This window comes from Lithobates pipiens, unplaced genomic scaffold (genome assembly GCF_037356315.1).
Source record: "Lithobates pipiens isolate NorthernLeopardFrog02 unplaced genomic scaffold, aLitPip1_a1.2 Scaffold_3, whole genome shotgun sequence".
Classification (NCBI taxonomy): Eukaryota; Metazoa; Chordata; class Amphibia; order Anura; family Ranidae; genus Lithobates; species Lithobates pipiens.
This window is the reverse complement of record NW_027507790.1, coordinates 181,881,118-182,025,296: the sequence shown is the minus strand read 5'-3', so window position 1 is coordinate 182,025,296 and position 144,179 is coordinate 181,881,118. Positions and strand designations below refer to the sequence as shown.

The 144,179-nt window shown below is 43.2% G+C and overlaps 1 protein-coding gene across 1 annotated transcript; it reads left to right on the top strand.

Moving 5' to 3' along the window:
* Positions 1 to 46,676: 46,676 nt before the first annotated feature.
* Positions 46,677 to 138,594, top strand: TBCA (tubulin folding cofactor A). Its single transcript, XM_077462587.1, has 4 exons — positions 46,677 to 46,843; positions 110,219 to 110,324; positions 129,145 to 129,231; positions 136,952 to 138,594. The coding sequence occupies exons 1-4, from the start codon at positions 46,791 to 46,793 to the stop codon at positions 137,030 to 137,032; spliced, it is 327 nt and encodes a 108-aa protein (XP_077318713.1). The 5' UTR covers positions 46,677 to 46,790; the 3' UTR covers positions 137,033 to 138,594.
* The last annotated feature ends 5,585 nt before the right edge of the window (positions 138,595 to 144,179 follow it).

The window sequence follows — 144,179 nt, the reverse complement described above, 5'->3', positions numbered from 1 at the left end:
TTTGGTGGTTGGTGGGCAGCATCAGCGGGTGGTCCCTGGAGATGATTCCCAATTCAAGTAGAAGGTCTTCGCCATCATGGTAGTTGGAGAAGGAGTAATTGGGAGGCACAGTGTTGTAGTGGTTAGCACTCTCGCCTAGCAGTAAAAGGGGTCGCTGGTTCAAATCCCAACCACGACACTACCTGCCTGGAGTTTGCCTGTTCTCCCTGTGCCTGTGTGGGTTTCCTCCGGGTACTCCCGTTTCCTCGCACACTCCAAATACATGCAGGCAGGCCAATTGGCTTCTGTCCCAAATTGGCCCTAGTATATGAATGGGGACCTTGAATTGTGGGCTCCTTGAGGGTAGGGACCAATGTGAGTGTGCAATGTACAGGGATAGGGGTAATTGTAGACACTCACTCAGGTTGAACTGGATGGACTGGTGTCTTTATTCAACCTTACTAACTATGTAACTAAGTAATTCTTTCCTTTGTATGGAAAGGAAAGTCTGAAGGGGAATGACCATCAATATTTGATTTATCAGTTCAGTAGTTGTTGTAGGAGTGGCTTTAGGGTGCTGCATTTTTGCACCGTGGAGGGAGCCAGATCTGCGAATAGTTGGATCGGGGCATCTAGTAGGTTCAAATCTTGTTTGTATCTTGTATTTTGTAATGGTGCGGTTTCCCGATAATATCCCGTGGAAGTCCATCAAATCTCGGGGCTGTCAAGGCTCTGTGGATTCGTCTACTTCAAGGTGGTGCGGTGATATGTTTGGTATTAGGTCCTTCATAAGGATAATCATAGCTTCTTCTAGGTCCGTGTGGGATTCCGGGAGGCCCCGTATGCGTATATTATAACGGCGGGACCTATTCTCAAGGTCCTCAATTTTAGCGTACGCCTCCTCCAGACGTCCCTAGAGTTCTGTAGTCAGCCTGGTGTTTTGATTGATTTTGTGTACTGATTTATCCACTTTTGTTTCAATAGTGTCCAGTCTGAGACCAAAACTTTGTATATTCTGTTTTATGTCGTTTGTAATGATGGAACATGCTTTGGAGAGCTCCTGCTGCAGCATGGTCGAAAATCTTGCAAGCAGTGCTGCATCTCATGTATAGGGGGCCTGTGAGAATGAGGGATCAGCTGGGGGTGGGCTAGGTTGGCTAAAGATGGAGTCTGCCAGATCGGCCATGTTTCTGTCCATGGAGGAGCCCGGTGATCCCACCCTATCCGGCTGTCCCAGAGATGTCCCTGTGAAGGGGGAAGGGGATTCCGGGCCCTGTATTTCCTCCTCTGGTTCCCTGGAGGATTGGGAGGAAAATGTATCCCTAGGTGCTGCCATGGGAGAGGGGTTAGAGCGCTGCTTACCCGGCGTCATCTTTGAAGAGGAGGTCTGTGTGGAGGAAGCTTGCCTCGGCTGATTTCTTTTAATGGCCTGCTTCAGCTGGGGGTTCGTTTGCGGCTGCTCTGCTCGATCCTGTGCTGATTTTAGCTGTTGTGAAGCTGGCGGTGTGCGGAGCACGGCTACCGCATGTCCGTCCCGGCCACCGCACGCATGCGCACAACAATTGCTTTCTTATTGCCACTCTTCCATAAAGGCCAGATTTGTCAAGTGCATGACTAATAGTTGTCTTGTGGACAGATTCTCCCACCTGACCTGTGGATCTCTGCAGCTCCTCCAAAGTTACCATGGGCCTCTAGGCTGCTTCTCTGATTAATGCTCTCCTTGCCTGGCCTGTCAGTTTAGGTGGACAGCCAACTCAGGTACAGGTACAGTAGAGCCGCATAACAGAGTACAATGGTGTTGTAACAGTGTTAGCAAGTATAAATAACAAATAATCATAACTTGAGCATTGACATGTAACGGGTATACGTCAATCAAAATTAGTGTTGTTGACCAGATCTATAACTAAGCTTTAGGTTAGGGGTAGAGTAGCGAGGGTTGAGGAAACCCAAAAGTACCTATAAAAACCCTTTCGAGAGCCTAATACACATCCACTAGAAGCTAGTCCTCCGAGGGGGTGTACTGGGGGGTCGAGTGCAAGGGATGTCTGTGACTATTATGTAACAAACGGTAGGTAGCCGGTTTCCATGTGTGCTATAAATAGCATGATCTTAAGAGCTATGGGGATCAGGAAGTCTAGTGATGGAAACTAATTAGGGAGTGTGGACCTAATCAAGTGAGAAGAATGGGTATCAGAGTCTTAAGGCGGGGGGACTCCAGTTAACAGTTGGCTGCATTCAGCCGAAGTTCGGAAGTGGTGCCAGCAAGCCCAAGTTGCCCAATATTTAGATGGGGTGTCTTTAGCTTGGCAAATCAAATTTTCCATTTCAGCCATGTTGGAGGCTCTCTTAATCCAATCAGAGACTGAAGGAGGTGTAGTGGATTTCCATAGTGGGGGAATGCACATCTTCGCGGCATTTAACAGGTGTTGTGCTAGAGAGCGGTAGTATGTTTTCATTGGAAGTGCAGATTAGTGTAGAAGCATTGGTGCTGGGGAGAAATCGATGGGGAACATGGTAATTTGGCATATAAGGCGATGTATCTCCTTCCAAAACGGTTGGAGCCGAGGACAGGACCACCAAATATGTATGAATGAGCCTACGCTGTCTGAACATCTCCAGCAAGAAGGGGTTATGTTGGAATCACGTTTGGGAAGTTTGACGGGTGTGAGATACCACTTGGTGAAAATTTTGAAATTATTTTCCTGTACGGAGACATTAGAAAAGCCTTTATGAATGTGAGTAAAAATATTCGTCCAATTAGTATCCGTCAAGGACAGAGATAAATCAGTTTCCCAGCTGTGAACGGCCAAGTTGGCTTTTGGGCTATGTGTTGAGAAAAACATTGCTTATATACTGGAAATGATGTGGCGTTGTGGTTCCATTTGGTTGCATAACGTTTCAAATGGCGTGAGCTGCCTAGCAAAGTCAAGTTTAGATTGTCGGCTCGTCAAAAAGTGTCTGATTTGAAAATAAACCCACAGCGGGAAGGGGCACCCCGAAGGTTGTGTGGGGAGTTCTGGTATAGATCGGAGTCGGGCATTGGAAAAGAAGTGCAGAGCCCTAATGTCAGTTGAATGCCACAATCCAGAGAGGAACGTATCTGATTGGCCTGCTGGAAATGCGGGGTTATGTTTTATCTGAGTCATCGGACTATGGTGGGAGGAAATGTGATGGGTGTGACAGGCCGAACGATAAGCTTGTAACGTACCCGCAATTAGGGGGTGTTGTTTGCATGTTTGAGGGACATGTTCAGGATTCAGCCATGGTAGGAATTTAATCGGAGATAAGAAGAAAGCGTTCTCTATCTGTATCCAAGCTTTGGTATGCGAATGAACATTCCAGTCTACAATTCTGCCTAAGTGACTAGCCCAGTAATATTTCTTGACATCAGGTAGGTTGATGCCTCCTTTTGTTTTCGGTAGGGTCAGTCTGGCAAAGCTTAGCCTGGCTCGTTGTCCATTCCAAATAAAGTTGGCACAGATAGTCTGGAATGATTTAAAGAAGGCCTTATTGGGACCGTTTGAAAAAGGTATAACAAACGGGGAAGGACATTCGTTTTAATAATTGAGGCTCTACCGAACCAAGAGAATAGTCCGGTAGACCAGGCTTTGAGGTCTTTCTGGATAGTCTGGAGAAGGGGGACAAAGTTAACAGAGTATAAGTTTCCCAGTCTAGAGGGTAGCTTAATGCCTAAATAAGTGAGGGCTGTATTATTCCAGCGAAAGGGAAAACTTTTTTGGCACAAATCTAAATTCGGTATTCAGGGATATATTCAGGGCCTCCGATTTAGAAAAATTGATTTGTAAATTGGATAGCGCCTTCAAAGCATCAAGGTCTTTAAGGAGATTAGGAATGGAAACAAGAGGTTCAGTAAGGAAAAGTAGGATGTCGTTAGCGAAGGCGGCAATTTTATGAGTCTTGGTTCCAATCTGTACCCCCTTAATGTCCGGATTTGAGTTCAACCTGCGAAGGAGGGGTTCTAAGGTGAGGATAAATAATAGGGGTGAGAGCGGGCAACCCTGACGGGTCCCATTGGACACGGAGAAGGCGCCCGACAGTGGGCCATTAATCCTGACTTGGGCCATTGGGGAAGCGTACAAAGCCATAATAAGAGATGTCAGTCGGACAGGTAAACCTATTTTCCGCAGGTAAAGCTTGGGATTTTTTTTATAACTTAACCCTGCTTTAAAACTTCTCCACAACTTTATCCCTGAACTGTCTGGTGTATTCCTTGGCCTCCATGATGCTGTTTGTTCACTAAGGTTCTCTAACAAACCTCTGATGGCTTCACAGAACACCTGTATTAATACTGCGATTACATTGCACACAGGTGGACTCTAGGTTTCCCTCTACTTCATAGTTATGTGCCACTATGTGTTGGTCTATCACATACAATCCCTATAAAATACAATTACGTTTTTGGTTGTAACATGACAAAATGTGGAAATTTTCAAGGGGTACGAATACTTTTTCAAGACACTGAAGCAGCACTTTTTTGCTTCTGCTACTATACTTGCTGATGCTGGCACTACTTTCCCCAATGACAGTCATATTATATTACTGACAAAGGCTCACTGCAAAACAAACTCAGAACTATATATACTTTATTAATTGCAATCTGATAGACTTTACTTTTACTTTAAGTCTAATTCTAACTATTCTTAAAAATGTTCCCTCCCTACCTATCCTGCATACCCTGTATAAAAAAGATCTGTGTAATTACTTACTTTAATCCTCTTCAGTCCAGGTATGTGATCTTGCAGCTCGACAACTGCTGTGAATTCCCAGAGCTTTGATGTCACCCATAATCTCCCAAGGCCCATCTATTGTCAGCATCACTCCTCTCTCTTGCAGCTCACTGCTACAGGGGAGCGGGATTTGCAGAATTACATGACTTGACCAGAGCAGACTTAAAGCATAATTAAAGGCAAAACTTTAATGCCGCATACACACGACCGGACATTTTGACGGACATCGGCGGTTAATCCAACGAACTTTGCAGCTGAAGTCCGCCGGACTTTCAAACGAACGGACTTGGCCACACAAGATCACTCCAAAAGTCTGACGGATTCGAACGTGATGACATAGAATAAGGAAGTTCATAGCCAGTAGCCAATAGCTGCCCTAGCGTTGGTTTTAGTCCGTCAGACTTGCACACAGATGACCGGATTTTTCAACCGGACTCGAGTCCGATCATGTGTAGAGAATTCCGATCGGACAAAGTGCCACGCATGCTCAGATCAAATTCCTAGACCAAAGCTATTGGCTTCTAGCCCGACGAAATAACGTCATCACGTTAAGTACAATGGGATTTTCTGACAACTTTGTCTGACTGTGTGTATGCAACAGTTTCGGACAAAATCTGATGGATTTGGTTGTCGGAATGTCTGACCGTGTGTACAAGGGCTAATACTTCACAAAAGAGTTTGCTACACTTTGAAACAACAGTGCTGGTTAAGTTACCAATGCAGTCAGGTGCTTGGCTAAGATTAAGAGTGAGAGAAACACTGGCTGCAGTTGGTCTCTGTAGCTCCTGCCCTGGGGTACTGAACTGGTTAACAGCTATTCCACAAAGAGGAGGGAGCTGCTGGGCAGGCGGAGTTCAATAGAGTCAGGCAGCAATGCACTGGGGGTTATTTACGAAAGGCAAATCCACTGCAAGTGCACTTGAATGTGTAGTTGCTCTGAATCTAAGGGGTAGATCTGAAATTAGTGGAAGCTCTGCTGATTTTATCATCCAATCATGTGCAAGCTAAAATGCTGTTTTTTATTTTCCTTGCGTGTCCCCCTCGGATCTACAGCGACTGAACTTTCAAGTGCACTTGCAGTGCAAAGTGGATTTTCCATCACCACTGTGTCAACTGTAGTCCTAAGAAGAAACTCTACTATGGATTATTAACTGGATTTCCTAGACAAAGTTTGCCAGAAGGTGGGCAAAGTTCTGCATTTTCTCAAGCTGTTGAGGACATTGCCAAGAGGGAACCCAGAGAGTGCACATCGCTCCAGTGCGTACCACCACTGCTGCACATCGGTAACTTGAGTGGGATCCAGAGTGCTGAGTTTAATGGTCCCAACAGCCAGGGTCACTCGGGTGCAGAGCAGAGAGTTGACTAATCACTGTGTGTGACCAAATGGCGAGCTGCAATATTGCTGGAACTGGTGAGCTTCTGCTGTGGGCATATACTATCTGCTGCTAGAGAGAGTCTACACCCTTTAGAAACTGACCACACAGCCTTTTTGCTGCCCGCAGTCTTGACTGATACTATTCTTATGTGTACCAACAGGGCAAGTGGGCCCCAATGCTATCCAGCTGAAGAATTAGGACTAAAGACTGTCTCTACAGCTGCTACTCTACCCAGAGACCTTCACCTATGTCTTATGCTAAGAGGTACCTTTTAGGGGTCATTGCACCATATCCTAGCCATTCTCCTAGAGTGCCCTTTAGACTAGTTGTAGTATTATTCACATTGCAGTTATAGCTTATATGCTCTGTTTATTGCTGACTTTGCTGATTCATGAGTTAATATCAGTCTGTTGGTACAGAACTCTATTTTATGTTACCTTGGCATAATGATTTTACTGTCTAGCAGACTGTGCCTGAACCTACCTTCTATGTGCTCATTTATTCTCAACCCACCATTTATTCTAACCCATACCAATACACTGAGTTCATTTACCACTAAACGGTCTTGTGTATAATTCCTGGTACTAATTCACAGCCAAGTTAAAAGTATCTATACTCATATTTTTATAACTGCTTGCAATAACTTTCATTCAACAAGGTGAGTTAGAGGAGCTGAGGTTGGAGGAGGTTCGTTCTTGGAGGAGCAGAACAAAGGACCCAAATTTCCAAGTAGCTTCTGTGGGAGTAGTGCTACGCTTGGGTCATGGAGATAATGATAATGATTGAGTATGCAGTGTGGAAGGAATCAAATCCAGTAACTAAAAATAAATTCTGTTCAGCCACTTTCCTTATCCAGGCCCCCCCATCAAAGTCCTTGACCTACACTGCAGAAGTGAAGACAGACAGTGAAAGAGCAGCGGCACATTGATCAGATGATCTGCCTGCTCACACCCATCAGCAAAGTCGCTCTCAGAACATATACAGTATAGTAGATCCTGACTGGCTTCTAGTGCCATCTCCTAGACTAAGTGCCTTTTTGCAGAAAATTACAGCAAGTTTATAATCAAAACTTCAGGCACTTGTACCAATTTTAACAAAATACATACTGTTTTTTATATATCTTTCCAAAGTTTTATTATAATGGTGCTGTGGCAAGTTCCCATTCAGACTCATCTCACTTTGGAGACCAATAGCTGAAGTCAGAACAATTTATGTAAGTAAAAGCAACACATACTGTATCTACACTGCAAATCATGCTTTCTATGTTTTTAAAACACAACCTAAATTTGTTTTCTCCCACTCTCAGGGAGATATTCAAGTCACTGCTAACTTATGGTTTACAAAGTCATAAATACGCCTTATTGCTATCTTGACACATATACAACTCATGACTGGCTTAAGTCACTGGATGTCTTTGCAAAGGTCCACAGATCCATCTATTAATGGCTTGCAAAAGATTCACAGGCAAGGCCGTTCTTTAAGGCAGGGCAAAAGGGACAGCTGCCCTGGGCCCTGTCATTGTTGTGGGGCCCAAACTAGCTGCCTCATACTTGCCAACTATCATGGTTTAAATTCTCTCATCCCTTGAGGTTTTAGTCCTGTGCTGTGTCCCAATATCTCAGTGTGAAGTGCTGCTACTAATGCTGACCAGCTCTGCCCTATTGTTGTGTACAGATGACTCACCTGCAGACCCTGTGTTTACATGTAAATTACCGGTATTCAGGTGTAAAAAGCAGCGGCCGGTGGCATTAATATGTATATCATGACCCCCTGAGGTCATATACACAGTAATCTCTAGCAACCAATCAACAAGCAGAAATCATGTGCTGTAACCTCTAGTAACTAATCAGTGAGCCGTAATGTGTGCTGTAACCTCTAGCAACCAGTCAGTGAGTGGTAATGATACACTGTAACCTCTGGCAACCAATCGCAATAGCTGCCTGACCTGATTCAGTAAACTGATTTTGAGTCTAGCTGCTATTTATTGTATGTCTAAGAGCAGGTGGAGAGCAAAACTGCACGGGGGGGGGGGGGGCAAGAAAAGTTTTGCCCAGGGTCCAATCAATATTAAAAACAGCCCTGGTCACAGGATAGGTTATATCCAAATATCAAGCCATGGGAACAGATGGCTGCTGTCTATTTTGCTATGGTCAATGAGTATAGGAGAGATCTGTACAATAGTCTTCATGTGCATGTATGTTTTTTTCCATTTCAGGTGCAAACTGAGACTTGCATGCTAATTAAAATTACTAATATATGCTATCTACATCATAGGATGTACCATGGAATGTGAACATTGCAATACATTACAACAATTAAGACAACTCTGAAACAGAACTGCTTAAAAAGAGACATGGGTCCTATCGTCTTGTCTTACACATGATTTCTTAGTGGTAATTTACATTTTTTGCAGGTAATGATAACATACTAAAGTACTTTTAACTATCTTCATTTTACAATAGCCCTTAATAGTAATTTAAAAGCTCAAGAGCCAAGTTTTTAATGACAGTAAGTGCAAGGCAAATGTCATGGGCATAGTCAAAAAATTAGAATCAGAATTGTTTAATAAGCTTATGCTGTGATCTCAGAAGCTGAAATTACCTACAAAAGTGCAGAAGTCAATTAAAGCAGCTGCTCATTTATACTCATTTTGTTAATGTTTCTGTAACAGATACATGGTGTTTAAAAGAGTAATAAGGTCAATGCAACCGAAATTACAGCTAAAGTAATGAGGCTCTATATTCAAACTTACTGGCTGGCAATGTTCAACCAATTGGAAAGTTGGCAAGATACATTCAACGGTGGTCGAATGTAAGTACCCTTAGATAGAAGTTAATGATTGGCTGTTAAGGAATAAGAGCACTGAGGGACTTTTTCCCCCCCAAACACTTTGGGGTTGATTTACTAAATCTGGAGAGTGAACAATCTGGTGCAGCTCTGCATAGAAGCCAATCAGCTTCCATGTTTTTTGTCAAAGCTTTATCAAACAAGCTGGAGTTAGAAGCTGATTTCAATGCACAGCTGCACCAGATTAGTAAATCAACTGACCATAGAGAGATGTTGTAGCCCAAAATACATATACATTTTGTTATACATATCTAAAATGTATAATATAGACTATGATTATATCTTTGGATCTTGGATGGCAGGGGTCTATAGGTAGAAGATTACAGTACAAGCATTGATAGTCTGTAAACATCTAATAATATGTGTCTAGTGTGTAGTTTGTGGGTATCAGATGACATGTCTGCCAATGGTAAGCACTGTAACAAAGTTATTTTACATTTAAAACAAATGTACTGTGTGTGTTTACTCAGGGGTGTTACCAAGACTGTCAAAGACCTGGGGCATCCTGAGACGTGTAGGGAATGTGTGAATTGTGGGTGTGGCCAATTAGCACTAAGGCTGGGTTCACATTGGTGCGATGTCAGACATCACATGTCGCACTGCACTGCTGTGCAAATCACATGCGATGTCTGAGAGATGCATATTCAGCCATACAGATTGTATGGCTGAATTTTCATTCGCGTTCGGACCAAAGTTGTGCAGGAACCTCTTTTTGTTCCGCACCAGAATCAGATCGCATGGGTATTCGGACCTATGCAATCCGATTCCTGTCCGAATTGACAGTTTGCTCTGCAATATGCAAACCTATATGGGGGTGTCATTAACTTTGTATTCACACTCCCAGGGGTTCGCATAAGGCACCCCCCTCTCTTTTTCCAACTGTCAGCTGCTAACTGACTTTTTTTTTAAACAAGCCTTGCAATTATTACAGGCTGGGCTGATCACCTCAGTGCCAACCAACAAGATGGCAGTGCCAACTAGCTGTCAGGAATGTGCAACATGGAAAGAAAAGAAAACCCGACATACATGTTTAACCCCTTGCTAACCACATAACACATATGCATAGTTAACATAATTTGAATTTCCAGGGAAACGTTTTTTTTGCTGCGCATGTAGAAAGCCATTGTAGGCGGAGAATGTTTTTTCATTTAAAATGGGAGTCGTTCTACAAGAGGCATATCATTAACCCAATGCCATATGTTAAAGCAGTGGTTCTCAACCCCAGTCCAAGTACGTACAACAAGCCATGTTTTGGGGACTCTGATTTAAAGCAGCTCTGCAAGATAAAGGAAAACCTGCAAACATGGCCTGTTGGGGGTACTAGGACTGAGGTTGAGAACCACTGTGTTAAAGTGATTGTAAAGCTTGTTTGTTTTTTTACCTGCTCTGTGCAATGGTAAGAAAGAAAAAAACAAGCTTTACCATCACTTTAACCACTTCAGCTCCAGAAGGATTTACCCACTTCCTGACCAGGGCATTTTTAGTGATACGGCACTGCCTCACTATAACTGACAATTGCGCAGTCACGCGATGAAAGAAAAGAAAGAAAAAAACAAGCTTTACCATCACTTTAACCACTTCAGCTCCAAAAGGATTTACCCACTTCCTGACCAGGGCATTTTTAGTGATACGGCACTGGCTCGCTTTAACTGACAATTGCGCGGTCATGCGACGTTGTACACAAACAAGATTGATGTCCTTTTTTTCCCCACAAATAGAGCTTTGTTTTGGGGGTATTTGATCACCTCTGCATTTTTTATTTTTTGCACTTTCAAAAAAAGCGACAATTTTGAAAAAAAACAATATTTTTTACCATTTGCTATAATAAATATCCCCCCAAAAATTAAAAAAAAAATAAGTGTTCTACATATTTTTGGTAAAAAAAAAAAAAAAATTGCAATAAGCGTATATTGATTGGTTTGCTCAAAAATTCAAAAATTATAGCGTCTACAAAATACTAGATTTTTGTTAGATTTTATTTTGTCTAAGCGAAAAGTACAGTTAAAGACTATTCAGTCTTTATTAGGTTTGTTGGCCTTTTCTGCTAGGGTTATTCCTGTAGGGAGGGTTTTCTCTAGACGACTTTATCGGGCCATTTCTGGTGTTTCCTCGCCAAAACACTTTATTCGAATAACTCGTGCTATTCGGGGGGATTTGTTAGTTTGGCAAGAGTTCCTGGTTTCTTTTAATGGATGTTCCCTTTGGCAATCGTCATTTTGTGAGGCTTCTGCACTCGATCTTTATACTGATGCTTCGGGTGGTGTTGGATATGGTGCTTTTTGGTGCGGTAAGTGGTCGGCTGAAATGTGGCACCCTTCTTGGTCTGAGCAAGGTTTTCTTCGGAATATCGTTCTTCTTGAGCTTTTTCCTGTTGTCGTTGCTTTGGAATTGTGGGTCCCTCATTTTCGGGACAAACGCATACTTTTGCATTCTGATAATAAAGGGGTTGTTTTTGCTATTAATTGTTTAGTGTCTAAATCTTTACCTGTTATTTCTCTTTTACGTTATTTAGTTTTGCAATGTCTGCGATTAAATATTTGGTTGAAAGCTAAATATGTGCGTGGTGTTCACAATGTTGTGGCTGATGCTTTATCTCGCCTACAGATCGGCAAATTTCGAGAGTTGGTTCCGGATGCGGAGGCGATTGGAGAACCTTGTCCTCCTCACTTGTGGACGTTGGTCTGATGCAAATACAATCTGCTATTAAACAATCTTTGGCCCCTTCCACGTGGGCATGTTACGAAGCCGCGTGGGGGTTTTGGTGTTCTTTTTTGTCCCTGTATGGTCTTGATTGTGCTTATATTTCAGAAGGTGTAGTTTTAGCTTTTGTTAATTCTTTAATGTTAAAAAATTACTCATATTCTTATATTGTTAAGACTTTGGCTGGTGTCTCCTTTTTTCGTAAATTAAATGGCGGTTCTTCTTGCACTTCATATTTTTCTGTGCAATTGGCTCTTAAAGGGTATCGTAAACGATTTAAGGTGCCTGATAGAAGATTGCCTATATCTGTTGATATTTTGGGTAAGCTTTGCGCTGCCACTGACATAGTGTATTCTTCCTCTTTCGAAGCTTTATTGTTTAAAGTGTCTTTTTGTTTGTGTTTTTATGGGGCTTTGAGAATATCTGAGCTTCTTCCTCCGAATAAGTCTTCTAGTTTGGGCATGGCAATGTCTTCGATTCACCTTGATACTGGGGTTCTCCGTTTATTTTTGACCAAGAGTAAATCTGATCAATTGGGTCGTGGTCATTGGATCACTATTCGCTGTCATGAGAATGTCGGGATTTGTGCTGTTTCTCTAGCATTTTCTTATTTGACCTTGAGGCCCTCTTTTAACAAGCAGTTCTTGATCCATTCCGATGGTTCCCCATTGACTGTTTTTCAATTTAATGCTGTTTTCAAAAGATGTTTGGTTTATCTGAAATTGGATCATCTGGCCTTTTCTTCCCATTCCTTTCGTATTGGTGCAGCTACTGCTGCGGCTAAATTGGGTATGTCTGCCAGTGATATTAAATGTATTGGTAGATGGCGATCTCAATGTTTTCATACTTATGTTCGTCTTGATAATTCTGTTTAAATTTCAGATTCTCAATACATCGTGTGGATCATCGGTCATTCCTTTGTCTATTGGGCCCATGAAAGAGCGGCTTCCAGATGCTATGGTGTTAATTTGGATTTCTCTTCGTCAAACTTTTTGTTACATTGGTATGGACAAAGGGGTATGAGATGGCATCATTTGAGAGGTGTGTTTTCTTTCTTGCTTTCCAGATGGCCTATTCCGCATATTGTGGTTTTCCATTTGGCTGGGAATGACCTCGGTTGTATTAGAACTTTGGATTTACTGGCTAATATGAAGGCTGATTTACTTTTCTTTCATAATCTTATGCCTGGTTGCGTTTTTGTTTTTTCCGAGGTCATTCCTCGCTTACAATGGTTTTCTCCTCCTTTTAGGCATTTTGAGAAAATGAGAAAGAAAATTAATCGGTCTATGGCTAAGTTCATGCCTGTTATTAATGGTTTTGCTTACCGACACGTGGAGCTGGAGGGTGGTGTGCTAGGCTTTTACCGCTCTGACAGCATTCACCTGTCGGATATTGCTCTGGATATTCTTAATATGAATATCCAATCTAGTGTGGAGTCGGCCGTGGGCCGGGTGGGGTGCCTTGCTTATGTTTCATAAGCTCGGCTTATGGGACTGTTTATTCTGTGTGCTTAAATGGCTTGAGCTTTAATAGCTAAGCTATGTTAATGTTGTTGAAATATTAATTTGTGTTTTTTGACAATTTTATGCTGAATAAAATATATATATATTGATTTATATTTAAACCTATAATAAAAAGGCCGCGGCCGTTTAACTCCACACATATTGGTTTATTGTTTATTTATTATTAATGTTTGATATATTAAATTTGGCTAGATATAAGTTCTGCCTAGCATACCATGAAAATGGTGGGAGGGGCAAGAATTGTCCCCACTCACCATGTATGGGATGCTGGCAGACCAATTGTCGTTAAACAGTTAAAATGCTTACCTATGATTGGTGGTATCAAACAGCAACGGTCCTGGCACGAGTTGCTACCTATAAAAACAAAAAAAATTGCGTCACAAGCAGCAGTTACTGGGACAAGAAGAGAAGAAGACGTTCCCGCCCTCCCTTCACATGTCGCGGCCTGTATTATGAGGTTATTTGTCCTTTTCTTTGAAAAGGGACTGTTTATTCTGTGTGCTTAAATGGCTTGAGCTTTAATAGCTAAGCTATGTTAATGTTGTTGAAATATTAATTTGTGTTTTTTGACAATTTTATGCTGAATAAAATATATATATATTGATTTATATTTAAACCTATAATAAAAAGGCCGCGGCTGTTTAACTCCACACATATTGGTTTATTGTTTATTTATTATTAATGTTTGATATATTAAATTTGGCTAGATATAAGTTCTGCCTAGCATACCATATAGGGGATATATTTATAGCATTTTTATTATTAATATTTTTTTTACTAGTAATGGAGATGATCAGTGCAAATACTACCCTGAATCCCTGCTTCTAGCACAAAACCTCTTATCCCCCCACCTAAATTCCTTCTGACACAAATATCCCCTGCCAGCAGAAATCCTCCCCCAAGCATAAATCCTCTTACTTTACCCCCCCCCCCCCCACCACCCCAAATCCTCCCTACAACTACGAATGTACTTGCCAGCAAAGCACACCTGGAGTGAGGGAAGTTACAGGAGACAACTGTAGAATCAGCGGGCTGTTGTGGTGTGTGCAGACAGTAGACCTGTGGTAGAATTTGGGACGCATGAACTGCTCTGGGGACCACTGAGAATGCAGCTGGAGGAGTGCAGGGGAGAGGACATTCTCAGCATGTTGGAGGCAGTGGGGTCAGTAAAGACAGTGGTAGACCAGGAGCTCTGGACAGGCAAGGTGCAGTGCTTCTCTTAAACTCAGCTGACAGGAGGAGTACAAAAGAGAAGACCATTTAATGCATGTGTGAACAGCAGGGCTGACAGAAGTAGCAGCAGCCTGGAGAGGACAGGGAGCAATTGTGAACTGCCTTCCACTGCAGCTCAGGTAAGAGGAGGAGAGGACAAGAGGTCACTAGGGTGTGTGCATGGCAGGGAGGCACGGAGCCGATGTTGGATCTGCTGCAGAGAAGCAGGGAGCTGGGGCTGTGCAGCCCCAGAGAGAAAGCAAGAGAGGTGCGGGAGCGGTAGTGGAGAGGCTGACAGAATCAAGAGAAGTGACCACTGTCTGAGTGGATCAGCAGAGTTTACTCACAGCTCCTGGGTGCCTTCCATTTAACTGGTTTAGATAGCATCGAAAAACATTGTACTAAGAATTCAGTGTCCCCTTACTGGGCGGTAGACTGTTGAAGGCAGGAAGCCAGAGCCGGAGTCGGAGGGTGGAACTGGGAGGTCCTTGCATGTTCTTCCTTCTGTCTGTGCCTGCAATGCGCATCATCAGTTGCTAGGACGCCGGCAGTCCTAACAACCAATGACAGGAAGGAAGATTGAAAGGAGGGGGGAAGATGCTGAGAGCACAGTGAGAGCATATTGCATCTAGTGAGAATACACACACTGAGTGAACTCAGCTGCCTGAACTTGTTTTCCGGGACTTTAGCCCAGATTTGCCCGACCCCGGGACAGCTTTGAAATCCCGGGACAGTCCCCCGGAATCTGGGACGATTTGGGGGTATGCATGACTGATTTCTATTACATACAAGAGGAATTGGCATGTGATATTACCGATGACTGTCAGATGGATTGCAAACTGAACATTTTCAGTAGGAAATTGCAGGACTGTTATGGCTCTGCTGCCAATAATATGGACAAATGTTTCATTTTAAAGTCAGAAGAATTTGACCCTGAAAATAACAATGTGGCAAAGCTTTACTTTGTCAAGAATACCCGAACAGACGCAAGAGCTTTATCACATTCACTAAGCTCTGGAGAAAACGAGTGCACAGTCTATTTGCCTTTAGTAAATCCAACCCTATATTTAAAATTGAAACATTACACATCCATCTAAAACCACCCTGGTTCACAGGGTGACCATGCTGCAGGGATTTCAATGCAGAATAAATAGTGATGTCACCCTGTTACAGGAAGGGTAAAATCAATAGACGTACTAGTAGGATCAATAGATGTTTTATTGCTATTGACAGGTTGCAGGACATACAGTGCCTATAAAATGTATTCAAACCCTTGTTTTTTTTGTCACAGAACATTACATTCCAGCAGGTTCATGTTTTTTTAACACTGATCAACAGAAATAGACTTTTTCATCTCAATGTGAAAGTAAATTGCTGCAAAGTGATTTAATTACAATGGAAAACAGAATAACTGATAGCAAGCATACACCCCCTTTAACCGCTTGCCAGCTGTATAACTTACATATGTGGGGGCAAGGTGGCCCTGCTGCGCTGAATCACATACTGGGTCCGTGAACCACGATCCTGGATAGTGGGGGCGCACACACGTGCTCTCTGGCCCGGTGTGCTGTGATTCAGTACAGCAACGATCAGTCATCAGGTCCAGACCAATGATGGCTTGGACCTGCTGATCATCTGTACCGAATCATAGACCAGCCTGTGCCTATGTTTACAAAACAAAAGGCACAGGAAGTGACAAGCTCTTTTTTCATGGAGCCCTTTTTGGTTTCAGCAAGAGAAGAGGTCAGAACTACAGTGAGTAAAAGCAGCATACTAACACAAAAATAGTTAGGCACATTTTAACTCCCTGATCGTCCCCCACTTAACTCTTTCACTGCCCTTTCACCAGTGTCATATAGTGTACAGTTTTTTTCACTGAACACTGTATTAGTGTCACAGGTGACGCCATATAGTGTTAGTGTAAGTTAGTGACCTTACAGATAGCATCACATTGCCCGCCACATATTCACCATGGCGTTTAACCCTTTGATTGGCAACAACACTATCACAGACACACTATAAACTTTCATTACTAGTATAGTGTCCGAACGGATCAGTATCTTTAATCAGATCAGAACTATACTAGTGTCCCAAATAGTATAGTGACCCCTAAAATGCAACTATCACAGTTTCTGAGTGTAACATTTTTTTTGGGCATAACCTTTAATGTGGAAAATTCCACTTGTTCACATTCCCCCCCCCCCCCCGCTCCACTGCCACATTTGGCACTATTTGGGGGAGGAGAGGGGAGAGAGCGGATACCTGTCAAAACCAGGTACCCACTCCCACTTCCAGGTAAGATCACTGCACAATGACGCCCCCCTCTTTCCTCCCCACTTGCACAGGTCCCAGAAGACAGCGGGACCATTCAGAAAGTGCAACCCGACTTATCCATGCGCAATAGGAATTAGGTTGTAAAGCCGCAAGGCTTCACTTCCTGTTTCCCTTAGTAAGGATGCTGATGCCTGCACCCAAAGCTGATGGATGAATCGGTTAGGGGTGCTGACATTGCAGGATACCTGGGCATAAGTGTGCTTACGTTAAAAGTCAGCAGCTACAGTATTTGTAGCTGCTGACTCATTTTTGGAACTCCGCTTTAACATGGGCATTGCAAAAAAAGAAAAATGATTTGTGGTCATATTGGTCCACAGACTCGATTCATCATATGCCTGTGTTCTCTGCTACCATGGCCAGGCGTAGATATTAGAATATAGTGAAATTTATGCATTTCAACGACAACACACTCTGTTGTCCTCGGGGTCAACCTGAATATGATCGGCTCCACAAAATTTAGCCCCTCATAAATCACCTTAACCATAAATCTGCAGTTGTATATATGCACCAACAAAACATCTGGCTGCATTGCATTCAAACTGTATCTCCCCAACAAGCGTGCCAGATCTGGGGTCAAAATGTATAAGCTCTGTGAGGGGCCAACAGACTATACATGTAATTAGATAGATAGATGGGACTTGGTGTCACCCTTATTCCAAAAGGGGTACCCTTGATACGTGGACAACTAATGTCCTATGCAAGCGTACCACTTTCTTAGACACTTATGAAATCTTGGAATTGGCTCATATGGTACCATATGACCTAATCGCCGGGACTTCCCCCAACGGCTTATAAACAATCGACTTAGAAAGGGGGAGAGAGCCTGCCTGAGAAATAATGAATTGCTTGCAGTAAAGTGGAAGGACAAATGGGATGTTTTCGTCCTGTCTTCCATTCACGCAGACACAGCGGTCCAAATTTGCATGGCGTCTTGTGTTGTTGAGAAGCCCCTCTGTGTCCATGACTATAACAGTCAGATGATCAATCCTTACTTAGTTTCCTGTAAGGCAAGACACTGGTACAAAAACGTGTCTGCATATTTATTTCAATTGGCTCTGTACAATGCTTTTGTGTTTTACAAAGCGTGAAGAAGTGGAACCTTCCTAAAATTTTAGGAAGAGATCATCATGGCCCCTTTGCATCCAGAAGGTGCTGTGGCCCAATCCTCAAATCTAGATGCAGTGAGTCGGCTGAATGAGAGGCATTTTCCAGATTTCACCCCTGGTACCCCTACCCAAAAGTCACCCCAAAAAAGACATTGTGTCTGTAGCAGACACGGAATTTGGCATGACACCCGCTTTTACTGTCTCTCCTGTCCTGCTCAGCCTGGTCTTTGCCTCATGGACTGCTTCCTTCGCTACCACACACTAGTGAAGTATTAGTATAGGGTACAGTACGGCACAGTCTAGAGTACACAATTCACACAGAGTCTCAAAAGATGTTAGGTAGTCAGGAAGCTATCGCATTTTGAAAGATCCTAAAATCACAGCATGGAAAGTTTTTTTTTTTTTTTTTTTTTTTTATTTATATCAGGAAATGGGTCCACACAGACCAACAGATTACAAACTTTCCACATAGTTTACAGATAGCGAAACAATATCTGAAGAACAACATCAAAAATCCGTGGGCATTATCGCCAAGAAGATAAACAGCAGTATGTGGATTCGAGATTCCACTTCGTCCTGTGGTCCCACTTCCCAGTTTCTTTTAAACTGACTAGGTATCTCTATCGATACCACTGCCAGTGTATGGGGGGGATGGAAAGTTTACAGTTACAGACATAACAGTACAGTCACAGCATGGAAAGTTTACAGTTACAGACTTAGCAGTACAGTACAAAAAAAAGTAAAAAAAAAAAAAAAATGAATAAAATAAAAATGTAAAAAAAAGTGGTCTTTTTATTGAGATAATGTTCTGTTGTTAATGTGTTTTATTGTTAACCGTTGTTCTTTTTTCAGCCGGCGGTTGGCTTTTAGGAAAAAGCAATCCTAGTGACTAATTAGCTGCCCCCCGCTTTCCTGCCACCTTCCATGGCGTTCTCATGCTCTCCCATCCCACCGCGAAACTTGAGAATGCAGCTGGCAGTTCCGGCAGCTGACCATAGAAGGGAATAGATCCAACCATCTCTATGGTCTAAGAAACCAGAAGCTACGAGCATTTCCTCACTTTGGTTTTGCTGGACAGCACCATTTTTAAATTGGGAAAGCATCTGATCATACCGATCTTGGTGTGGTCAGATGCTTTATGTGCAGAGGAGAGATCTAGGGTATAATAGACCTCAAATTTCTCAGAAAAGAGTACATGTCACTGCCTATTGCCATAATTTGGGATATTTATATTCCCTGTGATAATAATAAAAACAAAGAAAATTAAAGGGATAGTGTAAAAATAAAAAAGCAAGCAAAATAAATAATAATAAAAATTAAAAAATTAAAGCACCCCCATTCCCTCCATGCTCGCACGCAAGGGCGAACGCAAGCCTCTGTCCCGTGTCTGTATGTAAACAGCAACTGCACCATACATGTGAGTTATCACCGCGAATGTCCGATAGATGGCAGTAATTCTAGCACTAGACCTCCTGTGTAATTCTAAAGTGGTAACCTGTAAAGGCTTTTAAAGTGTCGCTTATGGATATTAAAAATATATGTAGTTTGTCACCGTTGCATGGGAGTGTACAATTTTAATTTTAATTGTCATGTTTGGTATCTATTTACTCAGTGTAACGTCATCTTTTTTATACCTTACCAAACAATTTGGCAACATATTGTGTTTTTGTGTATTAAAATTCAAAAAAGTGTATTTTTCCCCAAAAATGTGCATTTGAAAAACACGCAAATAAGCACAGCGCAAATGCTGCGTGACATAAAGAATTGGAACACCCATCATTTTATTCTCTAGGGCTCAAAGTAATTTTCTAGCAAAAAATACTCCTTTTTTCATGTAACAGGTGTCAGAAAAGGCTTGGTCTTCCAGTGGTTAGAAGACACTTCTAATGTTGGGCATAAAATGCCAGGACAGTTCAAACACTTCCCAGATTACCCTTTTTGGAAAGTAGACACTCCAAGGTATTTGCTAAGAGGCATGGTGAGTATTTTGCAGATCTCATTTATTGCCAGTTTTTGTATTTTTTCATTTTCAAAACTTTGTGACAACAAATGAGATCTGAAAAATAATTCCCATGCCTCTTATTAAATTCCTTGGCATGTCTACTTTCCAAAAAGGGGTCATTTGGGGAGGTTGTGCTATCCTGGCATTTCAGGGCCTCTAAATAAACAGAGTTTATTGAATATTTTTTTCAAACAGAAAGTAGAAAATATTGTTGCTTTTTTTTTTTGTTTATATCGCAAAAAATATAAAACAGTGGTGATCAAATTCCACCTAAACCTCAGCATCTAGATACATACTCCATCACACAAGGACTATATTTTAAACTATATGCCGATCTTTTAAAGAAAATAAAGAACTACTTCTGTTGTTTCTCAACTGACCATTTGCCTAACGACAAGTGTTAATCATTATGTTATACAACTGTTATACTGTACGTGTTACATTTTTAATGGATATATTGTACCATCCATATGTTTATCGAAGCGGCTGCGACCGTGCTTATGCTTTCACTTGTTATATCTTCTTTATCCCCAAAAAAAAAAAAAAAAAAAAAACAACAAAAAAAAAACCCTAAAGAAAGCTCTATTTGTGTGAAAAAGAGGCTATAAATTTAATATGGGTACAGCATTGCATGACAGCGCAATTACCAGTTAACCACTTCAGCCCCAGAAGGATTTACCCCCTTAATTTTTTGCAAAAACGGCACTGCGTTTAAGTGACAAGTGCGCAAGCGTGCAACATTGTACCCAAATAAAATTTATGTCCTTTTTTTTCCCACAAATAGAGCTTTCTTTCAGCCCTTGTACTCACGGTCGGAGATTCCGTCGGAATGTTTCCTATCGGAGCGTTTTGTCGGATATTCTGACTGCGTGTGGTCTGCATCGGACTGTTTCCGTCGGGAATATCCGGCGGACCAACTTTTCCAACTTGCCGGAAATATTTTCCGACAAAATGCTCCGATCGGACATACTCCGATCATGTGTAGCCTACTCCGACGGACAAGGTGCCACGCATGCTCACAATCCAATTCGGACACGGAAGCGCTCGCTCGGGTAAAACTATTGCTCGTAATCGATATAGCACATTCGTCACGCTGCAATGTTAAAAATTATTTCATGAAGCGCATTCTCTTGTTCTTTACAATGCTGCAAGAAGGAACTTCTTTTGATGCTCATAGTCACACACACTTCTCCCGAACGTATTTCCTGACTCTTTTTTACTCATTTCAGCAATACAATTTTTGAATTCGTCACATCTACACAATTTTATTTTTGGTTTATTGTTTTTTGGGTGAATTTTGTGTTTGTTTTTTTTCATAAACATCTCCTTTTTTGACATTTTGCTCATCTTTCCATTTTTTGGGGTGTGTTTTGTGTGTAAACCTACCACAACAACATTTTTATATTTTTTCTATTTTCTTTTTTAATCTACAGGAGGTTGTTTAGTGTTGGTGCCCCTTGTTATTCATTTCACTTTGTATTTTTGAAATGTACCTGCCTGCTCACAAATAAACTGTCCTTTTGGAAGGAAAACACACACGCAAGTATTTCTTCAAACCAAAAAAACTTTATTTAGGTCTCAAACAACTAAAAAGAGGAAGGCAGCGCTGGAGAAACTTGTTACTTTGGCGCAGCCTTTGGCCTTCAGGGCAGACATGAACTAATTAGAAAAAGAAACATATCTCAGGGAGAGAAGTCTGGCCCAGAAGTCCTAGAGATCAGGAAAATCAGATGCCATCTATGTCCCCAGGATGTGGTTCTTCAAGAGGCTGCATCTAGTTTCAGACCAGACTGAACCCAGGCCATCACTCTCTCGTCTTCCTTAGGCACTTCCCTCCAGGCATCCTTCGAGGCTGTGGCTGGGCTCCTGTAGTTGTGGCAGGAGGAGGAGAAGGAGGGCGTTGGTCGACCTCCTGGCTGCCACATGCCACAGCCTCCCCCCGACTGAGGTCTTCCTGTGTATGAAAATGGGACATAGTTTTAGTTTTTTGCTCATCAATCACACCATTTTTAGTTCATGACTTTTGCAAATTGAATGTTACCAAATAGAACAGACTATCATTCTGAGCCCAGCATTTTTCATTACAGTGCGCATGCATGAAACTCCGCCCGCCCCTGACGTTCTTTCTAGACTAATAGTTATAAATTATCCTCGCGCCACAATGTTTAAACAAATAAAGAAAGAAGTTATGGTTGCAGCAAAAACACCGACAGGGGCTCAAACCCTCCCCTTAAATAGATATGCTGTATGTGTATTAAATGGTGTTGCGCTCCACACAAAAAATAAAATAAAAATACATTTATAAATATAGATATATATCTTAACCACTTTCAGACCGGACCATTTTGCTGGTAAATGACCAGAGGTCTTTTTACACTTTGGCACTGCGCTGCTTTAACTGGTAATTGCGCGGTCATGCAATGTTGTACCCAAACAAAATTTGCGTCCTTTTCTTCCCACAAATAGAGCTTTCTTTTGATGGTATTTGATTGCCTCTGCGATTTTTATTTTTTGCGATATAAACGTAAAAAGACCGCAAATTTTGAAAAAAAATGATATTTTCTACTTTTTGTTATTAGAAAAATCCAATAAACTCAATTTTAGTCATACATTTAGGACAAAATGTATTCAGCCACATGTCTTTGGTAAAAAAAAAGTCAATAATTGTATATTTATTGGTTTGCGCAAAAGTTGTCACATCTACAAACTAAGGTACGTTTTCTGGAATTTACGCAGCTTTTAGTTTACGACTGCCTATCTCATTTCTTGAGGTGCTAAAATGACAGGGCAGTACAAAACCCCCCCAAATGACCCCATTTTGGAAAGTAGACCCCCTAAGGAAATTGATAAGAGGCATGTTGAGCCCATTGAATATTTTATTTTTTTGCCTCAAGCGATTGAATAATGACAAAAAAAAAATTTTTTTTTTTTTTTTTACACAAAGTTGTCACTAAATGATATATTGCTCACACATGCTATGGGCGTATGTGAAATGACACCCCAAAATAAATTCTGCTGCTTCTCCTGAGTACGGGGATACCACATATGTGGGACTTTTTGGGAGCCTAGCCGCGTACAGGGCCCCGAAAACCAAGCACCGCCTTCAGGCTTTCTAAGGGCGTAAATTTTTGATTTCACGCCTCACTACCTATTACAGTTTTGAAGGCCATAAAATGCCAAGATGGCACAAAACCCCCACAAATGACCCCATTTTAGAAAGTAGACACCCCAAGCTATTTGCTGAGAGGCATGTTGAGTCCATGGAATATTTTATATTTTGCCACAAGTTGCGGGAAAATTACAAACTTTTTTTTTTTTTTTTTTTTTTTTCACAAAGTTGTCACTAAATGATATATTGCTCATGCATGCCATGGGCATATGTGAAATGACACCCCAAAATAAATTCTGCTGCTTCTCCTGAGTACGGGGATACCACATATGTGGGACTTTTTGGGAGCCTAGCCGCGTACGGGGCCCCGAAAACCAAGCACCGCCTTCAGGCTTTCTAAGGGCGTAATTTTTTGAGTTCACTTCTCACTACCTATTACAGTTTTGAAGGCCATAAAATGCCAAGATGGCACAAAACCCCCACAAATGACCCCATTTTAGAAAGTAGACACCCCAAGCTATTTGCTGAGAGGCATGTTGAGTCCATGGAATATTTTATATTTTGCCACAAGTTGCGGGAAAATTACAAACTTTTTTTTTTTTTCACAAAGTTGTCACTAAATGATATATTGCTCACGCATGCCATGGGCATATGTGAAATGACACCCCAAAATAAATTCTGCTGCTTCTCCTGAGTACGGGGATACCACATATGTGGGACTTTTTGGGAGCCTAGCCGCGTACGGGGCCCCAAAAACCAAGCACCGCCTTCAGGCTTTCTAAGGGCGTTACAGTTTTGAAGGCCATAAAATGCCAAGATGGCACAAACCCCCCCCCCCCAAATGACCCCATTTTAGAAAGTAGACACCCCTAAATTTAGGGGTACACTAGTGAGACTAGGTAATAAATGGCGGGTGCCCTGAAACTATAAAAAAATAACTAACCAACCAGCGTCACCTGTAACAGTTATATGGTGATCACTGGTGAAAGGGTTAACTAGGGGGCAATCAGGGGGCTTTATGCGGTAGTATATGGGGGTCCCTGGCGCTATAAAAAGCTGCGGAGAACCTAAATACCTACCTGCCTAACTAGCGTCACCTGTGACACTAATACAGCGATCAGAAAAACGATCGCTTATTAGGCTGGGTTCACACTGGAGCGATGCGGGAAAGCCACGAATGCGCGGCGGGTTCCCGCATCGCATGCCTCCCGGCGGCAGTTCACACTGCCCTATGCGAACTGCTGGGAGTGTCAGTGAAATGTTAATGACACCCCCAGATCAGTTCGCATATCGCAGTGCGATCTGCAAACTTGGATCGCATGGTGTGAACACCCATGCGATCCGATTCTGCTGCGGACCAAAAAAAGGGTCCCGTGCGAGTTTGCGGCGGGTGCGGCGGGTGCGACACGAATTCAGCCATACTATCTGTATAGCTGAACTCGAATCGCACAGAGATCGGATGTGATTTGCACTGCAGTGCGGTGCGAATCACATCCGTTCTCATAAACCGCTGCAATGTGAACCCAGCCTTAGTGACACTGGCGACGGGGGGTGATCACGGGGTTAAACCTTTATTGGGGGGGTTAGGGGGGTACCTTAGAACTAAAGGGGGCTAACCCTAACTGCCCTAACAGTTATTAGTCACAAATGACACCTGCCGGGTGATCAGGGGGTTAAACCTTTATTAGGTAATAAATGGCGGGTGCCCTGAAACTATAAAAAAATAACTAACCAACCAGCGTCACCTGTAACAGTTATATGGTGATCACTGGTGAAAGGGTTAACTAGGGGGCAATCAGGGGGCTTTATGCGGTAGTATATGGGGGTCCCTAGCGCTATAAAAAGCTGCGGCGAACCTAAATACCTACCTGCCTAACTAGCGTCACCTGTGACACTAATACGGCGATCAGAAAAATGATCGCTTATTAGGCTGGGTTCACACTGGAGCGATGCGGAAACGCCGCGAATCCGCGGCGGGTTCCCGCATCGCATGCCTCCCGGCGGCAGTTCACACTGCCCTATGCGAACTGCTGGGAGTGTCAGTGAAATGTTACTGACACCCCCAGATCAGTTCGCATATCGCAGTGCGATCTGCAAACTCGGATCGCATGGTGTGAACACCCATGCGATCCGATTCTGCTGCGGGCCAAAAAAAGGGTCCCGTGCGAATTTGCGGCGGGTGCGGCGGGTGTGGCGGGTGCGGCGGGTGCGGCGAATGGCTGAACTCGAATCGCACAGAGATCGGATGTGATTTGCACTGCAGTGCGGTGCGAATCACATTCGTTCTCATAAACCGCTGCAATGTGAACCCAGCCTTAGTGACACTGGCGACGGGGGGTGATCACGGGGTTAAACCTTTATTGGGGGGGTTAGGGGGGTACATTAGAACTAAAGGGGGCTAACCCTAACTGCCCTAACAGTTATTACAGTCACAAATGACACCAATGCAAAAAAAAAAAAAAAAAAAAAAAAATGACATTGGTGTCACTGTGACTGGGGGGCAGGGGTAATTGGGGGGGTGATCGGGGGGTAAAGGGGGGGTGTGAGTGTGCCTGGCATGTTCTACTGTGTGTGGGATGTGTTGGTGCAACTCACTGATCCGCTCTCCTCCGTGTCGGAACGAAAAATACCGACACGGAGGAGAGAATACATCACTTCCTCTCCTGTGTTTACATTACAGGAGAGGAAGTGATGTCACCGGGGATTTCCATTCGTCGGGAGCGATCGCGAGGGGGTGGCCATGAATGAATGGCCGTCCCCTCGTCCGGGATCGCTCCCGAACGAAAACCGACCGCCGCAGGCACCGGGCGGGGGCCCGATCGGGCCCCCGACCCGCGGGAGGCAAATCACGTACATGTACGTGCTTATGCCTGCCCGTGCCATTCTGCCGACGTACATCGGCGTGCGGCGGTCGGCAAGTGGTTAATATATAATACACAAATAATTATGAAATAACTGCATGTGACTAATTAGACTAATAGTTCCAAACAGTGAATAAGTGCCATCGAAATAGTATCCAATCACATACAATATGACGGTTGGATTATTTTAGACTAAAGTGCATCAAGTGACAGTAAAGTGCATCCAGTGTCCATAAAGATAGCCAAACTAATATATTTGTGATAAGAATCCAAAGTTCTGATTCAATCCATAAAGTGCATCAAGTGAAGAGAAAGAATAAAAAATATACAGATAATGAAAATAAAGATAAATAAAAATTACGTATAAACAAATATTAGCAAAACAATAACTAATCAATTTCCAATAAAGTGCAATCAAATAATTAGTATCCAATAGCGGTGGCAATGTCTCTTTCTATAACAAAAACATTAGTCCGTATTTAGACGTGCACTATGTGAATCCACTCTGTGTCATAAGCATATAATGACTCCGTAACCACAAAGTAAAAATCCACTGGTGATCTTGTGAATCTTCAAAAAATCAGTGTCCACACACTAGGTGCAGTGGCTACCTCTGAACACTGAGATCTGCTCAGGTGATTCTCATCAAGGCAGAGCCTCCCATTCAGGAATCAGTCTGGAATAGAAGGACAGCACACAGATATCTTCTGAACAAACAAAGATTTCTGTGGCTTAGGACTGCTGTCTTTGCTGCCTCCACCAACTTCTCCTACGTCCACTCTGCTGTCCTCGCTCAGAGTCTGCCCGCTGTCAGAGAGCTGGGAGAGAGAGGCCGGGGGGGAGACGGGCAAGACGGCTGCAGAAACCAAGAACATGTCAGTGAAGGGCATTTGTACAGTACAGAAGAACAACACAGCACAACACTAACATCTTGAAGACCTGAGCCCTACCCTGGACCTACTGTTTCTCAGACTCATTAATGGTTTGAGACAGAAGCTGGATCTCTGCATACAATAACATACATGGAAGACATCAAAAGTCTATTCCCTGATGAAGTCACATGTCCAAGTGACGATACGCGTAGGATTGGACTAGGAGGATACCAGAAGTGACGTCCGGAGTACGAACGTGGAGTCCGTTCGTTTGATGCTGTCGTTTTGCTTTTGTTTTGCCTGTGTATTGTATACCTAAATGTGAGTACCCAGGACTATGTCCTTTTAGAATAAAGTTGTTCTTTCTAGCCTATTCCCCGCCCCTTCACTTTTGGCGCATTGGGGAGAGCACATGGCGGAGAGAACGCAGGTTCGCACTAATAATAGTTCCACTAACGAGGAGGAGGGTGAGGAAAGCCCAGAGCCTGAAACGTCCCGATCCAGGAAGAGAAGATTTAAGGCCTCAAATATGTCTTTTGGAGAGATGTTGGAGATGGTGGACATATTGAACAGGACCGACTATGATGGGAAGTATGGACCTTACCCAAACCCAAATATCAGAAAGGCCAAGATCATGACTAAAGTTGTGAAGAGTCTTCATAAGAATTTTGGGGTACGCCGATCCAAGGATCAACTGAGAAAACGCTGGTCAGACCTGAAACTGAGGGAGCACGATCAGTACAGAAGGATCAAGTGTGTTCCTCAAAAAAGTAAGTAGTTGTCGTGTATTCATATCATTATTCTTGCTTGCATACTGCTCCATGTGCTTTGATTTCATGTTGTGCATTTTAAAATGGCCACTTTCAAGTTCATGGTTTCATTCGTTCGTAAGAAACATCGTTCTGCAGGTAAGTATTCCAGCTTAACAAAGCGTCCACAATAATGTTCTCACCTTGGAACTCAGCCAAAAAAACACAATTGTACAACACTTCCAAGCAATGTTTCATATTCCTATTTCTGCCCTCTGTGTGCTAATTATTCTGTTTTTACATTCTCATAGGGGAGAGAAGACTTGGCAAGTATGAGGACACCAGGGACCACACCCCTCCCAAAGAAGGCAAAATTCCAAAACCAAAAGCAGAGGAGCAGGAGGAGGAGGAAGAAGAGATCGTTGCAGTTGGACAAATTGTCACCACAACAGGTGAGTGTCGGAGAACACAGCTTCCGGTAAGCTCATCAATGTATGTCACCATATTTATAATACATGGTGTGTTTTTTTGCTTTGTTTTGTAGGTGATGTGGAAGAAGAATCCCATTTTACCAGTGAAAGTGCCCAGATCCTGATTGGGGAGATAATGGGGTGCAATCGGGATTTAGAAAATATACAGCAAAACATCAATGATGTTAAAAATAAAATGAAGAACATCATTGATGTTTTGGGGAGAGTGTGAAACAGCCAAACTAGCTAGGGTTTTATTTTTGGGCTTTTAAACCACAACTTTTGTATTTTTTGTAAATCCAAATTTGGAAGATGCACAGAGTGTGTCAACATGCGCTATCTCCCATCATGGGGGATCAATGTACGTGTTTTGTGGAAAGTGGCTGAGATGAAGGGGTTGCCGCCCCAAAACATGTACATTGATCCCCCATGATGGGAGATAGCACATGTTGACACACTGTGTGCATCTTCCAAATTGGGATTTTACAGGGGTGACACCCCATGTGATGAAGGCAATATCAGCCCAGTTTGTACATACTCATGCCTGATATTGTCTTCACTTTTCAAAGTTGAACTTTGTAAGTTCCTGTGTTCTGTATGTTACGCTTTGATACATGCCCGTTTACACAAAAACACCAAGTAAACAAAAATTACCTGAAATAATGTTTTTGATACACCCAATTTGTTGGTTTGTTGTAAAAACCCTTTTCTAAACACACATGTGAGTGTGCTTTGATTAAAAATTTAAATTATCAACAATGTGTGGCTTCCTTTTTCATTGCACAAATGATGTATTTGGAATAAAATTGTTGTTTTCGGTGACAATCGGTGTTATTTACTAAAGGTAACTCCACTTTGCACTCCAAGTGCAGATTCAGGTGCACTTTTAGTGCATAGTGGATGTGCCTTTAGTAAATAACACCCACAGTGATGTGTTAATTTTCACAATCATGCCATTTTCCTGCCATGGTACTGAAAATGAGCATGATTTTTGTCAGTAATGCACTACATACATTAGTTACCAAAAACAAGGTGTGTGTGTAGCAGACCCACAACATAATAACATTATCTGAAGAAGAGACTGTCCCCTCATCTCGCTCAGAACTTGTATTTGCACTGTTTGTGAAAAAGGCACAAGAACATTTTTTTTTTACCTAGGAGACACCTAAAACCAAGCCAAGCAGTACATGTAAACAAATATTGGAGTTTCAAAGAAAAATGTATTCATAAAATGCCGCTCAGACATTGTCTGGCATATCAATGGCCCCCTACCCACAAAGTAGTCCATGTATTGGGTTCTAACCTCACGGGAGCTTTGGGGGGGGGGGGCAAGCCAGGATGAGCAGCTTCAAGGCCCGTGAGGTTATCATTTTCCAGCAAGTCTGCTTCTTGGACAACTGAGACCGCATAGTTTGCAGAATGTCTTTTTAGGAAATTGTGAAGAACACAGCAGGCCAGCACAATGTGATTTAGTTTGTATTCCGCCATGTGGATAGGCGTTAAAAAAAGGCGGAACTGGCTGGCCAGTATTCCAAAGGTGTTCTCCACCACTCTTCGGGCTCTGGACAGGCGGAAATTAAAAATCCTCTGGTGCGGGGTGAGGGTCCTCATTGGGAAAGGCCGCATCAGATGGTTCGCCAGGGCAAACGCCTCATCCGCGACAAAGACGAACGGGAGTCCTTCCTGATTCTCCTCTGGGGGTAGCAAGCCCAGACTACCATTCTGGAGATGCCAGTAGAACTCCGTCCATGAGAACACTCCACCATCCGACATCCGTCCATTTTGCCCCACGTCCACATACAAAAACTCATATGTCGCAGACACCACCGCCAACATCACGATACTACGAAAATCCTTGCAGTTAAAATAGTACGACCCCGAGTTGGGTGGTGGGATGATGCGGACGTGCTTCCTATCAATTGCACCTCCACAATTGGGAAAGTCCCAACGACTGGCAAAGTGGGAGGCCACAGTCTGCCATTCCTGTGGCGTTGAAGGACACTGTGGAGTGAAACAAGACCAAAAATTACTAATTTTACAAATCAACATTGCAAGCAGATTAGACACAAACATTTTTGGCCAAGATTAGTATAACATTTTGGGAACTGAGTATTTAAAGCCTAAAGTATAAAGGTCCCCTTATCAGAGTCATCACCCCCCCCCCCATCCCTCCCCCACCCCCTCATCTGATGGGCCCTTGCTAAAAAATGAGGGGGGGATGTTTTGGACAGGTAACCCTCTCTACTTGATTGAGAGCTGAATGCCTAAATAATGTGTGATACTTTGGGAAGCCCCTCCTTACTTACACTATTGGCAGCCCACCGGACAGGTAATAAATGTCATAATACCAAAAAGAAAACAAAATGGAAGCACATTTTGACATTCTGCTATTAAATAGCAAGATAATAATAGGGTAACAATTTTTTAAAATGATAGCATTTGAAAGTATTGAGGCAGGCCCTTGCACTACATGCTTTGGTGAATTCATCCATAAATGTGACCACAAAAAAGGTAGATATAGTGTGTATTGGGTTTGGTAAAGTCAGCAGATAGAGGATTGCTAGCAGCTGAGCTAGCAGTTGGGGGGAGGGGGGTTCCTAATGAGTTTGGCAGAAATGTAATTGAATTGAAGCACACACATCACATTTGTAGACATTTTAGGGGGTGTTTAGGGGAAAGCAATACTATGGAGCTAACAAAAGACATTGGTAAGGGACTAGACTATAGTTTTATGGGCCAAGAAGAGCATGGTGGGGAAGTTAATGAGGCAAATATGCATGAGGACAAAGGGGCAGCATATATGAATTAGAGCATATTGCAATGATGGTAATTAGGGATTGAGGAAAGAAATGCAATACATTAGCAATCTTTAAATACATAGGATGTGATGTTAAAGGATAAAACTTACCTTCATATAGTCCTTCTGCAGGACCTGAATGATGGCAGAATAGGTCTCTGGAATAATGACCCCCAGAGCCTGGGGGGAGATGCCTGTAGAGAACTTGAGGTCCTGAAGGCTTCTCCCAGTCGCCAAGTAGCGCAACGTGGCGATGAGCCTCTGCTCCGGAGTGATGGCTTGCCGCATGCAGGTATCCTGCCTGGTGATATAAGGGGTCAGCAAAGCCAGCAGACAGTGAAAAACGGGGTCCGTCATCCGGAGATAATTCCTGAAATCATCAGGATTATTCTCCCGGATCTCACGGAGCAAAGGCATGTGCGAGAACTGGTCACGCTGGCGCAACCAAATCTTGGTCCACAAACGCCTCCCCTCCCTGTTCATGGACCGGGCTTGTGTCAAAGTAAGAACCCCAACACGAAGCCCCTGCACAGCACAAACTCTACGAAGAGTACGTAGACAAAACATAGTTTCAAAACGGTCGGCTGGTCAGAACGGACAACAGAAAGCACCGATAAACAGCAATGCCTGAAAGAACGAACTGAATAGCAGAAGCAAGCAGACAATAAGCAATGCAAATCAAAGCGTATCATACCAAGATATAGTCCACAATGAGAAACAAATACTTACTGACTACACGCACTGATTATCAGATACGCAAAGACAAGCAGAAACTGAAGAGCAGTACCGAACTGAATCACTAATCTGAAAAGCACGAATCGTCTCTCACCAAACTTCTACTAACACGCGATACACACGAGATCAGCAGAAGGAGCCCAAAGGGTGCCGGACGTGGTGCTGAACTTCCCTTTTCTAGTCCCGCCATATGCAGCTTACGTCACCGCCTTCTTGGCAACCGGAAATTCCAACAACTTGGTCCGACCATGTGTATGCAACATCACTTCCGGACCTCGCCCGGAAATAATCTGTCGGAATAACTCTGACGGATTTGGTTGTCGGAATCTCCAACCGTGTGTACAAGGGCTTAATACTATTTGATTGCCTCTGCAGCTTTTATTTTTTGCGCTATAAACAAATATATAAAAAAATATATATATTTTTTACTTTCTGCTATAATACAGTATCTCACAGAAGCGAGTACACCCCTCACATTTTTGTAAATATTTTATTATATCTTTTCATGTGACAACACTGAAGAAATGACACTTTGCTACAATGTAAAGTAGTGAGTGTACAGCTTGTATAACAGTATAAATTTGGTGTCCCCTCAAAATAACTCAACACAGCCATCAATGTCTAAACCGCTAGCAACACTGAAGAAATGACACTTTGCTACAATGTAAAGTAGTGAGTGTACAGCTTGTACAACAGTATAAATTTGGTGTCCCCTCAAAATAACTCAACATAGCCATCAATGTCTAAACCACTAGCAACAAAAGGAAAATTTCCAAAGTGAAAATGTCCAGATTGGGCCCAATTAGCCATTTTCCCTCCCCAATGCCATGTGACTCGTTAGTGTTACAAGGTCTCAGGTGTGAATGGGGAGGAGGTGTGTTAAATTTGGTGTTATCGCTCTCACTCTTTCATACTGGACACTGGAAGTTCAACATGGCACCTCATGGCAAAGAACCCTCTGAGGGTCTGAAAAGAAGAGTTGTTGCTCTACATAAAAATGGCCTAGGTTATATGAAGATTACCAAGACCCTTAAACTGAGCTGCAGCACGGTGGCCAAGACCATACAGTGGTTTAACAGAACTGTTTCCACTCAGAACAGACTAAAGATGTTGAGTGCACGTGCTCAGCATCATATCCAGAGGTTGTCTTTGGAAAATAGACATAGGAGTGCTGCCAGCATTGCTGCAGAGGTTGAAGGGGTGGGGGGTCAGCCTGTCAGTGCTCAGTCCATACGCTGCACACTGCATCAAATTGGTCTGCAGGGCTGTCATCCCAGAAGGAAGCCCCTTCTAAAGATAATGCACAAGAAAGCCTGCAATATAGTTTGGTGAAGACAATCAGACTAAGGACATGGATTACTGGAACCATGTCCTATTTTCTGATGAGATGAAGATAAATGTATTTGGTTCAGGTTTCAAGCATGTGTGGCGGCAACCAGGTGAGGAGTACAAAAACAAGTGTGTCTTGCCAAGAATGGTTGTGGGAGTGTCATGGTCTGGGGCTGCATGAGTGCAAATTTATTAAAAATAAAAAAAAACTCACATGTACATAAGTATTCACAGCCTTTGCCCAATACTTTGTTGAAGCACCTTTGGCACCAATTACAGTCTCAAGTCTTTTTTGAGTATGATGCTACAAGCTTGGCACACCTATTTTTGGGCAGTTTCTCCCATTCGTCTTTGCAGGACCTCTCAAGCTCCATCAGGTTGGATGGGGCGTGTCTGTGTACAGCCATTTTCAGATCTCTCCAGAGATGTTCAAATCGGGTTCAAGTCTGGGCCACTCAAGGACAGTCAGAGTTGTCCCATAGTAACTCCTTTATTATCTTAAGTATGTGCTTAGGTTCGTTGTCCTAAGATGAACCTCTGAATACTTTCCAGATGCACTATAATTTTAAATTTCGAACAAAGATAGAGCTTGGCTCCAAAGTGATTTCACTCTCCCCAGTTATTGGCTGCATAGATGTATTTGTTCAGCTCTTTGTGCCTATGCAAAGTTGAGGAGGAAGTGTGAGCAGTTAGTGCTTATCTTGTGGGATTGTATACAGCATCTCTCAATTAAGCACATGGTGCCTAAAGCCTTGTACACACTATTCGTTTTTTCTTTCGTTCAACTATAAAAAAAAATCCTGGTGCCTCCATGGCAGCATACCTGTGATAGAGCTCCGCCTCTACTCCGCCTTCAGGACTAGTGAATAGCATAAATTAAAGGACATTGTCCCTTCCTCAACATTCTCCTTTTTCTCCTCATACCTCTTGACTGGTGAAGAGCAGCAGTATGTCCATACCTCTGAAGTTGGCAACGTCTGCCGGGTTAAGCCTCTCCCGTGCGCAGTCCCTGTTCTTGTGCCGCTATTAGCGCTGATAAGACTGAGGATCTGCTGATAAATTCAAGAACGAACGAATGTTGGTGGAGACAGCAGGAGGATCAGCTATTGACAGTATTTATATATACTGACAAGTATTTTTTTCTTTAAGAAAAATAAATAGGAGAAAAATTAGTGAGGTGTTCAGACCAAAGTAAAGTTTGTCCCCTTTAAGACTTTTATTCCCGGTCTGCCCAACACAGTAGTTGTTGCCGGTAAGGGCTACTAAATTTAATTGATTTCAGGTTTTAATTTATTTAATTAATTATTGGAGTGTTCCCACACTCTCTCCCAATAAAAATTTGGTGCCTTTGTGAGTTCAGGGCAACGCCTCATAACCAGTGTGTGCCCTGCAGCTCAAAAGCATTTCAACAAACAGGTATGTCTCACCTTTAAATCTCACTGCCATTATGATTTTTTTTTATGTTTTCCATATTTCCTCAGCTGATCCTCCTGCCCATAATTCACCATGAACCATTCGTCTCATAGCCAGGATCCTCTTGTATCCAATAGGTATGTGGACCACCTGTATGTGAGTATTAAAAAAAAAAAAAAGTGCACCACTGATAAACTTGGTTTGTTTCAGCCCTGTTCCTTCAAATCGGTCCAGAAAATCCTGAAGCCGCCATGACAATGATGATAGTCCTGAGCGGAAGTTACGCTCTTCTCATCATAAATCTTCCAGAAGATCAGGATCCTATAGATGTCATCATTTGCCTCCGCCTCCACCACAAGCATCAAGGAAAAAATGCTGGGCCTGTGGCGCGGTTCCACTCCCTGATAAGCTTGTCTGCAGAGACTGTCTCAGGGATTACACAGCTAACCGGGATTTAGAAGGCCAACAGGTGGTTGTTAAGCAAACCATGAGAGACTCTCTGAATTGACGGCCATGATTCCTGCTCACCCGGTTTCACAAGCTGCACAAGTGTTGGATGTAGACCCTGGCATACCGGGTCCATCAGCTGTTAGTACTCCTTTGCCTCCGTCAGGGAAAACAGCTAAACAAACTACACCAGCAGATTCATCCATGGAGTCTTCAGATGATACTGAACCATACGGTTTCAATTTCTCCCTGGTTCAGCCCTTTGTACAAGCAGTGAGGAGCGCCATTACCTGGGAAGACCTGGAAGAACCTCCTCAAAAATCAAAATCAAAAACCTATTTCCCATTCCTCAAGAGAAAGCAGATCTTCTTCCCATTAATGGAGGAGATCAGGGAGATCATAGAGGATGAGTGGAACAAAACTGACAAGAAGTTTTCTCTAGCCCGTTTAACCAAACTGTATCCTCTGGCAATTTTAGATACTTAGTCCTCAAGCTCAAAGCCAGTAGTTGATGCGGCTGTAATGCGTCTGGCAAAAAATGTAACACTGACAATGGAGGAGTGAATGTCTTTCAAGGATCCCCTAGATAGACGTATTGACCTAGACCTCAAGCGGAGCTAACTAGCGGCAGGGACGGCTTGCGCACCAGCCATTGCGCTGACATCTGTTTCCAATGCCATCAGGTCTTGGACGGAAAATATTGAGACAGCCCTGCACCAAGACGTTCCTAAAGATGACATAATCAAGCTTAAAGCGGGATTCCACCCTAAAGTGGAACCTCTGCTGATTGGAACCCTCCCCCCCCCCGGTGTCACAATTGGCACCTTTCAGGGGGGAGGGGGGTGGAGATACCTGTCAAAGACAGGTATTTACACCCACTTCCAGGCATAGACTCCCGTGGGAGTCTACGCCATTTCCTGTCCTGCCGCGCTGTCTGCTGGGACACACACGGGTCTCAAAGACAGCGCGGAGAATACCTATTGCGCTGCGCGACTCGCGCATGCGCAGTAGGGAACCGGGAAGTGAAGCCGATTCGCTTCACTTCCTGATTCCCTCACCTAGAATGGTGGTGGCAGCAGCCGAGGGCCGAGCGATCGATCGACCTCGGCTGCTGGCATCGCTGGAACCCTGGACAGGTGAGTGTCCATTTATTAAAAGTCAGCAGCTGTAGTATTTATAGCTGCTGGCTTTTAATATTTTTTTTGTAGGTGGAATCCCTCTTTAAGTTGGCGGTGGATTTTGTAGGAGAAGCTGCATTTGACACAATCCGATGTTCAGCCAAATTAATGTTGCACTCTGTTATGGCAAAGCAGACCTCATGGCTAAAACCTTGGACAGCCGATCTAGCATCAAAGCAGAATTGGTGCAAGATTCCTTCAATGGAAAATCTTTGTTTGGCGAGAAACTCGACAAAGCAATCTCCAGAGTAACAGGGGGAAAATCTGGCTTACTTCCTCAGGACAGGAAGGTCTGGAGAACAAAGGCCTATTCATCATGATTCCGGCAATCAAATTCTAGAGACTTCAGACAGTCTTGCCCCTTTAGGGACAACAAGAAATTGTGGAGAGGCACCCAGACTTCTTTTTTGGGAGCCAGAAAGAACAAATCCCTCACTGCTCCCCAGGAGGGGACAAAGTCTTTTTGACGTCAAAGGGGCGGAGACGCCCCCCAGTGGGGGCCTGGTTAAAAAGCTTTTTCCCCATCTGGGCCTCCAAGTGTCAAGACCCATGGGTCCTATCAACGATCCGGTATGGTCACTTTTGGGCTTTCTCTCAGCAGCCTCCTCACACGTCCTTCAAAGAAACACAGTTACCAGCCTCCCCACAGAAAGCACTGGCCTTAAACCAATTTTTGGTGTCCCTGCAGCATCAAGGGGCAGCAATACCTGTCAAGGTACAAGTGTCCCCAATTTATGTAGCAACCAACATCAAGTGGGCAGAAGACCCAATTTATGTAGCAACCAACATCAAGTGGGCAGAAGACCCTCTAGTGGTTTCATTCCTCAGGGGAGTATTGAAGATGCGTCCTCCATCCAGACGTTCCTTCCCAAAGTGGGATCTTCCTTTAGTATTGGAAGTTCTATCTACTCAATCGTTTGTGCTGGTTGAAGAAGTCTCAATTTGGAATTTAATTTTAAAACAACTTTTCTGTTGGCCATTACATCTGGCAGGGGGATTTCGGAACTCCACTCCCTGGGCATCGGATTGAACATACATAATTTTTTCCAGATAGGGTAGAACTTCGCCCTCTCAGAGGGTTTATGCCTAAGGTCACCTCAACGGCAAACCTGTCAGAACCATGGGCATTACCAGTTTTTATGGACTCAGAATCAAACTCCTATCACGAGTTGGACATATCCAAAGTCCTCAGGGCCTACTTGGAAGCCACAGCAAGTTTCAGGAATTCTGAAAGATTACTCATCATCCCATGGGGCAAAAATAGAGGAAAGGAAGCTTCTACCAGAACCTTGGCATCCTGGGTTGTCAAACTAATTCAGAAAGCATACAGGGTGAAGAACTTGGAAACTGCAGCTCAGGTGAATGCTCATTCAACAAGAGCAGTATCAGCTTCTTGGGCAGCGAGGGCTAATGTTTCTTTGGAAAATTACCAGTTACACTTACCGGTAACGGCTTTTCTAGGAAATCTTCCAGGACGGCACACCTGAGAGATGACTGGTCCACCTGACAGGAAACACAATCAACAACAAGTTTAAAAGTTCCCACCCCTCCCTCAGACCCTCAGTTATGGTAAAGAAAAGCCCACACCGGTGTCAGAGGGAACATTCTGTGAGGAATGAATATACCACACCAATAAAACAAGGCTAGGGAAGTAGGCCTGCCATCCTGGAAGATTTCCTAGAAAAGCCGTTACCGGTAAGTGTAACTGGTCATTTTCTCTAATCATCTTCCAGGACGGCACACCTGAGAGGATAAGCAAGAAGTTCAGGCCTACCTTTAGGGCGGGACAACCGCTTGTAGGACCTTCCTGCCAAATGCCAAATCCTGAGGGGACAACAGCTCCACTCTGTAGTGCCTCAGAAATGTCCTATGGCTCGTCCATGTTGCTGCTCTGCAGATCTGGTCGATTGAGGCGCCTGCCCTTTCTGCCCAGGAGGTCGCCAGGGATCTGGTTGAATGCGCCTTAAGGCGGGCTGGCACTGGTTTACCTGCCTGCCTATAAGCAATAGATATGGTTTGTCTGACCCATCTAGCCATCGTTGCCTTAGAGGCTTGTAGACCCTTTCTCTTCCCTGAGAAGGTGATCAGTAAGTGACTGGACCTCCTAAAGTCTCTCACCCTTTCTAAATAGACTAGGAGACAGCGCATGACATCTAAGAAATGGAACCTTTCCTCTTCCTTATTCTTGGGATTCTGGCAAAAGGACGGGAGAATAATCTCCTGTGTTCTGTGAAATAGCGAAGCCACTTTTGGCAAATAAAGAGGATCCTGAGTGAGGATTACCCTATCCTCTAGGATACGCAAAAACGGCTCTTTAATCAAAAGAGCCTGTATATCACCCACCCTTCTGGCCGTAGTGATAGCCAGAAGGAAGGCCAACTTAAATGATAAAAGTCTAACAGAAATTTGAGCCACTGGCTCAAAAGGCCCCTTTGTTAGGGCATCTAATACCAGGGACAGGTCCCATGGAGGGCAACTGACCGACCTGACTGGGACTACCCTTTCCCTGGCCAACAAAAAATCTTTTTATCAGTGGTTCTTGTCCTAGCTCCCTGTCAAAAAACACGGACAGGGCTGCCACCTGGACTTTGAGGGTGCTGACTGCCAAATCCTGGTCCACCCCCTCTTGAAGAAAGTCTAGGATGGTAGGTATCATCTGGAGAGCCCCCTCCTTAGACTGCATACATTTTTCTGGTGACGCCTTTCCTACTGAGGAGAAGAGTGTCTATTACTCTCTCCGAACAGCCCCTGTCACGGAGTATTTCCCTCTCAATAGCTATGCTGTCAGAGAGAGACGTCCCGGTTCGGGGTGAAAGACTGGAACCTGACTGAGCAGACCTCGTTGCACCGGCAGATGCAGCGGGGGAGCTACCGAGAGACTCTGAATGGTGGGAAACCAAACCCTCTTGGGCCACCAGGGTGCTATCAGCACCAGGTCTGTCCTTGAGTAGGTTAACTTCAGTAGAACTCTGGGAAGGAGTACCAGTGGGGGAAAGGCATAAGCTAGCCTGAAATCCCACCCCTGTACAAGAGCGTCTATCCCTTCTGCTTCTTGATCCTTGTAAAGGGAGAAAAACCTGCGGACCTTCGCATTCCTCCGAGGAGCGAACAAATCTATTTCTGGCTTGCCAAAATGTCTGCACACCAGGAAGAAGATTCCTTTGCTCAATCCCCATTCTCCCTGAAGGATGGGCTGTCTGCTTAGGAAATCTGCCTGCAGATTGAGTGAGCCTTTTATATGAATCGCTGACAGTGAAAGGACCTTCCTTTCTGCTTCCCCAAGGATCTGTTGTGCTAACTCCCTCAGTTTGCCCAACCTTGTCCCTCCTTGGTGGTTTAGGTATGCAACCGTGACCAGGTTGTCTGAGAGGACCTGAACCTCTCTGTCCTGCAGCTGCTGTTGGAAATAGTCTAGGGCTTTGCCTACTGCCAGAAGCTCCCTGAAATTGGAGGATTCCCTGGCTTGGCTGCAGTTCCAGGACCCCTGGGTATATCGGTCTCCCAGATGAGCCCCCCAAGCGCTGGCGTCCGTGGTCAAGACCAATGGGTCTACCTGGGACCAGGGGCGACCTTTCAACAGATTGTGTGGGTCGAGCCACCACTGCAGAGAGAGAGAGACCTCCTCTGTGAGGGACACTCACCTCTCCAATGTTTCTCTTTTTCCTCCCCATGAGGCAATTAGGAAGGCCTGAAGCTGCCGAGAAAGTAGTTGTGCCCAGGTTACTGCCGGTATGCAGGCGGTCATGAGACCCAGCAGACTCATATCTCAGAGAGGCTTCTCCTCTTTCGAGAAGGGTGACAACCGCATTCTGGACCTTCACTACCTTTTCTATTGGTAGGAATACCCTCTGTGCCTGCGAGTCTATCAGGTAGCCTAGGTATAGTTTGGATTGAGATGGCGTCAGTGAGGACTTCTCCCGACTGACCATCCAGCCCAAGGTCTCCAGAGTCTCTAACATGATATCTCTGTCTATCACCGCTTGCCTCTCATCCACACTGTAGATCAGCAAGTCGTCCAGGTAGGGTATTAACCCTATCCCCTGCAGGTGTAGGTATGCTACGACTTCGGCCATCCCCTTTGTGAATACCCTTGGGCTTGCCTCCAGCCCAAAGGGAAGAGCTCTGAACTGCCAGTGTTGTACCTTCTGCTGTATGCATACTGCGAAGCGTAGGTACTTCTGGTGTTCGGGAGCAATGGGTACGCATAGATATGCGTCCTTCAGGTCCAGAGTGACCATAAGACTCCTGCCTGAAGATGTTTTCTTACTGAATAAATACTCTCCATTCTGAACCTCTTGGGAAGTAAGTAACGGTTGAGTCCTCTCAAATGTATTATTAACCGAAATCTGCCTGAGGGTTTTGGAACAACAAATACGTGTGAGTAAAAAACCCTGGGACAACTGGCTGGTTGGTACTGGAGCAATAACCCCTTGCTCTGCCAGCTCCTTTAAATTTCCCAGTAACCCCTCTGCCCTGGCTGGGTCCCTGGGAAGAAAGGTAATAAGAAAATTCTGTGGGGGAAGACCTTCTTTCGGAGAGGCTCCGGAACTGGAAAAAAGAATTGCACTTTTTTCTTTCCCCTTTCCAAGGTTCCACTTCTTCCTCTGTTCAACTTTCCCCTTATGAGTCTTTGAGTGGGGGCCTCGAAAAAAATCTCTTACCCCTTTCCCTCTTGGGCCTCACAGGGAACTTCTTTCCTTTTTCAGTAGACCGGGACAGGATATGATCTAGCCCTGACCCAAACAACAGGGAACCCTCAAAGGGAATGCCGCATAAGCGAGACTTGGAAGTGAAATCTCCATCCCAGGTCTTTACCCATAGGGCCCTCCTGGTGGAGTTTAGAAGTGCTGCTGACTTAGCTGTGGTCCTAACAGTCTCCACCGCTGCATCTGCCACATACGCTACCGCTCGACTGATTACCTCCAGCGAGTCTACAATTTCTTTAGTCTCCTTACCCCGGGAGACGTGATCCATCAATCTGTCAAGCCAGGCGTCTGCATTTCTGGCTACACAGGCGGAGGCTAGGGCCGGCGCCATTCGCCTCCCAGGCCCTTTTGAGTAATGTCTCAGACTTTTTATCCATCTGATCCTGGATGTTTCCAGAGTCTTCGAAGGATAAATCAGACCTCTTAGACACCTGTGCTAGGGCTGCATCCAAACGAGGAGTTTTAAAAAATTTCTCCTCCTCCTCCTTAAAGGGACACCTTCTCTTCCAAGCTTTCAGTTTGAGAAGCTTACGTTCAGGTTCCTTCCATTCTCTGAGGACTATATCCTTCAGAGACTGGTGGATGGGAAAGGTTCTGGCCTGTAACCTTCCTAGGCCCCTATACACCCTATCCTGTGCAGAGGGGACCTGGATATCTTCTGAGGTATAAATGGCCTTTAATAGGCCTTCCATGTCCTCAGTCGAGAACAAGAGTCCCCTAGGCTTAGCCTCCCCCTGGCTATCCTGGTTTGAATCTTCCTCCCCAGTACTAAAATCTGGGACCTGACCTTCCTCCACCTCAGACAACAGGGAGACCTGGCCCTGGGAACTTTCCGTATAAGATGTGGAAAAGTTTTCCTGTGAATGAGGGGTCTCTCTCCCAGAAGGACCCTCATCCTGACTCTTCAATAGAGTAGTTTGGAAAGACTGGAGGGTGGCTAACATCTCTGACTGTAAGGCCCTACATTCTTTCACAACCTGGGCGGTCTCCTTGCCTGCGAGCTTAAAGATGCATCTATCGCAGAAAGGCTTGCTGTGGTCTTGTCCTAATTTAGAATTACAATAACCACGACGCCTGGACTTCGAAGTAGCCTTTCCTTTAGACCTACAGGCTGACCCCTGGGTAGAGCCTTCAGTCCCGGGAAACAGTAAAAAATAAACAATTAGCTACTCATGTCCTAAAGGGGCAAGGGGGGTCTGCCTCAGAGTACCCTGCCCCTACAAAACACAGCTGGATCACTCACCCCCTGTGGCGACCTCAATGGCTGTTTGCTCAGACGGACCTTCCACTTCCATAGCGATTTAGCTGCCCTGCAGGATCGCTGGATCAGGTGCTGTCTTGAGCGTTCCCCTTGTTTGTCTTGGAGATGCTGCAATGCATGAAGCGCTTCACCAGAAATGCTGCCTGGGTGCTTTCCACTGCACCCTCTGCCGTTTAAATGACCGCTGATTGGCGCCATTTTTTGGAGGCTTGTCGCCCGGAAATGAAGTCGGGCCCTCCTGCCGGACTTCCGGTCTTGCGCAGTGATGCTGGAACGCACGCCGGCGTCCAGACCCAGCGAGATCTCCTCTATCCGGAAACTCGATGCCCGGAAGTGACGTGTCTTTCGACGAACTTCCGGACATGCGCAGTAGTGCTGGAACGCACGCCATCCGCGTTCAGCACTGCTTGGAAAGATGCAGCTCACCGCCTCCACCAACGAACCCAGTTCTAGGTAAGGCACAAACACAATATGGGGAGCAGCACGATTAGGACAACTCCCCTGTCCCCTGCGGCTGAAAACAAGGCTTTCCTGAGGAAAGACCTTAAGTGAGGATTACCCTATCCCCCCCAGGTGTCCCTGGGGGTTACACGAGACCATCACAGACCCTGTCTGTCTGAGTCCCAGGAAAAATAATCCTGTTTAGAGAAAAACGGGGTCCCAGACCCCTCAGAAAAAAAAAAAAAAGGAGAAACTTGGTTTCGCTGCCATCCTGTGGGAAACACAATCAAGAACTGAGGGTCTGAGGGAGGGGTGGGAACTTTTAAACTTGTTGTTGATTGTGTTTCCTGTCAGGTGGACCAGTCATCTCTCAGGTGTGCCGTCCTGGAAGATGATTAGAGAAATAGTCTTCGCGACACACATTCCTTAAACACTATCGTGTTGATCCCAGAGCTCTTACGACCGTAGAGTTCGGGAGAAGAGCACTTCGTGCTGCTATGTCTATATCTGATTAAAAATGTTTTCATTAAAGCATTAAACCCACCCGTGTGAGCTAGTTATTTATCACAGGTATGCGGCCATGGAGGCACCAGGAAAACTGAAAATTGTATCATAGTTACCATCATTTTCCTTTCCTGGTGCCAATCCATGGCAGCATATGCTCCCACCCTCGGTATTCTATATGACAAAGGATGTTGGGGGAGGGACAATGTCCTTTAATTTATGCTATTCACTAGTCCTGAAGGCGGAGCTCTATCACAGGTATGTTGTCATGGATTGGCACCAGGAAAGGAAAATTACGGTAAGTATGATACAATTTTCTGTTTTTCGCTCAACCCCTGTCAGCACTGTCCTGTTCTGGGTGCTGCTGCTGCAGCAACCTCCCCTCTGGTACACTGAACACTCACATTCAATAAAAGTCTTTATTTTAATGACATTCTCTGGTTGGATGAGAGACGAGCTGCACGATTAATCGTTAAAGAATCTAAATTCTACCCCCTCCCGATCTTAAAACAGCATTTCCCGTATCCAAGTAACAAGTGAAGAGAGTTCTCTGCTTACTTCTGACAGCTGACAAAAAACAATCCAGGCGGTCGGAGATAACTATAAATAAAGTAACATTTTGTTGTTAGATCACAGAAATGAACATAGGTCTATAAATGAGGGCAGTTTAACCATTTAAAGACTAAACCTTTTTCTGACACTTGTTGCTTACAAGTTAAAATCTGTATTTTTTTATAGAAAATTACTAAGAACCTCCAAACATTTTATATATATATATATATATATATATATATATATATATATATATATATATATATATATATATTAGCAGAGACCCTAGAGAAAAAATTGTGGTTTCTGCAATATTTTATGTCACACTGTATTTGGAAAAAAAGTTGTCAATTAAGATATTTCTATCAGACATCATAGGCATGCTTAGAATTACACCCCAAAACTCATTCTGCTACTCCACCCTAGTATGGGGATACCACATGCCATAGGGAGGGACCCTGAATCCAAGGAATATTTGGGCTTTCTAGTGGCCTTCATTTATGCATCTAGTTTTCGGACTACCTATCACACTTTTTTGTATGTCAGTTATTCAGATGTCAGTGTCAGTTAGTGTCCAATTTGTCTGCAGCAATATCGCAGTCCCACTATAAGTCACTGATTGCCGCCATTACTAGTAAAAAATAAATAAAAAATCCATAAATATATCCCATAGTTTGTAGACACTAACTTTTGTGCAAACCAATCAATATATGCTTATTGCCCTAAATTTATGAAGAAATTTTATTTTTTTATTTTTTTTCCTTTTAAATGTGTTTATTGTTTTCAATAAAAAAACTTTACTTTTTTTATTGGATATGTTTTATAGCCTTAAGGAAAAAAATATAAATATATATTTTTTTCAAAATTATCAGTCTTTTTTGTTTATAGTGCAAAAAAAAAAAAATGCAGAAGTGATCAAACACCACCAAAAGAAAGCTCTATTTGTGGGGAAAAAAGGACATAAATGTTATTTGGGTACAGCATCGCATTACTGCGCAAATAACCTTGTCATGAAGGGGGTAAAGCTTCCGGAGGTCAATTGATTAAAGTGGTCCTAAAGCCTAAAACATTTTTCCCTGAAAGCAGAGTTCTACCCAAAAGTTTTTTCCGCTATAAACAAAAAAAGACTGACAATTTTGAAAAAAAAAAAAATGTATATATTTTTTTACATTTTATTATAAAACATATCAACAAAAGTGAAAAAAATGACTTCATCAATTTAGGCCAATAAGTATTCAGCTATATATTTTTGGTAAAAAAAAATCCCAATAAGCTTATATATTGATTGGTTTGCACAAAAGTTATTGCATCTACAAACTATGGGATATTTCTATTTACATTTTATTAGTAATGGCAGCACGATCAGTGACTTATAGCGGGACTGCGATTTTGCGGCGAACAGTCGGACACTGACACTTTTTGGGGACCAGTGACAATAATAGTGATTAGTGCTAAAAATATGCACTGTCACTGTATTAATGACACTGGCTTGGAAGGAGATAAACATCAGGGGCAATCAAAGCGTTAACTGCGTGTCTAGCCAGTGCTGCTTTACAGGACCACAGGATTAATACCTTCCCTACTGACAGAACAGCGATCTGCCTCTGTGCTGGATGATTGGTGGGTGTCGGCAGACATTGTGATGTTTAATCACAGCAGGCGCGTGTCGCCGACAGCACACGTGTGTGCCCCAGACCTGGAAGTTTTGGATCATGTATGTGATCCAGTGCCACCCTGCCGCTGCATATGTTATAAAAGTGGCCAGTATACATTGCATACTAGAACATTATGACAGATTTAACCCCTTCACGCCAGGCGTACGCAGATGTGCGGCCTCGGCTTCGGGGGTTATACTGGGATGATGCCCGCAGCTGCAGGCATCACCCCCCTACCGTTGTTTAGAGCGGGCGATTGGCTTTCCAGGGATAACAACCAATGCGGCTAAAAGCCACTTGGCTGTTATCCCGGAGGAGCGAGAGGGGACGACCCCCCCCCCCTTCCACAGCTCTGAATGGGCCTCCTGTCCCACCGGGAGACCCGATTGATGAACCAGCTCTTCCGGCGCCTAGTGACAGACTGGAACAAAGCTGGAAACGGAACAAAGCTGGAAACGGCCTTGTTCCGGTCTCCTGATTGTAAACACGGAAGCGATGTCACGACTTCACTTCCTGTTTACTCGACTGCCAATGGCGCTGGTTTTAAAAAAAACATACAGTATTCAGAATTGTCAAAAACGGCGATCTGAATACTTTGAAGTGCAAAGGAGGGATCGGGGTCCTTTTAGACCCTCCATAAAGATTACATATCACCACCTATTACTGTCACAAGGGATGTTTACATTCCTTGTGAAAGCAATAAAAGTGATCAAAAATGTTTTTTGTTTTTTTTTTAAACACAATTTAAGAATTTTAAAATAAATAAGGAAAGAATTTTTTTTTAAAGCGCACTCGTCCCCGCGAGTTCGCACAGCAAAGAAAACGCATACGGAAGTCGCGCCCGCATATGTAAATGGTGTTCAAATCACACATGTGAGGTATCACCGTGATCTTCAGAGCGAGAGCAATTAGAGCAGTGCATGCAATTATAAAGCGTGACATGTTTGGTATCTATTTACTCAGCGTAACATCATCTTTCACATTATATAAAAAAAACTGGGCTAACTTTACTGTTTTTTTTTTTTTTAATTCATGAAAGTGTCCCTTTTCCCGAAAACTTGCGTTTAAAACACCACTGAACAAATACCATGTGACATAAAATATTGCAGCAATTGCCATTTTATTCTCTAGATTCTCTGCTAAAAAAAAAATAATACAACATAATAATAATATATAATGTTTGGGGGTTCTAAGTAGTTTTCTAGCAAAAAACACAGATTTTAACTTGTAAACACCAAATGTCAGAAATAGGCTTAGTCATGAAAGGGACAAAGCCCCCCGGCAGCGCACTGTCACCTTCTTTGGGTTTGTGCTCATCCAACCATTTAAATGGCCAGGCTGTGATGATGTCACTCTTGCACACAGGCGTGGGGGCCACAGTCATGGCACAGGGTGCCATACAATCAGAGTGCAAACACCAGTGATGTCACAGCTGCTTCCAGCATGACTACCCCTGAACACCACACATTTCGGACACATTCACTGTACCTACAGGCAAGGCTTTTTATAGTCCTACATGTGGGTACAAGTCACAAACCTGCACTTTAATAACTGTCAGGAGCCACACCTAGGAGGAGCACCTGTATCTTGTAACGTTGTCAACAGTACACTATCCTAACGCTCTGACACACACATGAACGCGCACCCATAGCGCACAGTCATGGATCATGCCCTCAACGTGAGCGTACGCACTCTCCTTTCCCGCCTCCTCCATACATACGCTGTATCCAGGACGCAGAGCAGGGTACGCATGCGCAGAACGTACGCAGACTATCACGCATTCTCCTCTCCTTCCGCCCTGCAGTGACTGTGCCCGTACTGCGCACTCTCCGTGATCTCTGATAGCTGCGTGTTGTGTGTCTTTGTGTTCTCTCCTCCGGTAAGATGGCTGATCCGCGGCTCAGGCAAATAAAGATCAAGACTGGCGTGGTGAAGCGGTGAGTGGAGTGGGCGGGAGGATAATGAATGTGATCTGTATACATTGTGTACTGCGCCCGACCGCCTCATATCCCCGCCCACCCAGGTCTGTCAGTCTTTGTATGAGGGACCCACCTGACAGTCCTTGTATGAGAGGGACCCACCTGAGAGTCCTTGTATGAGAGGGACCCACCTGAGAGTCCTTGTATGAGAGGGACCCACCTGACAGTGCTTGTATGAGAGGGACCCACCTGACAGTGCTTGTATGAGAGGGACCCACCTGACAGTGCTTGTATGAGAGGGACCCACCTGACAGTGCTTGTATGAGAGGGACCCACCTGACAGTCCTTGTATGAGAGGGGCCCCGCCTGACAGTCCTTGTATGAGAGGGACCCCGCCTGACAGTCCTTGTATGAGAGGGACCCCGCCTGACAGTCCTTGTATGAGAGGGACCCCGCCTGACAGTCCTTGTATGAGAGGGACCCCGCCTGACAGTCCTTGTATGAGAGGGACCCCCGCCTGACTGTCCTTGTGTGTGTGAGAGAGGGACCCCCGCCTGACTGTCCTTGTGTGTGTATGAGAGGGACCCCCGCCTGACTGTCCTTGTGTGTGTGTATGAGAGGGACCCCCGCCTGACTGTCCTTGTGTGTGTGTGAGAGAGGGACCCCCGCCTGACTGTCCTTGTGTGTGTGAGAGAGGGACCCCCGCCTGACTGTCCTTGTGTGTGTGAGAGAGGGACCCCCGCCTGACTGTCCTTGTGTGTGTGAAAGAGGGACCCCCGCCTGACTGTCCTTGTGTGTGTGAAAGAGGGACCCCCGCCTGACTGTCCTTGTGTGTGTGAGAGAGGGACCCCCGCCTGACTGTCCTTGTGTGTGTGAGAGAGGGACCCCCGCCTGACTGTCCTTGTGTGTGTGAGAGAGGGACCCCCGCCTGACTGTCCTTGTGTGTGTGAGAGAGGGACCCGGATTGCAAACCTCCCAAAGTGAAACTTACTGACACATCACAATTATCTGACAGTTCAAAGTTCTCCAGAATGAGTTTTCAGTGCAAATATTAATATTCAAGCTACAAACACATAACTAGTGTGATTAGTAATGTGCTGTGGCCATAAGAGATGGCTCACCCCCTATTTCTCCATTTATATGAAGGGCAGAGTAATAGAACTCAATACAGAGTTCCCCTTTACAGTGTAAGGGTGAGCTTTGGGACTTTGATGTAAGAAGGAATGCTGTGGACTTCAATGTATAGGTGAACTCTGATGTAAGGTGGTCACCAGAGCCTGCAGAATCCCCCTTTATCTCGGGGTCTGCAGAGTTCCCACTTTATTTTATACTTACATGGGGGTCTGCAGCATTGCCCTTTACATCATTGTCCACAGAGTTCCCCTTTGCACTATAAGGGGAAATCCCTCAGACTCTGATGTAAGGGAAAATGCTGGGAACAGACCACTGTCCGCAGAGTAAATACTTTAAGGTAAAGGGGGGGGGGGGGGGGTGAGCTGGAGCTGCCTGTCACTGCCCCCCTCCATTGCTGGCTCGGGTGCAGGGCAGTCAGGCACGGTCCTCCAGGAGGCTCCCCTGGTTACCACCTCTGTCCATTTCTACAAGTTCTCCTCCAAAGTCCCCCAGTGAGTGACACAGTCCCGGGCGGGCAGCATCCCAGTAATTCATAAAAGGAGCCATGATGTCACCGCCTGCCCGAGACTAGCTGGATTCAGGAAACTGCGACCATGTGTTTACCAGGCAGTCGCTGCCCGTAATGGACAATTAGGCCTCATGTACACTGCTGCTGGTAAATGGACATTTAGGAGAAGTTTGGTGTTTGTTTTTTCAGCTGCCCCTGTACTCTCCTCTATCAGTACATGTACACGGGTTTATATTAGTTTCCAGGCAGTTGAGTTTAGAAGCATTTTTTGAAAAGCAAAAAAATAAATGTATTCATGACGGATGTTCAGAGACATTTGAAATGCCAAATGCCTGTAACAGCTTGTAAACGCCGTAACTCGCTTATTGTTTAGACCCCTTTCACACTGAGGTGTTTTTCAGGCGCTTTTGGGCTAAAAATAGCTCCTGAAAACGGCTCTCCTGCGGTCTCCTCGTGAAAGCCCGAGTGCTTTCACATGAAGGCGATGCTTGCAGGAGTTTTTTTAATGTCCTGCCAGCGCAGCATCTTTGGAGTGGTGATGGAGCGGTGTAAAAAGCCCCTGCCCATTGAAATGAATGGGCAGCACCGCCAGCAAAGCACTGCTGCAGTGGCCCTTTGTGGGTCGTTTCGGCTGATAACAGGTGTTAAAAGTGGCCCTCTAGTGGCTGAAAAACTCTGCAAAAATAACGATTTACCGCCGATGCCCCAGGCATTTTTAATTTTTGACTATTTAAAAAAAAAAAAAAATGCTTCTAAACCCAAAGTGGCAGGTAAACGTGGCAAAACGGACATTTTTAAAAGTCGGTTATTATCTGTCAAGTTAAATCACTCAGCAGAGGTTGTAAAACATCCCGTTTACATTAAGCCTTACGAACAGATTGTAAATCAGCTGATTGTTACAAACTGCTCTTTGGGACTCCCCCCTCCTCATTGGCTAAGGCAGCCATTGGCTCCTGTTGCTTTCAATCACAGCTAGTGAACCGATGAGGTGAGAGGGGGTGGGGCCAAGCAGCGGCTGTGTGAGTGAATGGATAGACAGAGCTGTGGCTCAGAAGCGAGCCTGATTGGGTGCCCCCATTGCAAGCTGCTTGCTCTGGGGGTACTAGGAGGGACCTAAAAGAAACAGATCAGAGGTAGCGTGATGTAATTGAAGGAAAGTCTGTTTACATCCAGCTGCCCGTAAAGCCATCACAGGTCTGCCAACATATGCTGTCAAAATGCAGACAAAAAATGAACTGGCAAGGATGTCCTAGTGACATCTGTCCCACTCTGCTCCGATTCAGCAGGGAATCTACTTCTTTCCCAGCTAAATGGCATGGCATGGCCATGTGAATGGACCCTTAAGCCTCATCCATACTCTCGGATTTTCCGATAGGAATTGTGTGTTGACAGACTGTTGGCCTAAAATCCGACCGCTTGTATGCTCCATTGGACAACTGTCAGATTTTCCGAAGACAAAAGTCCAAAGTAAAAACACGTATACTCTGAATCAATTCTCACCAAACACAACATTAGCGGAAGATGTTCAAAGGGTGGTGCTAAAGAGCTAAAATGCCACGTAGTACATCACTACGTTCGTGTTTGTTGGCTGACAATTGCCATTTGTATGCAAGACTAGTTCATGAACAATGCCCTTCATACAAATGTCTGACGTTTTGTCTGTGAAAAATCCGATCGTGTGTACGAGGCTTTAGGCTCCTTCTGTCGATGTAGGTTCACCATTGGCAGGTCAGCCTGTAGTTCAAATCGGGAGCAAGAAGCCTAGGGTTGCGGTGGAAGTGTCTTACTGACAGTATCATCAGTTGAAAGAGAGAGCAAAAAGTCAGAATAAGCGAATGCAACCAGTATATGCAATATAAAGCATGCTTGACAAATTTGCTTTGAATCTAGGAGCCAGCTAAAAAAATTAGGAGCCAGTTTTTTTGTTTTTCTTTAACCACTTCAGCCCCCAAAGGTTTTAACGTCTTCATGACCAGGCTATTTTTTGTAATATGGCAATCCCTTATAGAGCTTTCTTTTGGTGATATTTGATCACATCTGCGGTTTTTATTTTATGTTTATAAACAAAAAAAACATTTATTTTTTTTCTTTTTCTTTTTTACTTTCTACTATAAAACATATCCAATAAAAGAAAATGTAAAAAAAAAATCAAATTTCTTTATCAATTTAGGCCAATATGTATTCTGCTACATATTTTTCTTTAAAAAAAATCTCAAGCAGCATATATTGGTTTGTGCAAAAGTTATACCGTCTACAAACTATAGGATAGATTTATGGAATTTTTATTTTTTACTAGTAATGTCGGGATCAGCGACTTATAGCAGGACTGTGTTATTAGGGCGGACAAATTGGACACCTAATTGACACTTTTTGGGAACCAGTGACACTAATACAGTGATCAGTGCTAGAAAATCTGCGCTGTCACTGCACTAATGACACTGGTAGGGAAGGGGAGAACATCTAGGGCGATCAAGGGGTTAAATGTATGCCTAACATGTTTTACAGTGTGCAGATTTTATTAAGCAATGCGCTGTTGATTATTATGCAATTGCTGTCAGAAGAGAGCCCTGTGTTTGTTTACCTACACAGTAGGGTGACCAGATGTCCCCTATTTCCAGGGACAGTCCCCGGACCAAGACTTTCCCCGGTTTTATCCCCGGCAGGCAGGGGCGGGGCCGCCCTCTTCAAATCCCAAAGAAAGGAGAAGATGAGATGTGCGACCAGCTGCCCTAGATCCAGACCAGCACTGAGCTTCTGGAACCCGGACTGGAGAAGCCGCTGGAGCTGTCGCCATGCACCCACACGCCACTCGGCAGGAGGAGGAGGGGATCAGGCCGGCACACTGCAGTCCCATGGAGAACAGACACTGCCACCAGGACTGCTGCTCTTCCCAGTGCCTGTGGCAAGGCGCACTGTCCCCTGTGCTCCCCTTTGCAGCCACCCACAGGCGTGTGCTCTTATCACCCCCGTGAACTAGAATTAGGGCATTTCTCTTATATTCACCGACCGAAAAAGCTCCTTTTAGCCATTGGGTTGTTATGCCCATTACTAGGAGAATACTAGGCATTAGTTGTAATACAACACTCGGAACTCTTTAGTTCCGTGCAGGGGGCGGACCCTTGGGCAACAACCCTCCAGCCTGCCATGCAGTCATCCGTTTTATTTTGCCTAGTGAAGAATGACCTAGGAACCCTGCGGGCCCATCGGTCCATGCTTTTATTCTACAAAAGTGTGACTTTTTGTGCAGGATGATTGATCCTGTGATCTACTATCAATAGCCTGGGTGACAGGCTCTTATCCTTGTAGTCTTCCCAGTCCGGCCATCAAGCGTGTGTAGGCCGCAGCTACGCGCTAGGCAGGCCACGAAGAAACCTCAGCTCCAGCTTTTATGCTCCGGGGCATACATATGTCTGCGTCACAGTATGCCGGGCCAGCAGCCACCCTGTACTGATCAGTGAGTGGGTCTGTGATGGAATGTCTCCCAGCTCTTCAGGACTGGTAAGTACAGCTCTCCCTGCCTCGGTGGGGCTCAGCGGCTGGGCATTCCGTGGGAGGTTGATTCGGGGGTCCCTCACCTCCCTCTCTTCTCTCCCTGTCCCTATCTTCAATCCCCCCTCCCTGTGGGGGATGCTGCATGTGGCTGCTGAGCGGTGTGTGTCTATGCAGGGGCTCTCCGGGGGAGCTCTCACCTGGGTGGGGGGGTGGGTTGTGCTGGAAGGTGTCTGTGAGGCCATGCTGATGTCCTGCACAGCGCTGAGCTCACCGCCATTGATTTCTCCCTGTACCTCATGGAGCTGCTTTCGGAGGCCATTTTAGGTGTGGGCAAGGGCAGCATGCTCTCCTGGGCTTCAGTGGCCATTTTCCTGGTGATTTCCTATACAGGACACCGGCGACCATTTTCTTGAAGCCTGGACACTTTTAGTGTCCTCTAGCGACAGCATGTGGTGTTTTCACAGCCATTTTCCCTGTGTTTTATGTCCTTGTGGTCGCTGGGTGGCCATTTTCTTGAAACCTGAGCACCCTTCAGAGCGGTTTTAGCACCATTTGCAGCTTCCACCGACACAGCACTGTTTGCTCTGCACCTGGGTGCCAATAGGGACTAAAGGCACTACCTGCTGAATAGCGCAGAACTCTTCAGGGTGGTGAGTCCAGTGAGAAAGAGCCCCTCAGCCAGCGGCAGTAAGGAGGGTGGGACTGTCGCTGTCCTAAGTCCCCTTCGGGTGACAGACAGGGTAGGGTCAGCATGGCTTTGCAAACTGTTATTCCTTTCCCCTGAAATCCATGCAATTGCAACCGGGTCGCCTGAGGACTGCGCAGTGCCCATGGACACCCCGACAGTGGTCCTCAATTCGTTGCCAAGATGAAGGCTGCGCATGGTAAAAAGGGTTAAAAAAAGCGGCCCCTGCCCCCCCCCCCCCATCCCCTGGGGAGAGCTCTGACGCAGACACGGGTCCTACTGAGGCTGGTGACCCCTGCTCTGTCTTGTCAGATGACGCTGACCAGGACCGTTAGGACAGTGAGGATGAGTCCCAGTTCGGGCCCGGGCGCGACAAAGCACTTGTTGGAGCACTTATCACAGCTGTGCGTGATACCCTGGAGATTCAGGAGCCAGCAGATCCCTCTGCTGTTGCAACTGTCCCCTTTGGGTCCCGAAAGCCAGCACGTTCACCTAAGATGTTCCCGTATCTGGCTTATTTTGACAAGTTCATTTACAAGGAATGGGGTTAACTGCAATGGACCTTTTCAGTCCCAAAATCCATGGCGGTGCGTTACCCTTTTGAGGAAAGCCTTCTCAAGAAATGGTTGGCTCCTCCGGTTGTGGACCCCCCCAGTATCCAGGTTAAATAAAGTAACTACAATCCCGGTAAAGGGGGCTCCTGCATTTAAGGATCCCACGGACAGGAAGGCCAAGGCAGTGGCTCGTTCCTTGTTTACGGTTGTGGGGTCAGCCGTGCGACCAGTACTGGCATCCGCACTTGTGTCGCAGACACTGAGTGGGCAAAACTGTTGCACCGCGAATTGGGAGAGCAACAGGCTTCTTCTATCTGCATGGAACTAGCAGACCAACTAGTGCAAGGCCTTAAGTACGTTTGTGACCTGGCCCTGGATACTCTTCCTCTGTTATCCAGGGCTTCAGTGTCAGCAGTGGTGCTGAGGCGCCCGATTTGGTTAAAATGCTGGTCTGCTGACCAGACATCCAAAAAATCCCTGACTGGTCTTCCCTTTCTTGGCGACCGGCTCTTTTGGAGCCTCTTTGGATGACATTAATAAAAATGCCACTGGTGGTAAGAGTACCCTACTCCCACAGGCCAGAAGGGCTAAGGTGCCACGCCGTAGGCAAGGGCCCTCTTTTTCCGGTCACAATCTGCTTTTTCGCTTGCCCGAAGCTTCGGCTAAATGTCCTCAGGACGATCACGGAAGGACAAAAATGTCCCTGGAACCGCAAGCCTAACAAACCTGTGAACAAAAGTGCTACTGCGTGAAGGTTTGCCCCCACCCATGTCTCGGGTGGGGGGTCGCCTTCGGGAGTTTGCAGCCCGATGGTCCTCTTGGCTATTCCACCAATGGGTCTGCAGTCTGATTTCTTCTGGCTACAAGATAGTTTCTCTCTTGGCCGCCAGATTCTTCCCCTTCAACATACCCGTATCCCCGGCTTGCCGGGAGGCCCTCTTGGGGGCAGTAAGGGACCTGCTGAGTCGCGGAGTGGTTGTACTGGTTCCGGAATCTAATTTTTCCAGGGATTCTTCTCAAATCTGTTTGTACGTACCCCTTCCTTCTTGGGAACTACAATCTTGGACCTAAAAGCCCTCAATCACTTTGAACTGATTCCATTCTGAACCTCTGCACTTTCACACTCAGTAGTCGCTGCACTCCATCAAGGGGATTCCCTGGCGTCCTTAGACATCCAGGATGCCTACCTGCACATACCCATATGCCTTTGACATCAAAAGTTTCTGCGATTTGCAGTCGGGGAAGCCCACTACCAGTTTGTGGCTCTCCCTTTTAGTCTGGCATCAGCCCCCCGAGTCTTTACCAAGGTATTGGCTCCAGTTTTGGCTTTGCTGCGGCAACATGGGATACCTAAACGATCTCCTCCTGAGGGCATCTTCCGCCTCAGAGGAGAATGTGGCCATCACCATGCAGACCCTGCAAGAATTTGGATGGCTGTTGAACCTAAAGAAGTCGGCGATTGTACCGACCCAGCATCTGGAGTAAATTGGTATATAAAGTGTAGCGCTAAATATGATGGTCTGGCTGGAAAGTGCCAAGACCACCTAACTTGGAAAAGTGCAAAGAAATATTTATATAATAAAATTGGTGACAAATACTAGCGTGGTATCAAATGTAAAAGATACAAAAAATAATGCAATATCAAATTCAAAGATACAAATTTCTTGCACTGGCCATTTTTGTATCAAATTTAAAAGATAAAAAGAATGTGACTAGTGCAGACATTAACATCTCACATATATAAACCTAGAATAGGCTAGTAGTGAACTTGCACAAAAAACAAATTATTACAACATAAATTTAAAACGTGCAAAAAAGTCTTTGTGGAAAAGTCCAACATGCAAAAATCCCTCGTGGTTTGATTTGGGCGTTTCTCGGGACACCAAGCAATATATGGTGACAGTACCACCACCTATAAAGATGTGAGCTTACCAGATAGCTCAGACCCAAAAGAACCTAGGCTCTGTGAGTCAATAGAGCTTAGAAGTGTCAGCTGACAACATAGGATGCGATTTTTCACAGGAGTCAAGTTTCAACCGGTAAAATTGAAAAGGATGGAGATGACCATATAGCGTAATTCCATATGAGCATCTGGAGTACTTGGGCTTGCTGCTGGACTCCAGGGAAGCGAGAGTGTTTCTCCCTTCAGACAAACTGCAGACTCTCAGATCCGTGGTAAAACTGCTGATGAACCGCAAGTGGTCGTCGCGCCGCTTCTGCATGCGAGTCCTGGGGCTCATGGTGGCCTCCTTCGAGGCAGTACCATATGTCCAGTTCCACACCAGAGTCCTGCAGAAGGAGATTTTGACAAAATGGGACAAATCTCAGTTGTCCCTGGATCGACAGATCCAGGTAAGCCAGTCAGTCAGAGATTCACTGATCTGGTGGCTGAGGTCCCCGGTGATTCAATCCAGGAAGTCGTTCCTACCTCTGAAGTGGACAGTGATCACAATGGACGCCAGCCTATCCGGCTGGGGTGGAGTGATGGGGGTTCAGTTGGCTCAAGGCCTCTGGTTGGCGGAAGAATCCAAGTTGCCGATCAATCTGCTTGAGCTAAGAACGATCAGGCTGTGCCATTCCACATGGTCAATGAGACTTCAGGGGTGTCCAATCAGGATCCAGTCCGACAATGCCACGGCTGTGGCATACATCAATCACCAAGGGGGAACGAGAAGCTCAGCCGCTGCTCGGGAGGTCGCTCACATACTTCGGTGGGCAGAGCGACACGTACCGGCCCTGTCGGCCATTTACATCCTGGGAGTGGAGAACTGGCAGGCGGACTGGAAGGCGGACTATCTGAGTCACCAGATGCTGGACCCAGCAGAATGGGCGTTGCATCCGGAGGTATTCGGGCTACTGTGCCTGAGGTGGGGTACACCAGACGTGGATCTTCTGGCCTCCCGTCTCAAACGAAAGGTGCCGAGATTTGTGTCCAGGACAAGAGATCCATGGGCAGACACGCTGGTGGCTCTGTGGGATCAGTACCAGCTGATTTACGCCTTTCCTCCACTAAAACTGTTACCACGTCTGCTTTGCAGAGTGGAAGTTGATTAGATCTCAGTAATACTGATTGCCCCAGATTGGCCTCAGCATCCCTAGTACGCAGACCTAGAGTGCCTGGTGGCGGACGCCCCATGGCAACTGCCATTGCGAGAGGGCCTTCTGTCTCAAGGTCCTATTCTCCATCCTGCTTTACCATCGCTGGCTTTAATGGCATGGCTATTGAGAGCCAGGTGTTGAGGAACCGGGGTCTATCGGACTCGGTGATCCCACCTATTTTGAGGGCGCGGAAATCTTCTTCTCGGAAGATATATCATCGTACCTGGAAGGTCTACATCTCCATGTGAGGGGAGAAAGGATGGCATTCGCACTCCTTTTCCATATCCAGGATCCTGCTGTTTCTTCGGCAAGGAGTAGACCAGAAATTGGCACCATTAAGGGGCAAATTTCAGCCTTGGCTGTCTTTTTATTTTTTTCAGCGACCCCTGGCGTCTCATTTCATTAGTGAGTACCTTTGTTCAGGGGGTGGGACATGTAGTCCCTTCATTGCGTCCACCGTTACCCCCGAGGGATTTGAACCTGGTGTTATCGGCGCTTCAAAAACCGCCGTTTGAAAATCTCAGGGAGGTTCCCCTGTTGACTTTCCCAGAAAGTGGCCTTTCTAGTGGCCATCACATTGGCCAGGAGGGTTTCGGAACTGGCGGCTTTGTCCTGCAAGTCCCTTATCTGGTTAGCCACAAGGATAAGGTGGTGTTGCATCCGCAACCGTCTTTTCTGCCAAAAGTGGTCTCGGCTTTTCATATCAATGAGGACATTGTGTTACCATCTGTGTCCTAACCCGAAACACCCTAAGGAGGTGGCCCTTCACGGTCTGGACGTGATTCGGGGCTCTAAGGTGTATTTGTCTGTCACTGCTCCCTTTTGGAAGTCAGACTCATTGTTTGTTTCAGTGGCTGGTCCAAAGAAAGGCATGGCGGTCTCGTCGGCCACCATTTCCAGGTGGGCCTTCCGACACCAAGTGTCTGTCGAGCAGGTGTGTAAAGCGGCGACCTGGTTCTGTCCACACGTTTACCAAGTTCTACAAGGTAGGCTTTAGTGCATCGCCTGATGCCTGTTTTGCAGACGGCCGTATAGTTGCAATTGAATATGCAATATATATATATATATATTTCTTTTTTTTTATAAAAACGCAGTACCGTTAAGTTAATGTGCTGTTGCATTACATTCCTCAGTTTTTGGTGCGGTTGTGGGTAGTCACTCCTGTTGAGGGTATCCTGGTTTTGTGGTGGATTTCTCCACACACTGTTGTTTTTTGTGGGTAAAGTTTCACTAGTTCCCACTTGCCATGGTGGATGAAGTTTCTATGCTGTTTTCCCACCCCTCGTTTGGCACTGCTTGGGGATGTCCCAATGGCTAAGAGGAGCTTTGTTGGTCGGTGAATATAAGAGAATAGCATTTTTTGTACTCGCTGTAAAATCCTTTTCTCTGTAATTCACTGACTGACACATCACCCACCCCTCCTTTTTCTCTTTACATTATACTGCTTGTTGATATACTGATGACTGCATGGCAGGCTGGAGGGTTGTTGCCCAAGGGACCGCCCCCTCGGCAGAACTAAAGAGTTCTGAGTGTTGTATTACAACTAATGCCTAGTATTCTCCTAGTAATGGGCATAACAACCCAATGGCTAAGAGAGGAGCTGTGTCGGTCGGTGAATTAGAGAGAAAAGGATTTTACGGTGAGTACAAAAAAATTGTGCGCTTCTGTATTTACAAGTGACAGCGCTGCCTGGCATATACCTTTTTGAAAACAGAGGGGGGAGCGGCGGCCCTGCGCGCTCCTGGGCCCTGCCCTGAGTGCCCTGCGCGCTCCTGGGCCCTGTCCTGTGCGCGCCACCTCGACCTCCTTGTTTTTTTGGGTTTGTTTTTATATGTATTTATACCACTTGCCGACACTTTCACCTCTTTCCTAACCCAGACCAATTTATAGCTTTCAGCATGGTCATGCAATGCTGTATCCAAATGAAATTTTTTTTTTTTTTTTTGAGACAGAGCTTTGTTTTGGTGGTATTTAATCACCACTTGGGTTTTTATTTTTTACTAAACAAACCAAAAAACAAACTTTTAAAAATAAACTTTTTCTGAATTTTCTGTCATTTTTCTTCACGGATGTGCACCGATGGGCAGCACTGATAATCGGTGTAAATGTGTCAGAATTGCCAGTTACAGACAGGCTCTTCTTTCCTCACCCTGTGACATTGCATGAGGAAAGCACTGCCGATAAAGTCTGTTTACAATGTGATCGACTGTGATTGGACACAGCTGATCACATAGTTAAGGGTCACTGTGATTGGCCCTTTACATCGATCTGTCATCAGCTGTGTCCAAAGGATCTCAGAGCGTGCGCAGGGAGCTGGGTTCTGGGAAGAGGTCAATAGATGCCACTACGCTGCATCAGGCAATAGGAATTAATCCCGCCTGGGAATGGGCTGACAATAGCCCAGGCCCCATGACGCGCCTGGGATTAGTCGAACCCTGGTATAAAGATTAGTAATCTGCAATATATTTTTGTTCTTGTGTTTACATGCAGTGCCTTGAAATAGTCATACTCAATCAGCCCTTGACGTTTTCCACATTTTGTCATGTTCTAACCAAAAACGTTAATGTATTTTATTGGAATTTTATGTGCTAGATCAATACAAAGTGGCACATAATTGTGAAGTGAAAGGAAAAATGATTCCGCCTTTTTTTTTTTTTTTTTTAAGAAATATCTGAAAACTTTGTGCATTTGTATTAAACCATTTACTATAATACCCCTAACCTAATTAATTGATAGTCCACATGTGTGTTTTAATCTCAGTATATAATGCAGCTGTTCTGTGAAGCCCTCAGAGGTTTGTTAGAGGACCTTAGTGAACAAACAGCATCATGAAGGCCAAGGAACACACCAGACAGGTCTGGGATAAAGTTGTGGAGACGTTTAAAGCAGGGTTAGGTTATAAAAAAATATTCCATGCTTTGAATATCTCGTGAAGCACTGTTTAATTCATCATCTGAAAATGGAAATAGTATGGCACAACTGCAGACCCACCACGACATGGCCAGGCAAGGAGAGCATTAATCGGAGAAGCAGCGAAGAGGCCCATGGTAACTAGAGGTGCACAAAAATTATCGGCCGAAAAACTTTTTTTTTAGTTCAGCTGATACCAAAAGGGGGCAGGGTCTGCCCCGGTGCCACCCATTGCGGGAGTTTCACCCTGGCACGCCCCAGTCCTCCTCTCCCTTCTCCTCCCCTCGCCGCAATCTCAGATTGTCACGGAGCTGAATTGTCTGGACCATAGTAACAATGTGTAATCAGTGTGACGTGATCCCAGGAGGAGGGACATTGTTACTGCGGCCCGGGCAGTTCAAACCCTGCTCCGTGATACATGGAGATCTCTACTCCCTGGGCACAGGCAGGCTGCATATAGCAGGCACTGGTGAGGTTGCTGGGCACAGTCAGGCTGCAAATGACAGGCACTGGTGAAGCTGTTGGGCCCTGGTGAGGCTGCATATGATGGCCCTGGTGAGGCTGCTGGGCACAAGCAGGCTGCATTTGTTGGACACAGGTGAGGTTGCATTGATCTACTGTATCATGTCTGCAGTCTCTGACCATCTTCTGTATCATATATGTTAGAGTTGCATCGAATGGCAATTTTGCTAATACTGTTGGCAATATGTTTAGGAGATTGCAGACTGCATTTTTCTTGAACAATAATGGCAAACAATAAATTCATATTAATTTAAATTTATGTTAATTTAAAAAGTTGAATATAATACAATTTTATATATAAAAATAATATAAATGTTCTTTAACCATTTGCTGCCCGCCCTATCACAGAAACGCGGCGGCAAAGTGGTTTAAAAATCCTGACCGGACGCATTGTGGCGATCGTTGTTGCAGGGTGTCAGACTGACACCCCGCAACTACGATCTCGGTAAAGAGTCTGACTGAGACTCTTTACCACGTGATCAGCCGTGTCCAATCATGGCTGATCACAGTGTAAATAGGAAGAGCCGTTGATCGGCTTTTCCTCACTCGCGTCTGCCAGGTGCGAGTAAAAGAGACCAGATTAGGGCTGAAACAACTAATCGATTAATCGACAACTAATCGATTATGAAATTAATCGATTACTATTTTCATAATCGATTAATCGGCCACTAACATATAGTACAAAATTAGCAAATCGCTACTGTAAATATTACTTTCACTGTCCCATAGTAAAAAATTAACCCCTTACAGTAGCGACTATTTGCTCTTTTTGTACTAATTTTAGTTTTTTTTAACCCCATTATTTTACTAAACATCTCAGGCCTTGGTCACACCTCTGTTTTTTGGTGCTTTTTGCAGAAACGCACTACAGTTCATTTACATGGTTTTCTGTGGGACACGTTCACATCCATGATTTTTTTCAGCTGCTGCGTATTTAGAAAAGATAAGGACTTTTTTTAACGCAAAACGGTGTTTTGTTTTTTTTGGCTCAATATACTTCAATGGAAAAGCTGCAGAAAAGCATGTAATAATGCATTTTTGCGGCAATTTGTGTTTTTAACCACTACAATACAGGGCACTTTCGCCCCCTTCCTTCCCAGCCCAATTTTCAGCTTTCATCGCTCTAGCGCTTTCAGTGACAATTGCGCGGTCATGCTACACTGTACCCAAATGAAATTTTTATCATTTTGTTCGCACAAATAGAGCTTTATTTTGGTGGTATTTATTCACGACTCCGTTTTTTATTTTTTGCGATATAAGCGCAAAAAAGCGGAAATTTGGAAAAAAAACAATATTTTCTTTTTTCTATTTTAAAAGAAATCCAATAAAATCAAATTTTTTCATAAATTTAAGCCAAAATGTATTCTGCTACATGTTTTTGGTAAAAAAAATTCCGTTAAGTGTATAATAATTGGTTTGTGTGATCACGGACATATGTATGCAAATGATCATGTACATATGTGTGCAGGTGATCACGTACATATGTGTGCACATAATCATTGGGACAAGTGATTTTAGTGGGACATATGTGGGGGACATGTTTTTATTATTAGGGACATGTGTTTTTATTTTTTGGGGACATGTATGTTTTGGGGACATATGTGGGGACTGTGTTTACACTGTGTGGTGTGTTGTGTGTTTACACTAGACTGAAGATCAGTGAGTAAAAAGCTGTAAAAAACAGCTCATACTCACTGATCATCAGCCGGCTGCAGCAATCTGCTCTCCTCTCCTCAGCAATGACTTCTGTGTGAGGAGAGGAGGAGCCGATTGCCTAGCAACCGGCTGTTTGTTTACATCACATGACGGCCGTGATTGGACACGGCCGTCATGTGATCAGGAGGGCCAATCACAGAGCCCTCCTGCCGATCTGAGATGCGCCGTGTCCCGGTGACACGGGCGCATCGGGATCGCGCCGCTGCGCGGGCGATCCCGCTCCTCCTGATGGATGTTCCTGAACGTCCTATCAGGAGTAGACGGCTCCCACCCGGCTGTATATGTGCATTGGCCGGGTGGGAAGTGGTTAATCTGCCCACAAATTGGGCAAAAAAATATGTAAAAATGCAAATCGCAGCAAAATTTACCATTTTTTTTTTTTTTTAAAGGTTATTAACCGATTTATTCGATTAATCGAAAACAATAATCGGCCAACTAATCGATTATGAAAATAATCGTTAGTTGCAGCCTTAGACCAGATCGGCTGCTCCTCTGACGGGGGGGTCTGTGCTGATCGATTATCAGCGCAGCCCCCCTGAGGATATCCACACTGGACCACCAGGGATGCACCAGCACAAGGTATGCCACCCTAGACCACCAGGGATGCCAGTCAGTGCCCACAATGGGCATCACTAATTGGCATGCATTATTGTTTGGCACTGGCATGCATTATTGTTTGGCACTGGCATCCACCGGTACAGTATAATACAATGCCACCTATCAGTGCCCATCCGTGCCGCCTATCAGTGTAGCCCCATCAGTGCCCATCAGTGAAGGTGAAAACTTATTTACAAAGTTTTGAAACTGAAACAAAAAACATTTTTTTTTTTTTTAATTTTCGCAAACAATAAAAACCATAAAGGTGATCAAATACCACCAAAAGAAAGCTCTATTTGTGGGAAAAAAATGATAAAAATGTAATTTGTATACAGCGTAGCATGACCGTGCAATTGTCATTCAAAGTGCAACAGTGCTGAAAGCTCAAAATTGGTCTGGGCAGGAAGGTGTTTAAGTGCCCGGTATTGAAGTGGTTAAACACTGTAATTTTCATTATCGGTTTTCGTCCTGGTGCATCCTTCATTTGCAGGATCTGTACCACAATTTCCATTCGGTGCACCCCTAAAGGTAACTCTGGAGGAGCTGCAGAGATTCACAGCTCAGGTGGAAAAATGGGTCCACATGACAACTATTAGTTGTGCTCTCCACAAATCTGGCCTTTGTGGAAGAGTGACAAGAAGAAAGCCATTGTTGAATGAAAGCCATAAGAAGTCCCGTTTGCAGTTTGAGAAGCCATGTGGGGCACACAGCAAACATGTGGAAGAAGGTGCTCTGGTCAAATGAGGCCAAAATTAAACTTTTTGGCCTAAAAGCAAAACGCTATGTGTGGCGGAAATCTAAAACCGCACATCACCCTGAACGCACCATCCCCACCGTGCAACATGGTGGTGACAGCATCTTGTTGTGGAGATGTTTTTCTTCAGCAGGGACAGGGAAGCTGGTCAGAGTTGATGGGAAGATAGATGGAGCCAAATACAGGGCAATCTTAGGAGAAAACCTGTTATGCCGCGCACACACTTTTCAACGGACTAGGTCTGACGGTCTTCCTGACTGACTTTCGGCCGAGTTCCGACGGACTTTCCAAACGAACAGACTTGGCCACACACAAGCACACCAAAGTCCGACGGATTGGAACATGATGATGTACGACCGGACTAGAATATGGAAGTTCGTAGCCAACAGCTGCCCTAGCGTCGGTTTTCGTCCATCGGACTAGCATGCAGACAAACAGATTTTTTGACCGGACTTGAGTCCATTGGAAAGATTTGAAACATGTTTTATTTCTAGGTCCGTCTGACTTTTGGGGGGAAAAAAAGTCAGCTGGAGCCCACACACGATCGGAATATCAGACAGATTCATTCCGTCTGACCTAGTCCAGTGAAAAGTCCGGTTGTGTGTACACAGCATCAGAGTCTGCAATAGACTTGAGACAAGTCCAGACATGGATCCAATTGAGACTCTGTGGCAAGACTTGAAAATTGCTGGTCACAAAACGCTCTTCATCCAATCTGACAGAGCTGAGCCATTTTGCATAAAATGGGCAAAAATTTTAAAAAATTTAAATGTGCAAAGCTGGTAGAGACATCCCCAAAAAGACTAGCAGCCATAATTGCAGTGAAAGGTGGTTTTACAAAGCATTGACTCGGAAAGGCCTAGCTCGGCCTAGCTGCGGAGCAGTGGCCATCTTTCTGCAACCGTTCGCAGTTTACAATGTGATCACTCCGTCAAATGACGCGATCACTTTTAAACAAACTGGTGTTATGATGACGCCGGTTCCTCTCTCCCCTCTGTGTACAGCTCTGTACAGTAGAGGGGAGAGATCGGATGGCAGCTGCGCTGTGGGCTGGATCTGTAGTACCTACAGCGCTGCTCTGTGACATTTGCAGTCACAGCAATCCCTCCATACTCTGCCAATGCTGTCATACCCTGCCATAGTCAGCCATGCTCAGCCAATGTTACAGTGGGGGAGATGTATATTACAGTGGGGACTTTATGGTGGTGGAATTTCCACAGGTTTTTTCAAATTCAATTATTTGCTGATCCGAAAAATGATCCGATCCATGACTGATCCAAGGAACGATCCGATCCGTGAGTTTTTTGATCCGTTGCACCCCTAATAAATAATAACTTTTCTCATCAGCAGTATATAGCAACCTTGTGACCTTCCTAGTAAAACTTGTAGGAGGAGTTTTCATTCTCCCCTGATCCTGTCTGGACAGTGCTGATTGGCCCTGTGCTGAACACATGCACACTCCCAAGAAAAAATAAAACTCTAGCAATACACACCAAACTGAGAACGTGTAGCCCATCCTCTAGCTCTGTAAATATGTAATTTTTTGGAGACAGTAGAAGAAGAGGTGAAACAGAAAGACAGGATCAAACGTCCTTTATACACAGTGCAGAGGATTAACCCCTTAGGTTCCACAGTGAGTATAAAAATCATGCTTTACTCCATATAAAGACTGATTTTACTGTTGTGGGTTTAGTAACACTTTAAGTGAATGTATTGCATTTAACAAGGCAATGTTTTGTAATCCTCCTTGCGGGCAGCTCCAGCTCTCTCATTGGCGCTCCTCTGAACTTCCTTTCAGGGAGAGAAGTACTTCACAAGAAGGGACAGTGCAATCTCCAGGAGCTTCCCACCAATTAGCTTGCGCAGAGGAGTGGTTTGCTAAACTAATTTTTCATTTCTGTGCTTTTGTATGGATGTAAAATTTGTACTAGTGCCACCATGTCCATTCAGGTCTAAACCCAGTCACACAAGGTAGGCTCTACAGGACCCTGCAAGAGAAAGAAGCCATCCTGGAACTGGATATCATGGCAAGCACCAGAGCTCCTGCCAATGTGTAAGGAAATAAAAGATTTGCAGCAGGAAGAAGTAGCATCCATTGTAAATTTTTTTTTTTTTTTTTTTTTTAAGCATGTAGAATATTTAAAAAAAAAATAATTACTTTTTGTTATCACTTTAACAATTCACTTTTTTCAGATATTCTCCCAAGAAGCATATGTGGAATGTTGACCATTTATTGTGGTGTTCCATAAGGTTAAGTCTTTAATTACATAAAACATCCCTAAATATGTCTTTTTATTTCCATTTCAAACTAATAATGGCTTTCAATTTAAAGTGAATAAAGAGTGCTGGGGCCATGCAAAAACAGTGCTGACACCGTCCCGTTGTTTCCTCCCGGCTAAATGAAAGTGACACCAGTAGATTAGAATGAGACTAAGACAATCCGCATTGCAATTGTGTTAGTTTAACTTTAACAATCTTTTAACACTCTTGTTTAAATGTAGCTGACATACCATAATTACAAATCTACAAGCCTTGATTAAAGAATTTTACATCTGAACCTATAGAGAGAATGTATCGACTTTTTTATATCTTCAAGGAAGCCAATTTTTCTTTTGTACATTTTGGTAAACCAGTCCTTAGGGCTATGTCAAAAATAGATCTGTCTGAAATCTGAACTCTTGCATTTTATTGACATCCTTTTGTAGGCAATAACAAAGGGTTATTGTCAAGAAATCTTCTCCAGTTTAATGACAGTGTGACGGAACGATAAAGCTAATCTGAAAAAAGCTGATGCATTTCAGCTGACATTTTTTCCTGTGCATTTTATTAAATACTTAAAGTGGTTTTAAGCCCTTACATATACCCAGTGAAGTGACTGGCCTCAGGTAATGCACAGTGAGGAGAGCTGATTGGAGGGAAAAGACACGCCCCCCTCCACACAGTACACGGAGGTGAGGCTGTCAATTACCTGGAAAACCCTCCCCTGTCACCATTTTTCTGTTGGTGTCAGGGAAACTTGTCAGAAGTTACTCATGCTGGTCGTAGAGGAATGAAGAAGCGGACAGAAATTACACTTGGTTCTCTTAATTAAGACAAGTACGCACTAGGGATATGCTTTGTTTATATTTCATTCTGATTATAATCCCATGGCAAATTTAAAACCCCTCCCACTTACATCTAGAATCTGTTTTGTTGCAAGAGATAGGGAGAACAAAGGGGAGGACATAGTGTCTCCTACTGTACTCGGATTTTAAAGCTAAGTGAAAAATCTTGTTTTACTGAGTTTGCCCTTATGCGCACCCCTTCCTTATGGGGAACTTTTATATTTTTTATTCTAAGAAAGCAATTGTTTGGGGGAGTACATATATACTGATTTGGGTGCCCTGACGACACTATCTTGGTGGGTGTCACAGAAAACCGTGCTGTATGAAGAAAGGATTGTGGAAAATGACACCAGCTTTCACACTTGTGAAACACTAGGCCCCTTTTACACTTGTGCGACTTGGGACTGTAAAGTCGCACAGCAAGTCGTACCCCATGATTTCCAGTGAGTACTATTTGTTACCTGTTTTACTTTATTTTAGATTTAATATCTCTCAGATATGATTTGGGTTAAATGAGAGTTCTTTGACCATGAGTGAAAAAATGTATTGTTATATAGTAAAGTAGGCCTAGACTAATACACACAATCTATTCACACAGGGAAAGGGTAAAAATCAGAGATTACATGAAGGAATACAGAGCATATTCCTTAATACATTAGTCTACAAACGGTAAGACAGAAAAGACTTAAGACCAACATATTTAGATACAAGTACAAGGGAGGTTTTCGCATATTTACCATTCCCATAGAGCTTCCATTTACGTGACTGTTCTGCCATAGAGTGTGTGTGTTTCCCTCCCATCTAGTCTGTGTATATCATTACAGGCTGATGCCTCATTGGTTGGCATGGCATGGCTCTGATTGGTGGGCTTCCCTGTTCCTGGTTAATGACTGGCTGCATCTCCAATCCCTATACATTACATAAGTCGGCCCCCCTTTAATGCAAATCCTTGTGACTATTCCGAGCAGGAGATTAACTTGACCTTTTCCCGGGAAGTTAAGTACTGATTGCGGGTTGGCCTCCCTTCATTGCATATCCAAATATGGGGTCCTTTTGAAGTGAATATGTGTAGACCAATGAGGTTTGGGTCCCATTGTTTAGATACACAAGCCTAGGCACCAAATTGTCTGGTCTAACAGATACTTCTGTGAAGCTATGTTGCACGCCCTCCATTTTTTGAAGCAAAGTTAAATCCTTTTCTTCCCATCTACCAGGCATAGTAAGCTGATTACAATTCAAAAAAACACGTTTCTTGGTGATGAATTGTGGAATACCTTAAATTGTATGGCTATATGTTGCTGTAATCGTTGCCTTAAGCGGAGGTGCTGCAAACATGCTTTCCTATCCTCCTCCTCAGATCCCTTTTTTCCCCATGTAAATTTTTGGGCAAGAACAATAAATCCTATAGACCAGTGGTCATCAACCCTGTCCTCAGGGCCCACTAACAGGCCAGGATTTATGTGTTACCTTGGGGAATACTGCAATCACTGAGCAGCAAATTATATCACCTGTGATGTATTTCATTTATTTTGCAAACCTGGCCTGTTAGTGGGCCCTGAGGACAGGGTTGATGACCACTGCTATAGACCACCCATTTCAAAGAAAAGTTAAGGAATGGTAGGATAGTAAACCATTTTTCATGAGTTCCAGAAGACCTCCATCTTGTGTACAAACTTGAACATGAAGCAATTTCTGTACTGAAACATACCATTAGGTTATCTTCTAATTATAGAACTCGGAGAACTAGGGGCAATATCTACTGTGAACCAGCATATCTGCTAGGGTTGGAGCCTTTCTAAGCATAAGGAATGGCTTGGGATCTAAAATTCCTCAAATTTTCTTATCCATCCGCTTGTGCCAATGCTTTTCCAGGAGCAAGCTTAGTGTGGCCCAATGGGTACCACAGCATGTAACAGTTACTAGTTTTTATTTTTTTTCTTTCTTTCTTTTTTTTCATGTACATTTGTGTCTTTAAACTGATCTTTATTTTTGGCTAAGATATCAGATCTCTCTTTAAAAGAGAGGCATAGGTTTCTTTTTTTTTCATATTCTCACTTAATTAGGGGGATGCAGCATTAGCCTGATGCTGCCCCGGTCCCCTTGCGCCTCTACACTGTAAACTGAGCAATCGAACACCACCGATCACTGGGTTTTCAGGGCTTTGTTAGAGAGCTTCAGACTATCCGTCACAGTTCTCTGATCTTCGTCCACTCTCATTGGAGTGCTGGGCTGTGGAAGGGGTGGTGCAGGCCATTCCAGGCTCTCAGCTGCTCGCTGAGATGGGTGTCAGTCTAGGCACCTGGCGGATCCAGAGTGGTTTTTTTTTTTTTGTTAGCATGATGCGGTGCCTGGACTGATATCCGTGATGCCAGCAGAAAGAGGACTTCAGCCCGCTCTCTCCTGAAAACGGGTCACAGGAGTGCAGAACAAATTGCACTGCTGTGATCCATAGGAGAAGGCCAGCCAAACAAGCTTGGGCTGGACTTATCCTTTAAAGCAGAACTCCAGGAATTTTTTTTCTTCTTTTGTCATGGGGCACCTGACTATACTTTAACTAATCCTCTGGAAAACAGCAATCCCCCATGTCCAGCAGTGGACTGTTCCTGCTGTCCTCGTGTCCATAGCTGGCCTATGTGTATGATGATGTTAGAAACAGTCCATGTGCACGGCTGCCAGCATGCGGGGTTAGGAGCAGCAGAGAGTGGTCTTGCACTTGGAGGATCAACCAATCAGGTAAGTGTATCTCCTCTCTCCTCAACCCCAGACAAAAAAAGCAGTTACCCATACAGTGCAGGCAAATCTCCACTACGTGGGAAACATATTTGTCTTCTTGAATTCTTCTTTAAATTTCAGGTCTGTCTTAAGCATAGGTTGGTTCTTCATCAGTCTTCGGGTCCTCGGCACCACCATCTTGCATGTGGAGAGCCAGATGTGACTTCCTGGTGCATCACAGGATATCAAAACCTAGCTGAAAATCATTTTTGTGTGTCTGCTGCAATATTAAGGGCACTTTCACATTGATCCATAGCAAAAAACGCATATGTCACATTTATGGTGCATTTTTCACAGGACGTGACTCAAAAATGCAGCAAGCAGGATTTTACTAAATGCAGCGGACCCACAATGTATCTGTGTGAAGAGTTCCATAGAATTGCATGGTCCCATGTTTTACTTGCGCTTTTTTTTAACAAAAAAGCAGAAGAAAAACGGATCAGAGTGAAAGCAGCCAAAGCTACAGTTTTCTTTCTAGTTGATTAACTGCTTTAAAGTTATCATTCCATCAAAAACCCACCATCGTTGAAATTTTGACAAATTTTATAAATATTAGTCGGTATTTTATGTTCCTATGACTTGTAATTACAGCTTCCTTTAGTAGAAATTCCATACATTCTGTTATGTTACTTTCCTTCCCTGTGTTAATAAAATATCCCTACAAATATCCTGTTGTATATCTTCATCCAGCTTTTTTTTCCTTACCACTTTGGTATAGACATCATTTTGCTCTCTTGGGATAGATTATTGAAAAATTAGCTCAGAGTCTAAATCAAAATCTATCAATCACTATTTAAGTTTCAAAGAGGGATGGCTAGATAATAAATTGGGAATAAGCAAGCTGGAACCTACTCAACAAATTCAATTCTTGGTTAAGAAGTTTGATTCATTACAGGGAATAAGGCTTTAGAGAGACAGAATAATTCAGTATCCATCAGCTAAAGGATTGGAATACAAGCACTAGACCAGACATGCTGAAAATAGGCACGGTTGTAAGGGCATGGTACAGTGATTAGGTGACGCAATTCTTTCATCTGCTCCAAGTTGGGGACATTATTTAAATGTGCCAATCTGCACGCATTTCAGAGCCCTGAAAGGATAAAGTATAAAGGAAAAAATGACAGAACCAAAGAATTTAAATCTTTTATCAAATTGGAATATAATGTAATTGAAATATTGGTACTCCCTCAGAGCGGGTGTGTACAAATTAAAGTGGGCCCATACCTAAATCAACCCTCTATTCTGCCTTTAATGCTCATTTACACTTCGGCTTCAACACACATTAAAGCTCCTACTGCTTCAACAAGATTTTATGATGAGTTTTTGATGCTTCAGTGGTGCTTCCATGAGGCTTAGGTGGTGCTTTGATGAAGCTTTGGTGGTGCTGTTTTGAAGCTTGGCAGATGCCTTGTGTGTGTTGATATCTCACACCTGCAATTTCTCCAAAACAAAGCTAAAGCTGAATTAAAGCCTCTCAAAAGCCACAGGTGCTTCAAATGAGCTTTGTCATAGAGCTTGATGAAGGCTTTGAAGCACCACTGAAGGGGGTATAATTATTGAAGCGAAGCCAAAGCAAATACAAGGTGTAAATAGGACTGTAAGCTAACAATTTTATTTAGTGACAGGAGCTTTGACGCTAAGAGAGCTTTAAACTAGCCCTTACTGATAATTGTGTGGTCATTCAATGCTGAATTACATTTTGTCATTTTTCCAACAACTAGAGCTTTTTTGGGTGGTATTTGAGCACCAATGGGGTTTTTTTTTTTTTTTTTGGTTTTTTTTTTTCCACTATAAATAAAGACAGACAATTTTGGGGAGGGAAAAATCAATTAGGGATGCACCGAAACAGATCGGCCGAAAATGGCCTTTTTTGACAATTTGCAGAAAGAGAATTCTTGCTGATAATGGCACCGAAAATGGGATGGGGCCTGGGTGGTGCTGCCCAGTACAGGGGTGTCGTTCTTCTCCTCCTTTTTTTTTTTTTTTTCCCTCCTTGACGAGGTGGCGGAAAGGCAGAAAGCAAAACAGTGCTCTATGGAGGAAAACTGTCAGCACACCGCATTAAGGAGCGGCTTGTTGGTATGATCAGCGGGAGGAGCATCATCAGTGTGCAGCGCCATGTGGGTTAAGAGTGCAGGACTTGTTGTTTAACATTCTGTTAGAGACAGTGAGCCCGCTCGGAGAAGCTTAAGGTAATGTAAGCTTCACAGTGGGCTCACTGTTTTTAACTGCATGTCAAACAACAAGTCCTGAACACTGATAATGCTTTTCCCGCTGATCATACCAACAAGCTGCTCCTTAACGTGGTGTGCTGACAGCTTTCCTCCATAGATAGAGCACTGTTCTTGACTTTGCCATGCTAACCCTGTCCTAATCCTGTCTGACATACTAAGGCAGGCTGCATGATGGGCACTGGTGAGGCATAGGCAGGTTGCATGATGGGCACTAGTAAGCTGCTAGGCACTGGTGAGGCACAGGCAGGCTGCATGATGGGCACTGGTAGGCTTCTGGACACTGGCAGGCTGCATTTGATGGACACTGGTGATGCTGCATTGATCTCCTGTACCACATCTGCAGTCTCTGACCATCTCCTGTACTATATCTGCTAGAGGTGCACCGCATGGAAATTTTACTAATACTATTAGCAATGTGTTTATATAAAAAGTATACATTTTATTTAAAATATAAAAATACATTTTTATATAAAAAAATGTTTTAAAAAGTAACTTTCGGTTTTGGTTTTTCGGCCTAGTGTATTTTTCATTTTCGGTCTCTGCACCAAGACCCAATCAGTGCACCCCTAAAAACAATATTTACTTATTTCTGGTTTAAAAAAATCCCAATAAGCGTGTATTGAGTTGCGGATTTGCGCAAAAGTTATAGCATCTAGTTTTAAATACTAATAATTACTGGCAATCAGGGACTTCGATATTGCGGTGGACAGTCTGATGCGAACTGATGCTTTGTGGGAACCAGTGACATGAATACAGTGATCAATGCTAAAAATGTCACTGTATTAGACACTGGCTGGGAAGGGGTTAAACATTTAGGGCAAACAGAGGATAAAATTTGTGCCTGCTTTGCCGGGAAACAAAATCCAGCACATCCCCGCTGATAGGACGGAGCTCTGCATTGTTTACATATGCAGAGCTCTGTCCAGTGTGTCTCCTTGCCAATCAGCGGGTGCCGGAGATCATCCATTGGCCACAGCAGAGGTGGCATGCCGGGGGAGCTCGCCGGTAATTCTGCACAGAGTGGGCGCTACTATAGGGTGGTCGACAAACACTTGCTCACAATACTGTATTGGAGAAGCAGCATTATCACCCTGGGCTGCTCTTCTGATTTGAACTACAAACCCCTCCTTCTCTGTTACATGAAGGGGGCTAGGGAAAGGATGTTTTGTATCTCACAAGACCGCTCTGAATGCTGGTAAGATTGAATGTTAGATATCATAAAGACTAGATGTAAAAATGACACTGCAATACAAATAGGATCAATATATATTTTTCTGTACCTACAAAGCGCATACCCCGGTTCCCCTAAAATAAGACCTAGCGTGATTGTCTGTGTTGGCTGCAATATAAGCCCTACCCCCCAAATAAGTCCTACCCTGTTTCTCCGAAAATAAGCTCTACCCTGGAAATAAGACCTACAAGGACTTTAACTAGGGCTTATTTGAGGGGTAGGGTTTATATTGCAGCCATCACCGACAATCACGCTAGGTCTTATTTTAGGGGAAACCGGGTACTTGGCCTGAAATAAACAAAAAACGGATGTAGCCATCTAAGGACCTGCAAGCTGAATATTTTATATTTTGGTTCCTTGGTTTAGTCACACTTTAAAGGAGTTTTAAAGGCAGAAGGTTTTTTATCTTAATACATTAAGATAAAAAAAAAAATCTGTGTGTAGGAGCTGCTTCAGCACCCCTAATACCTACCTGAGCCCCATTTCTCTCCAGCGATGTCCAAGCCGTCTGGGACACTTCTGCCTGGCTGAGACACAGCAGCGATGCCATTGGCTCCCGCAGCTGTCAGTCCCCCAAATGGGAGAGAGGGGATGGGGCCGGGTTGGGCCTCCATGTCTGAATGGACACACGGAGCTGTGACTCGCCTCCAGTGCCCCATAGGAAGCTGCTGACTGTGGGGGCACTCGATAGGAGGTAGGAGCCAGGAGAAGTGAAGAGGGACTCAAGAAGAAGAGGATCTGGGTAAACCCAACTGCACAGAGGAAGTAAGTATAACATGTTGTTTTTTATTTTTTTAAACAAGACTTTACAACCGCTTTAAGCAACTTTACTGGCTCCCTGAAAACTTTTGTACCTGAAACAACTTTTGGACCCTGGTCACCAAAGAATAATGTTGCTGCTATAGATGCTATAGTTGACCGACTAAACTGATTTCCTGATGGTAAAAAAATATTTTTAATTTTTCAGTTACATTTCTACAGGTGTTTTGTGCTCGACAGTAAGGTACTGTTTATGTATTAGAAAATATATCATTTGAATTTGTAAAATTTGTTATTTGATAAATTTTATTTAGTATCTCTTCAGTAAATGTGCCAGATAGAGCCTGGACCATACGTGTTACTAAAGGTGTCTTGTATTGTTCGAAGTGTGTAATTATGAGGAGGAAACCAGCATGTGTTCATCAGGTAAATCTCATGCTTAGTATATTTGTCCAATTCTTGTGCTGGATTAACAACATTAGTGGGCAAAAAGCAAATATTTTATAAGTGTCACGTTCAGTACGGCTTTGTTTCAGGCATTGAAGTCTTTACATAAACTCTAATACAAGAATGTTGTATGGATACCTCTCAAGTGTTACAGTATTTCTGCAGCTTTGACGTGTGAGTGTAAAATGTGACTGCATGAACACCCGATCTGGAAATCGGAAGAAAAAAATACAGATTTCAAAGCAATCAGATCGTTGGTAGAGTTTTCGAGAGCCGATCAGGACACTTTATCCGACCTTATCCGATCGGACAAACACAAATTTTTTTCCCATATGATACCAGTTTGTACGATTTTCGTTTAATCAGTACAGTTGTCGTTCGAAAATACAATAGAAATGCACTACACTACAGAAATACACTACAACAGAGGACATCACTTCCGTGTTTTTTTATTTTTTATTTTTTATTATTCGGTCGTACGAGGATTTTCATAACTTTAGTAACCTCTCTATTTTTGATATGCAACTAGCATGCAAAAAACATGCAATCTGTCGTCTGATTTACAGATCGTGTGTACAGGCTCTAAAAAGGGTCAATTTCTGCATATGTGTTTTTGAAGCGTTCCAGTACTTTATTTCCTTCCTTTTTTTTTTTTTTCATCATCTCAATTGAGAGCATGCACATTCCGATGCTTACGTTTTGATGCGTTTTGCCGTATTACGGATGCGTTCCATACAGAAAAAATAAAAAATGTTTTACTTTTGTCTGCAATGGAATGCGCTGTACTGGTGCAAAATAGGGCCATTGGTATACATGTTAAAGTGGAACTAAACCTCAAAACATTTTTACCTTAATGCATTGTTTGCATTAAGGTAAAACACATTTTTAGTCTCCCTGCCCCCCCGTGTGAAGGGGAAGAGAGGGGGAGAAGGGATCATCACCCTATTCTTTTCTCCCCTCTTTTCCTCTTTACCCAGCATTCGAGCAGCAGGAGGAGTCATTTGCTGTCAATCAAGTGCAGTAAGGAGGAAGTAGGGGGCAGGCTTAAAGCGGGATTCCACCCTAAAGTGGAACCTCCGCTGATCGGAACCCCCCCCCCCCCCTCCGGTGTCACAATTGACACCTTTCAGGGGGGAGGGGGGTGGAGATACCTGTCAAAGACAGGTATTTTCACCCACTTCCGGGCATAGACTCCCACGGGAGTCTACGCCATTTCCTGCCCTGCCGCGCTGTCTGCTGGGACACACACGGGTCCCAGTGACAGCGCGGAGATTTCCTATTGCGCTGCGCGACTCGCGCATGCACAGTAGGGAACCGGGAAGTGAAGCCGATTCGCTTCACTTCCCGAGTTCCTCACCTAGAATGGTGGCGGCAGCAGCCGAGGGCCGAGCGATCGATCGGCCTCGGCTGCCGGCATCGCTGGAACCCGGGACAGGTGAGTGTCCATTTATTAAGTCAGCAGCTGTAGTATTTATAGCTGCTGGCTTTTAATATATTTTTTTTTTGGTGGAATCCCTCTTTAAGTATAAACATTGTAACAATTTGTCAATGGAATAGACTGTAAGTGAAAAAAGTTTAAACACTAAACTAACATTTGTTAGTTTCAAGTTAAAATATTTTTTTTGCTAGAAAATTACTTAGAACCCCCAAACATTATATATATATATATATATATATATATATATATATATATATATATATATATATATATATATATATATATATATATTTTTTTTTTAGTAGACACCCTAGAAAATCAAATGGTGGTTATTTTATGTCACACTGTATTTGTACAGTGGTCTTTCCAATGCAATTATTTTGGAAAAAATTACTTAATTGCAGCTCTATATTTCTGTATTGTCTTCACAACACTAAGCAAGCAGTCATGCGTGGAAACCATTTATGACTGACTGTTTTTTTACTTTGTAATCATGTTATTGCTATGACTAATGATGGCAATTGTGATAACCCGGCTGCTCACAGTGGCTGTATATCGTGCACACTAGTGCGCATGTGCCGCTCGCTAGCAGTATATGTACTGTTAGCAGGCGGCAACTGGTTAAACACTATGCATGCGTTTTTGATGCAGAATAAAAATGCAGGGGATTGCATCTGCTGTGAAACTGCCCTTAGAGGATTTAATTTTAGTCTTATAAATGTATTATAATATGTCTGTATTGCTCCATAGGAACGATGGAGTTTAAATTAGTATAACCACCAATTTGGACCAAATTGTGTGATTATATCTATACGACAGCAAGGAGAAACTTAGCACAGGAATACTCGAATGTGTTTTCCAGAACAAAAATCCATTCTCCCTTGGATCAATTGTTCAGGCTGGTGGTGGTTGAGCATAGTTTAAATGCCACGGCCTACCTGAGTATTGTTGCTTACCATGTCCATCCCTTTGACTAGAGTGACTATGACTAGAGTGTACCCATCTTCCGATGGCTACTTCCAGCAGGATAATGCACCATGTCACAAAGCTCAAATCATCTCAAACTGTTTTTTTGAACATAAAAATGAGTCCACTGTACTCCCAATAGCCTCCACATTTATTTGCATCATGGATATGCAGCCGACAAATCCGCAGCGACTGCGTGATGCCATCATGTCAATATGGAACCAAAATCTGAGGCTAAGCACCTTGTTGAATCTATGCCATGAAGAATTAAGCCAGTTCTGAAGGCAAAAGGGGGTCCAACCCAGTACTAGCAAGGTGTAACTAATAAAGTTGGCGGGGGTAATGGGCCATCTATACCTTGTGTAGAGAAAAGGAAAGAGTTAATTGGAGCTGATTATATTTATTATTATTTTTTACACTTTTGATGTTGCTTTAACCACTTACAGACCGGACCAAAAATTGCAATAAGCGATTATTGATTGGTTTGCGCAAAAGTTATAGCGTTTACAAAATAGGCATAGTTTTATGGCATTTTTATAAAAAAAAATTTTTTACTAGTAATGGCAGCAATCAGCGATTTTTATTGTGACTGCAACATTATGGCGGACACATCGGACGTTTTTGACACATTTTTGGGACCCTTGTCGGTTATAGAGCAATCACTGCTACATAAATGCAGTGATTTCTGTGTAAATTACACTGGCAGTGAAGGGGTTAACCAGTGGGTGGCAGTGTAGGGGTTAAGTGTTCCTAGGGGTGTGTTACTAACTGTGGGGGGTTGGGCTTTCATTTAGTGAACACTGATCTCTGCTCCAATCACATGGAGCAGAGATCAGCGTCACTAGTTGCTAGGCAGAATGGAGAAATGCTGTTTACAATGGCACTTCTCCATTCACCCGTCCCGTGAGATGATCGTGGGTATGCCCGCGGCAATCGAGTCCGTGACCGGACTCACGGGGGTCCCGACCGGCACACGAGCGTGCAACACGCTTGCGATGGCAGGGCGGCATTAAAGATTGGACGTACCTGTACGCCAATATGCCTGCCCGTGCCATTCTGCCGACGTACATCAGCGTGCGCTGGTCGGGAACCGGTTAAAGCCCCAAATACAATTGTTTTTTCCACCCTACCCACTTTCTACTGCTCTCTAACCCAGTGGTTGTCAACTTATGATCTAGAGGGGAGCTTCAAATGCGGCTCCTACCATCTCAAAGAGCCGACGCATAATGTTCAGTGTTCAATGTGTAATGCTTGTGATGACTGTCAGAAACTGCAGACCTATTAGAGGAAATGAGGATCAATGCTGTTGACATGCTGCAGAAGACAATACGAAACTGGGAGGATGTTACATGAGGCTAGTAGAGATGAAAGTAATTAGCCTAATCAGTGTTCCCACTAAAGACTGCTAAAGTCTAAGGACCGCACATATATGAAGGGCCACATGCAGCTCTTGGGCCACAAATTGAACACCGGTAGTTTAACCCATCCTGATAGTCTCCCCTGCCATTCCCTTACCTTGTGAAGGCAGATATACTTGGCTGATTCCCCACCCAGGACCCTCAATGCCACCAGTTCTGGTGCAAGGGACCGGTGATCCAACACTGCAGTGGTGCCCTGAGACCTCCGATCCCCCTGTGATGATGGTTGTCTTTTTGTACTAGAGAGGAGCTTTACCTGATATGTGCACATTAATAGACACCACTCTTTGATCAGAAAAAAAAGTACTTATGTATGTAGCACTAACCCCCGAAGGAGCTGCTGGTTTGATTGGGCTTACCTTTACCTTCACCTCGATTTGTGTCTAGGGGTTCCCGTGGTAGATGGCCCAGAAACTACAGAGATGACAGATCCGCTTAAAGGGATTTTTATTTGCAAAAAACGTAGTTAACGAACAGTATAGGATCAGAGGGTTAGGAGGACAAGTTCAGGTACTCTTAGTGTCAAAGTCAATAATAAAGAACTCTCTCACTTTGACTAAATCCAGAGAATAGCCTTTTACAGCTGGATTCACTCAAGTTAGATAGTCCCTCTCTCACAAGGCCTAGCAGCCAACAATTTGCTTAAATCAGGAACAAGTCTCTGCCACAGACGTTTGTAGAACACGTAAGAATAAGTCTCTGCCACAGACGTTGTAGAACATGTAGGAAACTAGAACTTGTAGAACACATGTAATGCCTAGATCTTTCAGTCAGTTTGGCGATACCCACAAGACTGGATTCACTTAGGTCCCTCAGCCTCACCAGGCTCTTGCTAAGAAGCCAACTCGTATGTGGCCTTCTTCTGAAGAGTCCTCCCCTGGATAGCAGTGAAGATGCTGGGCCTCTCCACAACCAGAGATGGCACTGGACCACCTCGGAATCCTTTCTTTAGTTTCCTTGCCTCGGGCTAGCCAGCCCCGAGACATAAAGTCGGACGGATCCGCACCCCAGGCCGTAGCCGTCTTGGTGGCTGGTCAGGAGGACCAGGACCATTGAGTCAGAACATACTTTCTGGACCGGAACCCCGAACCACGTGACATTCGAATCTTAAGTACCCTCTCCCAGAAAGCACAGCAAGAGTGACACTCCCACGGGGCGGGCTCTGAGAGAAAGTAACCTTAAAGCACCCAACCAGACTGTGGTTCCATGCCTGCCAGAAGAGACAGTGCCCCCGGTGGCCAGGCTGAACACCCTATAGTCCAGTCAGACTGATGCTGTAAAAATTTGGAATAATTATAACCAAACTGCAGTTCAGGTGTAACCTTAAATTTCAAAAACATAGCGCGTGCTCTTCTGGAGCCGGCGCTACTTGTAAATATGTTGTAACAATGAGTCAGACCTGGCTGTCAAGATGACAATCTGAGTCTTTATGATTATAATGGGCAAATGGCTGTGGGATGAGCATATTCATAGTATGCCTAGGAGTACTATAATTTTTTATTTTTTTTTATTTATAGAGCGACTCATTTTCTCAAAGTCCTTTACCACTTGCCGAGTGCCCCAGGTACATGTACTGAGGGATTTCGTTCTTTTTAGTCTGCAGCGGGAGTTGGTTGCACCAGAGGATGTGCAATGATTAAAAACCAAAACGGGGTGAATACTTGTGCTCTTGAGGACCCTTTTATATGTATGGTCTGATCAGTTCCCCCTGTTAGTTTTTCAGGCAGCCTTGATTGGTCTTTTCAGTGTCCCCATCGACCGGCAAGTGTAAATGTACTTGTTTACATATGCCTACCTCTAATTTGATCCAAAAAAAAACAAAAACAAAGGGGATCTGTCCCCCTCTGTCTAGGCAGAGTGGATCAGAGTGCAGTCAGGTGTAAACGGACAGAGGAGTACATTTTAGTCCCACTGGTCCATAGAGTAGAGCATCTGTGTCATAAAACTAAGTGGACCTTTCATCTGCCCGCTCTGCTCAGGTCAACGGGCAGATCCCCTGCTGATCTAATTGGAGTCCGTCCTGCGTGAAAGGGGCCTAACATTTTTTTTTTTTTTGAAACTCCGTTTTTTATTAATAATATTTGGCACAGACATATATAATAAGCAGACTGTATACATCTTTGTGGGATATAAACATAACTTGATAAACAATGACAAGCCGTACAACAATAATTGCCCTGTACCTCAGTTATATCAAAATCATATTCCACTTGTATTTTTTATTTCCACCCTCTCCCCCCACCCTCCCAACAACAACAAACAACCCAACAAAGAACAGATGCACTCATAAGGATGTCAATTAGGTGGGTATGAGGTCTAGAACCTCAAATCATCCTGTCAAGGGCCTAGAAATCCCATGGCAGCGCTAATTACCGCACAACAGATCATAGAGGAGCAGAATTACATGTATCTATCCCATCCACCCAGTCTCCCCATATTTTGAGGAATTTCCCTGGCTTACCCCTTGTTTCATACGTTATTTTATATATTGGCAAGTCTTGGTTAATCAAAGCTTTCCATTTGTTCAGGGAGACCAATGATGTGCGCGTCCAATGTAATAGGACCGTCTTCCTAGCATAATAAAGGAGAAAACGCAAAAATTGTTTCTGATGGTTACTAATGCCAACCTCCTCAAAAACTGAGAGGAGGCACCATTTAGGGCTACAAATATTGGGGAGGTCAAAGGTAGTCGCCACAAAGTGGGTCACCTGAGACCAAAATGGTCTTATCCGCTCACAGTCCCACAACATATGTAGTAGGTTACCTTCTTCCCTACCACATTTATGACACAGAGGAGAAGGCAGTTTCCGCATACGGAAAAGGCGTAGAGGAGTATAGTATATCCTATGAAAAATGCGTATCTGGATCATTTTATCTCTGGCGGAAATAGCAGTGCTAAAATAAGTATCTAGAAGTTCCTCCCAATTATCGTCCGACAGGTCAGGTACATCCCTCGTCCATTGTTGTCTCAGGATTTGCAATCTAGAAATTTTAGGCTCATTTAATAATTTGTAATAATTGGAAACCAGTTTAGTATGTTCTGGTTGGGCAAGCGCCCCTTCCAAAGTAGAATTCTGAAAGGTAACAGCCCGGAGCCCAAGTTGAGACTCGGCCGCATACTGCAACTGTAAATATCTAAACCTCCAGGATTCAGGTATACCCAACTCTTGTCGGAACGCCGGGAAGGTTTTAAATCTACCCTCCTCGTACAATTGGTGGACATATTTCAAACCCCTTTCGGCCCAATTGCCAGCGAAAGGGAGATCTCTAAAATGTGGGAACACCGGATTATTCCATATGGGTTGATTAGGAGAAATCGTGGGGTGGGGTTCAGGCACCAGTGTCATACATATCTTAAAGATTTTGAGAGAGTTTGCAATCATATCTGTACCCCTCCTCTCAGAAATCGCTCCTCTAAAGATCACATTTGACAGTGTTTCATAGGAGGAGAGCAACGCTGCCTCTGTTGCAGTAGCAGCATTGTTCAACTGTGGAAATAGCCACCAATGAACATATACCAACTGTGATGCATAGTAGTACAATCGCAGATTCGGTATTGCTAGCCCCCCTTTGTGTATAGGTAATTGTAAAGTAGCCAATGCAATCCGTGGATTCTTGGGAGACCATAAAAATGTAGATATCAAAGAGTCAATCTCTTGAAAGATCTTCTTTGGTACATACACTGGGCAATTCGCCAAGACATACAGCAACTTAGGGAAAAACACCATTTTAAATAAATTGGCCCTCCCCATCAATGTAAGAGGTAAACCCACCCAGTTATTGAGTTTAGCCTTAAGCGAAGCTATACAAGGAAGAAGGTTATCCTGGATGTATGCCGAGATCGGTAGCCTAACCACCACCCCCAAGTATTTAAACGATGTTGTGAATTGAAGCGGACAATGTTGTGGCAAGTGGGCAGGGGACTCTGAGTCTAACGAAAATACAGTGGACTTAGTCCAGTTAATCTTCAGGCCTGAGTATACGCCAAAATCAGTGATCAACCTCAGCATTTTGGGAATCGTGTATTTAGGGTTTGACAAGTAGAGCAACATATCATCAGCATATAGCGAGATACGTTCTTCCAAGGAGCCAATCCACATGCCCTGAAGTTCCGGAGAACTCCTCAATAACCTCGCTAGAGGTTCCACTGCCAGGGCATACAACAGGGGTGACAGAGGACAACCCTGTCTGGTGCCCCTGTGGATTCTGAAGGGTCTAGAAATAATCCCATTAAGCCTAAGACGGGCAATAGGTTGATCATACAATATCCTAATCCAGGTGATAACATTCTGTCCAAAACCGAATTTTTCCATAATATATATAAGGTACGGCCACTCCACGGAATCAAATGCCTTGTGGGCATCTAGAGATACAATAGCTCGGGGGACAGACAATTTATTGGGGGCTTGTAAATTAGTGTATAATCTGCGAATATTACTATAAGTGGACCTACCAGGGATTAAGCCAGTTTGGTCTGGATTAATAAGAGCAGTAATGATGGTATTTAGACGGGTGGCCAAAATCTTAGATAAAATTTTTAAGTCCGTATTAATTAACGAGATGGGTCTGTAGGATTCACAGTATTGTGGGTCTTTATTGGGCTTGGGAATTAATACAATTAGGGCCTCCTTCATAGATGATGGTAAGCAGCCTTGCTCAAAAATAGTCGAGTAAAGCTTTCTTAGTCTAGGGATTAGGACATCTTGATATTCTAAATACCACTCTATAGGGAAGCCATCTGGGCCTGGAGTTTTATGTTTAGCAAAACTTTTAATGGTAAGCAGTATCTCCTCGGCGGAGATAGGTGATTCTAGAGACCTCTTTTGTTCTAAGGGTAGTACCGGGAAGTCAATTCTATCCACATATTCATATAATTCCGGGATGGTATAATGGGCTTGGGAGCGGTACAATTCCGTGTAAAATTTGTAAAAAGTTTCTACGATCTCCTCCTGAGTATCCCTGAGAGTGTTTGAGGTATCATAAACACAGGGGATGAAAATAGGGTCCGGGAGCGGAGCGGCCAAAAACGCCAGCAATTTCCCGCTTCTGTCCCCCATCTCAAAAATCCGTTGACGTTGGTATAGATTTTTCTTTTGTGTTTTCGAGAGCAGTGCAAGTTCATACTCCCTACTAACACTTTGCAGAGTTTGATAATGATGAGGAGAGGGATCTCTAACGTAAGAGTCTTCTGCCCCCTGTAACTGATTGGCCAGAGTTCTCAAACAATCCCCAGTCGCTCTCTTGAAATCCGATACTCCTTGCATATACGCCCCCCCTAGAGACCGCTTTGAAAGCATCCCAGGTGATTAGTTCGGGGACCTCTTCCCTATTTTCCTTCCAAAAGTGTGTCACTGCGTCCCTACAAATTGATGCTACCATGGTCTCCTGCAACCAATATGGGCTCATCCTCCACACACGCTCACCCAGGACAATGCCCGCTCTCATAGTCAGTTGTAGAGGTGAGTGATCCGATATAGCCCTGGGTAGATAGGAGATAGCCTCCACCTCTGGCAATGCAGCCCCAGGAAGGAAAAACATGTCCAATCTAGAAAGCGATCTATAGGATGCCGATGCACAAGAGAATTCTCGGGTATCCGGGTGCTTCCATCGCCAGACCTCCTTGAGGTCATAGGACGCAGCCCAGTCACTTAACACCGTAGATGATGGTCTAGTGCAGCGTAGCCTATCCTGATCAGCATTCATGACCTGGTTAAAATCCCCTCCCATAATAAGGTGACCACGCAACATAGGGAGAACCACCGCCATGCAGGCTCCCAATCTTTGTAAATCAAATGGTGGGGGCATGTAAAGGTTTACCAAAGTATATAACACACCCAGGTATTGCAGTATGACCACTACATAGCACCCCTGCGGGTCAGTCCTAACCTCTAGTATCTGGACAGGTAGGGACCGTAATATGAGTATAGATACCCCTCTAGAATAGGTCGAGTAAGTGGCATGGAAAGCATGAGCAATATGCCTCTTTTTCAGGGCCATAACCTTTGAACCCATCAGGTGAGTTTCCTGAAGCATAATTATTTGCGCCTTAGTGCGTTTCAAATAGTCAAAGACCAGTGATCTCTTAATCTTCGAGTTCAGCCCCCTGACATTCCAGGTAAATCTTCGAGTTCAGCCCCCTGACATTCCAGGTAAGACAGTTAAAGCTCATTCGTATAACACAGTAGTCATATGGAGGGGGGAGAGGAGAGAGGGCAGGACAGCAAAAGGGTCCCACTCCCCCCCGACACATTATAGACAATAAACCTAAAATGAAAAAGTTGAAACTCCCACCAATATTTTCGGTGTCGTTGCGTGCGTGCATCGGGTATACCAAGGAAAAAAAACAGGAGCAAACATCTCCAGACTAACCTTCCCCATTCCCCCCTCCCCCCTCCCTGCTCATTACCCCCAACTATAACGAGCTTTAGCCCAAAAAGAAAACCAAAAAGGGAAGAAAAACTGTTTAGTCCAGGGAGTGACCAGTCGTTGCTCCCAGTGTCAGTTTAGTAAAAAAAAAAAAAAAAACTATGTCAGATCAAAAAAAAAAGGAAGCTTGTGCCTCCTCCGGCAAAACATATCACAAATAAGGCACCTAATACAGTAGCCAAAGAAAGATATGCGCATCCCAGAGTAATTGTAGACGCCAGGTCCGGATCCGCCAGCAGGGCAAAATGGCGGTTCAGTGTCAATTCCGGTGCTTTGGGTAGGACAACTGCAAAGAGGAACAAAAACAGAATAAAGTCAACCAGAAAGTACCGTATAGAGTGGTCGTCCTCCGCCATGTGTATAGAATTCCATCATAAACTGTAGGGAAGGCCCACAACGTGACGGCCATGAGAAAACAGGCAGGGACCGGAATGTTACAGTCCATCCAACCAATCCGAGGCTTCATTGGGTGAAAGGAAAAATTGTACCTTGCCGTCATTAACAACTCTTAATTTGGCCGGGTACATCATACTATATGGAAGATTTTTCTCTCGGAGGCGTTTCTTGACATGGAGGAAGGCCGCTCTTTGCTTTTGAGTAGTAGCAGAAAAATCCGGGAAAATGGAGATCTTTTTTCCGTTGTATTGTATATCTTGTAAGTTCCGCGCGGTACGCATAATGCATTCTTTATCCCGAAAATGAAGGATCTTGGCTAAAATGGGTCGCGGAGGGGCTCCAGGGGGCATAGGGCGCATGGGCACCCTATGAGCCCGTTCGATTGCAAACAGAGGTGACAGTGCCTCCCGTCCCAACAGAGTGCTCAGCCATTGCTCTAGGAATTGCTCCGCGTCCTTGCCCTCCGCACCCTCAGGGAATCCCACGAAACGTAAATTATTCCTGCGCATTCGGTCCTCAAGGTCTCCCAATTTAGCAGCATGTTCAGTAATCTCTTGTTGATGTGTGCGGAGAGTAGCAGACATAGGTTGCATATTGTCCTCCACCTCACTGATTCTTTGCTCCGCGGTGGAGATCCTAGAGCGAATCTTTTGCATGTCATGCTTAACAATAGAGAGATCCAGCCTAACCGTTTCGATCTGTGTGGTCAGAGTGGTTTGGCATTGATGGATAGCGTCCATAACATGCTTCAAAGTAAGTTCCTCCTCACCCTCTGCCGTTCTCTCCCCCTCCGACCCCCTGTCCACCTGTGGAGTGGGATCCCCCGGATCGCTGTCTCTCTCCCAGGCCTCACCCTCCTCCCAGGGGTCTACGGCCTGCTCTGCTCTCGGGGACGCTGGGGGGGGGGTATGCTGTCCATGCGGAGAATCCGCAAAATGTTCCCTTATAGTTGTCGGTGGTTTCGGCTTACCCGGAATACCGGAGGGCACATGTGAGTTCGCCGAGGGGCCGGAGTCAGCCTTCGCCTGTGCCTTGCCTTTAGAGGATTTCCCCGTGGCGGAGGACGCGCCGGCGCCATCTTTGGCCTTGCTGCCCGTCAGCGTGGCCGCCCGGTCCACGGCGGATTTCTGGCTCGCAGGACCGTTCCGACCCATTCCAGCGGGTGCCCGTGAAGGTAGTGGGCAGTGCGGTGGTGGCTACAAGGTCGGTATCTAGGTAGGGAGAACGGATGCTGTTCAGGATGAATCGGTGCCGGAGGAGCTCCGTAAGCTTGCTGCTCACATGTCCGCCGCTGGCCACGCCCCCCGGGCCTAACATTTTAGTAGTTTGGAAAACGTTTATTGTGCTTTGACTTTAGGGACTTTTTTGTGTATGTGCGTGACTTAACATTCCAATTAAATCCATTTTATTTCCAGGCTGTAACACTACAAAATGTATACATCAAAGAGTATGCTAAGCACTGTAGCTGTTGGTTGAGCTATACGTTGACGATTATGAATTCTTTAATTTCATCCCACAGTTTTTTCTTAGGCGTTTTGTTTCAACTAAAGTAGGGCTTAGTTTGATCCCCCTGGCTATTTGTTGAGGATGTTTAGGACCTCTACCCCCCGACCATTGCTGTAGGGCAGAGACTGCACCTAGTTCATGCCAAAGCAGTGTTGTCCTTCCATCCACTATACTTAATTCTACACGCATGCCTACTTACTGTGACAAGAGCAGTTCTTTTTATTTTACTACAAAGCATACATTTAAAACCATGACCCTATAGCAAAAATTGGATGCACTTCACTTTCCTATTTACCTACTTTTTTACAGTGTCATATACTAGATTGAATTAGTGAATGTAAAAGGCTTTTTATCTGTTCCCTTCTTAAAAAAAACAGTATAATGCAATAACTGACAGCCTCTGCTGTGTTGGCACATTAAAGCGGGAGTCCACCGGGACTCCGCGTTTTTTTTTTTTTAAAAGCCAGCAGCTACAAATACTGCAGCTGCTGACTTTTAAAATAGTGACACTTACCTGTCCAGCGCGCCCGCGATGTCGGCACCCGAAGCCGATCTCTAGGTCGTCTGTCGGGTCCTGCCGCCACCATCTTGGGTATGGGAATCAGGAAATGGAGCCTTTCGGCTTTATTTCCCGGTTCCATACTGCGCATGCGCGAATCGCACTGCGCAATAAGGACGCTCCCCGCTGCCTCTGGGATCTGTGTGTTTCCCAGCAGGCAGCGGAGCACTTGCGGGAAGGGGCGGGCACTTGCGGAAAGGGGCGTAAGTTACGCCCCTTTCCGCAGAGAGCTATCCCGGAAGTGGGTGCAGTTACCTGGATTATCCAGGTAACTGCACCCCCCTCCCCCCTGAAAGGTGCCGATTGTGGCACCGGAGGGGGGGAGGGTTCCGATGAGCGGAAGGTCCACTTTAGGGTGGACCTCCGCTTTAAGCCATTTCAGTGTCAAATGGTCACATTTCTCTCCTAGCTTTTTAATTTGCTTGATGTGGTCTTGAGGTATGCCAATGTCCTGTCTTGCCATGTCGATTTATAAACATACCTGCTTAATCACTTGCCGACCGCTGCACGCTGATATACGTCGGCACAAAGGCAGAGCTGGGCAAATGGGCGTACCTGCACGTCCCCTTTAAGCAGGGGTTGACAAATTTGCTTGGAATCTAAGAGCCAGCTAAAAAAGTTAGGAGCCAGGTCCGTGACGGCCATCTGGACCTGTCCCTGGCCTGACATGGAGACGAGTGAGGGGAAGATAGCCCCCAGCCCCCCACATATGAGATCACCTCTCATTGGACACACCGCTCAAGTGCTAAATGGCCGCTGTGATTGGCCATTTAGCATGATCTGTGATTTGCTGTATCCAAGGGACACGGCCAACACAGAACTTCCCCGATGCGCGCCCATGGCGGCGTGCAGAGGGGAAGTAAACAGGAGGATGTCCAGGGACGCCCTCCCGGCAATTGTCCATGCTGTAGACCTCTTTCGTCTATAACGTGGGCACGAAGTGGTTAACAAAAGAATGTGACTTCTTTTACTTCCGCCATATTCCCGCTTATTTACTGCCATATCCCCACTAAGGGTTCGATCGGGTCCGCCTGAAAAACTGACAGGTGAACCTGATCAGACAGCCCTTGTGAAAGGGGTCAAGCAGGTAGGATTACAAATAATTTTTTTTTTTTTTTTACCTTAATTAAAATAATGATTTTTTTACTTTTAAAAAATAAATAAAAGCTATTATGAAAAAAAATTTTTTTTTTTTATAATGTATATATTTACCAGCCACCACACTCATCGTTGGGCAAAAGGCGCCAGATGATGCCCGCAATCATTTCCTTCTCTTCACTTTGACTACGGAAAGAATTTAGAAGGCCGCAAAGCCGGAGCCTCAATTACTGTCCGGAGCGGCCCGATGCAATCGCACAGCGGAGTTCGGGGTCCACACGGAGACAGGATACCCCAGCTGTGTTGCGCCAGGACGCAAATTCTAGTCGCAAATGCGACCTGGCGCCCGGGGTTTGTCGAGCCCTGCCTTTAAGAGCCGGGGATAGCAGGTGCGTGCCATTGCCACATACAGCGTGACTGGGACCAGTGGACTCTATGTCCGCCGGTGATTGTGTCACGGAGCCTCAGAACGTGGAAGTGCCTTTGTAAACAAAGGATTTCCCCGTTCTGGCTAGTGTCATGACAGAGATCACCGCTCCCTGTCATGTGACTTAACCTCTTAAGCCCCGGACCATTGTGCAGGCCAAAGACCAGCACACTTTTTGCTATTAGGCACTGCGTCGCTTTAACTGACAATTGCGAGGTCATGCGACGTGGCTCCCAAACAAAATTTACATCTTTTTTTTTTTCCCCCCACAAATAGAGCTTTCTTTTGGTGGTATTTGATCACCCCTGCGGTTTTTATTTTTTGCTCTATGAACAAAAAAAATAGTGACAATTTTGGAAAAAAGAAAAAAATTTTTTTACTATTTCCTATAATATCCTCCAAAAATATATAAAAACAACAACTTTTTCCCTCAGTTTAGGCTGATATGTATTCTTCTACGACGCAGTGCCGAATCGCAAAGTGCTCTGGTCAGGAAGGGGGTAAAATCTTCCGGGGCTGAAGTGGTTAAACAGTTGCCAACTGCATACTGTAGTTTTACTACTACAGTGCAGGCTGGCTGTGCAACATCACTTGTGTATATATACGTGATTTTGCATTTGCGGGTATGGGGCGGTCACACGTCGATCACCAATGATTTATGACCGGGACCCGCTGATTGTTGGAGTGAGTGACCGGAGAGAGCTCTGTGTATGTGAACAACACAAAGCTCTCTTCTGACAGCAGTGATGTGCCTGTTTTTGTTTCCCTGCAAAGCCGGGAATAAAAACCGACACATCCCTTAGTAAAAGCACAACATGGTAAATACTTTGCAAATAGTTAGGTACCCATTTAATCCTTTGCCCCAGATGTCAACCTCTTCCCAGGCAGTGTCTTTAGTACAGTTACAGTGTATAGTATTAGCACTGATCACTGTATTGGTGGCAGTTAGTTTCAGATTGACTGCGCAGTATCGCTGTCCCATTATATGTAAGTCATTAATCGCTGCCATTAATGGAGTATTAAACATTTTTATGTATGCATGTATGTATGTGTGTGTGTATGTATATATGTGTGTGTGTGTGTGTGTGTGTGTGTGTATGTATGTATGTATGTATATATGTATATATATATATATATATATATATATATATATATATATATATATATATATATATATATATATATAATATTTTTTTATACATATTCTTTATTTTGGTATTTAATACAAATATCTATCTTTTAAAACATACTTCTTAAACAATTATGTTTAACATTACATTTGACACAACTATTCCTATCCCCCTCTCCCTCCCTCCCCTTAACCCAAAAAAAATGAAAGTTATAGTGCATATATATATATATATATATATATATATATTTAGTTTTTATAGGCGCTATAACTTTCATTTTTTTTTTTTTTGGGGGTTAAGGGGAGGGGGGTAGGAATAGTTATGTCAAATGTAATGTTAAACATAATTGTTTAACCACTTCCCGACCAGCTCACGACGATGTACGTCGACAGAATGGCACGGGCAGGCATATTGGCGTACATGTACGTCCAATCTTCAATGCGGCGCGCTCCCGCGCTGGTCGGGACCCCCGTGAGTCCGGTCGCGGGACCCGTGGACTCGATCGCAGTGGGCATACCCGCGATCGTCTCACGGGATGGCTGAATGGAGGAAATGCCGTTTAAACAGCATTTCTCCATTCTGCCTAGCAACTAGTGATGCTGATCTCTGCTCCATGTGATTGGAGCAGAGATCAGTGTTCACTAAATGAAAGCCCAACCCCCCCACAGTTAGTAACACACCCCTAGGAACACTTAACCCCTACACTGCCACCCACTGGTTAACCCCTTCACTGCCAGTGTCATTTACACAGGAATAACTGCATTTATATAGCAGTGATTACTGTATAAATGACTGGTCCCAAAAAATGTGTCAAAAATGTCCGATGGGTCCCCCACAATGTCGTCACAATAAAAATTGCTGATCGCCAGCATTACTAGTAAAAAAAAAAAAAAAAAAAAATTATTAATAAAAATGCTATAAAACTATCCCTATTTTGTAAACGCTATAACTTTTGCGCAAACCAATCTAATCGCTTATTGCGATTTTTTTTTTTTTTTTTTTTTTTTTTTTTACCAAAAATATGTAGAAGAATACGTATCGGCCTAAACTGAGGGAAAAAAATGTTTTTTTTTATATATTTTTGGGGGATATTTATTATAACAAAAAGTAAAAAATAATGCGTTTTTTTCAAAATTGACGCTCTATTTTTGTTTATAGAGCAAAAAATAAAAACCGCAGGGGTGATCAAATACCACCAAAAGAAAGCTCTATTTGTGGGAAAAAAGGACGTCAATTTTGTTTGGGAGCCACGTCGCACGACCGCGCAATTGTCAGTTAAAGCGACGCAGTGCCGAATCGCAAAAAGTGGTCTGGTCTTTGACCAGCAAAATGGTCCGGTCTGAAAGTGGTTAAGAAGTATGTTTTAAAAGATAGATATTTGTATTAAATACCAAAATAAAGAATATATATAAAAAAATATTATAATATTTATATATATATATATATATATATATAAATTATAATTTATAGTTTTTATAGGCGCTATAACGTTCATGCAAACCAATCAGTAAACACTTATTGGGATGTTTTTACTGGATATGTTTTATAGCAGAGAGTAAAAAAATTGTATTTTTTTTTTTCTTTTTTTTCACATAAAAAAAATAAAATATAAGTGTCTATACTGTTTATAAGCCAGTAATACACTGTCTCACCCTGCTCTGCACATGCTCAGTTGCTCCCAGTATTACACAATTTTAGGCACTGCCAACAGAATTAAACCCTCCTATACTTTACAGCTAGGCAATCTACTTCTGTTTGATTTGTAACTGCCATGGTGCTGCACATGTTATCAGTTATGACACAGCCATTTGATGGTTTGGCATTTTGGTTGAGGACACAAGCATATGTGACGGTTGGCAATCCGTTATCAATGTAACTGTTTTTTTGAAACCATCAAATCGGTGGGTTTAGTTCCACTTAATAATTTTCTTCTTTTCAGGGGCTCTGGGCTTCAGCAAAATGGCAGCCTCCAGCAAGAAGAAACAGGAACAATGCTGGAGGATATTTACAGCACATGCTAATTTTGGTAGCATAACAATGTGTGTTCCTTGCTAAAGAACATAATTTTTTTATCAAGTTGTTATGGGTAAAGTTCCCCTTTACACTAATCTCAGAATTTTTTTTTTTTGCTTGGAAATTTGGAATGTAAGCTACTAGCTGGAACTTGGAAACATAAGAACTGTAGACCTTGTTGCTCATAGCACCCAATCAGCTTCCAAATGGCTTTTCTACAGAAGGGAGTTGGAAAGGCGATTTGGATTCTGATTGGTTATGAGCAACAAGAAATGTTATTGGCACACCGCATGCATAAGCCACTGTGTTGCTGAGAGCAACCAGTCAGACTATTCATTTGGTTTTCTAAAGTACAATGTAGGAAGGTACGTGCATAAATTAGTAAATGGCCATGCACATTAATGATGAAATTTAAAAATAAAACTTTTTAAAGGCCTGTTTTGAACAATAGCTGCAGATATTTCACTCAAAATTATTTATATTTCTCAAGACCTGGGATGAGGTCATTTCATCTAATGAAAATGAGAGAATCTTCATTAACTCCTATGCTACACATTGATCTTTTGGTTTTACACAATCCGTTTACAGCTTAACTACCTGCCTATTCAAACCTGAAAAGCCAGATTATGATTAATTTCTCTCCTGTAATAAAGAAATCCGTTTGAGTCAGTGGCAGCATATTCTGTTACCGAAATAGAAATTCAGTGAACAGTGGCCTCCATTCTGTATCATTTATAATTCTGAAACAGTACCGGGTGCACATTTACCAAAGTGTGACCTTGGGCAAGACCTGCAGTCAGAGACTAAAGGAAAATGAAGCATCATACCCCAGGCTTTTCCTCCTCTCTGGAAGTTAAAAACACTGTGCATGGCTTTTATACAGTTTTGCACATTTGAGTTAGCTCCTTGCACAGCGGATACCCTTAATAAAATGACAACAGTAATTTGGTTTTGTCATTTGAACTGGCACCGGCTACATGCCTCAAAAATACAGTGTTAGGGTTGCTGAATGTGTGTCGGGTCTAATTCTTTTTTCCATTTTCCAGAGAGCGGCTTTTCCATTAACTTTGGGAAAACACACTGGCAGATTCGTTTAAGAGCATCTCAGCTCCACCCTGGCTCTAAGTGACTTAGCCTGTGCAGTCAGAAATTAAGATCAAGGGACATTTTTCTCATTAGGCTGTCTTTTTTTATTTATTTATGTGTGTGTGCGTGTATATATAGATATATATATATATATATATATATCTATATATTATAATATGTTTAATATTATTATTTTTTTATTTGCATTCACGCAGTGGCATTGTGACTCGCAAACCAAAGCTGCCGTATAACTCATCTCAAGGAGTCTTAAGACACTTACTGTAGCATATGTTAACTATTACAAGATGCCTTGATGGAAGGATATTAAAATTACTGGTAATTGACATAAAATATGACAAAGTGTTTTAGGCTTTCTGAGCAAAGAAACACACATTACAGAGGAGCAGCCCCATAATGTAACTGATTAATGAAGGATTGCTCAGGCATACGCCGTTGATGTTATGAAAAATGAATTCTTTGTTGTCTTGCCGACAAGCCGGGAACTGCAGCCGGAAAAAGACTATTAGCGAAAATCATTATCAATAGCAATATTTTCAAACTCTATTATAGCAATCAGTGTAGAATTTATGCAATAGATTTAGTTCATTTGGTGGTAATTGATAAATAATCAAAATTTATCAATGTGCTTGCACACATTTCACTAACAATCAAGCAAAAATGGTCCATTTACCACCTGACTTGGTCCAAATTAGGATTAAATTGATGATCAATTAATCTTAGAAGGGGCAGTGTTGTATTTTGTAAAGGAGCAGCGGCAAAAAAAAAGAAAAAGCAAATGGAGTTAAGACGGAAGATTAGTGGAATGAGCCGAGCTGCTATGGTTCACAGCTAATAGGCACGCAGCTGGATTACAAATAGTTGATTTTTATAGTGATGGTTCAAAAATAAAAAGTCTATACAGTGCTGACTTTTTTTGTAGCTTGGTTATTTCATGCACTTTAAAAAAAACAAAAATAAATCTGTGTGTATATTGAAACCATAATGCTTGCTGCTTTTGTATACTTCATTGAGTATAAAGATGAGAATATTAATGTAGACATATTTTTTCACTTTTTAAATTCTAAGTTGTTTTTGGCCTATTGGATGGTGTTGCATCCTCTTTCCTTCATGCTGTTGACTTTTATGTTCCCCAAGGCATTCCCTTTAATCTCAAAGTGAGCTCCCACTTGAAATATGTTTGTTTAGCCCCACACTACTGTGTCTTGCCATTCCTGTTGTATGGTGTTCTTGGATCACCATTAAAAAAAAAAATTTATGAAAAAAAAATTCAGTGCTTATCTGGAATGCATGCATATTTCACCATGTTTTATACCTTTAAAAATACTGCAAGTACAGAATAACATCTGCTGATCTGCCGGAAATTCAATGTGCTCCTAACTTTCTTTTTAAGCTGACAATACAGTTCCTTGGCTATGCTGAAACACCAGACAACATTTTTAGCCATGCCTGTTGGATTACAGAACTCTGCCTGTTCCCTTTCTTTCCATCTCCATTTAATGTGCATTGATTACTTTCCCATTAAAACAGTTCTACCTTGTCTCTCAAGAGCCTGCCTACATAGTGTATGTAGGGAAAGGGATCTTGTGCGATGTAGTTCTGGGGCTGTGCCTACGTAAACAGGAACGTGAGCTGCCATCTGCTGCTCCCTGCAGAAGGTTTACAAACTTGATGATGTGCACAATAGTTGCTTTATGGCTCCTGATTTAATAAAAACCTTTGCTTGCTAGTATATTGAAAACACAAATCTAACGTTTTCTAGTATAAATACCGAATTAAATCTCAGTTTGACTCCAGTGCCAAAAAACAATTACCCTGCCCTTCTATTTATTTAACGTGTGTATAAAGCATTATTTTTGTGGATAGGGAATGGACCTTTTTTGTGTCTTTATCTGTTCCCTTAACTTCTTGTCCCATAAAAACAGGAAGAAAAAAGGAAATTTCTTTAAAGTGGTGAGAACATCTCCTGAACAGGTATCCCCATTGAAGGTTTTCCCTCCCTTCCTGTTATATGGCAACAAACATTTGGCTCTCCCATTGCTTTCTCGAAGTATTGTCCACCATAATAAATTGAGGAGGGGAAATTTGCTAGCAAGGAAACGGGTGGCAATAAAAAAAAAACAGGTTTTAACACATCTTTACTCCATTTATAACTTTAAAAAAAAATTTATTAGGTTTGCATTGAGAACAATAAGTAGACTGCCTTTGCATTGAGTTGAGAATGAGTAGGCTCCTTAACCGCTGTCTTTCTGGCTGTCTTGAGTCTCCTTACCTTCCAAGTCACTGATGTGGAATAAGCATGCAGCCAGTTAATTGGAACTATATATACAGTCATGCTCAAAAGTTTGCACACCCTGGCAGAAATTGGGAACTTTTGGGATTAATATTGAAAATATGACTGACTGTTAAAAAAAAAAAAAAAACTGATAGCAATCACATGAAGTCATATATTATCACATAGTTTTTTTTTTTTTTATCCTTTTTACATCATATTAACAAATCGCCCATATGGCCCTGATAAAAAGTTTACATACCCTGGAATGTTTGACCTTGGTGCAAACACAGAAGTTGGCACACACGGGTTAAAATGGCAATTAAAGGTAATTTCCCACATTTTGAGGTTTTTAAATCACAATTGGTGTCTGTGTATAAATAGTCAATGAGTTTGTTAGCTCTCACATGTATGCACTAAGCAAGCTAGACACTGAGCCATGAGGAGGTAGGCAAAAACAGTCAAAGCCCTACCTATCAAGGTAATGAAACTTTACAAAGATGGAAAGGGATATAAAAAGATATCCAAAGCCTTGAATATGCCAGTTTTCATTGTTCATTCTAGAAACATTTTCAGCAAGTAGTACAGAAAACACCTGTTGATCTACTTGAAATCCAGTGTCCTTGTCCCTCCTGACAGATTACCTGAATGCAAATCTAATCTTTCTTTTGTAAAATACAAATTGCACCATTCTAGATGTAATATAGTTAAACAAAGGCTTCCATAGATATGAGGGAATGAGTGTTGCCACCCAGTGACGGGAAGCATGATTTTCATAGAACATCAGTTCATTACCAGCATTTCATGTGTTTTTATATTGTAGGCTTAATTCACAGTTGGTAATATAAAACATATAGGTGGAGGAGCCTGGAGGATAGTTAAGCAGCCCGCTCACCCATGCCCTGTTGGTTCAGTGCGTGATACTACACGTCACTGGGTGGCAACCATGTTCGTGAGTCTGTGCATTGAGGCTTCTCGGTTTGTGGTCTTTGTTGGTGGTTCCCGCTTGCTGTCGGAGGTAGTATTCAATCCTTTTCATATCGCGCAGTCTTGCGATTCGCTTTGCTTCCTATCCTGCATCCCTTTCGCAAAAAAAAAAAACCTGCTTCCAAGTTGTTGTCGGGCATGTCCCGACATCATTTGGCACAGGCGTAGTACATTCGTAAGTTCCTTCTGCCAAACATACGATTCATTTGCAAATCCAAGCTTCTGAGCTGATAATGGTCTTTTTCCGATTCATAGGCGTCATTGGTTATAAGATTCACTGTCCATGGGGTTGCCATCTCATCCTTTTGGAGATGAGCATATATTATTTGTATGAATTTTGTGGCTGATTGAGGTGGTAATTAGACCCACCTGGTGCCTTATCTGCACTTGATTAGCCTGGATGGTTGGTAGGTTTTCGGTTTCAGAGTAAGGGGTGGCATACATTCTACAACCTATTCGTATCACATTCATTCCTTACTACCGATTCGTATTGGATTAATTTCATACATTTTACAACCGATTTGTATCCGATACGTTGCATATTTTCTACCTTTTGCCATTTGTTGTATCTCCCATGCCGTGTGTTTTAGTTCCTGCAGCGGAACTTACGAATGGTTTGTACATGCTTCTTGTCTCATTTATTTCCTAAACCAAAGTAATTTTTTTAAGCGTCATGCACGGCTCCACACCACACTCTTCGGAATGTATTGCACAGTCGCTCCAGTCCTGTGCGAACCAGACACACGATCACTGGTAGGATTCATTACAGTGTTTTGTCATGTCAAAATTTGTGACCACTCGCGGTGTCACCCGTATCACGGGTTTGGTTCCTACAGTGGAACTTACGAATCATTCATACGCACTTCTCGCATTCTATTTTCTACATCAAACCTCCTTGTTTTGCCTTGCGCATGGCATCACACCACAACTTCCTGATATGTTGCACTGCTGCTACAGTCTGCCGCAAACTCGCTTGCATGGCCCACTGTCGCAAGTAAGATTCGTTACCATATTCTTTATGTCCTATCAATTCGTTTCCATTTGTTGTCTCTCATATCATTCGTTGGTTCCCCCTATGGAACCTACGAATCAAACAGACGTTGTCCTTATCCCTTGTACTGCTTGCTTAAGGGTACGGTAAGCCGTCAAACAAACCAGGTGTTTCTATGCTTTTCTCAGTAACCCAATTCTCATTAGTTGAGACCCTTGCAGCCATGCAAAACCATCTCAGCAGCCTATCACTCTTGTTGAGACCCTTGCAAAATGCAACCTTGTCTCAGCAACTTCTCAAAAAAATAAAATATAGATACCCCTTTGTCGCCACCGAATCTCGGCCCAGTATCCTGACACCTGTTGAGACCCTTGCAACCACGCAAACTCGTCTCAGCTGCCTGACACCCTTGTTTGGACCCTTGCAAATGCAATACCTTCTTGGCAGCCCCACACTCATCGAGATCCTTGCAACCACACAATACTGTCTCAAGCAACCTCCCACTCATCTAAGACCTTTGTGACCACGCAGTCTCGCCCCAATAACCTGACATTCATTGAGACCCTTGCAGCCAGACAAATCATCTTAGCAGCCTGACACTCTTGTTGAGAGCCTTGCAAATGCAATATCGTCTCAGCAGCCTCACACTCACCAAGACTCTTGCAAACGCAATATCGTCTCCACAAACCCAACATTGAGACCCTTGCAGTCATTCAATGTTGTCTCAGCAGCTTGACACTCATTTGAGATGCTTGAAAAACACAGTATCGTCTCATCAACCTCCACACTCGTCTAGACCCTTGCAACCACGCAGTATCATAAAAAATAAAAACAAAAAAAAGCACCTCATACTCATCGAGACCCTTGCAACCACGCAATATCATCTCAACAAACCAGACCAAGACCCCTGCAACACGCAATGTCATCTCAGAAAACAAACCTTCATACTCATCTGGACCCCTGCAACAACGCAATATCGTCCCAGCAACCTGACACTCAGTGACACCCTTGCAACCACGCAATATCGTCTCCAGTAGTATAAAACACTTTGCAGCATGCACCTAGGTGCAAACCCGCTTACAAACTAACTTGCAAACACACCTCAGTGACAAAATTCAGACACACAAACACGCAGCGGCACCCAGATGGCTATTCATTTCCAGTGGCACGCAGGCCACTCATCTTTTCTCTTTCTCCCTGAGGTTAGTTTAAGTTTCAATCCGGCACCAGGTTGAACTTTTATCTCCCCAAAATAAAAAAAATAGAGGAAGAACGTACAGTTTGCATCTTTACCAGGGTCAGTCGCATGACGGGTGAGTCAGTTCATTTCAGGTAAAGTCACTTCAGGCCCGACGTTAGACGGGTTATCCACCATCTCGATCTTTCCCTGCTCACAGAACAACCAGGCACACTACTGGCAGATCTAGACAGGTTGAGGATAGTGTTCAGCAATCTCAACGTGCCCATAGCCGAGGATAAAGTGGAAGGCCCGGCCCACTCTATCACCTTCCTAGGTGTCACTCTGGACACGCGTGCCATAGCCAACCCCCCCCCCCCCCCCCCCCCCGAAAAATTAGCCTGTAGCAGGACAGTTATCCACTACTTCACCGGGTCACAAGGGTGCACCATGAGGCAGTCGCGACCCTTAGTAGGGATGCTGACCTTCACAATGAGGATTATTCCTCAAGGACGGTCCTTTATATCACCGCTCTTAGTTTTTCTCACACCAGTGCAAGATCCAGACCAAGTTCTCAAACTAGACCAAGCAACAGTAGCAGACTTGGCTATTTGGGACAAGTTTCTCACCAGCTGCAACGGCATTTCAATGTTCATCTCGGCAGTGTTAGCCGAGTCACCATGGGTGGTCACCGATTCTGCAGCCTTCACAGGCTTCACGGCCATTTTCGGCCACCCCTGACATGGCCGACATCATTAATAGAGGTAGATCCAAGTCACTCCCCATTATGGCCTTCCTGCTCAGGCTCGCGCAACTGTCACGTTTCGGTTCCCAGTGATGGTGCTCGACCGACTACTGTCCCATCTACTCAGCCAATCTGATGGTAGCTCATTGCTACCCTTTCTAACCAGCCCCCTGAGGGGCAGCCAGTTTATCAAGCATGTCAGGATCCTCCTAAGCAACTTTGACTTCAACCCCAGCTAGTTCTCTGGACATTCCTTCCGGATTGGAGCAGCCCCAGCTTCCTCCTAACATGGAGTACCAGGCCACGTAATCAAGAAACTAAGCTGATGGAAGTCCGCTTATTTTTTACCACATACATCCCAAATCTTCAGGAAGAAATGGCACAAGCCTTTACCAAGTTGGCTGTAGGCACAAAAGTCAAGTAACATAGTAATTTGGATTAGAAACATTGTCAAGTAGGGAATGAAGGTGGTATTGCCAACTGAATGACTCAACCTATAATATTAGAGGAAGCTCAGACAGGGCAGAAGAGTCAAGAAAAAGAAATAAGATGATAGATGTGAACAAGGGGAAGGCTGGGGGACATTTGCTGGAGGGGATTCCCAATGACTGTGTGTAGTCTTTAGAGTCTAAAGTTTAGACTATGAGTCCATCCACACAGGGGCAACTTTGGATCCGACTTCAAGTCGTCCCAAGTTGCCCCAAGTAGCGCAACGTGAAAAAAATCTATGGAAGTGAATGAGAGCCGTCTTAATGTACTCTACTGAAGTCGCTCCGACTTAAGAAAAGGTTCCTGTACTACTTCAGTCTGACTTCTAGGCAACTTGTACCCATTGATTTCAATGGAAGTTGCCTCCAAGTCTGATCCCGTCTTAACTGAAGCAAGTTTCCAGGAAGTAAAAATAGTTTTCTAGGCAAACCCCCACCCTCCCATAGAGCTGATTATTATGTGATTGGCCACTGGCAAAGTCCCCTATCCTGGAGGCAACTTCAAGTTGCCTTGTAAGTTGGCTCAAGTTGTGCTGTGATTCATACTCAAGTCGTGTCCAAGTTGCCTCCCAAAGTCTCTTGTTGGAAGTCGTGTTGCCCCTGTGTGAATGGACTCTAAGGGTATAGCTGAGATCTAGTAGCCGATCTTTCAAAGTTGTTTGGCAGGAAGCATTAGACCCTTGCTCCCAGATAATATTTTTGTAATGTTTTGCAGCTTTGGCACTATTGTTTCATTTAGTACCAATGTATCCTTCTTTTTTTTTTTTTTTCACGGGTCAATAGGAACAGAGTCAAAAAGGTACCCTATAGCTATTGTCTGCTTCATGACTACCAAAATGTCGAACATAAGCACAAATTGGACATACCATGTTTTGAAACGAATAGTTCTTGGCTTATTTCATAGGGAGTGGCCTTTGGAAGGGGTATGGACGAACTGGTTTTGCATGGTCTAATTAGTATGGCACCATCTGAGTAGTGCATTGTAGTTAGACCATGCAGCTAGTGCATTATGCAAGCATAATTTAATCATATCCCAGGTTTGAATCCAATCCTTACGTTCCTGCTTGATATCCAGGTCTAGTTTCCATTTGCGCATATAGTTGTAAGTTGATGGAGTGAACCAAGAAAGAGTGTCATAAAGTAAAGGGGTAGGAATTAAAGTAGTCCTTGAAACCCAGGCAGTGGAGGAAACATAGTTTTACTTCAAGGTATTAACATAATTGGCTAACTTTAAAATATCTTTGCAGATTGGAGGGTATTTATCCCTTTCGAATAAGCAGTTGATGAAAGTGTGTTAATGCTGGCCTCAATCCAAAGTAAAAGCACCTTGCAACTCTAATCCTTGAAGGAATGGGGGATTGCGAAAAATAGGCAATAAAGGCAAATGGGGAATAGATGGCACCTGAGTATTTAGGCCACTTTCACACGGGGGGGGGGGGGGGGGGGCGTTGGCAGTAAAGCACCGCTAATTTTGGTGGTGCTTTACCACTGTAATAGTGGCACTTTTCAGCCGCCAGCCAGGTGCTTTTAACCCCCGCTAGCAGCCGAATAAAGAGTTAAAAGCACCGCTGCCGAATCGTTTTGTAGGCGCTTCGGCAGTGGTGCCCAATGATTTCAATGGCAGAGGCGGTGGAGGAGGGGTGTATACATCGCTCCTGCACTGCTCGAAAAAGATGCTGCTTGCAGGACTTTTTCTAACATTCTGCAAGAACACCTCCCAGTGTGAAAGCAGAGAGGCAGCAGAGGATGTGTTTTTCAGCCACTTTACAGGCACTTTGTTTAGCCCAAAGGCACCTGGAAAAACGCTAAAGTGTGAAAGGCGTCTAAAGTGGATATAAACCCTTCTAATGTTTTCAGCCAAGCTGCCATATTGGCCTCTGTTTATTCTTCATCTGCCATGGTGCTGCACATGCGATCAGTTATGACACTAGCCATTGGATGATTTGACAGTTTGGTTGAGAGCACAACCAATGTGACAGTTGTTAGTCCCAGCATGCCAGGAATGTAACTGCTTTGGAAACAGTTTTGCTTTAAGTACTCGTGACCCCCTGTATTGCCGCATTTGGCATGTCATTTCTTTGGAGGGGGGCGGGTACCTCGTTTTCACAGGTACCCAGCTCCCACTTCCTCTCCTGGTGCCGTGGCACCGAAAAGGAATTTCACTTCTCCTCCCCCCCCTCCCTCCCTGCAATGTTCTGGTCACGGGTCCCAGAAGATTGCCTGGCCACTCATAATGCGTAGTGCATGCCCGGCTGTGAAGCCACAGGTTGGCACCACAGAGAAGAGGGGGAGAGAAGCAAGGCTTCAGGCGGCCGCATCGCTGGACCGTGGGACAGGTGAGTATCTGTTAGAAGTCAGCAGCTATACTTTTTGTAGCTGCTAACTTTCAAATGGGTGGAAATCTGCTTTAAAACAGGTTTACGTTCACTTTAAGATTGTTCCATATTTGCAGAGAGTGGTGGGTGATAGTTTATTAAAGCTTTGCTCTCACATGAATGAAGTCAGAGCAAGTTTTGTATTGATACTTTTTGTATATAATCAGCAGGGAATGTATCCTTTTGATCAGGGTCATTTGGGTAGTTTCTGTTGACATGATTTAGAGCAGGGGTCTCAAACTGGTGGCCCTCCAGCTGTTGCGAAACTACAAGTCCCATGAGGCATAGCAGTTGCAAGCATGACTCCCACAGGCAGAGGCATGATGGGACTTGTAGTTTAGCAACAGCTGGAGGGCCACCAGTTTGAGACCCCTGATTTAGAGAGTTAACACAGTTGATAATAAATGGCTTCAGCCAAACACTAACCATAATTGAAAGAAAAGTTTTTGCGTTGTTCATATTCTCTGAAAATGGCCAAGAAATAAATTATGCCAGGGTGTGTAAACTTATGAGCACAACTGTATATCATTTTTGCTACGGTTCTACATACCAACCAAGAGTGGGAAAATTTGATCAAGAAGCTTAAGTTTGCGAAAATGGGGGCCAGTTGATTTTCCTTGGAAAGTGTGGCGTAGGAGCTAGTGAGATGAATATATAGATGAAGAAGTCTCAACACTTCTCATTGGTGCAGAAAGCTGTGTTGGAGAGTGTGAAGGAGAAAGACTAGTAGAGGAAAAATTGAGCGCTCTGGATTTCATTCGTTTCATATGTAACCTTGAAATGTTACTGAATTGAGAGAGGAGGTTATACAGGTTGGGTAGAGAAACCGTGGGGTTGATAACACAGGATAACTTTATCTGGCAACTGTAACCAAGGAGATGTCAGAGGATGTACTAATAAGTTGGGGTAGGGGTTCTTTGGCCAGTGGGGATAGTGGGTAGCCCGTACGATTGGGAACCAAGCAAGTTTGAAACTAGCATATTTAACATAGACTGTAGGGTGGTGCTACAAAAGGTAGACCTCCAGGCTGAGAATTGTGGTCCACACTTTGACTTATCAAAAATATAATAAATATGGCCAGGATAGGGAGTCAAAGGCTTTTTGGATATCAAGCCATAAAATAAATAGGATCCTCTCTTTATAGAGGCCTCAAAAAGACCTATTTTGCAAACATTTTCACTAGCCTGTCTGGAGGACATAAAACATGCAGTCCTAGGGTAGATGTGACCCCCCCCCCCCCCCCCCCTATTCCTTGATTCAAGTTAATGCACTTCATAAAAAAAAAAAAAAAAAAGTCCCCTAGTACTAATGTTTAGTATACTGTGTGAATGAGAACACACAACATATAATGGAGGGTTCTCAAATTTGACTGCAAAAGTTGAAATACATTTTGTCCATGTGTACCGATAAATCTGGTTTGCATTGTATATTTTGTTCTGTAGTGGATTTAAAATAAAAAGTGTACATTTCCTCTCGGTGTTCACAACTTTTCTGTAGGGACATTGTGGAAATTCAGCTGCCTTGCCATACATGTTTGTTACTTGCTGCATTTCTGATATAAAATGTTTGTCAATTTATGCTTGATGCTATCTTGTGAAGTTGATGTTGTATTTGCCATTTTGTGCTTTTCCTCGCTGTTGATTACAGATCTCCTTATTATGAAAGACCGTGTCATATTTTGAGTGGAGCACTCTATTCATTTATTCCCTTCTGTCATAGAGAATGTGCCTTTCTTATAGGCTTCTTGCGTTGCTAGTGTTTTGATTCTTGTGGAAAATGCTCTGACACATAAGACAAAGTGATAGGCTAATGGATTCTACTCTCCATTTGCTGAAAATAAGAGAATTGAGTATCCAGATCCATCCAAGAAAAAGGTTCCCAGCAGCTACAATGAACTGCAATTGCCTTTAGATATGACAGATGCTAAATATAAGGTTGTGATTGCAGCAAGCAATCTCTTTGTAGTAATAAAGGAGACTGAGCTGTTATTATCATTCTACTCTTCTGTCTTTTCCTGCAAAAATTGTGCTATATTGTTCTACTGTCATATCACATAAAAATATATATACCTAAAATGCAGTACATGCAGGTTGAGCTTAGATCCATAATGGATAAATAGGATGTTTGGCAAAGGTAGGCCTGGTACTTTTGTAAGCATTCGATACAATAATATGTGCTAATAATGTAAAACTGGCCACAGACAAGACGAATTGTTAATAATGTAAAACTGGCCACAGACAAGACGAATTGTTTTGATGCCGTAACCTATGTTTGTTCTCTCTTCCTGACCTTTCTCAAATGGTGCAACAGATAAAGACCGTTTTAACATAATCTTATGGTGTTTAAAAAAAATGAAGGGTCTTAAGTGGTGTTTTTTTTTTTTTTTTTATGGACCAGATGTGTAAATGTATTGCAATTTTATTTGTTCCTTTATAATGTCAGGTCAGTGGTTCCCAACCTCAGTCTCTAGGTACCCCCTTGGATAAAATAGCTGTCATAAATACCAAGCCATTGACATTGATTTAAAAGCATTCGTGCAATTGAATGAAATACTGAAAACATTACCTGTACTTGAGGTCTTGGGTTTTCACTTGCAAAAAAAGTGCATGTGCTTTATTTATTTTTTTAATAAAGGAGCCTGTAAAGATTTGTACCTGTGATCAGCAGATCGGGGGTGCAATGCTGGGCTTCTGCATACTCTTGGTACAGCCGTCTTTCCGTATATGCTGGCCTTTATAGAAGTCCTGGAGGATCGTTGAACTACAAGAGTGCTCACCAGCGCTCTCGTAGTTCATTGAGAACTACAAGTCATCTACCGCTGTGGAATATAGTACTTGTAGTTCATTCACAGAACTCTGAATGGATGGACATGGCTGTGTGGGAATAACCTTGCATGGCCTTGCTGCTTTTGAATTGTGATAGTGAATGTGGGTAGAGGATCCCCGCCTGCTGTCATAACTGGATATTGGGGTCAGGGTTTGGGCAGTTGCTTTTGTAACAAGTTACATGTTACACCCTTAATGTAGATGTAACATGTTACTGAACGGTGGACTTATACTTTAAAGTGGAGTAAAGTCCGCTTTGTTAGTTTTACTTTCAGGTAAGACCATAATGATGCTTATCTGTAGGTAAAATTAATATCTCCTAAGCGTACACCATTTAGAAGATATGCGCTCTGAAGGTCTGGCATACCTTGCTGGAAATTCATGCTGAAATCGAGGGCTACCTCGCAGGGAGTGACGTCATCATGTTTCTGGCCAATCGCACAGCTGGAGAGTGCAAACCTGGAAGAAAGACCGTGGGAAGATGTCAGCCCTTTCAGTGGGAACCGGGTGTCTCAGGAGGATTTCCTTCTAAGCAAAGTATTCCATAATGTGCTAGTATGCTATGCATACTAGCACATTATACAATTGCCTTATAGGTGGGTTTTTTTGGGGGGGGGGGGTTTGTGGGTTTTTTAACCAATCACAGTTTACCACTGCTTTTAAGAACCACAGCTTTTAGATGCTAGCTAGATACGAAAGCCGCATGTGTGGTAAATATAAAACCTTTTCCAAATATTTTTTTTTTACCACGACCCCCTAAATATATATTTTTGAGGGACTAACTTTAACTAATGTAAATAAACCTATGCAAAAAAATTGGTGCCCCCGGAGCATTGGGCCATATTGTGATACTATGTACACAACAATATGGCAGACTAACATGGCTTGTGATCCTTTTCAGCTCTGTGCTTTCAGTATCCCCCCCCCCCCGTAAACTTCATACAAGCATAGAATTATTGGGCAAGTGCTGGACCCAACTCTGAAGGCAGTTTATAATTCTGAAATAGATGCAGATCTCTAAAGGGGTTATTGGAATGTCCATGATATGTATAAAGAAAAGGTGAGAGCATATTTTTGTAGTGTTACTGGACTTGCCAAAATACCTGTGGCTCTCTTAGCTGTCCCTACACAATATTCTATGCTTCCATTAAACCCATTGCTGTTGAGGTGCATCTAGTTAAAATGGACATTGGTGACTTACTGTGGCCTATAGCCTGGGGTATGCACACCGAACAGGTATTCTCAGAATAATTTAACCAGTTGAAGAAATGTCCTAAAAAAAAAAACCCCAGCAGTTTGTTTGTTTTTTCGTTTTTTTTTTTTTTTTCCCCAAGATGCATCTCTTGTGTCCATCTTCTCTCCCCCTCCTTCCACTATTACCGGAAATTAACTGGCTGTCAAATCAAAACCTGGTAATTGATTTGTAGTACACAGCAGAAGTTTCTGTCAAACAGCAGCCTCTCCTATGTAAAATGACAATTGCAGTAGCCATTTACAAGTTCCAGGTCACCAAGGGCGACTAGACGTTGTATCCTGGTGCCCGTGCCTTTGTCAGCCCATTCACTGTTGCAAGGGTACATATTTATATCGCCCAATGCCTGAACATGCAGTTACGGCACTGGGCAGGTAGTTTTCTTCTACATTTAGCCCTGCTGCGGGCAATCGGCAGTGCTCACTTGTCAGGTGGAAGCGTTCAGGTGGCTCAGAGGGTAAAGTCACCCTGCGCTCTGCTTGCCCATCTGCGGGCCTGGGACCGGCATAGCGGGCCCCCGAAGGGTAGAGGGAAGGGAGGAGAGCTGACACATCCATTCATTTAATTTACATAAAATATATTCCTATTAAACCTTTTTATTAGCCCTTAGTTAACTTTGAGTTAACCCCAAGCAGGGCCCTTATATTGTCTCCGCATTGGTCTCTTTAACAGTCCCTGTACAGCAGAGCTCAGAAGTAGAGAGGAAGAACCAGCAAAAGAAGTCAATAAATTCATATGCTGACACAGAACTTGCTGATTGTAGGAGATCAATAAACATTAAATGTTCTTTTGTATTTAATTGACCTTTTTTTTTTTTTTTTAAACCTTTTTCCCCATTGACTTATGAAATTTGGGTTAATGATCGTGTCGTCTCTGTAATTTCCCATCAAACTTGCTATAAGAAAACACGCACAACAAACCTTGGTCACAATGATCTGAATAGTGTATTATTTTTGTATTTTAACTTAGCTTTTTTGTTAAATAACAGAGGCCCCTAAAGTCGATAGTTAAGTGTCAGTCCATCATTGTGAATTCTCTCTACTATCTCCTGAATGTCTTTCTCAGATTTGAGGAGGCATAAACTTCCATTGCCAGTGATCAAACACTAATGGAGGAAACTTGACTGATTTAACAAGGCGTAAAATAATTTTTTCTCAAATGGTCGTCCAGTTGTGTCAGGTCATTCTGTCTGCCAGTAGTCATTTCTTCATGATCGTATAAGCAGGAATCGTCTGGTTTTGTATTTATTTTTGTTCTTATTTGTTTTATTTTGGAGTAGAGATGTGATATTAACAATGAAGCCTTGTCAGCTTTAGTTTTGTGCATTCAGACATATCGTGTTCATTTGATGTTGACCTTGTGACAAAGAAAAGAGCTTCATCTCAGGTTGGGTGCCTTCACTTCTTCACTTGAGCCAGTGGGCTGGATAGTCAGAGCAGTTGATGAAAATACTCATTCCATCCAACTTTCCTCTCTGTATTTGTAACAGTTGGGGTCCTTTCACACGAGCGTTGTCAGTTCCATCACAAAAACTGATTGGAAAAAAAAAAATAGCATACAAACAATCTTTTTACACCAATCTGTACACCCAACATGGGTTTCCGACCAACCACTAAGTATAAAAAGAGATGAAGTCCTAAATTTAAAAATGTTTATAGGGCGGATTAAAGTGTTTGTTACCCCAACACTTTATATTCCTGATATGTGCCTACTGTACCATGTACTTGTATGAGAAAGTATCCTGTTGTCTTCGTATTGCTTCCTTTATGTGAAATCCCTAGTGTTCCTGCCAGTCCCTCTGCTCTCCTATTAAAAACCAACCACACTAAGCAGGAGAGCACACCATGGTCAGTTTTCTAGTTGTGCTTGGAACTTATTGTGCTCTCCTCAAAGGATTAGACTTGTCCTGTCACCCCCCTCACAGCCATTTACTGGGAAGCTCAGTGTCTCAGTGTACTGCTCTTCTCCCCCCCCCCCCCATCAGCTCTTATGCCGCTGAGAACAGAAGGGATGTAATCACTTACCGTATATACTCGAGTATAAGCCGAGATTTTCAGCCTCTTTTTTGAGGCTGAAAGTGCCCCCCTCGGCTTATACTCGAGTCATCGCTGTCTGCCCGCTCGATCAGCGTGTCGAGCAGACAGACAGCGGCCATTCTGATTCAAAAGCCGCGCCTCCGGCTCCGCCTTCGCCTGTGATAGGCGGAACACTGAATTTCCCAGCAGCCTGTGTTCCGCCTATCACGGGCATCTTCTCATCCTCGTACTACGGACGAGGATGATACGACGTCCGTGATAGGCGGAACACAGGCTGCTGGGAAATTCAGTGTTCCGCCTATCACAGGCGAAGGAGGAGGCGCGGCTTTTGAATTTTACAATGGCCGCCGACGAAGAGGGCACGGGACGGAGGCAAGGCAAGGCACGGGACGGGACGGGACGAAGGCAAGGCACGACACGGGACGGAGGCTCGGGACAAAGGCTCGGGACACAGGTAGGCTGGACACACACACACACACACACACACACACACACACACACACACACACACACACACACACACACACACACACACGGATGGAGACACACACACACGGATGGATGGATGGATGGAGACACACACACACACAGGGATGGATGGATACACACACACACAGGGATGGATGGATGGATGGATGGAGACACACACACACAGGGATGGATGGATGGATGGATGGATGGAGACACACACACACAGGGATGGATGGATGGATGGATGGAGACACACACACACACAGGGATGGATGGATGGATGGACACACACACACACAGGGATGGATGGACGGACACACAGGGATGGACGGACACACAGGGATGGACGGACACACAGGGATGGACGGACACACACACAGGGATGGACAGGCATGTCTCACCCTCGGCTTATACACGAGTCAATAAGTTTGCCAGTTTTTTTGGGGGTAAATTGGGGGCCTCGGCTTATATTCGGGTCGGCCTATACTCGAGTATATACGGTACAATATAAATACATTTTTTCCCCTTTTTTTTTTTTTTCATATTTTTATACAAAAAATGTTTCTATTTTAAACTGAATGGGGGGTTTTACAAAGTGATAGTTTACAATCACTTTAAGGCAGGCCTGAGTATAGGGAAAGTTTGGGGGAAGTGGATAGTGAGTGTAGGTTGGTCTACTCCAGGGCGATGTCCGGAATAGTACGCTCCCTGAGGGGGCGAGGTCCAGAAAGGATAGTGTACTACCTTCAAGAGTGCAGCTCTCTCCATCAATACATTAAGTGCATAGATTATATAAAGTTCATTGGTGATAAATATATTTTTATATATATATATAATATACTCAAAGTGAGTCCATCTTTCAGTGCCAGTCCATAAAAATATATGTGTATAAAATCTGTGAATCGTGTAATCCCATACACAAAAAAAAAAAATCCTGTATGTATCAACCTTTTGTTCACCACAGTGCCCTTCACCCCACCTACTGTATAGGGTGTCTTCTCACCTGCTTGGCTGGACCCCACTACCTAAAGGAGGTCAGCATGTGCCTTTGCAGTGTAAAAGTGGCACTGCTTCCACTGACAGATCAAATTCCAGTTTGCAGCTCTCAGCCTAGTGTCATATATGTAAGAGGCAAAAGGAAAAAAAACATAGTGCAGATCATTCATAAAATGTATTTATTAAGAGTAAAATTTACCACTCACAATTCAGAAGTCAAATACAGGCATATTTCAGTAATATCCTCGGCTTGCACAGCTCCACCTGGCTCCGTCCAGCGTGTTTACATTACCGCCCACCTCACATGTAGCTGAAAGATGGATCTATATCTATATATCTATATATTACACACACACACACACACACACAGTGAGGACAGAAAGTGTTCAGACCCCCTCACATTTTTCACTCTTAGTTATATTGCAGCCATTTTCTAACATCATTTAAGTTCATTTTTTTTCCTCATTAATGTACACACAGCACCCCATATTGACAGGAAAACACAGATTTGTTGACATTTTTGCATATTTATTAAAAAAGAGAAACTGAAATATCACATGATCCGAAGTACTACCTGAGGCATGCCTACCTGACACATGCACTCGACTCCTCCATGCCTGCACTGTCAAGTGACTGCCTGGCTGGGGTATTCTCCTGGCGTGCTGACAGAGAGCTTGACGTGCCAGCTGTGGCACGCATGCCGTAGGTTCACCATCACTGATATGGATAGAGGTAGAGAGAGAGTGGAAGATAGGAAAAAATAGCTAGGTCTGGATAGATGGGTAGATGGCTAGGTCTGGATAGATGGGTAGATAACTAGGTCTGGATAGATGGGTAGATAACTAGGTCTGGATAGATGGGTAGATAGCTAGGTCTGGATAGATGGGTAGATAGCTAGATATAGAGAGAGAGGGTAATTGTTCTAGGCATCTTGGCTATCTGGCTTTGTCCGTCAGGTCCAAGTGTTTGTGACATTCTTTGTCTGTGATTTTAAAGTATAATCAGTGCATTCATGTCGTTCTGAAATTTAACTCTGTGTTGTGTAATGTAGAAGTTAGGTTCTCTATTTGGAAGAGGAGGAGCTCTGCTTCCATGGGGGCTTGTTGGCCCTCTGAAGAGTAACGGCTTATAGTGTGTAATGAACTGTGAGGGCGCCGGTGAGCGCCCTTGTAGTTTGACTCTTCCTGCTCTTCAGTACATGTCTTCCCATATGGGAGGTATGCGCAGACAGATGCAAAGAGATTCTGCAGGAGCCTGACATTGCACCCGCAATCTGCTGATCAAGGATTCAATGCTCTGCAGGCTCCTAAGGAAGAAACAATTTACATATTTTTAATGTGCATTTATTATTTTTTGTTACTAAAGTGAACTTATCCTTTTAGCTGCAGAAAAAGTAGTGTCTCATTGTCTAAGAAAGTTCCAATGCAAAGCAAAATGGCAAAACCGACAATATTGGTATTTGCAAAGTGCTCCTGAGGCTTTGGAGAAACAGAGCCAAGTCTCATTGTTATGAGCAGCCTACATTACTTATGTGATTTAATAATTTGATGATCTACTTTAAAGAAGGAAAGGCCGTCTACAACAGGATTTAAATGTTGCATTCATTTATAGTTTACTTGGTAGGCATCCTTTCCTTGTTTGTTATTTTTACTGTCTTAAAATAGTGAATTTGCAGAAGCATTTCACGCATATCTTGTAAAGGTGGGCCTTGCATAGGCAGATTTCTCTCAATGCAGTATTCTTTACATAAAATCTAATAAGTGCCCCTCTCATTTACAGATTGTTTAAAGATAAAGTTATGTATGAAAAAGAAGCCAAACAGCAAGAAGAAAAGGTAGAACGGATGAAGACATCAGGAGAAGATGAATATGTCCTTAAAAAGCAGGCAAGTATTTGGTATACTAGATGAAGAATATCACCACACTATACTAGTATGAGAAAATTCATGGCTTTTTACTATTGTATCCCACTGAAAATTAATGGTTGACCATATTATCCTTATGAAAAAGTTATAGATAAAGGAAAAGAAACTATCCCCAAAAAATCCATGAAATTTGGGACCTATGGTGATGTTTGAATCTTACTCTGATAGTCCTAACTAAAATCTAGTGTCTTCAGAAGTCACCTAATTTGTAAATAGAGTCCACCTGTTTGTAATTTATTCACAGTATAAATACAGGTTTTCTTTGAAGCCCCCAGAGATTTGCTAGAGAACCATAGTGAACAAACAGCATCGTTAAGGCCAAGTAACACACCAGACAGGTCAGGGATAAAGTTATAGAGACGTTTAAAGCAGGGTTAGGTTCTAAAAAAAATATCTGAAGCTTTAAACATCTCATGTAGCACTGTTCAATCCATCATCCAAAAATGGAAAGAGGTATGGCACAACTGTAAACCTACCAAGACATGGCCGTCCACCTAAAACTGACAGGCCGGGAAAAAGAGAGCATTAATCAGAGAAGCAGCCAAAGGACCCATAACTCTGGAGAATCTGTCCACAGGACAACTATTAGTCATGCAGTCCACAAATCTGGCTTTTATGGAAGAGTGGCAAGAAGAAAGCCTTTGTTAAATGAAAGCCATAAGAAGTTTTCTTTTTGTGAGTAGACGTGGGTGGCACAGCAAATGTGGTAGAAGGTACTCTGGTCAGATGAGACCAAAATTTGAGCCTTTTGGTCTAAAAGCTCAACTCTGTGTGTGGCATAAAACTAACACTGCACATCATCCTGAACACACCATTCCCACTGTGAAATATGGTGATGGCAGCATCATGTTGTGGAGATGCTTTTCTTCAGAAGGGACAGAGAAGCTGGTCAGGGTTGGTGGGAAGATGGATGGAGCCAAATACAAGGCATTCATCAAAAGACTTGCGACTGGGACAGAGGTTCACCTTCCATCAGGACAATAACCTAAACATACAGCCAGAGTTACAATTGAATGGTTTAGATCAAAGCATATTCAGTGCTAGAATGGCCCAGTCAAAGTCTAGACCTAAATCCAATTGTGATTCTGTGGCAAGACTTGAAAATGGCTGTTCAGATGCTCTCCATCCAATCTGACAGCTATTTTTCAAAGAAGAATGGGCAAAAATATCACTCTCTAAATGTGCAAAGCTGGTAGACATCCCTAAAAAGACTTGCAGCTGTAATTGCAGTGAAAGGTGGTTCAAGTATTGACTCGGGGGCTGAATACAAATGCACGCCACACTTTTCAGATCTTTATTTGTAAAAAAAATTGAAAACCATTTATCATTTTCCTTCCACTTCAGTTATGTGCCACTTTGTGTTGTTCTGTTGCATAAAATCCCAATAAAATTAATTTACGTTTTGGTTGTAACATGATAAAATGTGGAAAATGTTCAAGGGGTGTGAATACTTTTTCAAGCCACTGTATTTGCACTTTTCAAATTATGTACAATTAACATTTATAAAAATAAAATTTTTTTATAACTTGAATAATTATACCTTCAACAAATCGTATTCTATCAAATTACAACTCAATGGAACAGAGATTAAAGAGGAAGTAAACTCTCCCACTCTGATGCTTCTTTTCATTTAGTCCATTATAATAAGTGAAATGGTTATTTTGATGATAGGCAACTCCTATCCTCATATTGATTAGTGGTTCCAAATTAATAACTTACCCTTTGTGGATCCCTGTCCACTTTAACCATTAAACTAGGTGCTTAGTATAGGCGGAACCTCACCTTCGGTTCATATATAGCGCTCCTCTTGCGCTGGGCATTTTTGAGGGTCTCTTACCCATCATTCCCTTACTTTAATGCCCATAATGGCTGGCCAGTCTTCTCTACGTGTGCCTATACCCTTTTGCCTCTAAACTACTTTATCTAGCAGATGTACTACATATACCTGTGAACAGCACTATTCTTCCCTTTCTCTATAACACTCCAATGGACAGTAGATAGTGACAACATAACATATAACCACCAATCAATACAGTTCAATTAAGGGGAGTAAAATAGGTACCCTTTGTCCCGAAAATGCCTTACCGATCAAGGAAGTCTGATAACTCAAATGTAAGCAAAAGGCTTACCTCAGGCGGCTGATTATCAGAAATTCCCGGATCGTCTCATTGTTAGTGCCGTGTGCACAGTGAGGGCATCGTGCAATACATATAAAATAGAATACAATTATATACAGAACCTACAAAGTAATTATCAAACTATAGCCACTGTAATCTAGCTCAAATCACATATTACTGTTTAAAGAAACTTTTAAAAAAACTTGTTTCCAGAGGTTAGGCAGCGCCATCTTAAGTATTTTTTTCTGAGTCCACAGTGGAGTGTATTTCTGCCCTTACATTGAGCACTTCCTGTACTGTTAACCAAGCCTCCTTCTCAATCCAACATTTCTATGGCAACCCTGCTTCCCTGTTTATAGCTGACTTGTTTTATTTCATAGTATTTACTTTTACCAATTGTCTAATGTTTGCCTTTATCAGTCTTATCATCTTCAGCTGATAAGACTGCAGTAATGGTCAGGTTTACACTGCATGTGATGTCACATGGTGTGTAGAATGAAGCTCTGAATGATTCTGCAGTCTCCTGGGATTTCAGCAGTGTGCTGTAGGAAGTCCTGATAACAGATAGAGAGTGCTGTAAATCAGGGGAGATCTGGGCATGCTCAGTGACGTAATTCTAAAGAAAAAAAAGGATTACAACAATACTAAGCAAGTAAGGAGATATCTACAAGCAGTGTTCATTAGGGATTTTTATGCTGATTTACATGGGACAAAGTTGTGGGGGAGAGTTTACAAGCACTTTAATTTGCTGTTTTACTTTCACAGCTTTCTGCTTATTGATACAAGCTTAGTGTTTCAAGACAGAACATCAATTTATAACATACTGTTGCATATAGCCTAAACCAATAGTACGATTTAAAGTGGTCATTTCCTGGACTTTTTTTATTGTCTAAGTGTTGAGGTTTTGTTGTCACACAAAAAAGTCTCAAAGGGTCCCATGTATGCAGTCTATGTTGTAGTAGACTTTGTCCCCAATCCTGTGCTTTCAGACTCTGAAGTAAACATTAATCTTAAAGTGGTTTTAAACCCTTATACCCAGTGAAAGGACTATCCTCAGGTGATACACAGAGGTAAAAGCAATCCTCCAATATAAGTTGTACTTGTTTATCTGCGGTCCTCTCTTCTCTACATCCATTCAAAGTTCTGAATTGATGAGTTTTCTGAGTTCAGAGAAAAGGGGGCGGAGAGCTGATATTACATTCTACAGAGCTCAGTGAAGAGAGCTGTGAGAGCTGATTGAAGAAAAGAGACCCCCTCCCCTTCACAACACACCCCATGAACAGATGAGGCTAAAGGTCCCTCCCCTGTCGCCTTGAAAACTTGTCAGAAGTGACTCATGCTGATAGCAGAGGGACAAAGGAACAAACCAGCAGACAAAAATGACACTTAGTGCTCTGGATTGAAATAAGTACTCACTGTAACGGGATATGCTTTGTTCATATTCCATGTTTTGAGGTGTACAACCATTTGAAATCATACCAAGCTATTGAAACTTGTTCATCATATATAGGTTCTCATTACAAGGGCTTTAATTGCTTGCATTCATTTTTCATGGACATCCTTAAATAAGTAAAATAAAATATGTTTACCATCTTTATTAGGTTCTGTTTGTGTGGTGTGTGGGGGGGGGGGGGGGCAATTGGGGGTGGTGGGATCTTGTGAGTGCGGAGGGAGGTTCTGATTGCTCCTAGGATAGGATTTACATACAAGTTATCACAATTTTGCTTCATGCTGTGCTGTTACAGTAAGTACAAACTGGAGTCTGTGGGTGCTGACACTGTAGTCATTGTTCATTAGGATTCCTTCCATATATGGACACCTTATCACAGTTTTAAGATTTTTTACACAGGTGCTAGATCTGCTTCTGCATTGAGTGCCTATGAAATAATTGTTCCCTTTGCCCCATACAGTGAGTAGTGACAGTTTCACATAGGATGACAGAACTGGAGCCCTGTGTTATTTGAAAAATATCAACCTTGAACCATTATAATACGCTTTTCCCATTGGACCCAGAGCATAGTCTATACACCTTGTAGGGTAATAGGAGTTGTGTATCAGAGCTCCTTACTGAAGGAAGAGGGTATTTGTCCTCAAGTGCCATATAGCCTGGTTAGGGTTTTACCTATATTTAAATAAATTTACAGATGATGCTGATGCTTTGATTGGGCTAGAAGACAATTTTCAGAGACAAGGCAAAAAGCTTGGGCACCATAGAATTGAAAACTAGGGACAGTCATTTTGTTTGTGCACAATGGTCAGAAAGGTAGTGAGAGGATACAGAAGCTCTTTAAACCTCTAGCTGGGGCTCAAAGTATTTTTAGGGCCGAAACCTTTTTGAATAGAGTAGAAAGTGGTTTAAAGTCATTGATGTTTCATTCAGAGGTCGTGGTAAGGGAGATCCCTCACTTTCATTCCCAAAAAAGGACACCAGGATAAATAGGGTGAATCTTCCTAATAAGGATATGGACAAAAAAAAAAAACCTTACCACTTTTATACAAAACAAATACAATTATCTTGCTTTGGATAACACTTTACAGGTTATCTCTTTCATAACCTCGTGGGCAAATGGGTAATTTTTTTTTTTGTGTGTGTTAAATGTACCTATTAGCAGCTGCATTTTCTTGTAATCCTAAGAAGTCATTCTTCAGAGGTGTTGAAGTGGAAGTAAACCCTGATGTATTTTACTAGCACATTATGTGACACCTGCAACCATGTTCACCCGTCTTCCTTCTGGGGCCATGGACTCTGGCTCTGTGACTGGCCAGTCACGTGGCGTCACTCCCGCATCTGCGTGGGGGAGCCGCCAGTTACGGCACTCACTAGTGATGAAACGGCACGGAGGGGCGTTTCTTTACAGCGCATGTGCCAATGACATTGGTGCGGTACAAAGTAAATATCTCCTAAACCGAGAAAAAAATTGAATGATTGTACCGTTAGGTAAGCCTTGTTTATAGGCTTACCTATAGGTACAACTTGTAAACAGAGGTTTACAACCTCTTTCACGTTCCTTTTTTTTTCTTGTCCAGGCCACCAGCTGCTTTTGCCTAGTCTATGTGCAGCTGGGCCATAGTGTATTATTGGTGGTGATCACATTGTTGTGATTATATCTAGTCTTGCACTGTACATGAGGATAAAGGGGAGTTGCAACTAGGCCATCAATGAATAGAAATGACTTCCGTGGATTGGTTATATAAGGTACAAGTTTCTCCTTATTCCTATCCCTCTAGACCAGTGATGGCGAACCTTGGCACCCCAGATGTTTTGGAACTACATTTCCCATGATGCTCATGCACTCTGCAGTGTAGTGGAGCATCATGGGAAATGTAGTTTCAAAACATAAGGAGTGCCAAGGTTCGCCATCACTGCTCTAGACCATAGTCTGCAAACCTTTCCAAACAAGGTATATTGCCCTTCAGATTATGGGGGCTGGACTGTGGCCAGTGAGAGTAGAAAATGCCCTGGCTTCAGTTGGGAGTAACCAATATCTTAGGCTTGGTGGTCATGGGAGTAAAACAATTACATAGTGCCTTTGGTCAGTAGGAGGAGGAATAGTTCCCCCATCATTGCTATTAGTGGGGCAAATGGTTCCCCATTATTAGTGGGAGGAGTAATGTACCATTGTTGGTGTCAGTGGGAAGAATTATGCCCCATTGTTGGTGTCGATGGGAGTCAGTGGGACGAATTGTGCCCCACAGTTGGTATTGGCAGAAGGAATAGTACCCCAAAGGCTGGATGAAGGCAAGCACAGGGAAACATTTGGTTCCCGGGCCGCTGTTTGGAGACCATTGCCATTGACTAAACAAGAATTTTACCCAAACGGTAAAGTGAGCAGGGGCAATGCATAGGTAAATTTTAATAGCAGCCCAGAATGGGGCTTTAACCAATTGAATACTAGAGTCTAATACCCCTTCAGTACCAGGCCATTTTTCAGTGCTTTGATAATTTGACTAAAAATTACTCGCTAATGCAACACTCTGAATTGAGCTTGTATGGAGCTTTCTTTAGTTAGAAATAATAACTGGGTTTTTTCTTTTACCACATTAGAGTGTTTGTAATTGTTATGATTGGTCATCACAGCGATTAGAAGGTAAAGAGCCACTTACATCAGCTCTGTACATTGGGTCTGTAATTTGAGACATCTGATAGCTGAGATTACAGCCCTTCAAGGGTGTACTGACTGCCGCTTGTGTTTTCTGAAGTTCTGTTTAAAAAATGCACGCCAGAAATACGCCTTTACCACACTGCCGTTCTTAAGCGCACAGTGGTAGTGAAGGGCCCTTTCACAGTGCTCTGTAGCAAAATCATGGTAAAAACGCAGATGTGTTTTTACTGCGATTTTGTTTTGTTTCAGTGTTTCATGTGCGTTTCTGGTGCGTTTTTTTTTTTCCCGCTGCCTGCTCCTGGAAAAAAATGGACATTTGACTTAAAAACGCAAATTGCGTTGCATTTATACCATAATTTCCATTCTTTTCAATGGGAAGCTGCGTTTTTGGTGCAGTTTTCAAAACTGGAGCAAAGATGCAGGATATAGGACTTTTCTAAATGCACCACACCTGTAATTCAGGGGTGTGAATAGTCCTACAGGCTTTAAAGGGAAACATTTTTTAGTGTGTTGTGCTTTTCTTGCAAGGTAAAAATGCAGAAAAAACATTGATGTGACGGGCCCTAAGTGTTGTATTTTTACTGTACCCATCCCCCCCAGTTATTATTGTTCAGATGTGTGGTGATGTTCTTGGTAATAATACCATCCAAATGGAGTTTTTCCCAAGTTTATGTCGGGGGGGATATAAGCCAATGTAGCATGCAGCATCTCTGGTTGTAGGTAATGGTGAACAGCAAGCATATTTTTTTCCTTTTGTCCTTTGCATAAGGATTTGCACAAAACATCATTTAAGAGTCTGTAGGCAGGAAAAATGTTCACATTCCGTGGGGTTCCAGTTTAGTAATTTTTTTTCTCCCAGCCACATGGTGAGAACATCATCTCTCCTAAAATGAAATGCAGCGATAAGTAATAACTTTTTATGCATGATAAGCATCCAAATACAAACCTGCTGTTTTTCTGCTTTTCATTTTCTTTCTCTTTCTCCTTTGCTTAAAGCCCCCTACCGGGGTCTCACAACAAGATCAATATACTCAATAACATTTTTTTTTCCATGCAGTAATTATCTCAATGTGATATTATCTCAGCACAGTATTTCTTTATTAACTGAAAGATGCGGGTGATTTGTATACAGCCAGCTGATCCCATTCCGGATGGAGCTGCTCCATGGTAAAACAGCGGAAAACGTTTATTTTAAGTAAACTTTTCGGAGCACAGGCAGAGTTTTTGGCGCCTGGCAGGGTGAACAGCTATACTGTGTGATTTTATGACGTGCTCTCTTAAATCTGTTTTTAACAATGTGCTGAATATATGCTACTGTTTTTTTATTTGTTTCCTAGTTGTGTACAAAATGATTTTAAATATAAGTTTAAAAAAAAGTACTAGTACTGTATTTGCTTAAGGCAAAATCCATAACCTGATAAATACAGAAAATAATTATAGAGGATAACTCTTTTGAATGGTGTCACAGGCAAAAAAAACAAACCTACCTAGCTTGTAGCCACAAACTTTGACCTTCCCAATGTGTGTAATCCAAAATTGTGTTTGCTAGGGATACTGGAGGAAATTGACCTAAGTTCCTATCAGAAGCAGTTTTTACAGTTTCTCTTTGTATTGCTGTGGATACATTCTATGGTTGTGCCCCTTAACCAATGTAAAGAGTTAATTAACCAGGTTTTGCCTATTTGTAAACTTGCATATGAGGCGAGGGGTTGTCCTTATAAATTCAATAAAATTTGGGGACCATGGGTAGAGTTGTTTAATGCCTGTGCCACACCTGAGTCCTAATATTTCCATTTATTACCAGAATGGAGATCTGAATAGCCTATGGTGGTTTTATTTAATTTTGCTTCTGACTTCAGTAGGGTTTTCTTGCATCAAAATCAGGGATGTGCAGTTGGGGGAGGCAGGTGAGGCAGAGTCTTGTCTGCCATGAACATAAAAAAAATACCAAAAGAACCCCCCCCCAAAAAAAAACATCAAGCTTTGAGGGTCCTAGCTTGACGACCTGGGGTCACAGAGATGTAGCTAAAGTCCTACCCCATCACTGAAAATGTGAGGCTCCTGCCACCTATAGTTCTGGAGATACGGGGCTTCTTGTGCAGCCTGTCAGAAGCTACATACAGAGCGGCCGGTTTAAATACAAGCTTGTTAGAAGCACTGCACTTAATGGACAGCTTGGAGCCTTGGACCAATGTTAAAGCACCATTTGGAACAAGCTGTCCAATAAAAAAAAAAGCTGCAGTGTGGAGGCTCTTCTATCATTGCAGTGTCATCAGGGCTGCCATCAGGGGGGTACAGCCATCACAAGTGTAAGGGGCCCTGGGCTACTATGTGCATGTTCACTGTTGGTGTGATCTGTACTTTGCTTCTCAGCAACATGTGAGATTTGTGAAAACTACCTGGGACTAGGTAGGAAGACCTTATTTACAATTAGGGGCTGTGAGGGAAAGGGAGGGAGCTGTTGGTGTACAGAGAGGGGCCACAGCCTTGTGTGTGTACAGATTTGTGTATGCAGTGGTGTATTTTGATGTTGTGCTGCCCCAGGCAAGACTAAAATCAGGTGCCCCCTCCATCAAAAATTGTCCCAACCCTTCCTTCTCAAATGGCTGTTCGGGCCCTTGGTGGCTGTGTGGGGTCCCTGGTGGTTGTGCAAGATCCCTTGTTTGGCCTAGGCCAAAACACCATGTGTATGTGTATACCATGTGTATGTGAGGGGCTGAAGTGTGTGTGTGTATATGTGTAATAATATATATATAGATATATATATATATCTATATATATATATATATATATTACAGTGGGGATCGAAAGTTTGGGCACCCCAGGTAAAAATGTGTATTAATGTGCATAACGAAGCCAAGGAAAGATGGAAAAATCTCCAAATGGCATCAAATTACAGATTAGACATTCTTATAATATGTCAAAAAAAGTTAGATTTTATTTCCATCATTTACACTTTCAAAGTTACAGAAAACAAAAAAAATGGTGTCTGCAAAAGTTTGGGCAGAGTTAATATCTTGTACTGCCCCCTTTGGCAAGTATCACAGCTTGTAAACGCTTTTTGTAGCCAGCCAAGAGTCTTTCAATTCTTGTTTGAGGTAACTTTGCCCATTCTTCCCTACAAAAGTGTTCCAGTTCTTTGAGATTTCTGGGCTGTCTGTCACGCACTGCTCTTTTAAGGTCTATCCATAGATTTTCAATAATGTTGAGGTCAGGAGATTGTGAAGGCCATGGCAAAACCTTCAGTTTACGCCTCTTGATGTAATCCCCCGTGGATTTTGAGGTGTGTTTAGGATCATTATCCATTTGTAGAAGCCATCCTCTCTTTAACTTCAGCTTTTTCACAGATGGTATCAAGTTACCATCCAAAATTTGCTGAAATTTTATTGAATCCATTTTTCCTTCTACTCGTGAAATGTTCCCTGTGCCACTGGCTGCAATACAACCCCAAAGCATGATTGATCCACCCACATGCTTAACAGTTGGACAGAGGTTCTTTTCATTAAATTCTGTGCCCTTTCTTCTCCAAACATACCTTTGCGCATTCCGGCCAAAAAGTTCTATTTTAACCTCATCGGTCCACAGAACTTGTTTCCAAAATGCCTCAGACTTGTCTATATATTCATTTACAAAGTTCAAACGCTGATTTTTGTGGTGAGGATGTAGAAGAGGTTTTCTTCTGATGACTCTTCCATGAAGACTATATTTGTACAAGTATCTCTTTATAGTGGAATAGTGTACCACAACTCCAGTGTCTGCCAGATCTTTCTGGAGGGATCGTGCAGTCAAACGTGGGTTTTGAATTGCTTTTCTCACAATCCTGCGAGCTGTTCTGTCTGATATTTTTCTTGGTCTTCCAGATCTTGCTTTAACTTCCACTGTTCCTGATGACTGCCATTTCTTAATTACATTCCAAACAGAGGATATTGACATCTAGAAACGCTTTGCTATCTTCTTATAGCCTTCTCCAGCTTTGTGAGCGTCAACTATTTTCAGTTTCAGTTTTCTAGACAACTGCTTAGAAGAACCCATGGTGCTGATTGTTGGGACAAGGTCAGATGAGTCTCGCCATTTAAAACCTTTGAGATTGACATCACCTGGTCTTCCCAGACGATGATTGAGAACAATCCATGACACTGGCAGGTCTCAGCTTTGCAAAGGGGGCAGTGCATGCTATAAATTCTGCAGGGTGCCCAAACTTTTGCAGACGCCATTTTTTTGTTTTCTGTAATTATGAAAGTGTAAATGATGGAAATAAAATCTAACTTTTTTTTGACATATTATAAGAATGTCTAATCTGTAATTTGATGCCATTTGGAGATTTTTCCATCTTTCCTTGGCTTCATTATGCACATTAATACACATTTTTACCTGGGGTGCCCAAACTTTCGATCCCCACTGTATATTATATATACACACAGGTGTGGGGGGGGGGGGGGGGGTGAGTGCGTACAGGTGAGGTGGTCAGTGTGCGAATTCAGTAGGATGGCCCATGGTCAGGCTCGGGGTGGAGGGGGGGGGCAGGCCTAAAGCTGTGTAAGGGGCCCAAAAATTTCTGATGGCTGCCCTGAGTGTCATAGAAGGGGTAATGTGTCTAAAAGACAAATGCTCCCTTCCAGGCCATGCCTCTTAAAGTGGTTGTAAACCCTTACAAACCACTTTGACCTACAGGTAAGCCTAGATTAAGGCTTACCTGTAGGTCCAAGAATTATCTCCTAAACCTACACGGTTTAGAAGATATTTACAAAAAGACCGGCACCGCTGTCTACAGCGCATGCGCCTTAGACATCGGCATGCACTAAGCAGGCCGCAGATATGCCGCTCGTGTCGGCTCCCGTGCGCATATGCAGGAGTGACTTCATCGCAGCTCTGGCGAATCACAGCGCCGGAGCAGCAAGACCCGGAAGTCACTCCAGGATACATGGCAGCGGTGAAGATGAAGACAGAGGACCGCTTGGGGGGCTTCGTTCTCAGGTAAGTTATTCATAATGAGCTTCTTTTTTTTTTTTTTTTTTTTTTTAAATGGCCTTTACTTCCTCTTTAACTCTAAGCAAAAAGCATGGGATTATGGGTATAAGATTTACCCATAATCTCATGTTTTTCTCACACAGTTAAGAGGGAAAATGAGAATCTGCTGCCCGCTGAAAAAAAGGTACTGTTTTTTAATCACGCTAAATCATATATTATGCCATATATTATAACATAATTTTAAATCTATTTACTGTGAAACTACTGGTTTGACGTTATAACTTCAAACTTCAGTAATATATCTGTTAAGCCACCTGCTTGTGTACAGTTTTTGAAAATATAGTAAATTACCTTTAGAAAACAATATCTAATAATTATTTGTATATTACTTATGGTAATCAACCGGTTCCTGACCAGCCACCGCAGTTATACTACATCAGGTCGGCTCCCCTGGTCGAGCCGCCATAACTGTATGTCGGCTCATGTACACTGTAGGAGGCACGCACAGCGTGTGCTCGGAGCCGATGCGAGTGCCCGGTGGGCGTGATGCAAAGGGAGTACACCCCTCACATTTTTGTAAGTATTTTATTATATCTTTTCATGTGACAACACTAAAGAAATTACACTTTGCTACACTGTAAAGTAGTGAGTGTACAGCTTGTATAACAGTGTAAATTTGCTGTCCCATCAAAATAACTCAACACACAGCCATTAATGTTTAAACAGCTGGCAACAAAAATGAGTGCACCCCTAAGTAAAAATGTCCAAATTGGGTCCAAAGTGTCAATATTTTGTGTGGCCATCATTATTCTTCCACTCCTCCATGATATCACGAGCTGGTGGATGTTAGAGACCTTGTGCTCCTCCACCTTTTTGTTTGAGGATGCCCCACAGATGCTCAGTAATGTTTAGGTCTGGAGACATGCTTGGCCAGTCCATCACCTTTACCCTCGGCTTCTTTAGCTAGGCAGTGGTCATCTTGGAGGTGTGTTTGGAGTCGTTATGTTGGAATACTGCCCTGCGGCCCAGTCTTCGAAGGGAGGGGGATCATGCTCTGCTTCAGTATGTCACAGTACATGGTTCCCTTGATGAACTGTAGCACCCCAGTGCCGGCAGCACTCATGCAGACCATGACCCTTCCGCCACCATGCTTGACTGTAGGCAAGATACACTTGTCTTTTTTACTCCTCACCTGGTTGCTGCCACACACACTTGACACCATCTGAACCAAATAAGTTTATCTTGGTCTCCTCAGACCACGTGCCATGGTTCCCGCAATCCATGTCCTTAGACTGCTTGTCTTCACCAAACTGTTTGCAGGCTTTCTTGTGCATCATCTTTTGTGCATCATGCAGACCAATTTCATGGAGTGTGTGGCGTATGGTCTGAGCACTGACAGGCCGACCTCCCCCACCCCTTCAACCTCCTGTAGCAATGCTGGCAGCACTCAGTATATTTCCCAAAGGCAACCTCTGGATATGATGATGAGCACCTGCACTCAACTTCTTTGGTCGACCATGGCGAGGCCTGTTCTGAGTGGAACCTGTCCTGTTAAACCACTGTATGGTCTTGGCCACCATTCTGTAGCTCAGTTTCAGGGTCTTGGCAATCTTCTTATAGCCTAGGCCATCTTTGTGTAGAGCAACAATTCTTTTTTTCGGATCCTCAGAGTTCTTTACCATGAGGTGCCATGTTTAACTTCCAGTGACCAGTATGAGAGAGTGAGAGTGATAACACCAAATTTAACACACCTGCTCCCCATTCACACCTGAGACCTTGTAACACTAATGAGTCACATGACACCAGGGAGGGAAAATGGCCAATTTTGTTGCCAGGGTTTAGACATTAATGGCTGTGTTTTGAGTTATTTTGAGGAGACCACAAATTTACACTGTTAAACAAGCTGTACACTGACTACTTTACATTGTAGCAAAGTGTAATTTATTTTGTGAAATACTGTATATTTTTTAGTAGACACCCTAGAGAATAAAATGGTGGCCGTTGCAACTTTTTATATTACACTGTAATTTTTAATGCCTTGTTTTGGGGACAAAAAAAAGCCTCTACTACTGCAACTCCCTTCTCCCTTCTCATTGGCTTACCTCTACATAGTTTATCACCTTTTCCATCCATCATGAATGCTGCTGCCAGACGACTCCACCTTACTGATCACTCTGTGTCTGCTACCCCTCTCTGTCACTCCCTCCACTGGCTTCCGCTCACCCAACAAATTAAATTTAAAATACTAACTACTTACAAAGCCACCCACAATTTAGCTCCCAGCTACATCACTAGCCTAGTCTCTAAATACCAACCTACTCGTTCACTTCGTTCCTCTCAAGACCTCCTGCTCTCTAGTCCCTCGTCACCTCCTCCCATGCTGGCCTCCTGGAATTTTCCAAAGGCTCTCCAATCCCATGGAATGCCTTACCCCAATCTGTCTGCCTATCTCCTACTCTTTTTAGCTTTTAGGCAATCCCTGAAAACCCTCCTCTTCAGAGAAACCTACCCTACCCACACCTAACAACTGCATTTTCATTTTCTCCATCAGCTCACCCCCCAAATTTTTTGTTCCACTTGATCCTCCCTCCTTGATTGTAAGCTCTAACAAGCAGGGCCCTCTGATCCCTCTTGTATTGTTTTGTGTTGTAAAGTGCTGCACAAACTGTTGGCACTATATAAATACTGTTTTATTATATATATATATATATATATATATATATATATATATATATATATATATATATATATATATATATATATATATATATATATATATATATATATATATATATATATATTTACTAAAGTTAGCCCTGATTATTATTATTTTTTTTTTTGTATAAAGTGAAAGATGATGTTACGCCAAGTAAATAGATACCTAACATGTCACACTTTAAAATTGCATACACTCGTGGAATGGTGCCAAACTATGTACCAAAGTTTTTGATGGAATCAACCAGATTTGTTATTGCTTCTCTTAAACAAGTGGAATTTCTGCCATCAGTAGACGTACCTCTCCCTTCTGTAAGGTCACCCAGTCAGGATAATCGGACAGTGCCAAAGCAGTAGTTTTATTTCTTTGTTCTGCCTGTGGGCCCAATCCTGCTTACCACTGTACCATTGCCAGGTGGATCAGGCAGCCTATCATCAGGGCCTATGTTTTTAGGAACAGAATTCATCCTTTCCTGATGAGAACCCATTGCACCAGGGCTTTTGGTGTCTCCTTGGGCTTTTCCTCATCTGGCATCTGCTTCTCAGATTGCAAGGCCACCACCTGGTCCTTTGTTCACACAGTCTCTAAGTTCTACCAGTTAGATATTCAGGCTTCGGTTGATGCAAGCTTTGGCCGCAAATTGTGCATCAAGCTGTTTTCTGAGGTTTTTCATGGAGGGGGGGGGGGGTTTCAGGGTTCAGGAACGTCCATCAGAAGGAGGGGGATCGCCCGCGCGGCGGCGGTATCCCGATGTGCTCGTGTCACCCGGACACGGCGCATCTCGGATCGGCAGGAGGGCTCTCTGATTGGCCCTCCTGATCACATGATGGCTGTGTCTAATCACAGCCATCATGTGATGTAAACAAACAGCCGGTTGCTAGGCAATCGGCTCTCCTCTCCTCACATGGAAGTCGTCGCTGAGGAGAAGAGAGCAGATCGCTGCAGCCGGCTGGTGATCAGTGAGTATGAGCTGTTTTTACAGCTTTTTACTCATTGATCACTAGTCTAGTATAATACACACATGTCCCCAAATAATAAAAACACACGTCCCCCACATATGTCCCACTAAAATCACATGTCCCAATGATTATCTGCACACATATGTACGTGATCACCTGCACACATATGTACATGATCATTTGCGTACATATGTCCGTGATAACACAAACCAATTATTATACACTTAACGGAATTTTTTTTTACCAAAAACATGTAGCAGAATACATTTTCGCTTAAATTTACAACAAAATTTGATTTCATTGGATTTCTTTTAAAATAGAAGAAAATATAGTTTTTTTTTCAAATTTATGTTTTTTTTTGCGCTTATATCGCAAAAAATAAAAAACGGAGTAGTGAATAAATACCACCAAAATAAAGCTCTATTTGTGTGAACAAAATGATAAAAATGTCATTTGGGTACAGTGTAGCATGATCGCACAATTGTCATTGAAAGTGCGAGAGCGATGAAAGCTGAAAATTGGGCTGGGCGTGGGCCAGGAAGCTGCGTCCTTTTTTTTTTAAAAACAATAGTTTTTAAAGGAGCAGTGATTTTAATGATGTTTTAAAGCGTAACAATAAAATAAATTCATTTTTTCCTTTTAAATATAGTGCCTGGGGGTCTCCTGCCTGTAAAGTGGCGTAGCTATAGCATGTATAGAACATGCTGCAGCAAAAAATACATTTCTAAAGGGGGAAAAAAGTCAAATCTCATTTAAATTGACTTGGGGTTGCTTGGAGCCTGGCAGGTCAGAAAAGGGGGGAGGGGCCGAGCAAGTGCCCCCCTCCTGAACCATACAAGGCCACATGCCTTCAACGTGTGTGGTGGGGTGCTTTAGGGCAGGGTGGTATCCTTCCCCAGAACCCTGGGCCGATTGGCAATGAATTTACTTTGGCGGGGCACTACTTTTTTTTTCATAAAGGAATTGTCAAAAATGGTCTGTTTTTATTACTTTTTGACACTTTTTTTTTTTTTTTTTTTTTTTTTGGTGAAAGGGAGCTTCCAGATTTCGATAAGCTCCCTGCCCACAGACCCCCACAGCCCAGGGCTGTGGAGAAGAGACCCTTTTCCCCATCAAAATGGGGACAAGGTGCTTAGGGGGCAGAGCTGTCCCAAAAGCACCCCCCATGGGGGGGGGGGTTGGAGGGCACTTGCTCGTTTCCCCACTCGTGTTTTTCAGGTAAAAAAAAAAGTTTGTGGGGTTTTCTTTTTCAGCTGTCAGCGGGGAGGCCTATTGACAGCTTCCGGGCCTCGCTCCGTAAAGACCGTCTTTTACTGTGCCCGATTGGGCGAAGCTTTGCCCAATCCAGGTGCATATATAACTAAATAAATCAAAAAGTAAATATAAATCAACAACTCCACTTTGTCAAATCAATATCACCTTGTGGCGCTTAATTAGTGCAAACACCCCCTATATACCCTTGCAAAAATATATAAACACTTCTCTGTAAAGTAAATGCAAGAGACCACCTAGCCCTTGTTACACTTATCTATAAAATGTGTAAAAAATGACATCCTAATTCACCAAAAAATAAATTATTATAAATAAAATGTCTATACAAATACATACACACACATATATATATATATATATATATATATATATATATATATATATATATATATATATATATATACACACACTTCCTTTGAAATGTTAGTGAACAACACAACGAATGTAATTATCCCTAAACCACAAAGTGCGAATGTGTATAAATAATTAAATGCAAAAAAAATGCGCGGCCGGACGAATACGTGCGGGACTGTGAACAGCTGTCTGTTCGCAATTTCTCGGCCGTCTCGCCATCTGATTGGATCCGGGCACTGAAGGGGAGGCCCTGTGGAGATGTGGGTGGTTTTGAATGACTAAACTAGAGGAGGCAGGCTGTATACTGTGATTGCTGAGTAGTGGGCGTGATTGAATGCAGGCCTATTATGGGATGGTTGCCATTACAATAAAAGGTGGTACTGGGAGCCAGATAGCCAATCCCATGATTAAGTCCTATGACGAAACATGTCGAGGGCGTGGCTATCTGGCAACTATCTTTGATTGATTGAACACTGCAACCAAGGCGGAATTGTGTGTGTGTAACACGAGGAATAGAACTGGAGAGAGTGTGACGCTGGGCTCAAACTGAGAACTTCGCTGTGGGGTACCATACAGCAGAAGGAGGGGTGAGAGACAGTATTGACACTGCTAATTTGACCAGTATCCACTGTGACCACCAATGCCTTGGAGAGAAGTACGCTGGTGTGAAGGATTGTAGTGATTTTGAAGTGCTTTTTTTCAAGTTTTGTTCATGTGAGTGCATTATTGAGTGGCTTGTAAAAGTTTGCTATTAAAGATATTTTATAGTGTTGCACTATGGGAGGCCTCTCTTTTTCTCTTTGAGGGATTTTGAGGGATAGCCTTATTGGAGCCTGAAAAGAGGAAAAATACTTGCCGAGTGCTGAACATCTACGGTCCTCATTTAAGTGATTCAAAACGCCTGTTGAGCTTGGCACGAGAGTGCTAAGCGCTGTAGCTGTTGAGTGCTCCACCAAGGGGGGGTCACTGTCACGGCTGGTGTGGTGAAGGCTTTATCATCTTATGGACACTGACAAGAAACTGCACATGAAAAGGATTTAATGGTCCTGTCTATATTAATAATAGTCTTTTTTGGACACTTTTCAGGACTCTTTTTCTTCCCTTTTTTTGCATTTAATTATTTATACACATTCGCACTTTGTGGTTTAGGGATAATTACATTCGTTGTGTTGTTCACTAACATTTCAAAGGAAGTGTATATATTTGTTTATCTATATATATATATATATATATATATATGTGTGTGTGTATTTGTATAGACGTTTTATTTATAATAATTTATTTTTTGGTGAATTAGGATGTCATTTATACACATTTTATAGATAAGTGTAACAAGGGCTAGGTGGTCTCTTGCATTTACTTTACAGAGAAGTGTTTGCAAGGGTATATAGGGGGTGTTTGCACTAATTAAGTGTAAATTTGCTTACCTTAGAGTTTAGTACAGAACACAGGCCCCTACCCTCTGTGTCTTGATCATTACCTATATGCACTCTAGGGGAGGCCTTAGAAAGTTTTTTTTGCCAGTGTCCAAACAGCATTTTGGACAGCATAGGGAAGGGTTAACAACACTGTAATGCTTGTTTTGCTGTCTGTGCCACTGTTCAGAAGATTTCACCTCACTTTCTGTCCCTATGACTAATGGGTTTTGAAAAATTTGGGTTGTTGTGGAAAACAAAGATTGGTGATAAAGCTTCAGTGGAGACACCTTTTTCCCATGGTAACTCTTAGCCCAGGTTCACACTGAGCTGCAGGAATGAAGCCTGCACAGATGTCAATGTAAATCGCAGGCCGAAATTGCAAAAAGTAGTACAGAAACTACTTTTTGAAATCGGCGGGGCCAAAAGCAGCACCACATCGATTAGGACAGTGCCATTGCTGCTGATTTGACATGTCAAATCGTACCAATGTGAACCACGGCTCATAGGAGTGAATTTCCCTTCCTAAGGGTAGATTTCCTCTCACTTTCTGTAGTCTCCCTCCATTTTGTAAGTATGAGACATAAGTCAGATGTTTGTAACTCGGGCACTGCCTGTAAGTCAGAATTCCTGTGTTTTTTGTTATTTATCTGATTATTGTATTCAGTGTCACACAATGTTATTAAACATTTGGTACATATGTTCTTTGACACACAGTAATGTTGATAAATTGGTGTTCTGTGTGGCTCATGATTTTGTAGACCAATCAAAATGTCATCTAGGGTAATATTTCAACCAAAAATCTTGTTTGTGAATTTTTGTGCCCTGCATTTTGTATAATAATTTTTATTTTATTTTTTCTTCTTTTCATTTTCAGAATGAAGTATTGCAGGAATCTCGTATGATGATCCCAGACTGCAGCCGTAGGCTAGAAGCAGCATCCACAGATCTTGCACAAATTCTAGTAAGTGCCAATAATGCCCTAGTCTGCCTGGACAAATCCTACAGCATTCTATTGGTTCTGTTTGTAAGAAACCTAAAAGGGGAATCAAACCAAGGCTGATCTTTCTGTTTTGTAAGGAGGCCTCTGTTCAAAACCAGTGGTCCCTTTGTCACGGCGTGGTATTTGAGGTGTAAGACACTGTGTTCTAGGTCAGTGTTTCCCAACCTTTTTCCAGAGCGCCCTTGAGAAATAGTTTCTCAAGGCACCCCAGTGTAAGGCTTGGTTTATGTTTAAAAAGTTTCAGTACAGTACCTTCCCTCACACTGCAGGGTTTTGTACTGTAAGGAGTGCTTGTGCTGTGTCATTTGAACCCTGTAACACCTACAAAACCTGTCTGATCCTGACAGTTACTCCCCTCCCATCTGAAAACTGACCACGGTAAACATGGCTGCTGAGCCCTGATACTGTGGTCAGTTTGTGTGGCTCCATCATCCACAACCCTGCTTTCTCTCCTCTCTGCTGCCGTGTCGTCCTCCCCCCTCCATGCGTATTGGCTACTGTGTTGGAGTCCGTTCCTGCCCCCTCTACTGCTGCTGTAATAACATCTTGTACTTTAGGGCTGCAAATAATGATTATTTTCATAATCAATTAGTTGGCCGATTTAATGTTTTTTGATTAATCAGTTAATAACTTTAAAAAAAAAGTGTGGTGTATAATTTAGGTAAAATATGTAAAGTTTAAAAAAAAAAAAAGAAAAAAACTATTTATTCTTAAATATCTCTATATGCAGTGGTAAATATAAATAACCAACTGTATGGTTAGGGAGTAAAATATTTAATCAATTTTGAGAATAACGGACAGAAGAGATATGCTGTATATACTGTTAGAAGTTGAATCTAGTAAATATCATCAGACTCAGAGATCACATTTTTTTATTTAAAAGAAAAAAAAAAGTTAAGACTGTTTTGCAGATTGTCAAACAGAACTGTATTATATAGTATGCTGGCCATACAAAAACAATGTCTTCCTTCAAAAAAAAAAAATATTTTCAAGAACGTTTGTTTGATTTTCCAATCATTAGTGGGGTCAAATCGACTTTTGTTTTCAACCACCGTGACAGGAAAATTTAGAAATGGAAAACTTCTAGGTCAAATTTCAGACAGTGTATGTGGTTTTTCGTTCAAACATTACATTCGTTTTTAAACAGAATGTTAAAAGCAAGTGAAAATTTCAAACCACGTTCTTTCATTCAGAGAACATTTTTCATATGAATATTCTCGTCTGAAAATTGATTGTGTGGCCAGCATAAAGCTTGGTACAGACCTATGCAGTTTGCTTTTGATCTGTTTTTGCTGCGTTTTGATTTTTTGTTCATGTGATTTTGCTGCCATTTGCATTTTTGCCTTTTTTTTTTTTTTTTTTTTGCCCAATTTGTTGGTTAGATAAAAAAACAAAACACATATTGCTGCAAAAACGCATTACATGCTTTTCTGGAGCCACTCCAATGAAGTATATTAAACCAAAAAAGCATAGTTTTTGCATTAAAAACCGCCCCCAACCCTTTTCAAATACGCAGCAGCTGAAAAAAGCATAGATGTGAATGTTAAATGAACTGTAGTGCATTTCTGCAAAAAGCACTAAAAAACATAGGTGTGACCCAGGCCTAAGACATTTAGTAACATAATGGGATTAAAAAAAAAGCTGTATATATCTTATCTGTGAGCACTGATCAGCGTTCACGTGACTAGACAGCTTTCTCCTCCTCCCCTTCAGAATGACGGGGAGAGGAGAGATGAGGTGCGTCACGTGACTGCTGATCAGCGCTCACAGATAAGGTGTGTGTATTTATACGTTTTTTGTTTTTTAATACAACACACAGAGGGGGACACATCATTATAAGGCAGAGCGGATTATATAAAGTACATGATGTGGATTAACAAACCCTTTAAGACGACTATCAGACTGGGGCAGGAGAGCTCCCACCCCAAACCACCATGTCCCCATGTTGATAGGGACAAGGACCTCTTCCCCCACACCCCCGGGCTGTGATTGTGGAGGTCTGCAGGCAGGGGTCTTATCGGACTCAGGAAGCCCCTTTAACAGGGGCCCCCCATGAATGAGTATGGGGTACATTGTACCCCTACTTAGTCACCAAAAGTGTCAGAAAGATGTAACAGGAGGCAATTCCTTTATTATAAAAATACAACCTCCTCCTATTTAGATCCACAGTCAATCATGACACCTGTCGGCATTGCCAGACCCAGAGTAAAAAGCTCCGCCTGCGATGAAGGCTTAACTGCCAATGCTTGCTGTCGTCATCACCTAGTGGCACCGCTCCCTTGTGCCCACACAAACCCAGGATGTATCTGTTGGTGACGTCACAAGGGGGTCAACCGCAATCCCCCCATGTTGAGGGCATGTGGCCTGATATGGTTCGGGGGGGCCAGGCTCTCACTCATCATCAGCCCATCGAAGGGCTTTGTATGCATTGGGGGACCCTACGTTGTGGTGGGTTTTTTTTCCTCTCATTTTTAATTGCCAGCATGTTTTTTTTTTTTTTTTTTTTTTTTTTTTTTGTTTTACATTCAGCTGTCAGCACCGGGGAACCCGCTGACAGCTAATGACTTGTCCATTGTGAAGGACGCAGCTTCCTGGCCCACGCCTTAGCAACCAGCTTTTAGGTGGGATCCCCACGCTGTTTGACAAATACTGCATGTGATACTGCCAGCAAAACCCAGAGGATAAATATTGCATGTTTTTTCGTTCTCATACATCACAGGACACAGAGTTAGGCTATTATTCATTGCTTACTGGGTTATACGACCATCTCTAGGTGAATGGACACTGGTACACAAAGACCTAAGAGCTTGCTGCATGGTTTTTAAATGACATTTACCAGCACATTTTAAATTTTGTGGTAAATACCATGTAATCTATTTATTTTTGTTTTTTTAATTGAACTTTATTTAACGCATGCAATAATTTGTGCAAATGAGTCATGTGACCGCGTTATCGCTTGCAGTAAACATTAGTGAATTGACCCCATTGTCAGGAGAACGCAGAAATAATTTTTTTGCCCTTTTATCCCTGCTGGTCACCTATAATGTAGAAGGACTGGTTACAGCTTTCCATTTGAAAAGACTTGACCATACGTTTCTGTGGTAAACTCTTGGGTTCATAATATATCAAATATTTGTCCGCAGCTACGCAACACCACCACTAACCTGTTTTGTAGAACTAGCTAACGCTAAAAAGTATATTGCATATACCTCAAAAAAATTTATTGCTCCACTTATAGTGATGAAATCAGAATGTGAATATAACAAAAAAAATATATATATATAAATTACACACAGTGGGTATAGAAAAGAATCACCCCCCTGTAAGAATAATACCAAATAATCAAAAACACAGAGTTGGAAAAAGGATCTCCCCTCCCTTACATCAATATTTTGTTGGACCACCTTTTGTTTTAATTACAGAAAGGCTGTATTTAAAGGAGAAGTTTACCTTTTGTAACATGTTACACTTGTATTCAGTGTGTTACAAACAGACCGGCCGCCGCACCTCCCTGATCAATGCTGTGACAGCTAGTAGGGTGCAATGATTTACAGGCTCCTTTTAAAAAAAAATGATAAAAGCAGATTTTTTGTTTCACCTGCAAAATTATTATTTTTTTTCTAAAAAGTGAACTTATTCTTTAAAGTAAAATGTGGTCCAACAAAATACTGAAATAAGGGGATGATCCTTTTTCCAATTCATTGATTCTGTTTTTGAATTATTTTTTTTTTTTTTCTGACATGGTGTTCTAAATTTCACTTGGATGTTATAAGTTGCACTAGTAAATACAGCTGTCTAAAACAAAAACTGTCTGTCTTCGGGCTGCAACAAAAGGTGATCATTTTAAATGGGGGCGATCCTGTGTGTGTGTGTATATATTATATATATATATATATATATATATATATATATATATATATATATATATATATATATATATATATATATATATGGTCTACACATCCGTTAAAATGTCAGGTTCCTGTGATGTAAAAAAAATGAGATAAAAGGTACCGTATATATCTTTTCAGAACTTTTTACACCTTTAATGTGACCTATAACTGTACAACTCAATTGAAAAAAAAATGGAATCTTGTAGGGGAGAGAGTAAAAATTAAAAACTGAAATAATGTGGTTGCATAAGTGTGCACACCCTGTTATAGCTGGGGCTGTGTTCAGAATTAAGCAATCACATTCAAACTCATGTTAAATAGGAGTTCGTACACACCTGCCATTATTTAAAGCAGTGGTCTTATTTGGTGTTTAATCAGAGGTGCTTTAAATACTTTAAATCATTGGTCATCAACCCTGTTCTCAGGGCCAACTAACAGCTAATTTTTTAAAGATAACTGAAATGCATCACAGGTGGCATAATTTGCTGCTCAGGGATTGCATCTCCCCAAGGTAATACATAAACCCTGGCCTGTTAGTGGGCCCTGAGGACAGGGTTGATGACCACTGATTTAAAGTACCTCTGATTAAACACCAAATAAGGTTCGGCTGTTCTAGTAGGTTTTTCCTGGCATTTTCTTAGCAAAATCCATGGTTTGCAGAGAGCTTCCAAAGCATCAGAGGGATCTCATTGTTAAAAGGTAGCTTGACTAAAATTTTCAAAAACACATCTGAAGTCTCCCAAAAGCATGTGGGAACATGTGTTATGGTCAGATGAAACCAAGGTTGAACTTTTTGGCCATAATTCCAAAAGATATGTTTGGTGTAAAAACACTGCACATCACCAAAAGAACACCATACCCACCGGGAAGCATGAGGGTAGTAACATCATGCTTTGGGGTTGTTTTTACACGGGTCTTATTCAAGGTAGAGGGAAATATGAACAGTTCCAAATACCGGTCAATATTGGCACAAAACCTTCAGGCTTCTGCTGAACATGAAGAGGAACTTCATCTTTCATCATGATAACAACCCAAAGCATACATCCAAAGCAACAAAGGAATGGCTTCACCAGAAGAAGATTAAAGTTTTGGAATCAGCCATGCTGATAGACTCATACCCAAAAAGAGTGCTGTAATAAAATCAAAAGGTGCTTCAACAAAGTATTTAAGGGTTTGCACACTTATGCAACCATTAGAAAAAAACTACTGTATATTAGAAAATGCATTATAGTACCATCGTCCTATAAATTTCCGAAAACAATTTGGCAGAAAAACTATGGCAACTGGACTTTCATGGTACGGTAAGGACTCACATAAACTTGGATGTAAAAAATATATACATTTATTTAGAATCAACAAACGTGATTTCTATATTAAAAAATCCTTAAAGTGGACTGTACATAATACATACAAATATATCTCTAAATGGAAATTGAACAGTGAAAAGCGTGCATTCAATCCTCCACACTGAGGAAAGGAGAATGACGATCAAGCTGATTCATACTCGACATGTTTTGCAGGGTGGCTGCTTTTTCAGGAGTGTATATTTCCCAAGAGATTATATGTAGAAGTCTCTATAAAGAATAAACATGTACATAAACAATTATACAAAACAGGAAAAAAGGAAAAATGTACTGGGGACAGTGGATACAATTGTGTGCAGGTCTCATTTCTGCCATAGAGAGAAACACACTATATCCCTACAGTACCATACTTATAAAGTTATTATCATTATATACCAATAAATAAGACCCCATGTGTGATGAGAGAAATTAGGCTTACCAGAGCCAACAGGGGCAATTTAAAAGGCATCCATGGGCCCCTAAGCACAAATTCCCAGGCGAGTGTGGGAACCAGGACAAGATACGCAGAGTACTAAATACACAGGCTGTCAAGGAGAGAGAAACATTTAAATATGGATATACAAGAGACTAGTCTATACAAGACTTATGCAACCATATTATTTTATTTTTTATTTTTACTTCCCTCCACCTAAAAGATTTCAGTTTGTTCAATTGAATTTTACAGTTTATAGGTCACATTAAAGGTGGAAAAGTTCTAAAATGATGCAGCTTCGTCGCATTTTTTTTTTTTTTACATCACAGGAACTTGACATTTTAACAGGGGTGTGTAGACTTTTTTTATATCCACTGTATATACACTGTACTTACACGCATACCAAAAAATACCAATACATCTCTCAGCTAAAAACATGCACCTCAAAAAAATTGCTCAATCAAAGCATTCATAAATGATTCATCCAAAGCGCTTTTTTTAAATGTATTTTTTATTGTATGCAATGCAAATTTTATCCGGTTAAAAAATAGGGTACTACAGGAGTTTGGTACGCTGTGAATTTCAGCTTTATAGACTTCTATGGGACCGAATTACAATTGCAGTTTAGTGTTCCCATCACTGCAAATTTTTTTTATTTAATTTTTTTGCCCACATTTATAAAAATAAAATCGCAGATGTGACCACTCCCCTCACAAATTTGCACTAAATTGGCATTGAGATTGCATATGGCAAGCAATGCAAATTCACACCTTGTACCACTTTAAATTCGCAGCAAATAAGTGTAAATTGACATTTAGAGTGATTAAAGTGGTTGCAAAGGAAAACGTTTTTTTTTTTTTTAAAGAATAAACATGTCGATACTTACCTGGTCTGTTCAGTTTAATTGCACAGAGCGGCCCCAATACTCCTTTTCTCAGGTCCCTGGCCTGTGCTCTTGGCTCCTTTTATCTCTTTCTGGTGCCCTCAATAAAAAAACCAATTCCCATGGGGACACTTGTGTGAGCTCGCTCCTGAGCCCCGCTGCTACATCCATTGACACAGACAGCGGCACTAGGCCTGGAGTTGATTGACTGGAGCAGTAGCCAATGTCTACTGCTGCTATCGATCTTCCCAAGGAGCAGAGACAAAACCAGGAGAGCCACAGCTCTGATGCAAAGAGCAGGAGATGGGGTTCAGGTAAGTATGAGGTAGGTGAGGGGGCAAGTCTTTGACACACAAGTTTTTTTTTTTTTACCTTAATGCATTAGGTAAAAAAACCTTGAGACTTTAGAACCATTTTAACTCTGTCAGGATGATTGAAGCGCATAATTTCTATTAGATTGGAATATAAATTGAAAAAGTTCAACTCACAATAGTGCAGAATCATTGTCATTGGCCGCGCCGCCTGCCACCAGATGTGGATTGTCACTTGCCATGTTACCGGACTTCAGCTGTCACTTGCCACTTCGCCAGCCACCAGATGTGTATCGTCGCTTGCCACGTCGCCTGCCACCAGATGCAGAATGACACTTGCCACGCCGCCTGCGACCACATGCGGATTGCCACTTCACCTGCTGTCAGATGCAGGTTTTCACTTGCCATGTCCCCTGCCACCAGATGTAGATTGGCACTGCGTTGGTTGCAGCACTGGTCCATTGATCAGAGGCAGGCCTCGGTGCAGTGGCAGGTTCCAAGTGAGGGCAGGAGAGTGCTGATGCGGTGAGAGATGTCAGCTCACTGCTTCCCTCCACGCCTCTGACATTGAAGCGGCCCGGCTGTGAGGACGGAAAAGCTTTGATGTGGGGTGGACGGTGAGAGATGTAATTTCTCTGCTTGCCCACCACACATCTGACAGTGCAGCCTTCGTGACCCAGCTGCAGACAGGCTATGGCCTGGCACTAGTTTAGAGGACCTATAGAATAAAAATGAATAAAAATGTGGTAGACCCAATTATTTATGTTCCACAATATTTGCTCTGATTATAAAACTATATATACTTTTTTTTTTCTTAGGAAAATGAAAAAGAATTGGAAGATTCAGAAGAATACAAAGATGCTCGTGCCATGCTGGACTCTGTGAAGTTAGAAGCATGAATACCCTTCAGATCTCCATTGTTATGCCTTGAAACCTGACAATTGGGAAACTGAATACAATTCCATAAACTTAAATAAACGCATAAGGACATGTTAAGATTCCAGTTCTGTAGCTTCAGGGTGTTGAGAATAAATGGCTTTCTATGATAAGATGATAAGATGATGATGTAGTGAGGGGACAATTATTTTCTTGCAGTAAAAGTTTTGGATGAAACGAACAATGCTTACTAACATCTTCTACACAAAAGGAGGAACATATTATTGCCAGTGTTTTGGCTTATTCTGTAACTTTAAGTCCTTTGTCTGAGCACACAACCACCTTATTATGGGAGCCCTCTCATTCTCGGGCAAACACTGCATGAGGTTGTCCAAAGTTGTTTTTTTTTTTTTTTCATATATACCTTCCGTTTTAATGGACGTGTATACAGTACTTTTCACATAGTCTTGTATTCCAAAAACACATCCTGTTCAGAACTAGGGCTTTTAGGAAGGTTGTGAAAGGAGCTAAAAATGAAATGTTTTCATCTCTGCTCGTGATCCAATTAATGATTTATCTTAGTTTGTTCCAAGTATTTCCCCCTTCTGGTCTTTGAGCAGAATCTGTAAAGATTGTTGACTGAAAATTGCAGGTAAATTTGTATGTGGCCCAAGCAAGAAGCAGCTAAAGATCAGGTGGTACTGTGGGATTAATTTGTTAGATAAATGGTTTACTGGAATGGGGCAAAAGAGTTAAGGGGGGAGGTCCATGCTGAAAAAAAAAATACAAAGGCTGCCATTATTCAAAAAATCGTACTATTTTCTCAACCGTTAATACTTCACAGTATCACAGACTCCTAACTAGTATGTAGAAACTGAAATCACCACACCTATGCGGCAGTTTTGTCCAGGCCGGTGTCTCAAGGAGCACTGTAGCCAGTAGACCAGCTTGGCAGCCAAGCAACTAACATTTTCAGAAGTCAGCAGTTGTAAGCAAGATAAAATTATGAACTCTCCTTCCTCAAATCCAACTACTAATCTGGTCTGAATTCATTCTTTAGTATTTAAATGTTTTTAAAAAATGTTATGCAATAAAATTAGAGATATGTTTAGACATGGTTCACTTTTAGCTGTGGACATTTTCTTTGGTCTTCTCCCTTCAGCAGTATACCAGGTCAGCCAAGTACCACTGTCATCCCTGATGCAAATACCTCCTCTGCTGCCTTGAATTTACTGTAATCCCATTGTGTTTCTACTACAGTCAGTCCTCCAGCTCAGCATTGCTGTACTCTTTGAATTGGAGGTCCTCCATAAAAAATGTTTTTAACAACCTATCTTTGAAGTAAGTACAAGTCTAGAATCATTTACTAAGAAAGCAGCCACAGATATTTATTTAGGGACGCATAAGTTCATATAGATTAAGTTTGTGATACCTTCACAGTGTGTTGTACTTGCTTTATTCTCAACAAACTTTGTTCAGTCCTCCTTATGAGGCTACAGTGTGATTATGTTCCATTCTACACTACCTGACTGAATAAAACTGTCAGCCTTAAACCTGATTAGGAAATTAAATATTTGCCTACCTACGCCTTTGTTGTTTTTTTTTTTTTTTCTCTCTCTCTCTATCTTCTTGAAGCTGAACAATAATAAAAAAAAGTATCATTCTGCCCGCCAGCTGCCGCTTTTATATTCAGTCAAGTGCTGGCCCCCTACCTGATTAACCACTTCAGCCCCGGAAAGATTTACCCACTTCCTGACCAGGCCATTTTTTGCAATATGGCGCTGTGTTACTTTAATTGACAATTGTGCGGTCGTGCGACGCTGTACCCAAGAAAAGTATGTCCTTTTTTTCCCCACAAATAGACCGTTCTTTTAGTGGCATTTGATCACCCCTGCGGTTTTTGTTTTTTTACGCTATAAACAAAAAAAGACCAACGATTTTGAAAAAAACCTAATATTTTTTACTTTCTGCTATAAAACATACCCAATAAAAATCTAATTTCATCAATTTAGGCCAATTTGTAAGTACTACATATTTTTGGTAAAAAAAAAAAAACATTTTTTTTTAATAAGCGTATATTGATTGGTTTGCGTAAAAGTTATAGTATCTACAAAATAGAGGATAGATTTATGGCATTTTTTCTACTAGTAATGGCGGTGATCTGCAATTTTTTTATTTTATTTTTTATCGAGACTGCGACATTGCGGTGGACATATCAGACACCTAACTGACATTTCTAACACTTTTTTTTTTTTTTTTTTTGGGAATCAGTGACATTACAGTGATCGGTGCTAAATATATGCACTGACAGTGTACTAATGGCACTGGCAGGGAAGGGGTAAACACCAGGGGCGTTTAAGTTTAAATCTGTTCCTTCAGTGTTTACTAACTGTATGGGGGATGGGCTGCCTGGGATCAGTCTTCCTGCATAGCAGAAAGAAAGCATCTCTGTGCGATCCCCTTTCAGAACGGACATCTGCCTGGTTTAGTATGGCAGATCCCTATTCTGTCACTGTGGGGAACGATCACGGGGGCTGGCAGACATAGAGTTCGCTGGACCCACTCATTCGCTCCTCCACTGGCCAATGGGTACGCATGTGCCCACAGATCGCCGTGTACAAGCCAATGTACAGCTATGGCGATTCACGCACCCGAGCCAACCTGCCACAGTATAACTGCTGCGGTTGGTTGGCGAGCGGTTAAATGATGGCAGTATAATTAAAAGTACTTTCTTTGATCTTGGGGCATCATTGAACCACCCCCTTGGGGGGAATCATTGGTTTGAGTGGACTTGTTACTGCTTAACAGGGTAGCAGTCTGTGCAGCAGTATTAGAGTAAAAACATTTTTTTTTTTTAAATGTACCCTGCTAGTCAGGTGACTGAACATAAGATGTCTGGAAAGAAGACTGTACTTAAAAAATAACTCCGCATTTGTTGGAGAAAAACACACTCCTCTCTGGGGATCTGTGTACATTTCAGGAATTTTAACAAACTTTTTTGCAGATTTATGCCTTTTATTCTGAAGAAATAGCAGTTTGTTGTCTCCATGTGCAGAAGTAATCTGTTTGGGAGTGACTTTATAATGATCAGGCAGCTGCTGCACCTGCAGGGCTCTAATGAAGCCTGCATCCCCTTTAGAGGTGATTTTTCTTTGGGAGTAGCTCACCAAAAATTACATTTGAGTTGCAGAGATGCCATAAATCTTTTCTAACAGTGCCTGCCATCCCCACTTTGCAAATCATATGCATGCACAGGTACATTTAGTGACAAAAATTTTTTTTAATCATTTGTTAGGTGACAGGTTCTGAATTCTGAGATGCGTGGTTTATACGGTATCTACAGGAGAAATTGGACGCTGGCAACAAAAATTCAGCTGTTACCCAGCTAAACCCCACCCACTACCAACATGCATCAGTTTCTTGTTGGTGTCCTAAGAGAATTAAGACCTCTTTTCTGAAAAAAAACATTTTTTCCTCTTAGCAACATCTTTCCTAAATCGAGCTTCTTCATTCATTATGGAGCCAAGAGATTGTCCTTTGCAGTTTTCTGGATTGGCTTATCTTTGGTGCTGCCTTGGTTGCCCTACACAGACCCCATCATGAGACAGCTGCAGAGCCAGTCTGTAGTGTGACACTAGACTCTGCTAGTGATGTTCTCAAGGCACTCTGATCTATGTTATGTAAAATTGTAGTACTCCCCTCCAGGCGTTTTTAGGTACATAATTACAACTACAGTTATTAACCACTTCCATATAGGGCACTTGTACACCTTCCTGCCCAAACCAATTTTCAGCTTTCAGCGCTGTGGCACTTTGAATGACTATTGCGCGGTCGTGCTACACTGTACCCAAACTAAATTTTTATCATTTTGTTCCCACAAATAGAGCTTTCTTTTGATGGTATTTGATCACCTCTGGGATTTTTGTTTTCTGCAAAACAAATTTAAAAAGAGACTGAACATTTTTGTAAATAAGTAAGCTTTCTCCTTCACTGATGGGCATTGATGGGGCTGCACTGACTGGCACTGATAAGACGACACTGAGGTGGCATTGATGGGCACTGATAGGTGGCGCTGATGGATTCCAATCGGTGCCAAACAATGCCTGCCAATTAGTGATGCCCATTGTGGCCATTGATTGGCATCCCTGGTGGTCTAGGGTGGCATCCCTGGTGGTCCTAGTGGCATCCCTGGTGGTCCAGTGTGGGTATCCCCGGGGTCTGAGCTGATAAACGGCACAGAGCCCACCGTCAGAGTAGCAACTGTTCGGCTCTCCGCTACTCGCGTCTGACAGGCACGATTGAGGAAAGCCAATCACAGGCTCTTCCTATTTACACTGTGATCAGCCGTGATTGGACACGGCTAGGGATGAGCTCAGCTGTTCACCCGTTCAGCGATGCCAGAACTCTGTGGGCCGCTCACGCCATATCTGTGTGGCGCTCACGGCCCACAATGCAATGCGCCATCGCAGTGCATTGCTGGCTCATGATTGACCAAGCATGCACTCTGACCCCGCATGCTTGACCAATCACAGTGCCGGCAGCGAGGAGAGCCATAATTGGCCACAGGCAGGGTGGCTGTGGCCAATTATAACTCAGGGGTTTAGTACACGCCCCGCTATATAAGGCCGCCAGCGCGGCGGCCTTGGGTAGTGTGTTGCGGCTGTCAGGGAAAGAGGACTATAGGCAGGTACAGTGTCTTGACTGCTTGGGAACCTAGCGCTGTTACAGTGGGTGTTGTGTGCCTCCTTCACAGTATATACCTGAAGATACCCCTTATTGCTGGTGTTCTGTTTCTGTAATACAGGCATCTGCAGCATTTACAGTGGGTGTTGTGTGCCTCCTGCACAGTATACACCTGAAGCTACCCCTTATTGCTGGTGGTGTTCTGTTTCTGTAACACAGGCAGGCAGCTGCAGTAATTACAGTTGGTGTACTGTGTCATCTGCTCAGTGTGCATCTAAAGGTACCCAATTGCTGGTTTTCTCATCTCCCTGCAGGCCATTACTATGTCTGGAAGGCCAACAAGAAGAGGCTGACAGTCACGAGCCAATAAAAGAGGGAAAACAGGCTGTGTCTAGAGACAACGGTACTGGTCGTGGACGTAGTGCATCGTCATCAGCACGTGGCCATGGAGCACGCTTGTCCTTATTTTTGGCAGCTGGACATGTTGAGCCGCATCATGCCGAAGACCTGGTAGTGTGGATGACCAAGCTCTCCTCATCCTCTCTCACCCAGGCTCAGGGTACTAGCAAAGCAGCTGCCCACGTGTCCTCTTCCCTCGTCTCAATGTCATCAGTCACTCCTTCTCTAGACCCACCATGTCCTCCTGAGAAGTCCCCCGAACTGTTTGAGCACAGTGTTGGGTACATGCTCCAGGACGATGCCCAGCGTTTTGAAGGCTCTGATGATGATACCCAGCTAGAGGAAGGCAGTAGCGTGAGTGCAGAGAGAGGGGATGCTCAAGAAGGAGAGCAATCCGGCAGTCATGTTCCATCAGCTGCAGCATACTGTTAGGTTTGCTCCAGTGATGAAGAGGGAGGGGATGATGAGGTCACTGACTCCACGTGGGTGCCTGATAGGAGGAGGAGGCACATCTCCAACGAGGCAGGATGCCCTCCGGGGGCCAGTTTAGGGGCAGCACGCCGACTGAATCACACCGCAGAGCTCCGCCTGTGCAGGACGCTGCCTCTGCGTGTTATTACAAAAGTTCTTTGGTGTGGGCCTTATTTGAGACCAGTGCATCAGATCGCACCGCTGCCATTTGCAACATATGACTCAAGCGTATCTTGCATGGCCAAAACATCAGCCGCTTGGGCACCACATGCTTGACCAGACATATGTTGACTTGCCATGCAGCTCATTGGCAAGCGTACCTTAAAGACCCACACCAAAGAGCAAAAAGATGCCATGCCATGCTTGCGTTGGTTTGTTTGGGGGAGAGGATCCACACTGGGGCAGATATTTTGTCGGCTCTGCAGGGGCAGGCTGAGAGGTGGTTGATACCACGCCAGATTAAGCCAGGAATGGTGGTTTTGCGACAATGGCACCAACCTCCTCTCCACCCTCCGATAGAGACAACTGACCCATGTGCCCTGTGTGGCTCACATCCTTAACCTGGTGGTGCAGTGGTTCTTGGGCAGGTACCCAGGCTTACAGGATGTCCTGAGGCAGGCCAGGAAAGTCTGCATTTCCGCTGATCATATAATGCCAGTGCTCAGCTGGCAGAGCTCCAAAAGGAGTTGAACCTGCCCAAGAACCGCCTTATATGTGACATCCCCATCAGGTGGTACTCAATGTTGGCCATGCTGCAGCAGCTGCACACGCAGCAGAGGGCCATCAATGAGTACCTGCGGCACCAGGACAGGGTCAGGGGAGCTCTTTTTTTTTTTCACCACGCCAGTGGGGCATGATCACGGATGCATGCACTGTCCTGTTACCATTTCAGGAGGCCACAAGGATGGTGACAGTGCATGCATCAGTGACACTGTACCTCTTGTTCACCTGTTGGAGCATACGCTGAGTGGAATAATGGACAGGGCACTTGAGGCAAGAAGAGGAGGACTTCCTTGCCTCTTAAGGCCCCCTTTATCCATACAGTGTTCCTACTGTCCCACCCATCACACAGGAGGAGGATTGTGTCGGCATGGAGGTGGAGCCTGGCACTCAGCAGCAGCAGTCTTTTAGGGATGATTTACAGGCCCAAGAAACCCGTGGACTTCTACGTGGCTGGAAGGAGGTGGCTGCGGATCATGTTGTCCTTAGTGACCTAGAGGACTTCGGACCGAATGCCTCAGCTAACCTACGCTGCATGGCCTTCCTGATCCTGCATGGCCTTCCTGATCCTGCAAAGCCTGCGGAAGGATCCTCGTATTCTTTGGATCAAGGAGAGGGACCATTACTGGCTGGCCACTCTCCTTGATCCATAGTACAAGGGTAAGGTTGCAGACCACCCCTAGCTTGCCATCGCAGAGGGAGCAGAGGATGAGACATCTCCGGGAGGCCTTGCAGAAAGGTCTGTGCAACACGTTTCCAGAGACTGGGAGGTTATAAACTCCTGGTCCTGGACAACGTGTTGCTAAGGCTTTGGTTACTCACAGAAGGAGCGGTGGAGAAGGTGGCTGCCTGACCGATGTGTTCAGACAATTTTTTAGTCCGCAGCCCCCAAGGTAT

Coding starts and splice junctions, on each gene's coding strand:
- TBCA (XM_077462587.1), top strand. CDS start 46,791: ATGGCTGATCCGCGGCTCAGGCAAATAAAGATCAAGACTGGCGTGGTG. Junction 46,844..110,218: donor AAGACTGGCGTGGTGAAGCG/GTGAGTGGAGTG, acceptor TCTCATTTACAG/ATTGTTTAAAGATAAAGTTA. Junction 129,232..136,951: donor CAGATCTTGCACAAATTCTA/GTAAGTGCCAAT, acceptor TTTTTTTCTTAG/GAAAATGAAAAAGAATTGGA.